This window comes from Apus apus, chromosome 1 (genome assembly GCF_020740795.1).
Source record: "Apus apus isolate bApuApu2 chromosome 1, bApuApu2.pri.cur, whole genome shotgun sequence".
Classification (NCBI taxonomy): Eukaryota; Metazoa; Chordata; class Aves; order Apodiformes; family Apodidae; genus Apus; species Apus apus.
Window position 1 is genome coordinate 132,805,341 of NC_067282.1, and position 144,179 is coordinate 132,949,519.

General features: G+C 39.9%; 1 protein-coding gene across 3 annotated transcripts; it reads left to right on the plus strand.

Moving 5' to 3' along the window:
- The first annotated feature begins 3,034 nt into the window (after positions 1-3,034).
- Positions 3,035-62,946, plus strand: MPPED1 (metallophosphoesterase domain containing 1). Of its 3 annotated transcripts, none has more exons than XM_051608161.1 (7): positions 3,035-3,110; positions 17,556-17,821; positions 22,941-23,122; positions 36,696-36,921; positions 54,702-54,817; positions 58,744-58,857; positions 61,955-62,946. In XM_051608161.1, the coding sequence occupies exons 2-7, from the start codon at positions 17,670-17,672 to the stop codon at positions 62,071-62,073; spliced, it is 909 nt and encodes a 302-aa protein (XP_051464121.1). In that variant the 5' UTR covers positions 3,035-3,110; positions 17,556-17,669; the 3' UTR covers positions 62,074-62,946. The 3 variants fall into 3 exon arrangements, with proteins under 3 accessions (XP_051464121.1, XP_051464120.1, XP_051464122.1); XM_051608160.1 differs by lacking the exon at positions 3,035-3,110 and adding an exon at positions 3,581-3,699; XM_051608162.1 differs by lacking the exon at positions 3,035-3,110 and adding an exon at positions 4,265-4,285.
- Positions 62,947-144,179: the final 81,233 nt, after the last annotated feature.

Here is a 144,179-nt window from a genome sequence, read left to right on the forward strand (position 1 = left end):
CCATTTCTGCCTTCCCCAGTGATCTGAACTTCATTTGCCCAACTACCTTTCACTTTAGATAAGGGGATCATTTCCTCCCCTATCAGTTGAAATTATTTTTGTCTGTTGCTATATAAGTGAAGCTTCACATAGAGCACTTTGTGTCATCAAAACTAGTAATTCAAAAAGAAGATACATAAGCTCTCCCACCTTAAAGTAACAATATCTTTGTACAACCAAGATTTGTAACTATTTAGGGGTTCTTTGCTTCATTATCCCATGATAATTTGATCAAAATCCCATGACAAGTACTGTCCCAAATGGACAATATTATTCTGTAATATTTTCACCCAAAAAGCATTATTAAAAAAAAAAACACAACAAAATAACCTTTTATCAATATTGTATCTGCATATTTTCAATTTATTGCAGCAATATTGCAGCTAACTTAGGTTTTACAGTCACTGAAAAAAAGGTGTTTGCTGGTGAAGTTTTGTAGGTGAAGCCACTGAGCTGATTGAAGCCACTAAGCAGATGGAACAGGATGCAACTGATGGAGGAAAGCAATTTTTGAGAGCTGCAGTTTCTTCTGCAGGCAGGGTGAATATCTTCTTTGTTTCAATCCATTCAAGGAGTTAAGAACAATTTAACTCAAAGCTGAAAAATCAACGTAAGAGCAGAAAAAGTTAGGCTGTCTATTATTCTCTGTCAATCTACAGCTAAACCTAAGTATGAAAGAATAAGATCTACTTTCCCTGAGATTACATAGGATGTGGCTACTAGAAGCTTCCAATTTAATTCCCATTCTACAGGTCATTATTTCAGTGGCTTCATAAAATATTTTAAAATGCAAACATGCTTTTGGAATGCATCAAGCATATTTAAGGCAGTCTTAATGAACAATTTAAAATGACCTCATGTAAACTTTAATGGAATGTCAATTTTCATACAATCAGAACTTGATGCAAGTCATAATAACAAAAAAAAGTAAAGTACGATTCACTATTTTGTTAAATAAAGGGTGAGAAATTAATATTCTGAATAAAAGATTTAAAGCTAAAACAGATTGATTCAATGTGCATAGATATAATGTCATATCTGAGCTGAAGAATCAAAATAGCCAGATTTTTTATACTGATCAGTTGCAAGCTTATGTTTACATGTTTGCCAAAAAAAGGAAAACCAAGAAAGACAACTGCAATTAAAGAAGTAAAAAGAAAACCTAGATTATCAAAATCTATTTTTTTTGCTTGTTCTTTTAAACAAGTTAAAATGAAGGATTTACATCCAGCCACCATTACCCTACCCGGAACGTTGAATCGACAACTTTTCATATTACAGTAAAAAATAAATAAGAACAAAGGCTTAGCCTATTTGCCTTTTTTTTTTTTTTTTTTTTTTTTTTAATTTATTACTCATATTTCCCATGGGGAAACCACACAGCTTCAAGATTTCCAAAAAAAGGTACCTGTAATTACTTTTCTAAGCTTGTACTCATGCATCTGAGTAAGTGAATTGGTTGTGAACACAGTCTGCAGCTTCTAATAAGTCCTAACCATTAGGCTGATCAAAATTTTTTCAAGCACATTTGTATTGTTGTAAAAAATGCTGACATGCCAAAATGCAAACTTTCAGGATAAATACGTTTTGCTAGTACCAGGAACCGTGCGGGAGGGTTCTCAGGTCCAATTTTCAGTTTCTGATGTGCAGCCTCATCTCAATCTGCCCACAGAAGAGATAATGGCTCAGTGGGTAGCTGGGGAATTCTCCCCTGTGTTCAGGTTTGCCCTCTGCTTTGGAAACACACTGGCTATGGGGCTAGGCTGAGATGCATTCCTTTATTTCCTCCAGAAAAATTCCTAATGCCATCTATTTCATTCCGACATACCACAAATGTCCAAATCGCAATTTTCTTTTGTAGGACACGTATTTTCCAGCTCAGGCTTTTTAAAGAGACTGTTTGATCAGTGATAAAGTCACCATGTGCACTCAAAGCAGATGTAACTCCGCTAATTGTTGCTCGATATTCAGCACACTGCCTTGCCTAGTAGGCGATATGGGAACAAGTGCACAGGAATTACATTTATTCTTAGATGGATTTTAAAATATTTCATTTTAGAATCGCTCGGCAATTGCACAGTAAAGCCCTTTATATGTAATTTGCCTCTCCTCGATGCATGCATTTAACTCTCCTGCTCTCCAACCATAATATCATAGGAGTGTAATATTATATATTTATGATTCTATCATGGCCTGATTTTGAAGCAAAGGGAAGCTGTGCATGCTCAGTGCCTCTGAGAGACAGACCAGCTGCTGGCAGGGAAGGGGCCTTCCCTCACGGCACCCCGAGTTGCCCCGCAGCCGTACCAGCCCCCCGCGCTGCGCTTCGGCAGCCCCCCAGCCCTTCTCGCCCACCACCACCACCTCCAGCGGTGCTGAAGCGGCGGGCAGCCGCTCCCCTGGCCCCAAAGAGCTGGCCGGAGCGGTGGAACATCCCGGGGACAGAGGCTGAGGGGTCTGCAGACAGCTGCCCCTGACCCCACGGCGCCGCCAGCCCAGCGGCCCCCAAGGCACCTCGGGCACGGCACGGCTGCCACCCTCCATCCTTCCCCCGACAAGCCCCCCGAGACGCCGGCGCGGAGTTCCCGCCTCCCGCCGCTGCCCACACACGCTCCCCAGGGGGGCTGCCTCACCCCAGCCCCGCGGCAGCCCCGCCGGAGCGCTCCGGCACCCACCCCCCTGCCCCGGGCGGGGGGCACCCCGCGCAGCCCCCCTCCCCGTCGGGGGCGGCCCCGCACCGCCCCCCGCTGACCCCCACCCCAGGCGGGAGGGCGCCAGCCCGCTGCTCCGCTGCTCCGGCAGCACGTCCCGGCCCCGGCCGGGGGCCATGGAGCACGGCGGACCCCGCAGCCGAGCGGAGCGCCCCGGCCGCGGGAGACGGGCGGCCGGCGGGGCTCCCCGGCCGGGCGGGGAGAAGGGGAGGGCCGGCAGTGGGGGATTCCTGGCCCCCCAAAGGAGGTGGGGGAGGAGGGGGAGGGGAGGCGGGGGGGGGAGGGGAGGCTGGGCTCCCGGAGAAGGAGACGATCGCTCGCACAAAATCCTGCGTCTTCAAAGCAGCCCCGGCGGGCAGGGTAAGTATTTTTGAGGGAGCACCCTTTCCCCGACCCCCCCTGCTCTGGCAGGGGGTGGGGAGCAGAGGAGGGATGCGTGAGGCCGCCCCGGGTGGGGTCTCCCCGCCAGCTCGGGGCGGGGGGGATTGTGCGCAGGGCCCGTTCCCTGGTGCGGGATCGGTTGAAGGCAGCGAGGTTCAAGCCTCCGCGCTTTCTTCTCCGGCTGGGGACTGAGGAGACAGGGGGGATGGGGCTGCCTGTGTTGCCGTGCGAGGGACTGAAACCCCCGCAGCACCCCCCCCGCCCCCCCCAACCTACCCACCCCCAAGCGCGTCAGGGCTTTGCTTCTCCCAACCAATCTTTCCTGTGGCTTCTCTTTGCTCCTTAAAATATATGTGTATATATATATGCCCCAAAGCTAGAGAGAGTGAGGCGGTCGGGGCCGGGGTGGGGGGGGGGGGGGGTGGGGGGGAGGAAGGGCTTCTCTGAGGAGCAGGAGAGAGGCGGAGGGAGAGCCGCCGAGATCCTGGCAGCTCCCTTCGCTCTGCCTCCGTGCTGCTCTGCCGGCGCTCGCCTGCCGCCGGGCGTGAGGAAGGGGTGTGTGAGGAAGGTAAGGGCTGTCACCGTGCTCTCGGGGAAGGGCTGCCCGCTGCCTTGCCCGCGCCTGCCTCTGCGGCCGTGCGAGTGCCTGCTGGCCAAGGGGGCGAGCAGCCCCCTGCCCCACGCGTGTCCGGCCACCTCCTGCCAGCCAGCCAGCCAGCCAGCCGGCAAGTTACTTTGTTCGCAGAGTTCCCGCGGAGGTTGTGCTGCCGCCGGCGGGCAGCGGCGACCCCCGGGGCGCCCCGACGTGCCCCTCTCATCCATCCCTCCGTGTTCAGGTGTCACCAGCCGCCAGCGGAGACTTCCTGGGAGGAAAGCCCCCCCCGAGGAGAATCCGTGTGCCCCTTCCCCGCGAGCTTCCCCCCGCGTCGCCGGGGAAAGGGGTGATAGAAGTGGAGGAACTTTCCTTTGTCGTAGGAGAGGATTTAGTGACCTCCAAAGTTTTGTTCCGGGAGGAAACCGATAAGTTTTTCAAGATTCATGGTGATTCTCGTGTAATTTATCGCGCTGTTATTTGGTATCCAGCACGCTCAAAGCAGTGGAGCTAAGAAAAAAGAAAAAAAAAAAAAAAAGAAGAAAATATTAGGGATGTTTAGGTAGGGATTTCATCGTTTTTAATGCATTGCTTTTTTTAATGCTTGCATTTTATATTTTGCACTTTCTGATGGGTAGTTTGGAGTATGTTTATAAATGCATACACTTGCCTGCAGATAACAGAGGATGAAGATAGGAAACGTGCAGAAACTAGAGAGATTTTAAGCATTCTGTTAATCTCTGGCGGACGATCAATAGTTGGAGATTTCTGCTTACACAGTCTATACCTTGGCAATATCATAATTAACAGATCTGCTGATAATGTGTGGTATTGATGGCCGCTTCAACTTCAGTTAAGGCTTAATACCTTTAACAGGTAGTTTATACTAATGTAAAGGATCTTTGGATATTCTGAACAAACTGATAACTAGTCAAGGTTATTAAACTTTGTGATTGGCTTCTGATAAAGTGAACTCTCTGTTTTCCACATATATCAGTAGATATTTAAAATACAAAACTACATATTAAAAGTGCATGTCTGAAATTTGACTACCAAAAAAAGTCTGTCTTTTGAGAATACCAGTTAAGGGAGGCATTATGTGATGGTAATCTGTGTGGCACCCATTCGTAATAAACAGTTTCATGATACCAGGCACTGTAAATTTTCTGGCAGTGTGCTATACAGGTAGGGGGGTTAATTTCTATTTTACATATGATTTAAAAAAAAACCAAAAAACTATAATGGTTATCCCATATATGATGGTTACGTGAATTGATTGATACGAATTAATACCCAAGAAATTTTAATGGTATTTTTAAACAGTCCAGCTTGTCTCTTCTGATTTATTTCATTGTCTCAAGCTATTTGAGACAGAAGAATCTTACAATTTCTTGCTTGTACATTATTCACTTTATCTCTTCTCTCGCTGCTCTGCTTCGTTCTAATTTAAATCAGAGTAACTGCTGAGAATACCTGTTCATGCTCACATGAAGAAAAATGCGTATTTTAAAGATACACAAATCATCTTGGTAGACAAGAGCAAACCCCTCATGCTCTGTACAGAAACATATTGAGTTGCTATTAATAAGATACTTGTTTGGTACTAGTTTGTGAGGCCAAACAACAAACATGAGAGAGTGCAAAGATAAAGCTGATGCTCTGATCTTTGTTCAAACAGGTCATGTTTTTTACTTAATGCTCTGTGCTCATCACAGGAACTGTCAGCAGGAATGGAAAGCGGACTGGAGTTCTGATTTGGCATACATAGCCAATTCTGATACTGATGTTTCTTCTTGGCTTAATGGTTCTTAGAATATAGTGTTGTTTGTGAGTGTATTTATTTAATTCAGTTTATTTTACAGAACTGAAAAAAGGGTCTGGATCATATCTTTCTGGGGACTCCTCACCTGAAGAGTTACACTGGGATAGGCTCTTCTATATAGTAGAATATACAGAGGTGTATAAAAAGGTTACTGTTTTTTAAGCCAGCTAGAGGAATTTTGAGGAAGGAGGCTCAAATTTCCTGAAACCAGGTAACTGCTTAGTCAGTTATCCAGGCAGTTTATTTTTTTCAGACATATGGAAACAATAACAAATAGTAAATTAAAAATGCTTTTATAATTGACAATTTTAATATTTTTGACTGTGAAAATAGTTTTCACTTCAAATTTTCAATAAACAGTAAAATAAATCAACACAGTTCATTTTATTATTGCTGAACCTTGTTTTGAAGAATTTAGAAGGGATGTGTAATGTAACCTGAGGGAAGAGCCTTTTCACATGTGCCTGTTACATTAAGATATATTAGAATATTACAATGTAGAGTTTGGACTTTCAGAATAAGACCAAGTGTAGTGCTGGAAACTTTGATTTGAATGTTCCAGGTCCATATCCAATCCGTTTGGATTCTGTGAACATTGTCCATAGGTAAATTGGGTCTGTGTGAGAGTATCTGAGAGCAAGGTGGTCTCCAATTGTTATTTCTAGTTTAAATACATGCTTCTGTTCTCAATTCTGGATATTTTAGGTTATGTTTCAAAATATAAGCAAGGTTAGTAATTTAAGAGGGTCCTTTAAGGTCACTGAAGTGTTATCCTTTGATTTCCTATTAGAAAGTCCTCTTTTCAGGCTGATGTTATTACAAATAAAATAGTGTGCGGATATAATGCTTAGGCAAGGTTGAGAATGACAGTTGAGTGTAAGTTCTATTGCAGAAAGTAACAGAGCTACTACGGTAATGGCTGTTCACCTTTGTAGTGGCCACCTCTGGAGGGTTAAGCAGTTCACTCTTTGTGACTGCTTGCTGCTTGACCTCACTGTTGAAACTGTCAACAAGTGTGACAGTTTTGCTGTGATTTGATATGACAGTGGGAATTGTATTAGAATTAACAAATGACCATCATGGCATACATGTAGTAACTTGCAGTCGTAACTGGTTTGAAATTTATTACACTAACCTAAATACAAAACGCTTAATGTTTCCATTCAGTTACTATTTAAAATGCCAGTATTTACCATTGGAAGTAAAAGGGGGTTCATAATGTCATTTAAATGTGCTGTATTGTATGTGACTATGGAGAGCCATATTAATATTAGTGTAATAAGGACTTGTCCTTTTTACACAGATTCAGAGGTGTAATACATATGTATAATGCATTTCAATTGCAAGTGTTTGCCCTTATTTGTTATATATTTTTTACTTTATACATTTCTGCTGAAACCAAGATTACATTATTCAGCATGTATCACTTTTTTTTAAAGCTATTTTTTATGCAGTATGCCCTCTTGACCTTTTTAATTCAGTTCCTCTGCCATATAGCCAGTCCAGCTTCCCTTACGGCACTTGAGGGTCTTGCCATTCAACCAAAGACTGAAGCCAGCAGAGCAGCTGTAGAAGCAGCATATGAAGGAGACCGATGGTTACTGATATTTTTGACTGTTTTTTCTCTGCCTTTTCCTAATTGGTTGTTTTGCTCAAGCTCCCTCTTTGCCAGCTCTCGCAGTCACATCACTTAGCATAACACAGTGCATAGCTCAAACATCCTGCATGCCACTTAATTTCTTACCACCTTTTTCCTCCTCTCACCAACTCTATCAGATCCCATCTTCTCTCTGCTTTTGTCTTTTGTGATGCTAATCCCACTTATTTTTTCCTTCTTGATGAAAGAAAACAGAAGGAACGTAATGCTCCGCCATTGCACTGATCATTTCTCTGCATTGCTGTATTATTTTTCTCCCATATCCTTTGTTGACCTTCTGGAGACTGTAAGCTGCTTGGGGCAGAGACTCTCAGTTATTGCATGGTCATATGGTGCCTAGCATAGTTTGCAGTTGTTTTTCTCTTGGTCTGTGGACAGTCATATAATAATAATAAATAGTAATACTAGGAGTATTTCACCTTTGTGAGACAGCCTTTGTTCTGGTTCTTTGATAGTAAAAAAAAAAATCTTACTCAGAACTTATCTTTGCTCTGTTCTGAGGTATATCTCAGTTTTGCCTTTCAACACTTTGTTCCTAGTATGAGTAGTTTTTGGTAAAGTTCAAGATACCTTGCCTATTGCGGCAGGGGTGGGATGGATTAAAACTCAGCTACTTCCAGTAGTTAGAAATCTAGTACCTTGAACAAGAACCAAACCAGAACAAAAAAAAGTCAACTTCAGCACAGTTCAATGGAAGCTTCAGATGAGGCAACACCAAAAAAGCATTCTGGTTTCACCTGGTTGATTAAGTAACAAGAGAAAAGAAAACCCCAAAAACATATAGTGGGTTCATTTCACTACTTTGACACTTTCCTTAGTATTTTTCATTTCGATTCCCCTTTACTTTTCACCCCTGAGCTGTTTGTATGTGTTTTAGCATCTTTTTGCATCACATGAAAATCTGTAGTTAGTCCAAATTAAATTTTCAGAGTTTTTCAAGCAGCCAGTGAAGCAGCTGATGTACATACAGTACATACAGCTCAGAGTCACAGTCCTGAGGTGGCCAGCCCAGCGACTGACCAACTATTCCTGTCCCATGGCACAGCCTGTGCTGTGTTTTGCAGTGTGATAGTTTCCACCTGAGCTACCCTAGCTGCCATAGTGTACCATGAGTGTGATCTCATTGTAGCACTTCTCCTGAATCTTGTTTCTTTTATGAGTAGCCTCTTCAGCTTCAGGGAGAGCAGTGGAAGCATCCCTGTGTGGGAAAGGCACTGTAAGACTGGATGTTTTGCAAATCAGTAGGATCCATTTTAGGATCCAGAGGTGTTTAATCTGAAACACCCCTCCTCACGACTCTGTGCCTAGGAATTCCCCCATGCTATCTTTTCTTTCTTTTTCTTTGAAGAAAAGGGTTTAGTTGCCTTTGTCTCAGTATCCTGTGGACCATGTAGGGGGGTTCTTTGTGGACATGAGTTTATGGATCGGAGGGGGGAGTGTCCCTAACAGCTGTTGAGTATTTTTCCCTTGTATCTATCCTGGGGAGAATACCTGGAAAAATAAACAGAACAAACCCCATGACTCCCTTTGTGAACATTAATCAGGTGACACGAAGCACTTCAATGCAATGAATACACCTAGATGAGTGGAAAGTGGAAACAACAAAATTAATCGGACAATATTTTTGTGTCTGAGACAAAAAAAGTAGCTGTTAAGAATTTACTTGTTTAATTTTATAATTTAACTCCTGGGCTGTTCTATGTTCCACCTTACATATATTTGTGCACTGGTACTTTGGAGTTTCATTGATCTTGAATTACAGAAATAGATTGGCTACTTCTATTTTATGTTTTTGTGTATTGACATAGAGATCAGCAGCCTTTCAAGAGCTGTTAGATTTCTTTCTGAAATTGGATGAGAATATATGCAATAGAAATTAATCTGCAGCTGAGGGATGCTGCTTTACAGAAAGGAAAGATGTTGTGAACTGTCTTACCAGTATTAACTTGCCTGTGTATGAAGCAGCAGCTCCCAGGTTCTGATAAACTTGGAGCAGGAGAAATGCGGCCTCTGCACTTGGCTGTTCCAGGGGTGCTGTGTGACATTCACCTCCACCCTGAGCCACCCCAGCATCTCTGCTGTACTTTGCTGACCCACACACTAGCACTGCTGGTGACCAGCAGGGATTGCGTGAAAATTTAAACTATCTGCAGAAATAATCCTCTGCTCAGCATTAGGCTTTGACATATTCTGGTGTGATTTTGGTATTGGAGCAAACATGCTAAATCACATGGGATGTATTCTGGCCTCTGAGATGTGTGAATGATCAGATGGGACAAATTCTGTGCATTTATACACAATTTGCATTGAAATTGGTTTGAATAACGTATGTGTCACAGGCAAGTGGGACTTGACCCAGCAGGACTTGTACAGATGAAGGCTAGGAAATTAGTATGAGGCCACTTGTCACAGAATGGTGAAGAAAAATAACATTATTCAGTTAAAAATGAAACCAAATTCTTAAAAATACATATTGTTTCAGTATTTACATAATCTTGTGAGTAAAAAATATTTTAAGAGATTCAAGAGCTTAATCAGATGACATGCCCAAATTGCAGACTGAAATGTAGAATTAAATCCCTGTAACCCTAATTTACTGTCATTGGAATGTCCATTTTTTATAATTTTCCCATGTAACCTTTATTTTTAGCTTTTCCCCCTTTGAATTAGTATTATTATTACTATTTTGGGACTTGTAATTTGTCTTCTATGAATGTAAACTCACGATTTTCAGTAATGCAGATTTTTAAATACTGCCAGAGATGAAGGCAATTTTTTTAGAGTGAGGGATCACTTCTGTGGTTTTTAGATACTTATTTAAAGTTTCCTTTCCTAGAGGTACTTACTTAAATTGATTAGTTACCTCTGCAGGTAACATTGAGCCAAACCGGTATATTTTTCAAGTAGAAGATTTGGTTTTACTTAACAAAAATGTATCAATTTAAATATTTAATCAAAATATGATAATGTTTTATACATTCGGGCAAGATCGTATGTAGGATTGCAATAATGCAGTTAGCCTTGACAAGTGTTCAGTCTATTTTTAAATCTTAGATTATTGCAGTGTTTAAATCTAAAATATATTTGATATATTGTAAAGTGGTAGTTTAAGGTGAAAACAAAGCGATATTATTAGATTGTGTTTATTTTTTAAATTGAATAAATGAACAGTTATTTGTATGGATGAGAATTTCATTCAGAAAATGATACTGCTGATGAGCCAAAATAAAATTAAATCTTCTTAAATCAAATAATCAGTTACTGTAATTTTGGGAATCTAGGTAGAGAAATGAGAAAAAGTAATTTAAAATCATACAATCATAATTCAAAATAAGACGAGCTTAGAAGGTTTCTAAGTGGTAACTGCTTTAAATAAATACAGAGTTAAATTTCATAGGCAATTTTAGTGTTTTCTGAACTTATTCATCTATCTCTTTTTCTGGATGCCAGGTCAGAACTTTGGCATATAGTAGGTACAGTATCTTTTTGGAGGGAACTCCACAGAAGTGGATGTTAGGGCGTAGTTCCAAAAACCAAATAATTTATCTCATTTCCTAGTTGCTGTGTCTATATAAGCTATTTCTGACAGTAAATCTAAAAAGTACATTAGTGATCCTTATAAATAAAGTAATGGAGAAACATATATTTGTGTGTGAGAGCAAAGTAAGAAAGCTAATTTGAAGAAAAAAAGAATTACAGTGAAGAATTTTGTCATTCTTTTTGACAGGTCATTATAATTAGTGAAAGAGACAATCGGGTGTTCTAGCATGGTGAGAAGTATCTTGGGGGATTTTGTTGTTTTTTTCTAATGCAGGTTAAGATAATTGCAATTACAGAGAAATAAGAGGTCTTACTTAAGTCACTGATTATTTTTTTCGTGTTACAAAATAGATTGCTCAGTGCCCTGTAGCTCTGCAATTAACAAAGATAGGTCAAATAGGAGATTCTAAAGAGAGGAGGATAGCTCTTGCATTTCTTCTCCTTGAAGTTGGTAGGATTTTGAGGCACACAAGTAACTCAAGTGTTAACATTTCCTGGTTTTGGTTATATGGGTGGGAATAGCTCTGACTTCCAGGGAAAAGGTATGGTCACAGAACTGAGTACTATTTGACTGATGACAGTTAGCAAATTTAGATTTGCTGGCACAGAAAACCATCTCAGACATGTTTTAAAAAGACCACCCAAAGAGTCCGCTTAATAAATCACGGGAATGTTTTAACTTCTTCCAGCAGAAGCCACTGAAGAGAGCAGAGATTGAAAAATGGGACGCTTAAGATCTCTTTCATTGAAAGGTGCAGCATAGGCAAAGGTTTTTGAAAATACCACAGCAGAGCGTATGTGCTGTAGTTACCAGATGAGAATTGTGAAATCCATGGTGGGAATCATGATAAAGAGGCATTTATAAAGCTTTTATTCCAACTTTTGACCTTAAGACAACTTTACATATTGCACAGCAATTTGCCTACATGTTATGCCCCGAGGAGCAGATGGAGCAGTACATGTTGCCATCTCATGTTGCTCACAGAATGGATCGGTGAGTGCATTCCATTTTTTTTTTCAGAGGAAAATCTGCATTACAAAACGCCCTCATTTGTACATGTATTTGCTGCTTAAAGCCAGGGATTTCTTACCCCACGTGGACACGAAGTTAGAGCTGCCCTTCAGGGGCCAGCTCTGCTGTAGGGCCAGGGAGCTGGGCCAGGCCCCTCTCCCTGCGGGGATGGAGGACTGCGGCCTCGGGGTCTGTCACAGTTCACCACTGCTAAACTGGCATTTAGGAAAACCAATGCTCTCAAATGCCGTACTGCTTCTGGAGCTGAATAGGGTTAGGTTTCCTGGTAGGTCACTCCATTCATCATGAAGAATTCTGGGAGGTTTGTATGGATGGTAAGCACCTTAAATGGCACCACAGGTTATGAGACTATAATTCACTTACCCTTGAGGAGTCTGTTGTTTTTTTTAACACTGGTTTTTAGTTCTCATTGACACAAATTGCAGGTACAGAAAGCATTTGCTTTGGGAAAGGGGGGCCTATAAGTGCGTATTTCACTCCAATACATTGCAGTTCTATATGTTTATTTTAAAAATTAAATGGGAAAGCTTTCTCTCTGCGACAAATTGTATGTGTTTAGGAAGCCTAATGATTCCATCAGTAGAAATGTGCATGATCGACCTTAAAATCTTCAAGTGTCTCAGTGACATTTGATTATGCTGCCTTCACTTTAAATTTCTCATTTGACAAGTTGAGTTCAAATGGGTCTACTAAGGGGACAGCTGGGGGTTTTGGTTTGCCAGGACTTGGGTGCTCTTTCAGAAAATGAAGGGGAGGAAAGGAGAGTGTATTCCTTTGGAAAAGCTTTCATGTGCAGAGTGACTTGCCTGGCTCATCCTTTCCCACAGAATAATGCCTTTTTAGGATTATTTCAGTATTCATTTCCTGATGGCTGAACTGAAGATAGCAGACTAATTTCATTGATTGACATCTATCCGGAGTATCTGAAATAGGTATTTTAGACAGCAAAAAACCTTTAGCATTTGCAGCCAATTTCTCATAGTAAGTGATTGCTTTACGGATTCCAGTATGTTCAACTACTGCTGGTCAGTCTATAACAAGTGTTTTTGAGGGGTTAAAACAAAAATAGTGATTCATGGTAATGAAGCCAATCACTACTGGTTATAGGAATGTTACTGTGACAATTGGGATCATTGCTGCCGAATACTCTGTAGCACTTTTTTGGGTTTAAATAAAGGGTCTGCTTCCTCATGTAAAGAATGACCTGACAGTTTATGAAGACTACTGTAGTGCAGTTTAGGGAAAGACCCAAACCCTTGACAAAACTCTTGTAGTTTTGGTTAACAGTATCCAAGATTTGCACAAGAAACAAGCTTGACACTATCTGGTCTATCACAAACTCCCGCACACGTCTTTAAAGTATTTTACTGCTCTTGTCTTACTAGCTTTCCCTGAAAATACATGGCTTTGATGTTTTATGACTGCATAAAATTGACTTTTTTTTTACTACATTTTGCTTTTTCATTGCCTCCCCAAATCCCAGTTTGTCAGACTCCCTGAACAAAACTAGCATGTTTTCTATAGCTACCTCTTTGCCACTGGTCTTGGTACGACTGAGAGTCCCAGAGTTCTTTTTGTTTTTATGTTATCTCACTGTTATTAATGTAAAATCTGGCAACTGCCTCTCTTCAGCTCTTGCTGAGGTGTGCTATAGCCATGTTGTGCTTCTTGACATCCAGATTTTTTTAACCTAGCAAAGTTCATTGCTCAACAGAAAACTCTCGGTTTTCTCTCTTTATTAATAACTTCTTTTTCATTATAGTAATCATAATAATCAGTATTTTATCTTGATTTATAATTATTATTTCAGTGACATCTGCTTGAGCCATGTTATTTTCAAGTCTAGATTCATATTTAGTGTTGTTGGAATAATTTTGGAGAAGTCTCAGTGCTTTTTAAGCTTGAGACATAGGGAAGATGATGTGGGGAACAGTGGGGATGATGGAATGAGATACAGTGAGAGACAGTAGACATGAAAGTGAACTGAGGAATGAACATAGTATAAAGCTGAATCTGTAAGTAAACCTGTAAGTAAACTAAAATGTTGGCTTGAAATAGAAAAAAAAACGATAAATGGAATGCATAAATAGGCTGGAAATTTCATAGAAAAGAGGAAAGTAATTATACCAGCTATTACAAGAAGGCTGTGAGATGAAAACACCAGAAATTTCAGTCTGAAAAAGTAAAAAAGTCTAAATGCAAAGATTGGTTTGAGGACCTCATCAAAGGATTTAAGATACATCTGGGTTCAAGCATTTGCCTCTTGCCGTAATTCCTCAGGAGAGATGTTGCAATCCACATAGTTTATGGCCTGGTGCAGAGCCTCCTGAAGACAGTGGACCAGTGTCCATTGTACACAGTGGGTTTTGGGTCAGAGCTCTGCGAACTTTTGAACACATGCTGGAGAAAGCAGCAGAAAAATAATGTATGGAGAACATTCCTGCCACCAGTAAGAAGACGGCTTAGCTGAATTTAATAGCTTTTTCTCAGTCTGTGATTCTAACAGCCAGGTTTGTGATATTTATTTTAGTATTCATGTTCTTGCAGTCCTTTTTACATTTCTCTGTTTTTCCCTGGCAGACATCCCGCAGCTCCAGAAGTCTGGGGGAAGAGGATGGTTAGCATGTTGTTGCTGTGGGGATTTGAGTCTTAATGCTCTGTGTAGTTAATGCTAGGCATGTAATTTTAAAACTTGCAAGCAATAGAAGCAGATTATTATTTCTTTGCTGTATTTCATACTCTGGTGTGGGAAAGGAAGAAATTTCAGAAGGAAGAAGTTATGATTTGGGGGACTACCGAGAATGGAAACAAAAAGAGGGGAGTAATGCATGTCAGTCTGGTTATCAGTCAAGCTGGAAAGAGACAGCTTGTTCTGTCGAACACCAAGAATGTTAGTAGTCAGCCAGCTACTTATGTAGGAAGAAAACCCTAGACTGAAAGGTAAGGTTCAAAGACATTTGTGTATGTTTCTGAAATGAGCTTGAGTTAAGCTTGCGACTGAATTATGCCTACCGATTACGTGTGCTACGTATCTGATTTTTGTTTAGCAGAGGCTAGTTATTTTATTTTACTTGCAGGATCAGGCTCGCTCTTTTCTTATCCAGTCTTGGATGCTGTTTGTGTGTCCAGCATTGATGTTGGGTGACTGTGATTTGTCAGAAGGCTTAGCAGTGCCGTGGCATCTCTTTTTTTTTTTTTCCTTTTTTCTTTTTTTTTTTTTTCTTTCTTCTTTTTCCCTTGCCTCCAGTGAAATACATTGGCTTGCTGTTTTCTACATGTTTATATGGTGAACTTCTTGCTGAGTGTCTGTGGCTAGCATCCTCTCAAGCTGACCTAATGGTGTGATACAAACACTCTACCGTGTACAAGGATTGACTCCCTGCTTAAAAGAGCTCTTCAGCACTAAAGGGTTTATCAGCCATGTACTGGTGATGGTTTGTTTCTGTTTGCAAACTGATCTGTTCTTTTGAGTTAGTTTGGGTTGGTAAGTGATATTTTCCATTCACCCAGAAAGAGGAAGCAGAGCTCAAGAGTGGACATTGGGGTACCTGCATGCATTTGCTGTTTCTGCAGCAGATTCGATGCATTACTTGAGAGAAGCCATAAGACAGGACCCAAAGAGAAGGCTGACAGAAGGCATTTTCTCAGCTGCTGTGAGCTCCTGAGAACTTGCTAAGGCCAAAGTGAGATTATAAATCCCTAAGGCAGTGCCTTATGTCATTTGTAACTGAAGTTTAGTTGTGTGTAAAGTGGGCATAATCCCTGAATTATAAAAAAAGGCTGTGTTTTTCAAGTTAGCTTGAAATCCTTATGTAAAGCTGTGGAATGCTAAATTATTAATCTGACTGGAGAATATTTCTAGAGGTCACCAGTACTAATAGTTTCTTTCAAAAAGAAGTAGGTGCACTTAGAACAGGTTGCCCCCTATGAAATCTCTGACCTTGCCTGTTCAAACTTCTTGGCAAATGCATCATTTAATACAGGAAGCTCCTCAGGGAGGGTTCTTCACATCTGCCATCATAATTTCTTATTTCCTAAATGCAGCAATTTGTACTTGATTATTCTTACAAGGATCATGCCTCCCTTCCCTCCCCCTGCTCTGGCACATTCCTTTGTGCTGCTGCTTGTTCTTGTAGCATAAGCACAGCATCTGAGAGTGTTCAATATCCAAAATTTTCATTGTTGTTATTCCACCAGTTCCTTACCACTCAGTTCTAGGGGAGGGCATGAAATAATCTGCTCTTTTATTTTCAGACTGTTTTCCTGCGGGTTGTAAGTGACAGCAAGTTGTCATCATTTTACAGCCATTCAGCAAGGAACAAAACTGAGCTGAATCTCTCATTTCAGTTTCCTAAGAACAAGATCTCACAAAACAAAATACGCTGCTACTTCTTGGAGTACTTAGTATCTGTAGGACTTAAGAAAAGGACTGAAGCCTGTTTTTTTAAAGATGCCTGGGTACTTGACTGCCTCTAGAACTGAATTGGACCAAAGTACCTGTAAAGAGCTTTAAAAATCTGAGTGACTATGAAGACCTCCTTCATCCGTCACTCTTGGCCATGGTCCCTTCACAATGAAAGAAAGGCACATCATCAAGGTCACATAAAATACTCTTAGCCCTGCATCTTAGAAACTGCACAAGTTAAGGGAATTGCTGCATCCTAGCATGGCTTTTCAGGAGATACATCTTCTGAAGCGGATTACTTATATTCCCTAGAAAAAAGGAACCCTTGCTTGCACAAAAGTAAATATTTAAGACAGACAGCTTTGAAGAAGGATGCAGAAATATACTGTGAAAAATGCCCACATTTGTAGCTTGTAATAAATTTTTTATTAAAACTGGTAAATAAAAGTAAAATTCAAATTTAAATTACTTTCTGCTGTTTCTAGGGGGTACTGTTTGCATTCCAGTTGGTTTTACATTGCTGTTCCTCTACCCTTTTGCAGTGCTGCTGTTCTACTGTTCCAATAACCTCCAGGGAAAAAAAAAATAAAAAAAATTCTAAATGTTAACCTGTATGAATTTTACTTTTTTTTTACTTTTTTTTTTTACTTCTAAAAAAATATTTAATAACATTTAGCTATGTTCCACCTTTGAATCACTTTCTTTCCCAGTGAATCCAGAATATTAGGCTACTGCTGACTGAGAAGAGAATGGGTTTGAAGGAGTGAGACCTTTATATCTGTGTCAGGAGTTCCTTTGGTGATGCTATAAAACAAGGAACGAGTGCACAGAATGCTGTTTGCTCTGTTTGTTAAAGTGTAAACAACAACCACTTGCAATGCCTCCCTGTAATAAGCAGCACAGACTTTCTGAAGAACTGGTTAAACTGATTATTTTTAAATTAACGTGCATTTTAGCTGTGCACAGCCACGTATTCAATTTCAGGTTTAGTGGGGTTTTCTTGAAGGAGTATGGGGAATAAACATTCAGCAGTGCAATAAAGGAAGAAAGCAAGTGGTTGTGTTGAAGAAACATTATTATTTGATAGGCCATTCTGAAGAATTACTGCCTTGTCTTAGATTTGTATTAAATGTCTGAAATACTTGAGCAAGTTGCCTCTGTGTTCTTTAGCAAGTTTACTTCCACTCCCTGCTTTCCACCCCCAACTAAAGTACATTCATCAAATTGCTGATTTGGAAAGGTTTGTGATGAGGTCTTTGAGCTGTGTCATCTTTGTCCCTCCATATCGCCTCGTCATCTTCTTCTCATATGAAATAAAATTCTGAACAAATTAACTGCCAAACAGTTATGCTCCATCTCTTTGATCTGCTTTTAGGTTTTTCCAAGAGGGCCGTGCTGATGAGGTAAGGAGATGTCATGGTCTTCTTCCGTCGATGTAGGAAGATAGCAGATATGATCGCCTGAGAAAGCCAGAGTGCAGAGCGCAAGGATGGCTTTCGCCCAGTCACACATCATGGCAGCGAGAAGACATCAGCACAGTAGACTCATAATTGAAGTGGATGAGTACAGCTCCAACCCCACACAGGCTTTCACGTTCTACAACATTAACCAGGGACGTTTTCAGCCCCCACATGTGCAAATGTAAGTATTATAGTTTTGTTATTGCTCTAGCACAGCCTTCTGAATTGTTATTGCCTTCTCGATGTGGTATTTGATGGACCAGTCAAAAAGAATTCAAGGAACACTCTCTTGCTGCCTTTCTAATAATAATTACTATGATGATACAAAATCAGTCCATTTGGAAAGTATAAGTACTTTGTTAAAGGATGGGAGAAAGACCACTCTACTAGCTTAACTCTAGTCTATAACACATATTAAAAAGAGAAATAAACAACAAGCAGTGGTAATAAATAAGAGGTGCCATAAAGATGATATTTTCTTCAATCTTAATAATGCTTGTTTGCATTGTGTTCTTGCTTATTGATGTAAATAGCTGTTGAAAATATCAAGCCCATATCTGTACAACACATACTGTTTGGTTAGCTATATTACAGCTACATACAGGGGGAAAATCACATCAATAAATAAAATAGTGTGATCACCCATCTGACAACCTGCTTTCATACCGATGTGCTGAAGATGCGAAGTGCTTAAGGAGTAATTAAAATAATGTGTTTGTTTCTGACTTCTTATATAATGACAAGATCAGTAAAATTAACTGCTCTAAATGATTTACTTTTAATGTAAAGTGGAGAATTATAATTACAAAATGAAAATTGCCATAAAGTTTAAAGCCAGAAGGAAGAGCAAAACAGTAAAGCTATTACAAATAAATTAAGTTTAAAATTCTACTGTAAAATATTTTTATAGGGAATAAAAATGCCTGTACCATTTTATTGTGTTTCTTAAAGAGAAAAGCAGCCTTATCTTCAGATCAGAGGGCTTATTTTAATTTTTTTAAGGAATTTTTTTTTTTTTCCCTTTAGGAAGACTGAATAAGCAGTCACCTCATTCACATTTTTGATATTTAATATGATTTGGTAATTCAACAAACATAGGCCATAATTTCTGCAGTTAAAAAAACTCTAGCCGTTATGACTGGTTTAATGCTATGTGCCAATTTAGTGAATGCTTATGTACATTGTTTGGCACAAAGTAGATATTAGGTTAAAAAATCTTAAGAGTAACAGGTATACCAGGGTGATGAGCAAACACCCAGTTTTGGGGGGCAGTGCATTGGCTTATGGTCTGTGTTTGGGGTTTTTAGGTGCTGTTGTACACAAACAGTAAAATGAGTTGAATGTTAGCACTGGGAAACATCTTTTGTTTATAGAGCTGGCAAATGGTAGCAAAGGTACAAAGAAACACGTGGGTTCAGAAATACTTTTACAAATGAAAATGCCAAATGCAGGTTGCTTTATTTGTTAAGGCTTGGCCATTCTTTGTGAATATTCAGACAGTTCCTGGGCACTCATGAGTTTGTTCACTGGTCTTAAAGCTGAATGTTTTTTAGTGAGCTGAAAATAAGTTATTTATTAGTATCATCTTAGTACTAAACAATGTGAAGTTTAAACTTCTAACCAACAACAAATAATGTTACTGGAGGGCTTAGACAGTCAACTGCATTATTAAAGTTCAGCATCTAAGCAAGTACTTAAAAATAAGCTATTCTTAGAAGACAGGTCCTCAGAAGAGTTTAGCAATCTCTCATGAATGATTAATACTATTGAAGAAGCTTGTGAAAATAGAAAACCAGGCCTAATCAATTGAAACATTTACCACAGACTGACCTACTCTTTCTCTTGGTACAGAAATTGTAAATAATGTTTCTGAATGCCAGCGGGATTGCTTTTGCCTCTTACCAATGAATAGAATAATAACAAAGAAGGCAAAAGTAGACATAAAAAGTGTAACAAAAGCACCTTTTATTCACATGATTGTTATGGGTGGAAGCGTAGTCCTGCTTTAGTCCATGCAAGTTTTGTCATTAACTTCAGGGAGGTGAGGGCTTTGCCTTGTCTTTGTGTGTAGTTCCAAATGCCTAGAGTAGTGATATTGCAGGCAATCATAAACAGATTTCACATAGACCTGTTAACATCTGAACTCCTAGTAAACTACTTTAACCACAGGGGGTTTTTTGTGCTCCTTTTCTTCTGAATTAAATTTTGCAGCTCTTCCTTGGTCCTCCGTGGAGTTTTATATTTCTTGTTTCACTTTTTAGCACCCGTAACATTGGGTTTTTAACAGTTTTTTCTAGCCCCATATTAGTCTAGGATTCCTGTGCTTGTGAGATGACTGGGTTGCCACTGACAAGAAGGGTGGTAAATTTTAATAGTGTTTTCAATTCCATCATTTGTTTCTAGGAAATTCCTTCTTTGCTCCTTTGTGTAACCACTGAAATTGAGTGTATAAATTAACCTCTGGCAGTGTTTTTGCTCTGAGTTTTTTAAACTTTGTTTTTCAGTTTCTCTGCAACTTTTCATACTGCTTTAAAGAAAAAGCAGATGCATTTGGAGATCAGTAGATCTTTATTCCTCTGCTCATGCTGCAAGCAGTGCAATGGGTGTTGGTGTGACAGCTGCTGTGGGAACACGTTACACTAGAATATGGGGATTGAGCCTCCAGAAATTATTTCCAGTAATACAACTTAGATGCGTTAGTGAAACTTGACATATGTTTTTACCTATATCCAGCCTCAGTGTGTGCATATCACTTCAAGGTGAAAATCTGCATCTCATTTATTTAGTTTTTTTCCACTGATGCTTTTCCCATGAAAATTCTCTGGCCCATTGCACAGGATTTGAAGGTTATACTTACCTTGGCAACCAGGAAAATACTGTCCACATCTTCCCCATCCAAACTAAAAGAAAAAACGTGCATTATGTGCTGCATGTGTTGCCATGGTAAGCCTGTTGTTTTTTCCATTCAGCTTCAGAGGAGCAACATGTGAATGCATGCTACTCCCCAACACCCAACTTGCTGCTGTGCTGAGCTTTAGAAGATTTCTAGAGGAGAAGCAGCACCAGCTTTAAAGGCTATCTTAGCATGAGAAATCAAAAAGTGGTATTTTAGACCAGTCTTTATGTTGTGCCAGGGTAGTATATATAATTTAAAGCTGGCTTACTAGTACGACCTGTAACTCTCTTTAGGAAGTGCTGGGCAAACAGAGCAGTAATCAAAATTTGTTTACTGAACTGATGATTAATCTTTTTAGCTTGAATGTCTGCAGCAATAGCCAGCGTCAGCTCCCCTTCATATTTTCCAGCCATTCCAGTTCATTTTGAGGAGGAACTCCATGAACTGAATGCATTGCCCTTCACACAGCTTGCACCTTATAACAAGCCTCATTCACTAGTCTAAAACCCACCATTCACCATCCATATTCCTTTGCACCCCTGTTACCTCCACTCACCACCCGTCGTGCTCACTCTATGGCAGCTCTCTTCTCTCCAAAACGGGCATTTTTGACAGTCCTGCAGCCCCACTGTTTGAGGTTGTGACCTCCTGTGTCTAACTCCCCCTGCATCTACCTATTTTTCTTTGTTTTCATTTGCTCTTCCACATGTGCCTCTGGTCCACAACAACTCCCTCAGCTCGATATACAGTGTTTGCAGCTTCTCTCTCTCAGGGTCCAAATTCCAGTATGTGCTTGCTTATATACACCCCACTAGCATCTCCCATCTCCATACTGCTGGGTATTCCTTAGGTATGGTTTGACAGCAGCTGATTTTACTCGTTACCTCATGTTTAGTTACTTCCTGCTCAAAAACTGGAACTTCAGAAAGACAGCTAGAAGGTACTTGCAATCAAAGGTTGTTTCTCCAGTATTGCTGTGAAAAACCCAACATTTCTTCTTTCTAAAAAGGCACACGAAAGACACAAACACAAGAATTTGTGTGTACTCTACTTTTGTAGTTACATTGTAGAAAATGCTAACAACTTTCCTTTCACGTAAGAACATTTGGATGCTTTAGATTTATTCCTCACTCTCTCACTAATCTTGTGAAATTGTCAAAAAACCCTCAGTTTACCTACCTATAAATTTCATGGATTTCTTCTTTGACTTAGAGAAAAGATTGTGTCATTAAAGATTATTATTGTATATCTTCCAAGCAATAAAATTCCTTCTGAAAATTTACCCAGTAAACAGAGGAAGTATTATTAGTAGCAAAGATCTATAACTTTTTTTATTAAGTTTATATATAGAGAAGTAATCTCCTGAATTGAAGCACAACCAGCAAAGGTTAGGAATATGTATTACATACTGAAAAAGTGAACAAAAATAATTTCAAAATTAATGTTTTAAAAATAAAATAATTTGTAATAATTCTGTGTATCTCTCTGGTTTCTAGTGACAGTAATAGAACTCTAGCATATGTGGCTTTTTGATTTTATTCTATTTATTTTATTTTATTCTGGAATAACAGATTTGGTATAGCTGCATATAAATACATTTGTTTCTATACATTCTAATAAAATAAGGATTAAAGGTAAAAAGATTGAGTTGAAAAGAAGTATTCCTCACGTAGCAGAGAGGTGTTCTCAGCTGTCCTCTTCTAAATCATAAGTAAGTCACATCAAACTGAGTCAGTTCTTTTGGTTTCCTCAGTTTTGAGGTTTTGAACAATGCAGACTCGCCCCTCGCAGTTTCTGATTTCATTTAATAGAATTAAGCCCAGAAAGTGTCCACATTTGTCCTGACAATAGCCAGGCTTAAATGTACATTTACAGCTGCTGTCAGGAGAGTTCTTATCTTGCTTTGCATTAACACACTGAAACATATCTCCAAAATGTGTTAATTAAATTTGCTGGAATTATATAACTTTCAGGAAAAAAAGTTATAATTAGAAAAAAACGCATTTAAATGTATTTATGTATCTAAAATAAATCTTTTCTCTGTGTACTGTGTAATCATATTTAAACAATGAAGCAGAATAGTACTGTTCCTTTGAAACTGGCAAAGCCTTTGATTTATGTCTAAGTATTTGTTTCGGAGTTACTGCCGTAGTTCAGTCTCTTTTCCTTAATCTCTTTAAATTAATCCGTCTACTCAACAAATACTGAAAATGTTGTGATGTGAACATCAAGAGTTTTTACACCTCCCATTACTGTTAGTTTTGTTTTATAAATCTCTTCCATCAGACAGATCTAGAAGTCTGTGTAATCTTTTGTAAAGGTAAAAAATAGTATTAGAATTGCAGAGTAGACACTATGAAGTACAGAAGTATTTTATCACCTTGTTATGATGCATTTCTTACAGGGTTGATCCGGTGCCCCATGATGCTCCCAAACCTCCAGGATATACACGATTTGTCTGTATTTCTGATACTCACTCAAGAACTGATCCCATCCAAATGCCATATGGAGATGTGTTAATACATGCTGGTGATTTTACTGAGCTGGGACTTCCTAGTGAAGTAAAAAAATTCAATGAGTGGCTAGGTAGGTATTGAATTATGTGTGGATTTGAAAGTAAATTTGTTTACTGATTGTATCTGCCCCTTCTGCCTCCCAGTAAAAACCATCATGCACTCGGAACTGATGAATATTAATTTGACATTGAAATTTCAATGGCAGTGAGCAGGAATCACATATTTTTCTCCTTTTTTTTTTTTTTAACAAATATTTTTGCATTTTTCCAACTGAGCAAATAAGATTTGTGAGACTATTCATCTGTTCTGCCTTCACACTCTCAAGTGTACATTAAGCAACTTCTTGGTGTTAGCAACAATGTAAGTCAGTAGGCCTTTAATGATTAACATAAAACCTCTTACATACATTGTTACGGCTTTGCTTCTGAAAAAAAAAAAAAAAAAAAGAAGTTGTGACTGAAAACATTTGTCTGTTTAACCCTGGAGGCTCATGGTTTTTTTATCTGAGGCTCAGCTGCACCACAGTGATGAATTCCAAACAAAGCAAAACGTGCCTGTGGTTGCTGTCTTGGATGTAGCAGACCAGATGTAGATGCCTTCTGTAGGCAACTGTTGGCATTGGTAACTGAAATTCTGTTTTGCTGGGCAAGACAGTGGTGATTTACATGTGCTTCTGCAATGTTTTGTAGATGCTAAAAAAAAAAATGTCAGTGAAAATCGGAAAGCGTACACGGTATCCAGACAAAAACCCTGGTCAGTTTTTGTTCCTGCAGCAGAACAGATACCTTAATTTAGAATAAAAATGGATTATGGATTTTGATATTCATTATCAAAAAATGGGTGAGAGGAAATGAAGGAGTTGGAGAGAGAAAGGACACAGTTTTTGGGTAATGGATTTCAGTGTTTAGGTGAATTTTCTTTCCCGTAGTTGGTATTTTTTGCATTTTTCCTGTCTTTTTTTGCGTTGTTTTACAGCATTCCACACTGGGAAAGCACAAAGCAGACAGATGCATGTAGGCTGAAGTGGAATATAAAAAACCATCAGATCTTGACAATTTAAACAAATATTTACTAGCAAATAATTATCAGCAAGGCCGATAAATATTTATTTGAGCTTGGGAACCCAGTAATATGCCCCACAAGGAGCAATTACATTGTTCTATGAGTACTATATATATACATGTCTTCTATGAGGGACAGCATGTGGAAGTGACATAGTCACTCTGTCTCTGTATTCAAATGAAACATTTGTTGTAAAAGAAACCAAATTTTAATCCTATTTTGTGGGTTTCTACAATTTATTCTAATAATGTACCGAAAATAGCATATAAAGATTATACAAACTGTATGGTTATCCCTTCTAAATAATAATTTTATTTATCTGCTAGTGTGGGAAGAAAAGTGTTTTGGGGTATTGCTAGTGAGCAAGCATGGGAGCTACACACATTACTTGCTGCACAGGTTTTATCTCCCCAGTTCTTCGTCTGCCTCCCTGCTGGTCACAGCTGTACAATGTTCTGAAGAAGTCCTTAAGCTGAAATCCTCTCAGTATGGTAGGGAGATTCCCCAAGGCGTTTCTGTGATGGTCTTCTCACCATTTTTATTCCAAAAGAATACTTAACTTTCTGACTTTTCAGGCATGCCTCCAATGTCATGGTAGTGTGCAGTGTGGGAAAAGGTGATCTTAGTGGTTTGAGTTACATTTTTTGCAAGAGCGTCTTTGAGGTTTGCAAATTTAGCAAGTTGAAGTTTTTTTTTAGTTTCTTGGCAATTTGAAAAAATGCAAAATTTAACTTAAGTTTTTAATTCATTCTAGAAAATCCAATAGAAAAAAAAATTGGGGTCACTACAGAGGTTTCATTCAGCTAGCATTTAAAGTTTTTTTCCACCTTGATATTGTTAACTTTTTTTTTTAATTCTAGCCAATGAGATTTCAAAATTGAAAGTCCAGCTTTAAATTTATTTTTTTTTTAAACAAACAATTTATCAACTTTGAATACCATAGTAAATGGTCCAATGGTTAAAAGTGTTCTCTTTGAGAAGAAGAAATTTCAAAAGTTTTTGCTGGTTGTCCATTTTGTTGTGAAAGGCACTAGTCTCCAACAGTGTTCATTCTTCTAGATAGCTGCTTCCTGTACATGCCATAATTTTGCAACTCCCACAGCCTACCCAACCTTCTCCTTCTTCCTTGACTTAACATTTTATTAGTCTCTTGAAGAAATAATTGACAGATTCTGACACAGACTTTTACTTCCAACGTCATTTTTACTTGCTGCCACCAAATTTCCTTGTCAGTTCCTTCATCCCACAGCACAAGCCTCACCTTCCCACCTAGTTATTCTGCTCTGTGTCAAATCTATGTCTTCTGTCATTTTTAGACTACATCTTTGTTTATTACTTGGAATAAACACTAGAATATTTGTTTGCTACACCTTCTCTTGATCTCAGCTTCCTCTTAGGCACCAGACATATCCTACTCTTGCTGTTTCCCCTGTAGCTTTATGCGTAGAATTGATTCCTACCTTCCAGCTTTCTGTTCCATCATACCCTCTTCAGTCTGTGCCACTCTGGTCTATCAGCCTATTTCATCTTTTCAGTTTACCCTTTAGCACATTCTGGTTTTATCTTTCTGCTCTACATAAAATTACTGGGCCTGTTTGATGGAAAGTGAATTTTACATTAACTTCCCTGGACCTTATGGTTCTATCAAGCACATGCTCAAGTGTTGTGCTAATAGAGGCATATTGGCTTGCTGAGTCATACCCTAAAATATGTTCTCTCTTTTTTAGGCTAACTGCATGTGGTTACACAGGAGGGCCTGTAGAAGCTCAGATCCTGGGTCTCAAGCCCAGTATCATTTTTTACTGCGGCCAGCAGCCAAGATGCTCTGCCTTGTCTGCTCCTTAAGTCACCTAGTTTTATACTTTATATCCTCTGACTCCTAAAGCCCTCCACCTCATTTCTTTTCACTTCATTCTTTTTCGTAATTAGTTGTTTCCTTTTCTTTTACTCAAAGCCCCCTGACCCCTTCCCAGGGAGGGATTTGAGGTTATACTAGGGCAAGGTTGATGCCTAACTGGATGGAGGAGATTAAACATTGGCAATAATGAGATGTGCGCGTTTCGCAGCTTTATCTGGAAGGTGGTCCAAGAACTTATTGAGCCACAGCATTAATTTTTATGTATTAAATGGATTTTTCTTCTCTTGAGTTTTTTACTTGCCTTTTGGATCTATGCAAATGTTGAGTGCTGATGCAGCCTTGCATCAGCGTTCCACAATACGATAATCAACTGTGTGAAGAATTTGGCTTATTTTGAACCTGTCATCTGCTAGTTTCATTTGGTATCTCCTAATACTGAAAGAGGCAACTGAACAATTTCAGTCTTCATTCTGCTTAAGAATTTATAAGGGCTCTTCCCATATCTGCCCTTAAGATATTTTTCAGGCTGAAGACTGTTTAGAAGTCCTTAAATGCTTTTGATCATCTATGTCAGTCTTTGTACCTCTTTGTTCTATATGATGTAAAAATGGTGAGACTGAACTGCACACGATCTGAGTGCACCACAGGTTTATCCCTTGGCATAATGAAATTTCCTAGTTTGTTCTCTTTTCTTTTCTAGTGTTGTGTATTATTCTGTTTTTATTTTTGACTGTGACTGAACAATGAAATAATATCTTCATAAAATTGCCTATTATAACTCTATGAACTCTTTCCTAAATGGTAATATCTAGTTCAGAACCCATCAGTGTGTATCTGTAGTTGGTATATTTTTTCCAGCACTGGAATTATTCTGCATAAATTTATATTCAGTTTCATCTGTCATCTTATTGCCCAGTCATGCCGTATCATGATGGACTTTTTCAAGTCAGTTTTCTATTTTGCTACCCTTATTCAGGGTAAAGAAAATGAAGGAAAAAAGGGAAGAATAGCTTGCCAATGGTGCCAATCTGGTCACACCCTTCCTTTCTTTTTTCTGAATTGACCTTCTCCTTGCTTTATATTTCATCTTTTTCTGGTTTTTTTACCTAGTTTCTTCTCTGGCTGTATTTTTTTCCCAATGTGAAAATCCAGTTCTGGGGAATTGGAAAAAGCGAAGTACAAAATATGTATCCCAGTATGGCCAAACAGAAGGCCATGAGGCCAGTGAAACTTCCTAAAGACATAAAAAAGATGCATGCTATGACAGCTTTGAACATATGCTAATTTTCCAGTGTATGTGCAGGAGATTTAAATGACATCACTTTAAACAGCCAAAAAGAATTTGGAAGGATTGTTTCTAAATACATGGACCTCCGGAGCAGGTCCAGAGGAGGGCCACAAAAACTGTCAGAGGGCTGGAGCATGTCTTCTGTGAAGGCAGGCTGAGAGAGCTGGGGTTCAGCCTGGAGAAGAGGAGGCTCCAGGGAGACCTTATTATGGCCTTTCAATACTTAAGGGGGGGCTTATAAGAAAGATGAAGAAAGACTTTTTACCAGGGGCTGTAGTGATAGGACAAGGGGCAGCAGTTTCAAACTGAAAGAGGGTAGATTTAGATTGGATGTAAGGAAGACATTTTTTACAATGAGGGTGGTGGGACACTGTAACAGGTTGCCCAGAGAGGTTGTGGATGTCCCATCATTGAAAAAGTTCAAAGTCAGGTTGGATGGGGCTTTGTGAAACCTGATTTAGTGAAAAATGTCCCTGCCCATAGCAGAGGGGATTGGACTAGATGATCTTTAACGGTCCCTTCCAGCCCCAAACATTCTCTCTAATCAAGGCTAGATAAGGTAGATTATATCATAAGACAGATGAAGCTCAGTCTGCACTGTAGCTATCCTTGTCCTCAGCTTTGTCATTATTTTTGTTTTTGTAATTTATTCCCTGCATGCATATAAATCAAATGTGATGTAGGACAAGGACGCATGTTCTGCTTTAGAGCACTCATCAAATAATTACTCCAAAATCATCTCTATTTTTCATCTCCCATATTGTTGGTACTGGAAATTGCTTGCTTGGCTCAGTTCCTCTTATAATTCCCTTTGCTCAAGTCTGCAATATCATTTCTAAACAGTGTAAGCTCCAGGATCCACTGTCACTTTGAGCTTGTGGGTTACTTTCCTGGAAATTTAAATAAATAGCTGATCTGTGGTAGAAGCTACAACACATGCATATTGTGTCTGAGAATTATCCTCTGTGCATAGATTGGGAAGATTACTTAAACTAACATGTTTTATAATATCCATTGCTTCAGTGTGATTGCTGGAGATTTTCCAGTGTCAAAACCAGTATTCCTATTTGAAATTCAGGTTCAAGCTGAAGTTGAAATAAACAGAAGGTGGCTTTGCATTGTAGTGGAAAACAATAATTAGCTCTTCAAAGCATTTTTCCTGAAAATGTTAACCTTACTTGCATATAATGCACACACCAAAAAAATTGATTGCATTATTTGATGTGCACTTCAGGAATTGACCTGGGCAGCTTCAGCTTGAAAGAACGTTTTTATTTCAGACTAAACATATTTTAGAGTAAAGGTGCCTTCCCATCTACAATGAGTAGCACTACTAGAATCACCTAGTTTGTAGTATTAGATTGTAGAACAAAATCAGCTAATTTTGGTCAATAAACATCACCCCTACTTTCAAATGAATGATAAAAACTCTTCAGAAATACCTGAAAAACTAGGCTTAGCTTTACTTTTGCTTTCCTTTCTTAACGGGTATTTTATGTATTTAGGTTCAATAATATTCACATTTAAACCAGATAAAAATTGTGTTGGATAAAAAAGAAAATCAGTTCCAGAGCAGCAAAAGAAATCAGATTTTATGAATTGTAGTCATGCCATTTTGACCACTGGTAATTACACTATTTTTATGTTAATGTAGAAACCCCTTGAAAGAAGTATTTAAGCACTAATTACTATTTACAAAAGAATGGCTTTGGAAATGCAGTGAAAAACATTGAACTGTGTAGGGATTTCGAACAGATGTAATTTTTAAAAGACCGGGCATACCAAAAAAAAAATGTTTTTTATTGCATTTCTTAAATGTGTGGTGGCTCAGATCAATTGGTACATCAAAGGCTCAGACAGGACAGCACAGAAAAGTGCACAGCAACACACTCTTCCAGTATTTCTCCAGTTCTGGGGAGTGAGTATGTCCTGAAGACTTCTGAACGTTAAACTGGCTGCTGGGAGTCTCAGGAGTATTTAAGCTACATTCCTCTGTTGGGAAAATGACCCAGAACAACTGTTTTCCAGGTATGCTAATGGTGAGAAGCTGTAGAAGTTATTGGAGTGGTAGGTGCTAAAGGATTTTTCCTTCATTCCCTCCTTCCAAACACATGTATGCTTTTGGGGGAATTTCTTGCACGCTGTACTAATACTGAAGTTGCTTCTTTCTACTGATGGAATGGAAAGTAGCCAAACTTTGAGATTCTGAGCCTCTGGGATGAGTCACCTAAAAATGTCTTGTGATTTTCTTAAATATTGAGATCCCTGACCCCCGAAATAAGGAAGTGAGTAAAAATACTCAGTCTCATTCCAGACTAGCAGGTAAGTGTAGCTTTAGGGAGGCAGCACGGCCCCGAAGCGCAGAGAACAACCAGTGAACTGAAAGATCTGGAATATGGTTTCTGTGCACTGTTATTGCCTCTGGCAGAAATACTTGACAGAGCCTGAGGAAGACAGGAAACCAAATTTTAGTTAGTCCTCTTCAGATTTGACAGCCTCTTTTATTGTTCCCCTTGTAAAACTGTGAAAACGATGCTCGATCCACATACCATGTGAATGTGTTTGAGGATTAATTATTCTCGGTACAGCACTTTGAACACCTATTGCATAGCACTGTACACAAACATTACACATGGTTATTGGTGCTGTGCACCTCGTACAGTGACAGCTCTTTGTAGTCTTCCTTTCCAGAAGATGGCAACTGGGAGGTACTGAAAGCACCTTTGTGAGATCTGAAGATCTGAATAGGAATCTGTCTCGATGTGCAGAGATCCACGTAGGAATTCTAAAGTATTTTTAATTGTTACTTTTTAACACAGTCCTCTATCTCCTTTTCTTTCATTGTCCCAATATATGTATTGTAAACCAAAACTGGAATATTCTAAAGGGCAAAAAAGCTGTTACAGAAATCTTTTTCCTCTGAAAGATGTATTATTTAAGACTACAACTGGAAGTAAAAAAGGAAAAATATGTATTAAAATCGACCCTGTGGCTCACATGGTTGAGAATCCTTAATCCATTCATTGCCATAATCCAAGGGAATTTTTCAAAGGAGGGTTCAATCTAGGCAAACCTTGCAGTCCTACTATTTTCTAGGCATCTGTTACTAACCACTAGTGGACAGCAGGTACAGGGCTACAGAGTCTTTTGGTTTGACTCACTACAGGTACTCTGATGGCCTGGTTTGCAGCATGCATTGGGTTGGTTTTCCATAATTACAAGGTAATTAAATAAAGCAGGGTAGAAGGAAACCACTTTTCCTTTTGAAGTAATTTTGGCCAATTATTATACACGTGTGGGTGCATGTAAAACAGTGTATCAAAGACTAAATTGTTATCAGATATTTTTTAGTTTAATTTGCCTTTATCTGTTTATTTTAAGAAATCCTGCTTTGCAAATGTGAGCAGCATTGTATGTGTTTGCTGTTTTATTGTTTGATACAATTACTGGCTTTTACAATGGAAGAATGTCTGGAGCTAGCAGGTTACAGATGACTTAGGAGGGAGTGTTCATTTACAATGTTATTCCAGATTACACACCATACAAAAAGTATGTTAATGTGAATTTCCCAGACATCAGCCCCAGTGTTTAAACACAGAACTGTCAAAGAGATGCTAAAAAAGCAATCTGAGACAGTTATGCAGTCTTTTGACTATATCACTCACTGCTGTATTCTAAAAGGTTGAAATGAGAGGGAAAAAGCATTAAGTGGGCACTTACATGATTGCCACTGCTTTTAATGAATACTAAAATTTCTGCTCAGTACAATACCAGGAGAGAAGCAAAGCACATCTGCTTGTTCAAGTTTGCATTTATCTTGGTGAAGTTGCAAGTTGATAACAATTGTAAACTGCAGAGGAGGTCGCTGGTTGATAAAGATGCCTGACCTCTTAGTACAAGAGGAATCTGGAGTATAAATATCATGCATTTTCTTCTGAATTATATGCAGCATCAATCTAATTTATGGAGAAGGGAACTTGCTGATAGAACAGGGTGAACCTTTTAGCACACAGAATTCTAGTTTGAACAAACTCAAACGCAGAAAAATAGCAAACAAAGGCACATTGTTTAGTGATTTGCATCATGCAGTTTGTAGTTCAAGTAATGGTTCCCCAGCATTTCAAGTTATTTTGTAAAAAATATGTTGATCATAAAAAGGACCCACTGTAGTTTAGAAGTTAAGAATTGCTGTAATAATTTTGTAATTGGTGCATAAACATGCAAAAAAATTAGATGTGCACTTGTTTTTTTCTTAATTAGTAACCTACAGTAAAAAAAAGGAACAAACATAGATGTTACTAGCTAAACAATATATACTCTTATACACGTTCTATTCCCAGAACTAATACCAAATTCTTACACTAAGCAGACAAAGGCTCAGAAACTTTCTGAACAGGTCTTGCCACTATTGACAAAACCTCTGTGTATCTAGTCAAGATGTTGGTAAGATGATAATACAGTCTGGCTATATACAAGCTAAATATGATATCCCAGGCTTTTTGATAGTAAAGTAATCTCAAAGAATAATAAATTACATTGATTTAGGTGATTTAGGGCAGAATTTTTTTGTGTGCTGAGTTGTCACTCATGCCAGCCACTGCTGCTTGACTTCTTGGATTTTGTCTCTTAGGCTGTATGTGGGTTCTTAGGTTTCTTATGCTGTGTCATTTCTCATTCCTTTGAAGCCTCTCCTTCGGACTGGGCATTAGTCTTTTTAGTCACTTTCAGGAAACTCAAGGGAATATAATTATCTTCGAGGCCTTTACTCCTCTGCTTAATATAGCAAATGACTTGAATCTGTTGAATGTTTTCAGAGGGATATTGAGAGATGGACGTACATAAGTGTAAAGCACTGTACTTCTACAAGTTTTTTTTCTGTGACAAGTTGTTACTCTTTGCTTAAACTCCTAAATTAAGTGCAAGATAATGCATCTCCAGTATTTTTTTGCATACAGGGGGAGATTACAAAATGGAAAGAAAAGGGAAAAAATAGGCAGGAAAGAAAAAGAACCATGTAGCAGAGAAGAAGAAAAAAAGACGGAAAAATCTTTCATCCCATGTTAAAAGTGAGGCTGAAAGAGTGGATGGTGCCTTGGAGCCCCATTCCAAACTGACAGAATTTTGATGTGTAAACATTTCTGTCAATTCCAAATCCAAACAGGATGAAGTGGCTAGAGATTGATTATGGGCAAAAAGAATTTTAATATCTTGCAAGTTAGACATTAGAGGAGGAAAAAATGTGAAATTTTGCTAAACAATGACATTTTATTCCCTCCAAAACATTTTAAACTGACATTTTGATTCATTTTGTTTCCTTGGTAATGTCAGAATCACGACATGAATTTCCAAATCTATCCCATTGTGGTATTAATTTTAATACAGAAAACTGTTTTGGTAAAATTTTTCCAACCAGTTCTAGTTGTAGTTTGTCTCCATGTTATAGCGATAATTTAGCAGAAGCTTCTTATGTGCCAAGAACAGAGGGATCCCCAGTCTTTGGGCAAAAACACTTGTCTTGTTCTGGCCAGTCAAAATAAGAGATCGAGGAGAAAAAAAAAAAAGTAGCTTTTCCCCCAAATTCATAATTTTTCCTCTCTTTTTTTGGTTTGAAAATACATCTTTGACTCCCATAGCATATGTTTTTGCATGTGTTTCTTGGCACTCCTGAAGGGCAGATCTATTTCTTACATGCTTGCTGCCTTAATTTTACTGGGGAATGAATTTTGTCGTGGATATGTGTGCAGAATTCCTGTGACAGCCATACATTTTCGGTAATATCTTTGTATACATAGTTTCTGTATTAAACTAAGTTCACTACCTGCCCATCAGCAAAGCCATATGCTAGCATCAAATGTTAATTGCCTATCAGTTGGGTCTTTAGTCCTACTCATCTGCTAAATGGATAGTAAGAGAAACTTATACCAAAGTTAATGGAACGTAGTTTCTAGTCCTGTTAAATTGCTTGTCTACCATAGATTTGTTCCATTAGAATCACAACACAACATGAGTTTTTAATTTCTTTCAGCATTGCAGTCTCCTTAAAATTCTTGTTTGTTTTCCAGTGTAGACTCACAGAAACCTAGAATCATACAGCATGGGGGATGAAGGGCGGACTCTACCTCAGAGCTCATTGAGTCCAACCTCGTCTTCAAAGCAGGTCTAGTTAGAGCAGGCTGCTCAGAACCTTGCCCAGTTGAACTTAGACTATCTCCAAGGATGGATGTTTCACAGCTGCTCTGGGCCCCCATTCCACTTTCTGATCATCCTCATGGTAAACTTCTTTCCTTGTGCCATGTTCCCACTTAAGTCTGTTGCCTCTTGTAGTACCTGAGTGCACCTGTGAAGAGAACCTACATCTGCCTCCTCTCTATCATGAGATCTGGTAGTTGCAGACATCAGTAAGGTCTTCCCTTTGTCTTTTCTAGTTTCAGATCTCAGCCTCTTCCTATATGCCACATTCCCCAACAATCTTGATGGCCCTCTGCTGGACTTGCTTGAGTTTGTCTGTACTTGTCTTTCACTGATGAACCCAGAACGGGACACCCCACTCCAGGTGTGGTCTCACAAGTGCTAGATAGAGGAGAAAGATCACTCCCTTTGTTCATCTGGTTTCATCATTGTGAATACAGACCAGGATGTGGCTGGCTGTCCTTGCCACAAAGACACACTGCTGAGTCTTGCTAAATGAAGTTCCTCCATCCTAGGTGCAGGAGTTTACATTTGCTTTTATGAAGTTTGTGAGCCCATTTTTCCAGCCTTTGGAGGTTCCCCCTAATAGCAGACATGCCCTCCAGAGGGGGTCAGCAGATCCCTACCCCTAATTTGGTGTTTGCAAACTTGCTGAAAGTGGGCCCCATGAGATCATTCAGGCTGTTAGTAAAGATGGGAAGCAGTGTCAGATATTGTGAATATTTGGTGGATCTTAAGTCTATAAAAGGCACTTGAAACATTCAGCATTTCTCAGGATTGTGCTGACACCCTGGATGTTGGACTGTGGTCCTGCTGCAGAAAGGTAGTGTTGGTCCCTCTGAGGTTAATGATAGGACCGAGTTTTAGTGCAGAGATATTTAGCATTCAGTGTTGACTTCTCCATGAGGACTAGACTGAGCATTGGTAAGTATGGATCATACTCAAAGCAAAGAAGATGGAAAATGTGTAATCAGTATTGTGGTCTGATAGCTGAGGGTCTTCATCTACATCCTCTTAACTGGCATCTTACATATATAGTTCATGACAGCTGTGCCCAGCCAAGAGCAAGGTTTCAAAGATTTCTACCTAAGGTTGACTTTGCACTTCAAAAGCAGTTGGAGGAGTAGTGAAGCATGTTCTAAAGTCATCTAAGGAACAAAGTTTAAACAAAATATTGTTAAATTCACATGCAAGGAGCAAAAAATACCCCTGTTAGACAGAAAAACCTAAGAGTTAAAGGGTAAAGAGGGCTTATGGAGACAAAGAAAAGGAAATAGGTTTAGTTGCTGCCTGGTGTGGAATGAAAGGAAAAAAACCCTGAGCTGCAAAGTCATCAAAAACACAGTTATTAATTGAAAAGCTGATGGACCTGTAACTACAGCAGTGCTTCTGGCCGCCACTATAAGAAATGTAACTGTACATTTAGAGTAATTTGTTAATTTGCCTAAGTAACACCCACAGACAGCAACATGACATAAATACATTAGTGAAAGCAACAACTGTAACCAGCTCATACAGGTTCTTGGCTGCTAGATGGATGGATCAGATGAGCTGGAAAAGATTTACAAAACAGAACAGAAATGGAATTGTTAACAATATTGCAGCATACAGGATTTCTTTGTTTTCCTGTTTCCCAAGAATGCTTTATGGCCTGTAGGTGCCCACACACAATATGGTATGTAAGTAACATTTTTGACTTGTGTGTCCAGGTGTGCACACACCCAGAAAGCTTGTAGGGATGGAGTACATGTCTGCAACTTGCTTAAGCATTGCAGAAGCAAAAAGGACAAAATTTACATATCAAGTAGTCTTTTAGGTAAATTATTGAATCTCCAACAGTCAACATGTAATCAGAAATATATTAAGAGAGTTTCTAAGTATTCTAAAGGCACACACATATTTGGTCCACAGAAAAGACTGGAACCTGTACAATGTTTTCCTACTACAGGTGTCATAAGTGTCTGAAACATATATTTTAGAGCTACCCAGATCTTCTTATTTAGCAAATAATGAGTTCAGCCATGTAGCATCTCCTCTGGGCTAGTGCTGTTCTGTGTTTTCCATTTCCATATGTTTTCTCTGTTTTTGAATCACACAGTTACATTTTATTCTTAAGTTCGACTCATGCCAAATTTTGCCACTGTTTATTGACTGGTGTTTTATATTCTCTAAGTAGCCTACCTCTAGCTTAGGCTTGGAGTCATCACTAAAGGTTTCTGGTTGCTGTTGTGCAAGATGGGTCTCTTTTTCAAGAAAATATTTCCTTCTGCTCCCAATCTCCTGTTCTGGCTGTCTTCATCCTGAAGCAAAGCTAATGAATGCAGCTTTACACAGTTTCTGTCTTTGTTTCCTCCCAGATATACTGAGGTTTCTGTTAAGCTTTTTGTGACAGGTGATGCCTGCTCTCAAGGGCAGAATCCAGCTGATAACCAAATGTGGAGTCAGGTGGAAAGTTTCCTTTGCAGTGCTGCTCTCAGGAATAGCCCACGTGTGTGGGCATACATATTCTTGCCTTCAGCAGGAGGTTGTTGTAAGGTTTTTCACTAAGTACTGGTTGCAAAATATTCTTGAACATGAGTCACTTTAAATTATAGTCCGTGGATCTAAGGAAGTCACTGAGAAAATGGAGCAGGAAAAAACACGGGATTGAGGCAAACTGCGAGACTTCTCTGTGGGATGTGGAGTTTTGACAGCTAAACCCAATCCCTGTCTGGCTTGAAGGCTTGAACTTAATGTCAGAGTAAAGAGGGCAGCACACCACTCTGGCTGACCCAAGATCTGACTCTGTAAGACCTCATCAGTACAAGCCAATAAAGACCACAGCTCTGGGAGAACAGAGCTGACATTATTATTTTACCAAGCGTTACGGCCAGTCTTTTTTTAACCCTAATTTCTGTCAAAGAGTTATTGTCACTGTCACAGTAAGTGATACTTGCAGCACAAATGGCAATTAACTAGAAGTAAATAGTAGAGCAGAAGTCTGCAGACGGGTTTTTAAGGTTGATGAGTTGATTGTAGTTTCAACACATTAATGCTAAGCATGCTAAATCATAGTGTGCCCTGAAAAAGACAGTAATGTCATTTACCTGAAGTCATGAGGAATTACTGTAACACGTGGTAAGGATACACTCAATTGTTTCACATGTGATCATATTATAGGAATTGATAATGCTTTGTGAGTCTGTCTCTTTGCTTTCATCAGGTTTTCCATAAAACAAGTAATTTCTTTCTTTTTCACTGTTTTAGGTAGCCTGCCCTATGAATACAAGATTGTGATAGCAGGAAATCATGAATTGACCTTTGATCAGGAATTCATGGCTGACTTAATCAAGCAGGACTTTTACTATTTCCCCTCTGTTTCTAAGCTGAAACCAGAGAGCTATGAAAATGTACAGTCTCTTCTAACAAACTGCATCTATCTTCAAGACTCTGAAGTGACGGTGAGGGGATTCAGAATATATGGCTCCCCTTGGTAAGCAGGTTTTTAAGCATATATAAAAAAATACTGTTGATTGCTACCACATCAGCCATTTTGTATGCATCAGCTATATTTGGATTGCTGTGTTAGGAAGAAAAGTAATACACATTTTGATAAAGTTTTTGTATTTTCTTGTAGTGGATCATTCCCGTGACAAAATAATATACTTGTGTTATGGGAATTGTTAACCAAATAATGATGGGAAAAAGATAGTGTGCTCTTTAAACTGTCAGCCAGAAGCAGTTTTCTAACATAGTCCGTGCAGGGTTTTTTGTGTCATAAAGTATTATTTCTGTACTTTGTGAGTTTATAAATTATAGGTTAATTTTATTGCATGAGTACATTCTTTTGACAATTTCCATCCTCCAGATAATATTTAAGGTTCATTAGTGTATACATGAGTCATTTAACGCAGCAAGCTTGTTTCATTATTTGCTTAGGCTATTTTTTTTTAATATCCCTCAGAATCTTAATTTTTTTAAATAGAGCAACCCTTTCCTCAATGTATAGTTGAGCTTCTAAACTAAAGGTAACAAATTAGTGAACATTCAGAACTCCTTGACAGTATAGGAGAAAAATGGGCTCTGGCTTCCTGACCTTCACCTTGGACCTTGTATGTGCTGCTATTGGGTCTCTTGCCTATGTTGCATTACTGCTAATTTATTTCTGCTAACAGGACTCTAAAGTACGAGTTTTGGTATCCATTTAAAATAAGGAAAAATATATTTTTAAAGGCAGGTTTCTAAGGGGATCTGTTATTTTTCCTTTTAAATTCATATCAGGCTGGAATGTAGCAAGCAAGTTGTCAAACCTGATGCATATACCCCAATGCAAATTTTCAGTGTGAATAAACTGTGAAATCTCTTAGATTCTTAAAAAAAAAAAAAAAACACCAAAAAAACCCCCAACAAAAATTGGCATTTTCCCATTTTGTTACTTGAGACGGATGTTTATTTTCTCGGAGCTTATTATTCTACATTTGTCTACATTAAATAGCTTCCCTCTTAAAGGCACTCTTCTCTCTCTTCCTCTTAGATCTCCAGATCTTCCTGGGTTTTTTCAGTGTACCCACCTGCTGTGTTGTAGTTCATCTTCCTCTTGTGTCTATTGTGCATTCAATCAATGTACAAAGTACTTCATTTTCCAAATTATTAGGGAAGATATTAGATGGTATCAGTCCCAATATTAACTTCTGAGAAATACCACTTGGCATCTCTTCCTGTTTTGATGTTCAACTGTAAATACTGTAATTATGCTCTGTTTACAATATGTCTGGCAACTTCATCTCTTCATTGCAATATCCTTAACCAGGAACCATATTTCCAGTGTCAGTAATAATTTTCCAGGCAGAAAAGTACCAAAAGTCTCATTAAAGTCTAGATAAATTAAATTAAAGCAAAACACTATCTATAAAGTAGCACTATGTAGAGACGAAAGGAAATTAGTTGAACTTTCTGTGTATGATAAGATCTGTAAAAATCTGTTGAGAAAACTTTTGTCCACCCACTAACCCATAAATAATGTTTCTGTAAAATCATCTGCCACATTGCCTTTGTGCACTAATCCTGTCATTTTGCACAAGTTGTCCGGCATGACCTATTCTTCATGAAAAAAGATCTTTACACATCTTCAGGTTATATCTAAACTTCCCCACTACGTTTCATAGTGTTGCTAACTCATCTCCCACCCCCTTATGGTCCTGGAAGAAGAGTATTGTAAGGTCCTTTGAAGATCTTTGCTAACTCAAGGTGGGAGCAAGTCTCAATGGAAGTCTTCCAGGCAAACTATTTTATTTGTTTGCTATTACGCAATGCTGAATGGAGTTTCCATGCTAATTGATGCCATGTCCAGTGGAAACAGCAGCAACAACAATAATAGCAATAATAAGTTGCTCTTCATTAATCCATCAGAACAGGAGATGCAGAAGTAACAAATTCACATCAGCCAGCCCACAAGCCAGAAAACTTAGGAAGAGAAACAGCTATTTTGTGTGGGCTAAACTAGCTTCCTGCTAGATTGAAGGCTGTAGTACAAGTCTGTGCCTACTGATTGCTACTGTTCTTTAGCATTTCTTTTTGATTCTATAATTCATTCACCCTGAAAAGAGGTTTGTCATAGCATCTCTGGGAAATCAATCTCATTTTCTATCTGTGTGATAGTAATGCAGTCTCTAAAAACCTACGGAACTTTCAACTTCCCATGCTGAATCTTTTTTTGCCCTTGCATCATGAAGCCAGTTCTTTAGAAAATGCTTATGAACTGGAAAATTGTAATTCCTTTAAGATCTCAGAACTCAATGAGAAAAAACTAAATTTCATGCATTTGCTTGTTTAGTATCCTAAAATAATTTTCTTTTCCAGCCTTGAAAATATGCACCTAGCTTTTTGAATGGATTTGTTGAATTGGAGAACTCCCAATTACAGTTTATGTTTGTTTTTCATACATGACTATTTAATGAGAAGGTGAGCTATCTGGAAATTAAGACTAGGGCCACAGATTCTGCCTTTCAAATTCTGGTTACAGTCCTCATCTTCTATCTTACTTCACCCTTTGTAAAAATAAGAACAAGCTAGAGGTATCCCTCAATAGTTTCAAAGTACTTTGAGAATGCTGGAGTAAGGTCTGAGTGAATGCCAACAAGCACTAGCTTAGTGTGTTTGCCTGTAGCCATCTGCATTTATGTATATGACCTGTACACAATTAGATTGTATTTCTGCTTAAGATGTTTTAGTTGCAAAGTAAACCATGAGAGCTTGATTGGCTTGCATAACATGCCAGTCCCTAAGGCATTTTACATATGTACCATTTGAGTGGGGTTAAATATGTTCAGTAGCATTTGAGTATTTTGACCTCTGTAATTATGTAAAACCAATTTGGTAAGAAACCAATGCTGTAACTCTTCTGGGCTCCAAGGACAAAATTTCAAGTGCCAGATTGAGCCTCTACTCACTAACGGAAATTTAACTGCCTTAAATGTTAATTAAGTTAGTGTTATCATCGAGCAGGGAGCAGCCATTTTGAAATGCAAGCTACAAAGCATAAAAGCTGCTATTTAGGAATTAGTAAATTGGACCATGGATTATCAGTAGAGATGATGAAGGAGAGGAGTATAAAAACATTAAATGCTTCATGAGAAGCTTGGGAACACCAAGATCTTTCATGTATCCAAACCAATCTTGAGTTTTATGGGTGGCTTTGTTTGGCACAGCAGGCTGGTGTCTTTGACAATGCACCATGCAGTGTTGGTGGTCAGATCTAGTTGAATAGGGAATCCATAAGAAGGCAACATGCTTGCTTCTAGTATAGCCCTGATGCTGGGAACCATTGGGTTTTTTTCCCATATGAAGTCTGGAGACTGTGAATTTTTTTCATAAAAAGCTAGGCACAGGAAGATGCACTCTGCTTTCATCCATGCAAATCCCAGCACATGGGCAGAACACATTCACAGACCTGGAAGCAATCTTTTGTAGTGAATAGCCATAGTTCCTATGAAATCAAAGACTTGGGCTCCTTAAGAGCATTTACTGGAAACTGGAAAGCTTCTGGTTGGAAAGTACTTTTAAACACCCATTTAAGCAGTACAGTCTGTACTGCTATGATGAGAACTCAAACTTTTTGTCAGATAGAGTAACTCAAATAATTCTATACAATAATTTTGTATAATGTGCTTTTGACTGCTAAGCATTGCTAAAGAGGAAGCCATTTTCCAGGGGTGTTTAATTTATTTTTCAGTAACATACAAAATAATAACATAGAAGTAAAAGCAGAGCAAGCAGGAACACCAGAGGGGGTGTAGAGAATCCATCCTTAGGTGTTTTCCATACTTGGCTAGACAGTTGTGGCTGACCAGATCTAATGGTGGTGAGTGGTAGGGAGTGGTAGCTTGGACTTAGAATCTCCAGAGGTCCCTTTTGAGCAATATTTCTGTGTTTCTGTCAATCTCATGATGGAGCAAGAGGTAGGTGTCAGCGTTTATACCTGAAATGAACAGGTACCAACAAGGCCTTGCAATAGGGAGCTTTGCTCTTGATATCAAATTCCCTACAAGCAGTAGATAGGTCCAACAGGAGGTTTGGAAGTCAAGCAGCTGAGGTAGTAGTGAAAATTTGAATTTGGATTTGAAGCAGCACGTCTTTCCTGTGTTTCAGACTGGTTATTATCTTTATGATTCTGTCATTCATGGAACCATATTCATAAATGATTAGTGAGTATTTAAGTTACAGATTTCCAACCTTCTGTTGTAGTTCATTACTCTCACAATGTGTTATTATTTTGCAGGTAAGAGGTTTAGTGTGGGCTACAGATGGAATGAAGATAGGCTATGCAATCCACTTGTGCTTCTGCACTGCTAAAGATTTTAATTGCACAATTACACACTGTGCACAAAAAAACCCTTATGTGCACTGCACAAGATCTGCCATGCTTGCTGAATGACTGACCTATGTATTTCTCCTTTTATGGTCATTATTCAGAATTGCCATGTAAAAATAAATGCCTATAAAGGTGCACATGCATTTTTATGTTAGTGTGAGCACACCTCTCTAAGGTGCATATGTGCAAATGTGACCCTGAGTGTTGCTATGTCTGCTTCTCTGCTTGCCCAAGTTTCCAGTAGTTGACTCTGCCCTGCTACATGTTTTTTCCAATTAGTTTTTTTACAAGTCAATGAGTAAGTAACTTAGCTCTCCATTCTCCTGTTTCATGCAATAACTGATGGTAAGACATTAAGTCTAACAAACTGACCCCTTATCAAGAATCAGGAGCTCTTTGTGTCTGGCAAAGGTTATACTGGCTGTTCCCCCAAATTCCAATATTGCACTCCTCCCTCAAGTATATAGAAGATACGTGCATATGCAGAAGAACAGGTACTGTGTATGTGTGCTCTGATCTCGTGGAAAGTGGCAGGAATTCCAGTGTCATGTTCTATTAAAAGGTGGATTACTGTGCATTAATGTAAGAGTACACATTTTACTTCATATAGCAAGAGAAATGAAAGTGGCAGAAGGAAAACATCTTCCTAGCCACTGAATTTCCATAATACTTATAAGCAGCTGTACACAGCTGCAGGAGAAACTTTGGTCCTCCTGCTTTCAAACAGGTATATAAGTTAGCAGGTGAGTACATTATTGCTTTTAGTGTTGTTTTTTTTTTCCCCACAATGTGGGAAAGGAAGGAACAATTGAAGCCCTCTTGCCAAACAAGACAATTTCACTATCCTAAATGACGTATCAGCCTGGATAGCTTAAAGAAGCCCTTTAGGATGAGATTGCCTCCAGACTCATTATCCAGAGAGTGGATTTTTGCTTGGCTTTGATTATCTGGGGGGATCTATTCCTGTGAAACAGAACCTCATTTTTCTTTTTGCAGAATTACAGTTTTTTCTACTGTCTGTGTATTCTCATTTCCTCCTTCATTCTATTCTTATAGGCCATCTGGAACTTCAGAAACTTTAATTTCCCAGTCAGGGAAAATGGGAGAGCAAAGATTAATATCAGCTTAGACAGGCATTTGTGACCATTTGTCCTGAAGTGACAGACACCTGGGCTAGACTCCTGGGTTTATGTAGCTTCTACCCAAATTAAACACTGATTAGATGTGGCCCCTGCATGTTTACAGAAGTGCCAACAGCTCTCATACAACATTGATGTTCAGGTAATGGGAACTGACTGAAGCAAGTTAGGAGTGTGTATGTGGGGAGTAGTTGTTTTTTTTTCTGTTCAAGTATTTTTTTAACTGAGCTTATTATTCTGGGGCAGAGCTCTGGCTATGTCAGAGAACATCTGAATTCCTTCCAGTGTGAAGGGCATCAACCTGTTGGTTGCTTTAGTATCAGCCACTAGCTCAGCCCCAAGCAGCCTTAACAGGAGGCTTATTCTCCAAATCACCATCCCACTTAGGTGTGAGGGCTGGAAGTTTGTTCCAGCCCTTTTCTTGGTGTACTGCAGCTATCTGTACTGTTCCAGTATGTAGCCAAGTCTCTTTACTCCAGCTTTATAGTCCAGTGTGATCAGCAGTGCTTACCTTTAGGTGTCTTTCATCTGATTTGTTATTTTCTTGTCTGATTCGTTTTTTCATCACAAAGGGGCTGACTTTGTAATACTCTTCAAATGTTCTCCCTCTGCTTTGTGCGTCTGTGTGTGTGCACACGCGTGCTTGTCTGCACTTTGGATAGAAAGACTGGTGACTGCATAGCAAAATGAGGCAGGTTTGGGTTTTTTCTGCACAGAGGCTACCCATGCCCTAGGTCTCCATTTCAGTGCTTTCCTCCTCTGTCTTTTCAAGAATAGCTGTAATAGTCTCTTTCATTCCTCACTGAACTCAGTTTCCATCAGTAAAATAATATAGCAAAGATTTATAGATTAATTTCATGAGAGGGACATGCTTTCATTTTGCCAGTGATGAATCATCTAATGTTTACTTACCCAGACCTTGTACAAATCTTTACAGTCATTGAGGTGAACATCAATTAAAATGAAACTGTATTAAAATAAAATATTGACTTAATTTAACGTAATATACCACCCAAGTTGGGAGTGTGGCTTCTAGATAGAGCAGCAGCAGCAGGAGTGCAAGATGTTACATTGCAGGTTTCATTCCCTGAAAAATTAACAGAAAATGATAACTTCTCTATGAAAGTGACCAGATTCTTTCAGATTCTTTGCCCCCTTTCAAAACTGAAAAAAAAACACCCCACTATTCAGTGCCTTGCTGGACAAATCCATACTAGTTTTTTCTAAGTAAAATATCTGATCCTCCTGTGTTCTCTTCTTTCTGGACCCTCACTTGGTCAAAATATACAAATACAAATAACTGAAGTGCAGTTGCTTTGTACTGTTTCCTAAAGGAATAAAAATTCTTTGAAACCACAGATTAAGTAGATTTTTGAGCAGGTGGCTTTTCATGTCTTGCTCAGTCAGTGCTATGGTTTTGTATGGGTGGATGTGGAAATGCTGGGTGTGGACATACTACAGAGCACTGGGTTTTGGTTGCTCAGAATTAACGTTTTAAACATGGTAGATATTCTCTGATTTTTAAAGTTGGGAACTATTTGGAGGTTTTTTAATTAGTGACTTTGAGGCAGGCAATATAAGTGAGTAATTTAGATAGACTGACATGATTCTTAAGGGGAATGAAAATCATGAGTAGGAATAATAGGCTCCACTCATTATTTAAAATTGAAGCATCTCATGTTTTAGAAATTTTGGGGACAAGGTTGGCATCTAAGCCTACCTGATGTGGCTGCATTACTATGGTTAGAACACTGATGATTTATTTCAGGCATTCATTAAAAGGCAGGTACGATGTGACAGATATGTAAGAAATAGCAAAGTGTTTAGAAGAGAGAAAGCAAAATTCATCATCCTGTTAAAATATATTAATTAACCATCAGAGGCACGTTGATACAGTTTTAATTGTATTTTAATAGAATGCTGGAGTGATATTTTCATTTCCTTTCCCATACTTAGCAGAAACCATTTTCCATTTTGGAAAGTGCTGCTTCTAAAAACACTTAAAACCACAATACACTGTGGTTTAGTTTGCACCATATGGAAGATCATAAGAATGCTTTTTCCTGCAAAACGATGTTGATCTATTAAATCCAGCTGTTCAGGGAAGGTGTTTGGGAGAAATGTAAGATACTGAACTCTTGAAGTGTGAAAGGTTTTCCAGTGGCAGAAAGTGAGACTTAAGAGTGCATTCTGGCTCTTTTGACATCAGAAATGGATCACAGGGTTGCTTTTCTCCTAATTATTATTTTTTTTTGCTGTACTAATGGCACTGTGCTAAAATTGTTGCATTTCATGTGATAAACTCATCTTAGAAAGTGTTTTCTTTACATGGTTTGGAAAGCCAGGAAATGTCTCATTCAGTAGACATGAGGTATAAAGGTGCTATTACTCATATAAGCAATCATACTGAATTCAGGAGAGGTCTTTTTAATGAACACTGCCATACAAATTAAGTGACTGAAATGAACTAGCAAGAATATTAACATTGCTGAAAAAAAAAAAAGCTGTATGGAGCAAAGCAAAATTTTCTCAGACTCAACTGTATTTTCTATAGCCTGTTTAAAGAACATAGTTGTTAACTAATTAAACTCTGCGATAGGTATATGAGTGAATGAAAATGTAAACTGCACTACACCTATTTTAGCCCATAAATATAATCAAAATCAGACCAATGTGATGTATTACATGCTCCTGAGAAATTTTATTTTTCCATTTACCACAAGATTTTTTTTAAAGTCACAGCAATCTAGAATATTCCTTTTTTTTTTTCCCTTGTTTAAGAAAAAAATAATAATAAAAAAAAATCCAGAAAATGTTTTCTCTGGAATAAAATTTCTTCCCAACATTGCCCAGGGCTGAGGGGTCTGTTCAGTTCAATCCTAGAATAGTCACAATAAAGGAAAACCAGGAAGTCAAACAGCTTTTCATGCTGCTTACTTGTATGTGTTTTCATATTAGGAGTAGGGATCAGTTCTCTAACACATTGCAGAGCGAGCTCTTGCAGAGTGAGCCTCATCAGTTGCTGAAGCCAAAGATGCTTTGCATCCACTTTGCGTTTGTGTTCCTCCACTGTGTCTGCACAAGTGTGCAGGGTGTTACACTGCTGGTGAGTGTGTGTGCTGAATATAGACCAGAAGTCAGGTTGATTTCACGTCATATTTTTGGGCGAGTCCTGTTTCTTGTAATGTCTGAACACATTGTGTGGCTTTCTATTTCATAGGTGAGTGGGGATTTGCGTTTGCTTGTTTTGTTGCAAATGTTTCTAGCTTTAGTTAAATTTGAGAGCAGTCGAAAAATATATTGCTTTAGTTTAATTAGCTTGGTAGAAAAAAAGTCCTTTCTTGGGCAGTAATTATTAGTTGTACACTATTAAAAGGAAGTAGTTCACATTCAGTTACTTAGCAGAAATAATTAAATCTTCTGATCAAGTAAACTAGCTCAGTTTGGATTCAGCTGGTTTTTAATTTAAGACCTACAGAAGAGGAGACCTGTAATCTCACTACGGGGAATTAGCTTCACTTTCTCGCAGTTCATAAACCACGAGAGTGAAATTGAAATACCCCACAGCAATTTTTTCTTTATTTTTCACATTTGCTTGAAAGTTTAATTTTATGAGAAAAAGCTGATTTTAAAGTTAAAGTGCTTTTTTGTTGTTGTTTTGGTGCTTCCCCCCCCTCCCGCCACCTTTTTTTTTTTTCCTTTAACAAAAGGACTAGCAGCTCTGTCTGTAGTCTGGGCTGTAGTCTCAGACAGCAGCAATTTCAGGATGCTCCAAAGATGTAAACACAGTTGGGTACTGCAATGAGCCCTTTGGCTATTTTCCAAGAGAAACACAAATAGCTAACTAGTTTGGAGCGGATCTACATGGAGCTGATTCTCAGCTGGAGTAAATTGGCAGAACTCCTCTGGCTTTTAAGCCATTTACACCTGGTGAGAATCAGCTTCCCTGCTACATGGTAGCTTATATGTATGCATTTTACCTAGGTTTTTACACAGTAGATGCATTATTACATCAAGAAGTAGATGGTGAGTTTACATTGTGCTCTTCCTGAAGAACTGTAGGTAGAGCCATCATCACAGGAACTAATTGTAACACAGTTCTCTGAGTTGCTTTTAAGGGGAAAAGTAATTTACCACTTGTTGTGAAGCTGTTTAACATCAGAACGCTTCCTTTGGATTTGTTGTTCATAAATTAACTTTATTTAATAAATTAGCATTGATTAATATGAATTAATATGAGGATTTTCTTCCCTGGTAAAAAATTAGAATAAATTGGAACCAGCATTAAAACAGAGGGCTGCAGCTGCTTGTGTCAAATTTGTCTGTCTATATCATTTAGACCATATAAGTATATGCTTTTTTTTTTAAGGTTCTCTCAGAATTCCTAGCAACCTGAACGAGCAGCCAGGTGTTAAAGCTGTACCTTTTTTTGGTATAGAAACTTACGTTGCAGCAGTTGGTTTCCACCACTGTACTGCAGTGTACTGCAGGAAAACAGGAATTTGGAATTTGGGATTGCTTGGATGTTGTTCATTTCAGGTAGAAACATGGCATATGAAGTATCAGTGTGTGCTTTTTAAAATGAGAAGTAAGTTCATCTGTTGCTAAATTGAAAACATTAAGAAGAATACACTTTATGCATATATGCACACATGCTATATTAATTTATTAGTTTTGGAAGCATTTTCATGCTTGTTTAACTCTAAATGGCTTTGAATTTACTAAGGAAAATAAGGTAAAAAAAAAACAAAAAGGAAGGAAAAAAAGAAAAGAACTGGCAGACAGTTGGTCCATATGGCCTAATTACTTCTGGTACTTTGAGAAAAGAATGTAAACCTGGTAAGTTACTAAACTGAGTAGCAGCTACTGTGAGGGGCCTTTTTTATTGATTCTCAGTGCACCTATTACACATTCTATGTATTTTAGTCATGTTTCATCTAGGAGAGTCCCTCCAGGACCTGCGTCGTAAAAGAACCCCATGTTTCCATTTAAAGGAATATTGCATCTCCTCTGTTAAAAAACTTCTGTAAAGTCTTAGAGGACTACAGTAAATACTAACTAGCTGAATATGTAGATTATTTTTCTTTAGCTATCTGGTCATTTGGTAGTGAAAAACTAAAAAGGTGCCATGCATAGATGGGCCTTAAATTGTTTTTCCTTACTGATTGGTCCATCCATACAAGTTTTAAATTTAAAATGAGATGGTGACTGTACTGCTGTTAACTCCTCCTCTCTCTTAACCCTTCTTCTTTCTACAACTATCAGCTATCAGTACCTGAAGTACAGTCTGGATAACCTGGCTGTACCTGTATTTTTACACATTGAGAATCCAGCCGAGGGAACAGACTCTGAGACAACAGGATCTCAAAGACCTCAGCTTTGCATTAAATCCATAGGACCATACTGAAAGTCTGTACAGTTTTACATCTGTGCCCTCAGCATTGAATCTCCTGGCTAATTATTCCAGAGTAGCTTTTACATTTGTTTTTTGGGTTTATTTTATTATTTTTTTAAAATATCAGATGGCACATTATCATTTGGCTCCCAGCAGAATGAAATAAACTATTTGCATTTGGTGTTGGCATGTTTTAAATTAGTTTTCTCCTTACCTGTTATCTTCTGGGGTTTTTTTCTTATGAAGATAAAGTAGATTTAATTTTATTTTTCATTGTTTTATAACAGATTAATGTTTAGAAATTATCAGTTCCTATTAGTCACAGCTCATTCTTTCTTCTTTCCAGTCAGAGATGTATGAAATCCTTTACTACACAAAAGATGAATGATTTCATTTGTAACTCAAGTTGCAAAAGAAATAATTACTGACAAGGGGCCATATTCTGGTTTTTTTACCCTCCTTTCCTTTTGTGAAAACAATAATTTAATTTGATTCAGAGTTTCAAGAATGACAACCTTGGATGCAAAGCAAGTAAAGCAAAAGACCAAGAACACAGCAAACTTCCTCATAGATGAGATGTTGTCTGTTGTGGCCAGCAGATGGATGTAGGATCTGAGTTCAATTTGCTGCTCACTGCAGCCTCCTCAGCTAACACTGTGCAAGTCATCTCGTGTCTTAGCACCTACGTTCCCCTCCCGTCTGCTTTCTCCTTTCCACCTGCTGAGATGTGCTTTGTGGCCTTGTGTTCCAGGGGATAATCTTATGTGAGATTAACCATCATTTGCATGTATTAATTTTAAGTATAAGGCCTTAGCTTTTATTAAAAAAGCTCTGGTTCCAGTGTTATGAATAAATCTGAGTTTTTCTTTTTTTTTTTTTTTTGCATAATTTAATTATTTTTGTACACTGCTTTTGTGTTACTTCTCAAGAGTTATACTACCCTTGTCTCTGTCACGCGGAAATTAGTAATAATATAAGTCTCCTCATACTGCTCAAAACTTCTGAAACCTTTGTCTTAAAATCTCAGTTATGCTGTTAAAATGCTCAAATGCCAAGATGCTGAGTGCTATTTCAAACCCTGTAAACAAGCCCTGCCAGTCCTTCTTAGCACTAATGGCCTATTAGCTAGTTTTCTGCCTGCTTGGGATGGTCCTCTTCACTGAGAGGAAGACAAGACAAGACAAAAAGATGAGTGTTACATCACAGCCACTTTAGATGTGGAAACAGGAAATACTTCACACACACACAAAAAAAGGTGAGCTTTTATGAATCCTTACTTGGAGAGAAAACTGAACAAAAAGCAGTAGAAATACTCAGTGAACTGGATAGTTACTTACTGAGGAAAGGCTAAAAAGGCAATTACAGAGACTGCATAAATTCAACTAATGCAGTGATGGGGAACATAAAAATCTGAGCATCTGAAGGATATAAGCACCAGGCAGACCAGGAAGGCATGCAGTATATACAGTGCTGTATACCCACGTTCACAGGTCTCTATCTAGTTATAATAGTGAGATTAAATCAAGACCAGGAAAACTGAGACTTGCATATCCAACAGCAACCTTGCATGATCTGGGAATCATGATATGTTGGAGTTTTGCCTGTGTTTGCCACTGCTGGATGTGACTGCTTTTTGGTGCTCCATGGCTCTTGACCGGTCACTTTTACCATTACGACTTCCAGCATTCATAGTCCAGTCTTCTAAATACTGAGTATGTGCAGCTCTGCAATTGTCAGGAAGGGGAGTAGAAATGAGAGGACTGGTTTGGTCCTTTCTTTTCCCACTGAGGTTCTCTACAGTCACCAGCCAATATCTGTTTATTTTCCAGTCAGAGAAAAATGACACCTGCTGTGGAGGAAAGACTGGAGCAAGTTAAATGTGTTTGTGAACCTTTGAAGTTGATTTAGTAAGCAAAGGAATTCTAGTGAGAGAACGTGCCTTTCAGCTGTAAAAAAAGATTGCTTTAGGATACTTGATAGAAATGAGGAGGTACAATGATCTGTGCATTATGTTTTAGTTTTCTGGTTTTTGCTGCTGAGGTGTTTGCAAGATGCTGCCCACCAATCCCTTTGATAGGCTAATGGCTATTCAGCCAGTAACCGTCCATAGCTCTCTGCAGGTATTAGACTAGGCAAGGGAGTTTTCCCTTGCAGTCAAAGAGAGTAATTGCCTGCCTACTGGTGGCAGGATTTGTCTTGCTCAACAGGACAACCTAGCTGCAGCTGAGGCAGTAAATCTTGTAGTCCTGAAGTCCTTGTGGTAGCTGACACCCTGCAAGCTCTGTGGGCAGTGCTGTGGTGGGATTATTTCTGTGGCTGCCTGCTGGCTGCCTGCCATGTTCCTTTGTAGCCAATGACCAAGTACAGTGGAGGGTCCCCTTGAGCTGGTACAGAGAGGAAAGAATCCCTCCTTCAAATGAAAATGTTTAAATGGAATCAAGGTAATGGAGAATGAGATTTCACTGTCGCATTGCTTGTCATAGAAAAATCCATGCACATTGGTAATTTTCCCCAGTCAAGTACCCCTTTTTGTGTCCCCTGTTTGTGCATCTGCAGAGTAGATTGCAATGGGTACCAGTGGTTTGAAAATTGAAAACCTTTAATTTTCACTTAAATTACAGGTCAAATCTGTGTCACGCATCACCGCCCTTTACAGTAAATCACATGTAAAACGAAGTTATTTCCCATTTAAATGACAAAAGAATTCTTGGACTACATGGTAGCTTTTTCCCATGGTAGCTGAAGAGAAGAAAAACTAATAAATAATTAAGGCTGTAATACATTTGACCACTTATTTTTTTTAGTATGACTTTTTTTCTGTTATTATTGTAATAGAAATGCTCCTTTCAAAGACAAGTAAAGCACTAATGATAACTAAGAAGGTCATTCTTAGGAGGTTAAACTGCTTTAATTAGAATTTATGAGAAGGTTACTGTAAGAGTGAAAAAAGATGTTAAGGGGTTAACCTATAAGAGATTACATTGTAGTCAGTGTTCTGTTAAAGTTTGAATTAATTTTTCCCATGGGTTTTTCACATTCTAATTTTCAACTAAATGAGACATCTGTTTCAGAAAAGGAAAATTTGCTATGGTTGTCATAGCAACTATCATTCTGTAAGAAAATTATTCCAATGGTTACTTTAGAACAGAAAGATAGAAAATCAGTACATAAAGCAACATCCGATTGCTAATACAAATTCTGATTTTCAGCTTTTTTTGTAGGGTAGATTATGTGACCTGCACAACTTATTCATATGTTTTTGACATAAGGTAAATTGGGCCGTAAACACATTCACTTCCAATATATTTTCCCCCTAGAGTATTATATGTAGACAGTCATTATTCTTACCATAATAATAATAATACCACTGAATTTCAGTAATACGTGGAGAGACTCAAACTGTTTGCTTTAAGAAGATAAGACCTAAATAAAAAGTATGTTTCTACACGAGTGCTTCGCTTCAGAGGTGAAATACATTCATGATGTATGTCTTTAATTGCCAAATACATGTTTCTTGGTATTTTTTGAAAACAGCAGATTTTTCACTAATAGAACATACTTGACAGTATTTTTTTTTTGTTAGATATTATTAAAAAGTGATTTAGAAAAATTTACAGTTCTCCTGAGTAAGCTGTAATGTGGGATCCGGAAATTCAGTGCTTGATATGAAGACTTGTAACTTTGCTTTCAGGTTCCATCCTAAATGGAAATCTTAGACAAAGTTGTCTTTGCACAATAATCAGGTCACAGACTTGTACTGGGTATTAGAGAAGATATTTTTTCCCTACTCAGAAACTTTGATGGCTGTTTTGCAATAAATTTTCAGGAGAAAGGTCTTTGGGATTTGTAAAATCCCCACGTGCATGTAAAGATGGTTTTGCAATGGCAGTGGGGGCACTGAAGTGTATGATTTGTCTTTCTTCTCTCAGATGTAAAGCACAACAACATCCTCTGCTGAATCCTTTCTTGGACTTCAGATTAATTTCTGTATTGGGTTTGTTGTGTTGTTTTTTTTTTGCCAGAAATATTCCAGACATTTCTTTCGATCTGGGGTTGTCACAAAAGACAGCATAATGGCAAATCACACAAGTTGTAACATCTCCCCTTCACAAAAGAACAGCTCCAGCATGAATAACTTACCAGCCCTGCGCTTGGGCGACGCGCTGCAGTCACCACAAAGGGAGGGAGAGAGGGAGGGATGGGGAAAGTGCTTCTTGTCTTAATAAGCAGATCATGCCTATTCATAAGGGGAAACAGGCTGTTTGAGAAGTGGCCGTGTACAAGCTAGCCCTAGTAGGGGCAGGCAGAGGCTCTCACAGCTGCAAAATCCATTTGTGGTCAGTTGGATTTCAGCAGGATTAAACTGACTTCTGGCGAGACCTGTGACAGTCCTGGTTATTTCATTTTATAAGTTCTTCATTGTATCCTTAAAGTAATTATTCCGTAGGGTTTTTTGACCTTTTCTTCTTGGGCAAATATTGATATTTCTCTGAGGATGGCACCTCACCTTGCTCCTCACGCAGGACCTGGGCATGATCCTGTCCTTGCGCAGCAGAACCTGGGTGAGTGACAGGTGGCAGCAGGAGCCTGTATTCGCTGAGTCTGTCAGTGGCTTGAAAAGCATTATTTACTATGCCTACAGTTTTTTGCCTCCTATTTGCCCTTGCAAGTATTTTCTATTGGTGAGGTTTTGCTCCTGGAAAACTTGCTCTGGGCCTAAGGATAATTTACCAAGTGATTGAGTATTTTCATCTGGGTGAAGAGAGATACTTGGTGTGTAATGTGTGGAACACAATCTCAGGGCAGGGGAGGGTGAGTAGCTTAGAAAAAGCCTAACCTCTGTATTTTTATAAAGCCTCCTACTTGTCTAGTAGCTGAGCACCTCACAGGCTTCAGCTTATTTTCAGGGCACTTCTGCAAGATTAAAAAAAACCTCCCATTGTGTCAATGGTGAGCTGAACATCAAGACAGGCTGGTCAGACTCCACAGACTGGTTTGGTTCTGTGTGACAGTGTTAATGCAGGCATATTGCTGGTAGGTAACTGCAAAATAAGGTGATCATGAATTCCCAACCCAGCAGTAGGAATGTTAGAAGTTGTGTACCTGTGAGCCAGATGCTGTTCTTTCTATGAGGAAAGGCTAACAGAAGAAGAACAGGTAAACAGAAAAGCATAATTTCATACTCCTGATACAGGGGTAGGTCATTTTCTCAGCCAGCCACCCTGGTCTGAGCAACCTGACTCAGAACAAAATTTCTGCTTCATTGCTGCTGCTATTAGCATCTCTTTTTCACACATCTTCACCTCCCTCATCACAGCTTCTGGAGGCTGGGGTGTATTTCTGGTCCCAGTGGCAGGTGTACAAAGTTTCAGCTTTCCCCGCTCCCTCCTTGACACCTGTTTATCCAGACCCTGATTATCCAGGGTGCTGTATGATGTAGAGCTAGGAGACGAGCTTTTAGCCCTGGACACAGAAAGTCCTTCAGTCATCTGTCTAGAAGAACAGAAGCTTTTTATACCTGTGGAAGAAAGGCAGGAAGCATTTTGCAAAGCCCCCTTCTTCCTTTCCTTGTAGCAGAATTTTCTTTTCTTGCCTTAGGTAAGCCACATCCCTTTATATTTTAGCAAGCTCTGTTTTTAATAGACATGTGCTTTACAGCATTCCAAAAAGAGAAGTGGGAAATATATCATCATGAAGATTGCAGACATGCTAATTTTTGAAATGTTAGTCAAGCATCAGTGATGGAAGAAGATGAATAATAGCTTTATGGATATTTTCTTTTGTTTTTGCCATACCTGATGTAAAGTGGAGTTCAGAGAATTTGCTTGAAAGAATTCTTTCTGCCTTTCTGATGCGATGAGGGAGTGTAAAGCTTTCCTCAACAAAGTAACATCTTAACAGGAACTCTGGGTGATGTGTATGTATTTAGAAACGCTAAGGCTGAGATTATCATAAACCTTTTTAAATCACAGCAGCCTATTTGTTGTTCCCCAAATATGGATATGGCCAGAACACGTCAGTTAAAAAATTATTAAAAATCCCAGCCTAAAACTAACCCCTCGATTTTGCGATGTAGAATTAGAGCGTAGTCAGCAAGACATAATTTACCACTGTGATATAATTGCTGTGAAATATGGCCTTTTAATTAATGGGATAGCAAGACAGGGATAAATTGTGTTCTGACTGGCAGTGTTACAGTCCCACTGCTGCATGATGAGCTGCTCTATAAATATATTTTTAAAAATGTAAATGCCCATCTGATAAGAAATCCTGAATATGGAAAGTCTTACTTAAAAGCAAATCAACACACGAGAGGACAGAAGAAAATTACATGTAAGAAAAGAAGCAGTGTTATTGCTCTGATGGGATGCTTTCAATTAGGGGGAAAAAAAACCAGCAGCATGGGTGATATCTCCAACTTTGGAGCAGGATCTGTCCCCATGCCAAGGTCTGTCCTTGCCCAGCTGGTCATAGGCTAAGGGCCAAATGTGATGGGAGCCAACATGAAACTTATGTCCACAGCTAGGTTCCTGAGACAGGTGTTCTCCTAGATGTTGTGGGAGTCCAGCAGGCTAATCCAGACATGGAGGTGTTGGTATCCAGGTTTTGTAAGAGTTACTTGTCACCTAGTTGGAAGAATGCTGTGAATATTTTACTCCATGCTGCCTACTGAAAGTGGCACTGGTTTGCTGCACATGTTAAATAACACTGTTTGTATGGAAGGAGGGTTTTACTGTGCACAGAAAGAAGAAAATGAATGTTATTTGTGTCTTCAAATTCCATGCTAGTAGGGAGTCAATCTTCGTATTTTAATTAGATAACCAGTACATGGAAGTAGCACTGAAGACATTCTCCTCCTCTCTTGGCAGGCAACCTTGGTTTTATGGCTGGGGCTTTAATCTTCCACGAGGCCAAGCACTATTAGAGAAATGGAACCTTATTCCAGATGGAATAGATATTCTTATAACACATGGACCACCTCTCGGTAAGAAAATACTAGTGCTCATAGCTGTGTGTTTCAGATGATTGTGCAGTAACTGAGGACTCTCCTTAGAGAGTGCAATCCTGACTTACAAAAGTAAAAAGTAACATCCATACTGATTTCAGCAGCACCTATGCTCCATAGCAGAGAAGTAAATAGTGGCTTAAAAAAATAAAGCCTTTATACATAAAGCCTTAATGAGCTTTATAAATGAGCAAGGTTGAGTTTTCCTATGTATCTGTCTACTCTGCCACTGGTGAAATTAGTAGATTTAAAGCATGGAGTCTGCTTGAGGAGAAATGCAGGATTTTCTCTTTTTTTAGCACTGTATTTCTGCCTCACTTGCAGTAACATTCCCCCTCTACAGATACCCAGAGTCTCTTTTGTTGCTCGTTATACTGACTTGGTGCGTCTTCTGCCTCATAAACCCAAAATGCTGCCATTGTTTGTATGTTCTTTGGACAGCGGTGGTTAAATTGCCAGTCTTTAATATAATCTGGCAACGCTAACAGGAAAACAAGAAACTGTTTTGCATTTCTGTTTTACAAATAATAATATAGGTGATTTAAAAGCCAGGAGAGATTTCTTCTGTTCCAAGATAATAGTGAAATTATCTGTGTTATGGAAATAATATAATCACAGAAAAGTGTCCAGATTCAATAAAAGCTTAAGGCTTTTTGACGTGTTTTTCAACATATTTAACACATAGGAAGATATATTGAATGCATCTATGTTTTTAACTCCTACTAATTTAATAAATGGACATGAAAGAGAAGCATGTACTTAAGTGTTCTGCGGAGGAGTGCTTTGTGTGAAATTAAGGCACTTGCTTTCTTCAAACCTTTAGATTCCCCAATTTCCTGAAGCTAAAACCCTCTTGTCTTCCACCCTTTCTTCTCTTTCAGAGCCTGGAGGAGAAAGTATCTAAAGAGTTTGTGTTTTGTTGTTTTCTTTAGAAAGATATGTTTGCATTCCACTGCTCACTAATCCTAGGGGAAAGGGCTTCTTTGTGAGCAGGGTTTCTCACAGTAAGGGCGTTTGTTTTGATTCTTCACCTAAGTGGAGTCTCATGCCATGCCACAGGCTGATTTTAAGAGGGTCTTGTATGGTAAAAGTGGGTGGCAGAAATTCATTGTTTAGACCTTGAGATATCAGCTTCAAATGGTTAGCACTGGGGATAATCACTGTTAGGATCCAGAGCATGATGCTGGGTCTTTGATATTGTTTTATTTATAAGTCATATATTTCAAACTCCTTCAGAAGCTTTTTCATCACTTGTAAAGCCAGTTTTTTTAACAAGTTGATCAGCTGTGAAGAAATCCAACCTTCACCTGATCCAACGATTATCCCTGTATCTAGCACTTGAAATCCAGAGTTGGAAGGTGGAGAGAGGGATTTGCACCACCCAGCTTCAGCCACCTTGCTAATTTAGCCAGCAGGCCTCTCCAGGCAGCCTCTGGGTTCAGCAGAGGGAGAACCTCTAGAGAGCACTACAGAGCTAGCATGCAGCAGACAGGCTTTAATAATAAATTCAGTAGTAAATTTAATGATTGAAAAGTAATTTAATAATTGTAGTAATTCTGAGGAAGAGCTGCCGATCTCCACTGACACTAATGGGGTAACATGTATTCCCCCTATCTCCATGATTCATTCGTTTATTTATTTATTTTTTAATTCTTATGTTTCTACTGTCCTCCAAGGGAGGACTTTTTACAAGTTCCCATTTCTTTGTCTCTTTTCCTGTTGATGCATTAATAGATGGCTCAGGCATGGAACTGTCTGCCTGAGGGCATCAGCTGTTGGTCTCCTTGTCATCCATGGCAACAAATACATGATGCTTCAAAAGAAGTGAGCTCTGCCTAACTTACAGAACTTACAGTTCACTGTTCTTTTCTTTGTCTGTTTTTAATTTAAATTCACCTGTAAGTCTTCATTTGTAGCTGTCTGTCTATGACAAAGATTTATACTTTCATGACAGCTGCAGAAACCTGTTTCAAGTAACCAAACATTAAAAAAACCCTAAGATGAACTCTAATTGTTAGCTAGGTGTAATCAATTATTCTTAGTTTGTGTAGTCAGGTGTACATAATAAGCTGCAAACATATGGGAAAGCTTCAGAAGGGTGATAATGCATGTAAACAAAAACATGTTCAACATAAATAATGCTTAATTTAATGGAGAAGTTAATTTTATGGATTTTTGTTTGTGAAGTTTTTGAAGTGGAAATACTTTTGGCTTTATGTTAACCACAGACATTTTGACAATTAACTGTTTCCAATCAGTGAAGTAACAAAACCTATTGTTATAACATTTGCTCGGAAAAAAGCCTGACAGGATTCCAGAGGCATTGCTGGCTGCACTGTGACATCTTCAGTACATATTGTTTCCTACAGTGAATTTTGACCTGTGTTGGAAACCACGAGTGACTGGTATAATCAGTTACCAGAACTGAGCATTGCTCTGCTGTGTCTGTAATTCAGCAGGGCTTGCTTGCTCTTTATACGTTCTCCTGACAGGAGCCAAGCAGCATCTTCAGAGGTGTCTGAATGAATTAGGAGCTTATGGCCATTGTCAGAGCTTCCTCTTTTTGACACCGAGGATGCTGCATTCCCAACTCATTACTAAAAATTACCATGTAGCCATGATACAGGGGAAATTTTTTACCATTTTCATAAAACCTCCCAGTGTACTGAGCCCAGTTTTCAAGCACTGGCATCTAAAGGGGTATTTCCCAGTGTGTGAACCTGCCCCTCTTGCAAATCTGAGAACATTTCCAAGAGCTTGAATACCCCGGTTCTGGTCTTTTAAGCCAGTTAGTTAGCTGCTATTTAACCATGCTTGAGCAGACCTCAAAAGTAAATGGATGAAAACTAGATCCAGACTCTGTACCTCTCTGGCTGACCACCTTTTTCTCAAAGGCACAATATATTCAAGCTGTTGCAGCAATCTAAGTCAGAGGTACAAAGCTATGACAGGCACACAGAGTACCAGAACAGATTTACTATACATTCTAGGTTTCCAGATTTGAGCCTGATGAAAGTGAAAGAACAGTAGAGGGAAGACAAGATTGGTTACTGCAAAGCCTGTAATACAACAGCATCCTTCTTACACTGTTTTCTTTTGAAGGAAGCATGAGACTTCAGCTGGCAGTGAAGCACCCCCTTGCAGTATGTTTTTAGACATACAAGCAAGTTGGTGTACATTTTTGTCTGTATTCATGAAAAATGCATTTTTATACAAATTTTGTGCAAGTAAATGTGGCACTTAAAAATGTCAATGGCAGAAGGGCTGAGATTCTCTTCCTATCTGAGGTCCATAGATTTAGGCTAGTGGGGCTTGCTGTGTCATGAAGCTCTTAAACCAGTTTTATGCGAGCTTGTATTTTAGGCATGCTGTGGGTTCCTCACCTGAATTCCACTACTGTGAGATTCAGTGTGATAATAATACAGGTTTATTATTACCAACACAGATTCCATTACCTCAGTTAAAGCGCTCAATTAAAAACTAGATCCCAGGGCTAGATTTACGTAGGTAAATGTTGATTTAGATTCTTTAGAGACCGACTTTGGACATATTGCTCTTTACACCTCACTCTCTTAAAGGAAGAAGAATTAATAAAGCCTTGAGTTGTCCTATTAACAGCAGTGCAAACATGCATTAATTACAGTGATTTTTTTTTTTCTTTGAAAGACAACTGGCAAGAATTATCATAGTTCTTTTTCTTCTGATGAGTGTTTATGGTCTTTCTCAAGTATTATTCTTTCCTTCCTCTTCTACTTACCAAGGCAAGCACTGCACTGCTTTTTTCATGTCAATTCTTCTTTGGCTGCTTATGAAGTCATGAGACATGAAATCTCAGAAATACTGTGTAGCAGTACAGCTTTGCAGATCGCCTGTCTTCTTTTAAAGCTGTGCTTTCTTTTCCCAAGGTTTTCTAGATTGGGTTCCTAAGAAAATGCAACGGGTGGGATGTGTTGAACTGCTGAACACAGTCCAGAGACGAATACAGCCAAGGCTTCATGTTTTTGGACATATCCATGAAGGTCAGAACACTTCTTTCTATGTATATATTTAAAAACCACAAAAACAGAAGTTGTCTGGTTTAACTTGAATGTCTGAAATGAAGCACTTCTAGAATTCTAGAATAGGTACTTATTTAGCTGCATATATAGAAAAGAAATTGGCTGATACCCGCATTTCAATGTTTGTACTTCAGCTTCTCTTTCAATTTCTATATCTATAAAACAGGGTGATGCCTCATTCACAGAGAGGATTTCTGTGAATTTTAAAATAAGAACACAAGTCCAGTAGCTACAGGAAGTAACTAAATATTAGGATTGAATAATTTTATTTTCTTCTGCAGAATCTCTGTGACTTAAAATAGTAATGTAAGCTGTCTGTCTCTCATTTTTCTGTGTTTGTAAAATGGGTAAGAGTGCTTTGGAGATTGCTTCTAAAGCTTAATCTTCAAGACTGTACAATAAAGGTTGTCTCTTCCTATCAGTGCGCATATGAAGTTAAAATCAAGAGGGATGTCATCACTGACTTGTGTAGAAGTTCACGATATTTACTCATGTATCTATTTGCTCTGGCAGGAGAAACACTTTGTACCCAGACAAAACAAAGCAGTTCTCTTGACTGTTTGGTTTTTAACTGGAAAAAAATAGTTCCCTAAAAATAGGTCAGTAAATGGTGATATACATGCTCCACTGAAGTCAGTGACAGTAGGAGTTCATCTCCCAGCAAAGGGAAAGGTAAGTGCTCTTTTCTATAAAGAAGTCTGCCCTGTCCACAGATCATGGCAGCAAGACTTCAAGTGGTGCCTCTACCAAAAGAAACCACTGGGCTGTGCAGAAGTGGCACCTCCACAGAATGGCATGTAAGCATGCTTTATCAGCTGCTTAGTCCTTGGCAATGTTAACTTATTGACAGGAAAAGGTGCTCAACAACTGCCAGTTTTCTGCTTCCGGGACTGCTCCAGCCTTCAAAAGATACCTGTGCGTCTCACCAGTGTAGAAACGAACAAACAGAAAAACTGGGGTAGCTGTCACTCATATATTTCTTTTTTTTATGAAGAACTGTTACCTTTCTAAATAAATTCCACTCTGACTTGCTGCTGGGCACTCTCATCATGCTTGGTTAGGAATGACATTGGTGAGAGGTGTGCTAGTGTAAAACTGATGGAGGAGACATTCAGATCATTATTCTACAGCTCAGGGATTAAGTCCATTCTCCTTGTGTGTCTCATTTTCATTGACCTAATAATACCTACTTAATGTCCAAGGTGCTATTACATCACAGAGTAAACAAACAACACATACATTTTTTCCTAACCTTTTGCTGTTGTAGCAGTCTTCAAGATTCCGTACAGGAGGGCTGGTGAATACAGTTCAAACTCATTGTCTTTTCAGAAAACATAAGCCAAGTGGGTTGCAGGGGTTATAAGCAAACACTTTTAGCAAGCCATGAAGCTTCAGGCAGGTAAACTAAATCACATCTGCTAAGACTAAGCCCAGCTTTGGCTCCCAAGGGAAAAGCATGGCACCTCCACAAAATGGTAAATCTTGTGAATTAATACAGTTGGCACAGCAGGTATCAGAACAGAGAAACAAGCTACTCTGTTTGTTAACTCTCATAATGGAGAGAAAACAAATGGGGAACTGCATAGTCTGTTTTGTGGTGGGATGCTAAATCTCTGCAGAGGAGAATTCCCATTGCAGACAGCCTGTGCAAACGAAGCTCTGCTTAGTAGAGAGAATATACGATTTGAACAGATGAGTTCCTCCCCTGACTGAGCAAAGCTACATCTGCAGCAGTCATTTACTGAACATCCAGGAGGAGATGCTTAGAAGATACGTTTCTTCCCTATCCCCTCTCTGCACTGCTTCTCTGCCAAAAAATACTTCTTTACGTGGGCTTGCTGCTGATCGACCCACAAAGTGACAAGCAGCATGGCAGGGACTTGGGCTAAAATCTTGGTTTGCCCATTACAGCCAGTACCTGGTGGAGGTCATGGGTGAGGAAACTGTTGGCAATGGGGTAGGAGTGAAAACTGTAACATTAGGAATATTCCAGCAAAAGGAATGGATTAGCAAGCTCATTCTGTTCTCTCCAGACGTGTAGCCGAGGAGACAGAAAGTCCCAGCAGCAATGCTGACTGTCCTCTGTGCAGTTTGTGTTTTACACAGAACAATTGTTCTGTGGCAAACAGCAAATGATTTAAAGAAATGTCTGTGACAGGAACCTGACAGACTTTTCTTCCCTCCCTAGTCCCTAATTACAGTGTGGTTTTTCCACGGGGAGTGCAGGAGGCCCTGCATTATTCAGTGTATTTTAAGGAACAAAAAAGCAAGAAATTTGGCTACTGTTTCTTTGTAAATTCTGCAACTAACAATGCTTCTATAAGACATGAAATTACACTCAGAAAAACTGTAGGATCTTAGGTACCTTGGATTTGAATAGCCAAAACTCAGTGTATTTAGCATTCACTATTCATTTCAGTAATGCTGAGACTGAATCATAGTACAAATGCTCTCTGCCAGGTGATTTTCCTCAAGTCATGTATTTATGATTGTGAATGCATTTCTTCATCATGATCTTAGTATTTCAATGCAAGTTTCCACCATTAAGCTTTTAGTGTAATCAAGCTTATGTTTTTTCCTAGAATTTTGACATTGGAGAGTGTCTACATTTCCATAACACCAGAGTGGTTAAAAGTTTTTCTCTTACTTATTCTTACTCTTAATATAAGTTCTGAAACAGCATTTCACTGTATTTCTACAGATGTTAGAGCTGGAAGTTTGATTTTCTGCAGATTTAGCTCTGGAATTGTTTGGTTTGGATGTGTAGTGAGATGAGATGTAGGTAAAGGTTTTTCACCACTGGTGAGACATACAGAAAGGTGTTTTCTGCTGTGGAAATGTTATGGTGTCTGAGGGTGTGAATGCACCTCGATGGCAAAAAGTTCTGCTGTAGGACAAAGATGTTATTAAGTCAGGGAGACCTTTATGTTTTGCATGAAGAGGATTTTAAAATTCCTCCTGAGCAATAAATGTGACACTTACTGTTGTGTGAAAAAGGTGAATAATAACAAGGTAATAATGAATAATGAGAGTAACCAGAGTTTTTCTTTCTTTGTAGGTTATGGTGTCATGGCTGATGGAACAACTACCTATGTGAATGCTTCTGTGTGCACTGTGAATTATCAGCCACTTAATCCACCTATAGTTATTGACTTACCCACTCCAAGGAACACATGATTATAATGAAGATTTAGAGTTGTGCCCAACACATTAGCAACTTTATATTGCTGGCTGAGAACCCCAAAAGGGAACCATTCAAGAAAAAAGCAAAAACCTTCTTTTTTTCCTGCTAGCTCTTCACAGATAAATTCTGAGTGACAAAAGTGGATGAGGAGCAAATAAATTTTGGTGCCAGAAACAAATTAAAGACTTTAACATTTCACCATTAAAATATCTGTGAACATGGAAAAGTGAATGCATTCCACATATATATATATATACATATACATATATATATATATATCTCAAGTAGGGACTTTTGTATATACCATACATTATATTGGACTTACTTATTAAAATAACAATGTCTTTCAAAGGAGTGTTTCTTTAAGAAAGTTTGCAGTTTAAACTTCGGTGTTTAGACTAGGATTTCCTAATTTCAGATGTTTCCCAGTGAGGTCTTAGTAGAAGAAAAATTATGGTAAAGATGTTTTCCCGTAATTAACATGGCAAATATAAAAGATGGTGCATGAATGACCAGTCACAGGAGGAAAGCTATTACTGCAAGTCCTTCAGGTCTAAGTCTTTGCATCTATTCAAAACCAATGCAATAGAGGCCCTAATTCACTGTACTGAAATGAAGTTTTACTACATCTGGCATTACAGATGGTAAGGGAAATGGTGCATATTGCTGGCATGCTGTAAACAGCTCAGCATTCAAGGAGGGAGACTGTGTTAAGTGCAGTATAAACTCAGGAATTTGTAACCTGGACTTGCCTGTGGAAAAAAAAAAAAAAAAGACATTTCCCTTAAAAAGAAAGAAAGAAAAAAAGAAGAAAAATAATTTTAACTATGTTTTCATATGTTAAGGCAATATGTGATAGTATGTAAAAAGAAAAAAAAAAAACACCTCAAAAAACCCACCCAATGTTTAATAGAGGCATTTTAAATAAAACCCGCTGGGACTTTTTGTTTAAAACCTGTTAATGGGACATGCAGCCAATGATGAGATTACTGATGTGAATTTGGCCCCTGTCAGAAGTGGTTAAATGTCATTGTGATCCTTCTGTCCTTGGGGAATTCTATGGATGTCAAGGGGAAGGAGTCACCTCAAGATGGGCTTTGGGCATTCACTTGTGGGTAGCTATGTAGTAGCGTAAGTGTGATGAGCGAGGAGTAGGTGCCCATGGGTACAGAGCAGGGTCACCTCATGAAACCTGTCATTGCCATTTGCCCACTTGTGGACACTGCTGAGAGAGGCCCAAGAGCAAATCGTCAGCCGAGTTGAAATCCATCTGTCTTGGTGCATGTGATGCCAAGCAAAGCAGGGAGCATGTCAGGAGCTGGTTGGGATGGCCAACCTTAGTACTGCCCATGCAGCTTTCCTGCAGGTTAACAGAGGTGTTGAAGCTGCTGGGGTTATAGTCCTGTCCTAGGCAGAAGCTCAATAATTGATTACAAACCCACCCCTGCCCCCCCCCAAAAAAAGAAAGTGCTTCAAATGTGCCCTACAGGAAATGGATTTCTGTCTTGAACTAACAAACTTCTCCATGCTCCATGATGAGCCTTTTTACCTTGATGGAAATAATTTAAGTACTGTATTGTGAACATGAGCATCCTGACTTTGGGGCTGATGGCACCTAGACATTAATCTTGTTCCCACACATTGGGCAGATCATTGCACTACCAAGACAGGGTTGTTTGCAGGTCTGTGCGTAGCTCACTTCTGCACGCACACAGTGGATAACTCTGTATGTTAATTTTTTGCCTGATGTATGGATGTAAATGTGAGCTTCATGTAGCAGCTGCATGTACCTTATATGCATAGACAATTTAGAATACCTGCATTGTAAAACCAGGCTATGTCAGCCTCAGCTCTAAGTGAGGTAGGCAGAAACATTGCATGTCGCCAGCTTCCCACGGGCAGCAGCTCTTCTAGCTGCTGCTGGGAGCAGTGGCATTTGAGCCCAGTAACTAACTCATATTATGGACCCACCAGAAACTGCCAAACCACCAGAAAACATGGAAAGTCACGGGTCTGTCCGTTCATGTAAGCTGTCGGGTGACTTGGAGTCTAAAGTAATTCGCAGCTTTTTCCTGAAATGAAACCCAAAACAGTTGGTGGCGCCTGCAACTGGTTTTTGGGTGAATAGTTCACGAGCGCGTGAGCAGTCTGCCATGAATTCAGATGGGGCCACTTTTGTCAAAACTGTTGGTGTAGAAATTGCAGGATCAGCTCCTAAATCAGCAGGGACTGAAATTCATGGTTGGATATGAACTCCCACCATCATCGGGAAGATGAGCAATAGCGTGTAGTTAGAATAAAAGTGTCTTAGCTAGTCACAATTCAAGCGGCTTGAAACAAATGTGGCAGGAAATTGGCTGTATGTTAAAGAAGTTTGAAATGTTTACATTCGCTCATGGCACTTAAGAGACTAAAGTGGGGGAAGAGGTCCTTTTATTAGCCTCAACAAAATTTCTATGTCGACCATAAACTATTCTCTTAATTTTTCCTAAGGTATCTTCAAAATACTGTGTATTTTTATGTGGAAAGGATATGAAAGCAGCTGTTACTTTGAAATATCATTTGAAGTACTTGAGGTATGAAAGCTTAAAGGTTATTTAATCATTTTTGGCACAATTTGATTGTTGTTGTAATTTTTGGTCAAGCATGTTGGACAAATAAAGTCTTAAAAACCAAACCAAAACCAAAACAAACCAAAACAAACAAAAAGAACAAACCACTACACAAAATAAGTCCTCTTTATATCCACCTCATGCATTCAGCTCCATGTGGGAAAGGCTGCCTGTCTTCTCCAGGTGCAGGAAGCAGCATGTGAGAAAATAAAGTTGTCATGACAGGCTGCAGATCAGCTCAGGAGGCAGCTGGCAGAGGGGCTGGGGGTGATGGGCAGAAGTTGCCCTGCTCCCTCCGCCAGCTTCAGGCCCCCACATCTGCAAGGCAGCAAGGCAGCAAGTTGGGGTTGAACAGGGGAAAACAGCAACTGCTTCCTCTAACTGATGTATTTTGGTGGGGGAGTATAGCTAAGGTGCCCATAAGGCAGGGAAAAGCCAATGTGAGGGAGTGCTGCAACGGAGCTGTGAAGCTGTTGGGAACTGGGAAGCTGTCCTTTGGGAAAGGGTGGCAGTCGGGGAGGATTGTTCACGGTCTGAGCAGAGTGTAAGGACATAAACCTCAAAGGGAGGGAGATTTAAGGCGAGGTGGCTTACTTTCATTTTAACTTCGTGGGCACTGTCAAGGCCTGGGCTTCTTGCCTCGAATCTGATCTACCTCAGGTTAGAGAGGCCATGAAAAGGAAGGTTTCCACAAATGCAGTTTTGCAATTTTCTATTTAAATTCAGGGACACACTCTCAAGTCATCTCCCACCCCACCTCCCCATTGCTGACCTTCACTGATATTTATCCAGGCAGCGTTGCCCCCAAAGGTGTGCTGGTGTGTATCACTAATACATTCATTCCCATCACCAGGCAGAATTGTTACTGAGATTAATTTCAGCTAATTTCAACGATGAATAGGGGAGACAGCACTGCATGTCAATGGAAAAAAAAAAAAAAAAGAAAAAAGAAAAAAGACAAGATTATTTTTACCTCCCTCCGTCACATATGGCTGAGGATGTGAAATGTTCCTTGACTACAAAGAATAAGCAAGCAAGGACTCAGCACTCGCTGGAGCAGCTGCCTTTTCCCAGCTGCATCCCAGCTTGCAGAACAGGGTTCAGGCTTTCAGATGATGCTATTTGGTAGCCCCTGAAGCCAGAGGCTCCAGAACTATGGCAGTCTTCAAGGAGGTCACTACAGGGAGCGGGGCTGGTGGCAGCAGCACCCCGGGCTGTCCCCTGCTGGGTGCTCCACCAGCAAGGTGGCTGCAGGGAGGGAGGGTGAAAACTCTCGTCTGTGGGCAGTGAATGGGGACAGATCTGGTGGGAAGGTGCTGTGGTCTTGCTGCAGGAGGGAGCCAGAGGGAATAAGAAGTAGTTTGCCTTCTGCAGTCGCTGCTGCCAAGAGCCAATGTAAATGTTTCAGAGGAGTGAAGAACAAGACATTCCTTAGAAGGTAATTTTTGGGATAATGCGCCCACAGGGATCTTTGCCCCCTTCCCATTTATTTGTGTTAGTATGAGAATTTCTCTCCTAAAAACCCATATTATTGCTCACTGCTAATGTAACTCATATAGCAAATATAAGTGCAAATGTTCTTTTTGTTCAGGTACATTCCTGTCCCTTTCTTGTGAGTCTCTCTGCATCTGTGATTTTAGTAATATTTTGGAAGAGTGGGCTCCCTGGGTGATGATGCACAGTGCATTAGAACAACAGTATTTTGCTTATTCTTGTACATGTGCTGCCATTTGGGTTTATTGACTGTCCCTTTGTTCTCTTTTTATGTGAAAAGTGTAAATAGGAGTACTTATGTGTACCTTCTTTGTGCCATTCATTATTTCGTATACTGCCATTATGTTGCTTTTTACTCACTTCATCTAGAAATTAAAATAATTTCCATTCTAGCTAGACTCTTTTTTCTAATCCTCTTACTTTTCCATCTCAGAAATGCTCCCCTCCACTCTTTTTAATTTATCCTTTGGGAGTTGGTGAGAGGCAGCAATGCCAGAAGAGAACTTCTTCTTTCTTCCTGTCTGAGCATTTGGACACAATTCCTTGCTACTTCCCCTGATCTTTGTCCAGTTCTGTTCTTCATTTGTTTAGGAATATTTTAGGGTAATAATATATATCTACACTCCCCAGTGGGACTGTGGTGAGCTCTCCATGGCCTTAACTGGGTTTTCTTGAGAAGTGACAGCTGATCTGGGCTTACCTGGTTTTCAGAACCATCACCCCCTTCCTCCTAGGGAGCCCTCCCCAGGCTGTGTTCATGGGGGAATCCTTTTCCCCCACTCTGGCTTTGGTGGTGCTCTTTGCAGTCCTCATCACCCCCAGTTGAGCTTTGTTGTTAGAGGCACCTCATCTGCTGTGTGCGATGAGCAGCCCTGGGGCTGGAGGTGTTTCTGCTGGGGAGGTGGGAAAGGAACCATGTGATGTTTGCCCAGTCCTCATCCTGCTTTTGAGGGTTTTGTTTCTTGGCTGATACCTAACCCATGACCCTTCCTTGCCTCTCACGAATAGCTCTTTCACAAACGTCTTTATCAAAACCTTTGCAAGTGTCCGCACCAATTATATATCAGAGAGATCTCTTCATGCCAGGTCTTTGATGTACCAAAAGCTTTCAAATAGATTAAAGGAACAGGCTTTTCTCTTCCACAAACTAGTTGGCTTTCCCTCCCACCCCCCACCCAGTGAAGTATATTGCTCCTCTAGAGCATGATGGGCTAAAACTGAGCAGAGTAATTAACCCCACTGCCTGCCACTGGGCCAGCACACAACATGCCCTTGCACTTGTGCCACTTGCTCTGATTCAGTGCAATCCAGGCCCAGTTAGTGGACAAATCCCTTCCTGCCACTGGAGAAGATGATGTTTGCTCACTCAGAGTGAACCCAGTAACATGGTTGCGTCTTCCCTGGTTTAGCCCAGGGAGCAGCACTGCCTGGTGAGATTGTGCAGCCAGCTCACAGCAAGCCTCAGGGAAAGGGAGTGAACAGCCATAGGAAACAATGGCTTAGAAAGGTTGGCCATTTCACTTACCCTCATTATGTGTTGATTATTTTTTTTTTAATTAGTTTTGCTTTCTGGATGGGCTGAGCAGCTTGGGGAGGGCCAGATGGGAAAATGCTGGATGCTATAAACGTTGCAATGGCTTATGGGAGCGTTAAACTGCAAAATCAGGGTAAGAAAAACGTTCTGCCCTACCAGCTGAGCTATCCAATACCCAGAAAAGGTGGGGAAGAGTCAAAAGTGACACTGAAACACCCTCCCACCAGTCCAGCCCCAACTTCCTCTTACCCAGCACAATTTGTGCCAGGCTGCACGCTCACTGCAGGTCTGGGCTGGATGCTGGGGCTGGCCCTGCTCCCTGATGAGTGCAAGTTGGGAATGTTAGAGGTTATTTGGGTTGGTGGTACAGACCTTTCCCCAGAAGCCTCCACAGTGGTGGGAAGGGGTGACAGAGAGTCTTGGGGTGTCTTCTCTTGTATGTGAGGGAATGCTACAGCATGTGCACCAGTGGGGACGGTGCATGGGGCTGAAGCTGATGGTGTGGGGCAGGTGACTCTATCTGCACCTCTGCACGCTGCTCAGTGCTGTGCATTTCAGAGAGGGGCTTGCCCCTGTCCTTTTTCAGACTGGTGGAACTGTTTCTCCATTGAGATACAAGGGATGTGAAGAAGCAATGGTTGGGTTCCCAGCCCTGCTACACAGCCCTGCGCCTCGCGTCACACGTGCTGACAGGAAGCTTTCTGCAGACAGAAATACTCTCATCTGAGCAGCATAATAACCCGCCCCGGCAGGCTGCTGCTGCTGCTGCTGTACTGGGAAATTTCACAGCCTCCTGCAAACTTTACCTCCCACTGTAATGGCCTGGCCCAAGTTTTCTAGAAAGAATGAAGTTACGCAGGATAAAGCAATTTAAGTGGAGTGGGCAATTAAATCCGTATTTATATTTCTTCTACTGTTTTATAAGGCTGTTCCATGGCACAGCCATTCCGACTGCATCTGTTACCTGGTATTTTCAGAAGAGCGGGAGCTGCTTCACACAGACGTGTGCTGGCTGCCGATTACCATTCCTTTGTCACCAGCTCCTCTGCTTCCCACAGTCAGTTCTGTTAGTCCCCGTCACTTCATGTCACTTCATGGTGGGGCTCCTTGGGCAGCTTCTCACCAAGGGCATCCCAACTCTGGATAGCTCTGTGGTCTCTCCAGGGACAATGTGTGAGTCCTAACCCATCTTGGTTGTGCTTTTGAGCCCACAGATAACCCCTACCACCTTCCTCAGAAGCACTAGCTCCAAGGACCTGCAACAAGCCAGAAGTGGTGTAGGAGAAGGGGACAGATCCTTCTTCTTGGGGTGAGCTGGGGGACATCTCCTGGCATCACTCCACGCAAATCTCTGGGTACCTGTATATGGTGTAGGTTCCCTCCATGGGGAGGGAAGAGCCCTTCTCCAGAGGAAACAATGCTAACATCAGCCAGAGCAGAAGCAGCTCTTCACCAGGGTGGCCAAGGCAAAACATGGCAGACTAGGGCAAACATCCAGAAACAAATGCCCAGCAGGGTCCCCCAACCTCCCAGCATTGAAGTTTGTCCCATCTATTTGTGAAATGGTGCAAAAGTTTAGCACCTCGATAACCTCATGGCCTGCCCGCAGCCCTCTGACCAGGATTTCCACCCCTCAGGTGATGCAGTCCTCTGTAGCCACATACACAGCAAGGAGTCAAGAGCAGCAACTGCTTCGAACCTGCTTCTTCATTATTTCAGCCAGTTCCCTCTGAGTACCCATCACTGGGGAGCAATGGTTGATCTGCACACCTTCAAAAGCACCTTCTTTCCCTGCCTGTTATGCTTGTAACATAGTGTGTACATAATTATGTTTATCGCTTGTTCAAAAAGAAATAACAGCTCTGAAGAGTTACCAACTGGTTTGTTTCTGTGGGTGCCCATAACGATAATTAATCATGCATATTAACACACGGTCAAGAGACTTGTCAAAACTGGAGCTCTCGAGCGGTAAACAGAGCTCACACAATTAGCAGCCCCTGCTCTGAAAATGCTTGGATTGATTCATTGTTCCTCCCAACATCTAAGAAAGTCAGGGAAGTAATAAATCATGAAAATATAGACAAGACACTCAACAAACTATGATAGAAACACTCCACCAACTGCCTTTTAGCACTGCGTCAGTGTGTGGCACTAGAGCCAGGACTGGCTGAGCTGGCCGCATGACAGCTGTAACCAGCAGGCACTAGTGCCACATGAGTGCTGTGGTAAACCTGGAGATACTGTGCTCTCTTCTGAGTTGAAAGTAGAGGATTTCTTACTAGCTTTTAACTCACCTGCTACCGAGCACCTGTTGTCCCTTAAAATACACATATAGGAACATTTCGTGCACAAACTGTAATCCAAAGTGTAGGACCTTCTCCGTCGAGCTCCCAGTGTTGGGTAAGCCAGAGGGGCAAAGGGTGCAGCTGCCTTTGCTGGTCAGAAAAGTGTCCTTCCATCCCTCCAGGAGCTCAGGACAGCACAGTATGAGACACCCAGCTCTCCTGGGTCTTGGGCATGCTTTGTTACAGCAGCCCCTTTTAACTTGCAAAAGCAAAAAAAAGGAAAATGAAAAAAAAAAAAACAACCAACATTTGCTAAAGGAGTAAAAGAAAAAAGGACAAAAGCAGCAGAAGAGGAATGGTTCCTCCAAACTTTGAAGCTGGTGTTATCTATTAGAAACAACAAAAGGAATTCAAAGCCAGGAGATGGAAAGCAACAAAATGTTTGAAAGCAAATTATTTGAATGGGGCTCTCAGAAGTGACAGTGATGTTTTGTGCTCTCTATTGGCTTAATTTCTATTTCTGAGTGAGAAAGGAGAGTGTCCTTTAAGGAACAGTATAGTCTTGTTAGTCTCTGCACTGGCATTATTAATAGCAGTTGTGTTCTGCAATTGTGGTGTTAGTCTAAAAATCATCAGGAAATCACAGCCCACATGGAGAGTTGAAATGGGAAGGTGGTATGTGGGTTTTTAGTAAAGAAAAAAAAAAAAAGATTGAATTTGTTCCTTAACAGTTCTTTATAAATGTAAGAGGCAGTTACTTGTCTTGACTCCTTGGTGGCTTCACAACAGCTTTCACTTTTTTCTGTATGTGGCTAGAGGACTGCAAAGCTGCTCCCACAAAACGAGAGTGCTGATAGACCAGAGGAAGTGCAAAGCTGAGCTGAATTCGTGCAAGACTCTGTCAAAAGCCCGAGGTCCAGTTAATCTGGAAACCAGCTAACTCTGTAAGAAGCAAAATGACCAGAGTTTGGTTTCTGAGTTGCTCAGACTGTAGCATTTCTGGAGGTACACAGAACAACCTCCTGCTTGAACCCCACCAGGTGGGTGGGCTGCTCAGGGCTCCTCCAGACAAGTTTAGAGTATCTCTGGAGACGCCAGCTGCTCCAAAACTTAATGGAAGCCACAGCAAAACCCTGGAGCATGTTGTTTTCGTTTCTTCTCTGATGCTTTCAGTGCAACAGCCTAATTTGCTTTGGTTGTTTGGGGAGAGCAGGAAGAAAACCAGATGTGTGCTGGGAAAAAGTCTTCGTATTACTGAAGCCAGTGGAAGTATGAGCATGGACTTTAGCAAAATGAGCATCTAAATCAGTAAGTTTGGGCCAAGAGCATCCTAAAATGACTGTAACCTAAGGCTTATGCAATTTTTTGCTTATCTCTGCATTGTGGCCTTTTGTAGTTGAACTGGAGTCATCAAGAGAGACCCCCTCTGTGCTGGACCTTCACTTCACCTGGCCACATGAGAGGAGCCTCCTATCCAGGGGATACACTCTGATCATGTTGTAATGAAAGACTGTGCTCATTATGCCTGTATTTACAACCCACATGCCCTGTATTTTTGTGACTGTTTTCCAAAGGACGTTTCAGCTTTGCAAGGGAATACATCTTCAAAGCAGAACAACTCATCAGGGGGGCACAGGTACATGCCCCTGCATCACTGCAGTTTTTCTCCCTGTAAGAGTCAGATGCTTGGCATGCTGGATGATGTAGTTATTTGCAAAATGTGGTGGCTTGATTCAGATTTAGCTGGGATGCAAGACTTCAAATGTGGGTATTTGACCTATAGCAAGCAAAAATAATAAATACAAGGAACAGAAATTGCTTGTTTAGAAACATGCATTTGAACCAGCTGACATTAATGAACCCTAATAGGATGACACATGACAGGAAATGTTGGTTAAGTTGTTTATAATATCTTTAGAAAATATAAACTCTGTAAAAGGGAAATAAAACTGGCTCAGAATATAAAATGGTGATGCTAGCAACTATGGAATATTTATTAATCCATTGGACCTAAGAAGTACAGCTTGTGGTGTCTCTCCAGGTGAGAATCTCTTGACAGTATTAAATTCAATTTAGTTTTTTGAGTCATCCCCACAGAGGATGACTCAAACATAAGAGGATGACTTAAACATTTATCAATAATGTTTGCAACATACCCCATGCTCATTGTCATGAGGCAGTTCATTCTGGATGGTATAAATTGGAGATTTCAGTCTTCCAGAATTTGTGAAGTCTCTAGTTGACAATTTTCTGACAAAAAGGCTACATCCAGCAGGAGCAACATCTACATCATATCTCATCTTGATACATGAGGAGAACTGGTTCATGGGATGAGGATACTTAAGTAGCCTGAGGTATCAGAAGCCTTGACTTCGATCACATCCACTGTGTGAGTGTAAAATTAGATAGAACAAGTCAGATGAACTCTATGTCTTCAAAAAGGGGAATTCCGCCAAGCCGAAAAGTGACAAATCAGTTGGGAGAAAAGCCATTTGAAGAGGAAAATGTAGATGGTATTTGCAAATTGTTTAAGTAAGTTTGGCAAAGAACAGTCCCAGAACCCAGGAAGACCCAGACTGGTTTAAAATAGAAAACCCAAGCATCCTGTTTTTCAAGGTAAATAAAAGCAGGTGGGGAAAAAAAAAAAAAAAAAAAGATATATACCAAACTGATGAAGGAAGAAACTTGTGTTAACAAGTGAGTCAACAGCAAATGTGCACAGGGAGAATCAATGGCTTGAACCAGTACTGGTAAGAATACAAAAGCAAATGGGAATGGGAGATTCATCAACCATGTCATGTAAAAGCTGGGATTTTTAAATAAATGTCTTAGCTGTGTGCAGACAAAAAGGCCAGGTGGTAGCAGAACATTACACAGTGCTGGTGACCAAGTACTTTTCAGCCCAGCAGTCCTTATAGAACATCTTAAACAGTAATTACTAAATGTTTTAAATTGAGAAATTTGTATCTGAGAAACTGGCTGAGGAGCTTTTTAAACTGCTAATAATGAATTTTCAGACACGTTAGGACATGAGAGAAGTCTCAGCAGTCCAGAGAAAGCTGAAATTGTGCCAATATTTTTAAAAGAGAAAGAGGATAGCCAACGAGAGAGAGTGTTAGCTTGACTTTGATCCTCCAAAAAAAAGTAGTGATGGGATTTATTGTGCAAGGCTTGAGTAATAAAGAATTAAAAGGGGCTAATAAAATAAAATGTTAATCAAGGTAGGTTTAAATAAAATGGATCTTCTCAAACTAATTTGATATCTTTTTATGAGATTACATGTTTGGATGACAAATGAAATAGCGTTAAGGTAATAGACTTCTGTAAGGCACGTGACTTGGCACCATTGCTAGTATTTTGAGGAGGAAATGGGAATGATATAATTTCAACATGGCGCACGTTAAATGAGTTAAAAACCACACAACTGATGTAATTAAATGAAGAATCATCTTTAATAGGCTATATCTTTTGTAGGGTTCTCTAGATAGTGGTTCCTGTCCTGACATGATTTAGTGGCAAGATCTTGACCAGGAAACTTGCCTATTCCCCAAAAAAATGATGTTACTGAAACTTGTTATAGATGAACCAAGTGTTGGACTTGGAAATACTGAATAGGATGGCTCACAGGTACACTCTGATCTAGATTTTTATAAGAAAATGAGTTGCAGCATAGTGGTCAACATTTCAGTACGACCCCGTGTGAAGTTGTATCCCTAAGCACAAGGATGTGGACCAGAGCGACTTTGCCTTGGGGAGAAGAGCTCTAAAAAGAAGGCCTTGGATACGGGCCTGGCTGGCAGAAAGCTCCTGGTGTGCCACCTGTGGTGGCAATGCTGCTGCCAGAAGAGCAAATGCAGCAGAGGAGTAGGCAAAGCCGGCAGAAGGAGGTTACATACCCTATGCATTTCACATCCCTTTGGCTGAGATTTGAAAACATCCCAGTTTGGACACCTCTGACTCTAGCACGAGGAGTTGGAATCAACATCAGGAGGGCCCTTGGAAACGGGAAAAGGACTGGAAAATTAGCCTTAACAGGTGAAAATCTGGGGAGCTCACTCTGTCTTGCTGATAAAAAATAAAAAGAGTTTCAGGATAATTTCACCATGACCTTTATATAACTGCAGGGTGCAGAAACTGGAGGCTGCACAGAGGCAAATTCATATCTGAAATAATATCTTAAAAATACATATGTATGTATTCATATGTATGTATATGATGTTTCCTTTACAAAGAGAGTAATTAGCCACTAAAATAACCTTTGAATGATTGTGCTGATTCTTTGAAACTGGCAATTTAAAATCAAGATCTGATGTGTATCTTCAGACAAAAATTAATTATGAGAGTCCAATTCATTAAAAACAAACTAACTAAGAAACAAACACCCATGTGACCCCTGTCAGCTTAACTTATTGGGCTTCGGATCAGGCCCTGCCTTTATTACAGGGAATGCTGCAAAACGACCAGTGGCCAGGGTGCTTCTGCCCCATTGCCTTGCTGGGACTGTGCAAACCAGTGGAACTAAGAAAAACACTCCTTTACGCAGATATGTCATTTTACACCCTGGCAGGCAATTAAAATGCAAATTAAAAATGTTAATTAGAACTGTTTCAACATCTATTCTAATGCACAAGATGGGAATTCTGTACAGTGTATGGAGAAAGATGCATTGTTCCTCAGGCAAAACCCTCCTGCCACTCCTGCTCGGAGTGAGCAGAAATAGCTGCTACTTTTTTGAAAACCTGATTGCAGCAAAAAGAAAAGAAAACAAGGTGCCAAGGTCTGATCCTCATCTCAAATGCTGCAAGAAATCCACTGAAGCTGGGGGAGTCGTGGTATGTTGTTGATTTAATGAGATGAGAATCAAGCCCTATAAAAGTTCTTACACTGAAAGAAGGTGCCAAAGGGTACCTACCCCGCAATGAAGCTTCTGTCCGATACTATTTTTACTGTTGTTCCCCCCCACACACCGCTCCCCCCCTTATTTTTTTTTTAATCACAGCCAATCTATGTGCAGTGATAAAGACAGAGACTAGCTAAAGTAAGGTTCAAATGCACTGGATGGCAGCCTGGGGATAATGCTGCCTCAATGGGGATTTGGGAGGGAAGGAGGAGGCTGTGCTGGGGCATTCAGCCCCCATGTCTGAGCCCACACAGTACCAGAACTGGGTTCTTATACCAACAATGGCTCAGTAAAATGTGCACTGGCAGGTCTCCTCTCCATGTTAAATATGCAGTTGCTCCACTAAGGCTCATCCCAATACACCCTGATGTTTCAGTCAGTTTTCTTCCCTTTCCTATTAAATCTACCTACATCAAAGATGAAACCTGGATGCTCCCAGAGCTGTGATGAGGTTGTTTTTGCAGCTATTTGAGCAGCATGTTATACCTGCTTATTTGAAGATGATGATATTTGTATTGTTGCTGAGAATTCATGCCAAGCATAATTTCAGGGCGTTGTGAAGATATCATATTTGCATATTTTAAGTATTGATAGAATACAAAATTCTTTTTATGACTCTTTTCACAGCATAATAATGCTCTTTCCATTGCACGACAGCCTTTAAGCTTAGAAAAATTCAAAACCAGAAGAAAATTTTTTAGAAAATGGATTTTTTTTTCAATCTGATTTTCATTTTCCCATGTTTGGAGCATCCCTTACTGCTCATGACCTGCTGCATATCATCCAGATAAAAACAGTAATTGCACAGAGATATAGGCACTTCATACAGTTATGCCTTAATCAAACAAATGAAATTACTACATTCTGAAGAAGTTTGATTTTTTCTTTCTGAAGTGAACTGTATTTCTAGCCTTACAGGCTTTACACCAGTTGCCAATGTAGAAGATGGGCCATATGACTGTCTTCCTTCTTTCCCTTCTCTTCTGTCCTTTTGCCTAGCCTCAGCTCTCTCCCTGCCCTTCCCTACTGCTTCATCCTTTGAGCACAGAGAGGCTCTATTTCTGCTCTTGCAGGCTCCATGCCAAGCCCTAAGATAGAAATAGCTGGTACAGAGTCTACAAACCTCTTCTTCCTTCTCTTTTCTGACCGATTCCCATCTTTCATCTCCTTTGTCCTGCTTCCTCCTGCTTCTAGCAAACAGCTTTTGTGCCTTAGCCTTTCTGCCCTGCTCCAAAGGGGTTCTCCTGGAGCTGCCCCCTCCCCCAGAGCAGCCCCTGTGTTTTGGTAACAGCAGCAAGCTGGCCTTAGGGCAGGGGATTTGGAGGGGCCAAGTAGCCCAGGTGGGCTTGAGGAAGTGCTAATGAGCAGCACATGTTACTGGTGAGCATCCATATTTTACAGGGGCTTCAAAGTGAGAAAAACTTGAGAGGAAAGATTGGGTGGAACAAAATCTAGTGAAAGACACCATCTCCTCTTCTATTAAACACAAAATTAATTTTTTGTGTGGTAAGTGATGTTTATATTGTATTTTAATTCCCTGGAAGCCCTGTGGTCCTTGGCTGGTGTGAGTTTTTTTGCTGTGCAGGCTTGTGCTGGTGGTGACCTGATCTCTACAGGCACACTGCTGCTCTGGGCAGCTTCTCCTTTTGCTGGTGACCAGTATTTCTTTGTGGTGTTTTAATTCTCTAAGTGACTTTCTGAACAGTTAAGGTATGTAATTTGGCAGTGGGGAGTTGGAGGTGCCTGCTCCCCAGCTCTCCGTTAGAGAAGCTGTGTGTGAGCAGCTGTTCTACTGAGGGACGTAGCCATGAGTGAAACTTGGACTTGCAGGTGGGGAAAGAATGAGGGGTCTGGTGGATGGGTGGGTGAGCTGGCACAGTGGCCTGAGGCTCCTGTGCAGCAGCAGATTTGTTAGTGACTTCAGCCTCCTTCAATTTGCTTCAGTTCTGCTGTGGAGTGAAGGAAACAAGATTTACAATGATGTTAAAACGCTGCTGAAGGATCTATTTTCCTTTAACTTTAGTAAACCTTTTGTGCCCAGCTCAGAAGAGGCACGTTAGCGGTCACAGGGGCTGCTGGTTTTTGGGACAGAGCAGCAGAGAAATGCTGAGGTTGGGTGTGGGGACCTGGGGCTGCCCTGGTGAGGAGCAGGTTGCTGCCCACAGCTGATCTAACCCCTGGGGATCCTTGTCTGTTGTTCTCGAGGCTTTGCTGGAGACGCTGCTGAAGGCGGATGTCTTCCCTGATTATGGGGTGTGCTTGGCCTCCCTTCAGGCCCCGCGGGATGCCTGACAGTGCTAATTGTGATTAGCCCAGGCAGATGCTTGATGGCAGCCTGCCACAAAGCCAAGTGCCAGGGCTGAGCTGCAGCCAGGAGGCCATGCCCCAGCTCCTGCACATGAGGGCAAACACCTCCCTTCCCAACACCCACGGCAGGACCCTCAGGAAGGGATGAGAGAGACCTTGCTTAGGGGCTTTTCCTCACTGAGCTCACAAGAGGCACGTCTGGAGGGAACAGCCAGCAATGGCTCCCTGTGGCTTGATGGCCTGGCAGGGACAGGCAGAAGGCTGTCACCTGCTGCTGCATTTTGGTGGCAGCAGATGCTGCCTCACAGGGAGCCCTGGCAGGGACCTGTGCTGCCAAAGTCCCTTTGAGCATTGTGCTCCTTGCCACCTGCCCAAAGCATTGGTTGGCCCTGTGGGTGGAAGGCAGCAAGGTGGTGGCAGCCAGGCTGGCCGGCATCCCTGCTGCTGCTTCAGGGGCCATAGTGTGAACTGTGATCCTGCTGGAGCAGAGGCAGGATTGCTGTTCCTCCCCTTGGAAATTAAATTTCTGAGCTTTGCATTAATGTTTTTATTTTCATAACAGTCTCAGCTTTGTTGCAGTGTTTGCACATAGCAGCAGGAGGCAATTACCCTGGGATAATGCTCAATCCCACTGACATAAAATGCCTTTCAGTAGAGATGTGGGGGATCTCTGCCAACCCCTCCTGGATGGGTGGCTGACCCTTGGTTTACAGGGAATGGCTGCAAAAATATAGAGCCCTTTTCTATTACAAATATCCATCCAGCAATTTACAATTTTAATATGAAAAATTACCTCAGTTGTTTTGAAATGCTGGTAGTTGAAATTCAGCTTGGTGGTTTGTTTTTTTTTCAGGTTGGATAAACAGTTGATAAGTGCCATCTCTGCCTTTAAGAACTCACTAAAAAAACCAGCATGATTTGATTTGTTTGTACAGCAAAAAGATTGTTCTTTAATCCCTTTGGAGTTGTTGGATTTGATACTCCTGCCAGTCGAACTTAATGAAAAATCCTCTGGCAGGATGTGTCAGCAAAGCCAGAAACATCCATCCCCTTGTTGCATTGCCTCTCCTGAAGGTGGTGGGTATCTTGAAAGTGACAGAACAAGGCACACAACTCCTGCATCCTTTTCTGAAGCATGGTGGCCATGCTCCATGCCAGAAAGCAACACAAGGACTGAAGTTTTATTATATTTGATATAAAATTGGAGATTCTGAAAGAAAAAAAACACATCAAACAAGCTAAACACCACCACCCAATAATCACTCAAGTAGTTTATTTTCTTCTTGGTTAGATCAGTACAGTGAAGCCCAGTATTAAAAAAAATAATTAATGTAATATTTGTGTTATTATCTGAGGTATTCCAAATAGCAATTAATTCTTTAATGAATATAAATGATTCATTCAGTGCATAAACTGTATGACATAATAACAAAAATCAGGCATGTTACACCTGACTGGGAAGAAGGAAGTAAGTTGCCATTAAAGAAGCGAGCAGTTAGAATCTTCACACCAGTTACAAGGATAAAATTAAGCAAAAATAGGCTAATTGGATCTTAAGTGGGGCTTCAGGCAAATCAACCAGGACCAGCCCTTTTGAGTCACTTGCTGACATAAGTATGTGTATTCTTAAAACTCACTGTTTTCTATTAATGAAACTAGAAATTTTAAAATGGATTTAGTATGGGAGAACATCCTTAAATAATGATAGTTTCAGTTTCCTCTGTTAATCAAATATCCAAGCAGCAATTTCAGGGACTTACAGATACTCAGAACTTGCTCTCTTTTTTTTTACTTTATTAATTTTTGTTGACTTATCTTTATGCATTAAGAGAAAGGTACCAAATCAGTTCAGGTGATGAGAACAGGGCTTTTTGGAGTTCCTCAAAACTAATTGAGGAACCAGACAGTGAAATATTTATCTAACAATTCTTCAGAGCAGGTAAGTATCTAATTGTTAATATAATCTGAGGAAGCATGATCTGACTATTTTAGTATCCTTTAATTATCACGAGTTCAACAATCAAATAATTATTTTTTTAATTTCCTCACCATGATATAAGTGCCTCACAAGATGTTCAAACAGAATTTTTCTAGAACTGAGAAATCTAACCAGAGGTTTTACTGGCAATTCACTGTTTATTGTATAAATATATAGATATATATAATATCCTTAGAAGATAAAGCCTTATGCCTAACACTGGGAACATTTCCCTGCAGTTAAGAAGCCAGTGCTTATGGTAAAGTAGTTTCTTTTCTGAACTGTGCTGAAGGATGTAGAAGAACAGTTGTAGCAGAGGAAGGTGTGGTGTCCACACACAGTGGCTCAGACTTTGATGGCCAGTCCATATTAACCTGTCTTTGGCCATACTCGGAGGGTACTGTAAGCACAGGAAAAAGATGCACTGTGAAATGGGATGATTTGTTCAAATAATAAAGACTACTGTATTAAAAGTCAAACACTTGGAAAACTACAATTGAGGAAATGCAACACTATGTCTTGTAAACCCTTTTACTGAAGAGTATGTCATTAATAAATGCATAACATTTTAAAAAGAATTTCCTTACATGAATTGCTTTTGAAGACATCTTAGGAAGCATTATTTTGACAATGTTAATGGTTGTCTCTTTCTTTTTTGATAAATGGATTATGCAAAATTAATTCCCTCACTATGTAGATTTAATCCACAACAGAGGACCACTGTCAGAATTTTAAAGTATTTTGAGTTTTCTAATGAATAGATACCAAAAAAGCCATGCTCAATTAATTTATTAGTTTGAAATTCGGAATTATAAATCAGTTACTGTCTTTATCTAGTTTCCTTCATTTGACCAAATCCTACTGTATGAGTCCCTGAAGAAAATCATTATAGGATAATTTTGAAGATAAATATTTATCATAATATTCCAAAATGTTGAATAACTCCTTTTCAGTTAGGTCAATGCTATACTCATGAAGAACCTACAAAAGACAGATGCAACTTTAAAATTTATTCCAATGCGTTGGGTGAGCAAGAAATAAAGGCTTTATCTTGCTAAAATTTATTTATGAAGTAACTTGGTGACTCAGCTCCTCTCTGTTTTAGATTTCTCAGAATATTTAAAAACCAAAACTTCCTTTTTTATCTCTTATTCTTCCCGTGCCAATACTGGCTTCCTGGGATGCACATCTGAAAACCAGCCTATGCGGGGGTTTTGTCCACTAGCCCGACTAGCACTTGCCTGAGGGATCACTGGGAAATGGATAGACTCATGTGCCTAGAAACTAATTTGCAAAAAGTATATGTTTAAAAGGCTTTCACTACTATCTGGAGATGAGATTAAGAGGTGGAATATCTTCCTTTCTATCCTCCTTGGATGATCTGCAGCCTTTGCAACCAGAGAAACAGAAGGACTAATCCAGCCACCTAAACTGTGTGTACCTGTATGTATGTAATAAAGCCCACGATACACACTCAGTGCTTTTAGTTTCCGTGGGACAAATGCTCAGCCTGTAAACATGCCTTCCTAACACTTAGTAAGAACTCAGGATGCATCTGAACTGAACAGGATGCATCTTGTTCACCTGATGCTAAAAGCCAGCTTAGCTACTTGTGTCTTTCAAATACTTCACTTCTCAGCACTTCAACAGGTTTAAATGTTCTCAGTGCCCTAACCCGAAAGAAAATAATACATTAATTTCTGAGGATTACTTCTCATTATAGACACACTTGGTAGTTTAGACCTTGAAAGTGACCACCAACACAGTGTGTCCTTGTGTGCTGTGTCAGTTGTCATTAGTTTTCTGGGAAACTCAGATTAGTCTGCCCCTTTCCCTCTTAACAGCTCAGCATCAGAAATTGCTAATGACCCCTTGCAGATAGTACAGCCATAAATAGCAGCCATACTGAAGTTAGTAGAGAGCTAATTTCCCCATCTCAGTAAATTAAGTTACCTAGGAGATAAAGGGATCTGTACCTCCACAAATCACATGATATCTTGTCAAACAGCAGATTAACATCTTTGTAGTAGGATTTTGGAATCGGCGATTGCTTCTTGATCTAGATCCATGAGGGGATGTTTTTTTGTTTGTGGGTTTGTTGGGGTGTTGTTTTGTGGTTGTTTTTTTTTTGGTGTATGTTTAGCTTATATCATGTTAGGAAGCTTGATTTGAAAGTTGTTGACATGGCTTTAACTATAAATGGTAATCATCACATGTCCTAGAGGAACATGACAAATTAAAATCAAATGCAAAGGAGCCTGATCTTCACTCCTTCTCCCCTGAGCCTGGTCTGCTGAGGCAGTGCCCAAGCACTTGGAAAGCTTAAGTGATAGACAGGGAGCCTCAGGCATGAAGTTGATACAGATGCATTGATACATCTTGCTCCCCAGCTGCTATAGAAGAGCAGGCAGGGACTTAGGTTTCAGCTTTGTGGCAGTGCCAGAACGTATCACGTTCCCACCAGTCCAAAATAAGTAAAGATTTAAAAGAACACTTCTGTGACTGTTATAATCGACCAGGTTTATTGTTGACTAGGTTTATTGTCTACCAGGCAACAAGCTGGCTTCCTGCAGCTCCAGGAGAAGGGAAGAAGAACACCTTACTGTTGGTTGTTGCAGCCAAGCATTTGCTTATTGTGACTGATCATCCTGCCCACTAGTCAATCAGTTCTTTGAAGCTGCAGCGATAGTCAGGGGTGTCCTAAGGAACACAGCACTACATGGGTTTAGGGTCCCATGCTACTATTTTCTTATTGCAGTTGCATAGCAGATATTCAGAATTACTCCAGAACAGATTGTGATTATTATTCCTCCTTAACAACACTAAAGGTTTGGAAGCCAGTGCAGCTAAGCAAAAATCAAACTCCCCATGGATCTAGATGAAGAACTGCTGATATCCAGAGTACACAGGTGTGTATTTGAGAAGATACAAGGTACTAAAATATTTGCAGAGGATACAGATCCCTTGCCTAATACAAAACTGTGCTGCACAGAGAAGAGCAGAGAGAAACCAGAAGCAGAGACTTTCAAGTAAGGATTGCTTGAGTCCATTCCATGCCTAGAAGGGGTTACACTAGTTGGAGGGTCGCAGGATCCTGCAGCTGCAGCAGTGCCTGAAAGGTGACCTACCAGAAGGTTCGCTTCTATTCCTTTCCCACACGTTTGCAAAAGATACACATTTAAACATCGTGTAGAGGCTAAAGTTTTTATCTGCTTTATCTATTCAGGACTCCATTAAGACCTCAGATATCAAGAAATTGTAATCACATGTGGAGAAAGACTACCTTGATTAATGGTCAAAACTAAAGTCACAAAGAGAAGGCAGGATGTGTTTATGCTTTCTGGTGCGCTACGATTTTCAGAAGATTTTTTCAGTCAGGGATCTCATATTAGACTACTGTAGTTTTCTTGCTGGTAATTGACAAATGCAATTTACCAGTCTGAAATCTGCAATATCTGCATTCCAGTATGATTTTCATCATAGGATTTAAAATTTTGCTTCATCGCTTTCCAGCAGTGCAAGATATGGGGCTGAATTCTTAGTGCTGCACTGAAGAACGATGTGGTCCAGGACTCATCTAAAAAATTTGAATGAGAAAGACTCACATTTTCCAGCATCATTATGAACATGACTGTGCACAACTGTAAGGCAGATTGAAAAGGTGTTGGACTGTAATGCTGCTTTAATCCACGACTGGCTGCTACTTGTTTGCAAATTATTGCAAAATACTGTTTACAGAAGATTATTTTAACCTCTAACATTTTGATAGTCTTGGGAAGTGTAGGTGGTATATTTACTTAGTCACTGTCAAAGCCCTAACTTTTTATTATTTGCAGTTGATTCTGAAGTCAGGGTTACTTCTGCTCAGATCTCAGAGTTTTCATATGTATTATGCTGGTCCTTGTTTCAACTCCCTCTTTCAGTAATTTTTAATTCTCTGCAGTGCTCATTTTCCAGAGTGAATTTTTTGCTTAAAAGTGACTGAATGCATAAGACAACTGTGGGACCAATAGGGTATTTGAGGAAAAAAAACCAAAACACTCCTGTACACTTTTGCCAGTACTCAAAATATCTTGTAACTGGCTTTTTGAACCTTCCTGCAGTTCCACAGCTGGACCATAGGGTTAATTTTTCTCTGGATGTTTTGTGACCTGTTGTGTTAGCCTGGCTGAACTTGTTACATTGGTGTACCCTGAACACTTGTGAACTACAGAGCTATTCATTAAGGTAAAACTAATTCCCCTTGTACAAAGCTTTAACACTGGACTAATGAGTAAGGGACTTTGGGAAAAGTCAGCAAGCCCCAGTCCACCTGCAGGGACTGAATCTGCTTTATTATTTTCTTAGAATACAGTTTCATCTTTGCTTCCTCCTGAACTCTCCTGGTGTTTATTATTGTCATGGGGTAAGTTGATAGTGCCTTGTTTGTGCCAGTTGCACATGTCACTGATGTCTCTCCAAGCATCTCCCCATGAAGGAAGTGCACGGTTGGCTTTGTATGTCTACAAGGACACTGGGTACCTACACTAGGTTATAGGAGGCCTGGGGCAGCTTCTTTCTGTGCTCTTGGGGTGTTCCTCCTTCAGACTATGTAGCTGAGGAATGAGTGGGTATATGGATAGTGCAGTTTCTAACCCAAGGTACTGAGTATCTCTGTGGGCTGAAGAGAAGTAAAGGACATAGCTCAGAGCCTGGATGCTTCCACGAAGCCCTAGGCCATTGGTTCTCTCAGGCTTTTGAGAAAGAGAAGGAATTGTGCTGAGCATAAAAAAAAAAAAAGGTTTGATTTGGCTTTTTTAAAACTCCCTTTTGATGAGTATCTTTCTATTTACTATGTGGAATGGGCTGAGCAATCTATGAGGAAATTTCACTTTGAATATTACACTATATAAAGATGCTCAGAACATGGAGACCTTTATTTTTCTAGATAAAATAAATAAAAGTTATTTGAGACAGTTGCATAGGCACTTAAAATTTACTGCTTTCTGCACTCCAGGATATTGGGATGGAATTTTATAACATCAAATGCATGTATAAAATAAACCTTATGTAAGATAATGAAGTTCTTTGATGCAAAACTTAATAGTTTTACCTTACTTTCCCTACTGATAGTGAATACTTGGTAATTCCCAATGATACTCTCTTCATACCTTGGTAGCAATCTGTTCGTTCCACATCTGAAAAGAGTTCGGTAATGTAATTTCTCTATAAAATGCTGCTACTAACCATATCTAAACTAATTAGGCACAGTCAGAAACAGCCTAAAAATGTAGCAGGCTCACTGAATGAGCAGATTTGGATTTTGGCACTGTTCCTACTACATAACTTGATTGGGATGCTATTACTGATGCCTTCCTTTCTGGGCCACCAGAGCCGGATTTCTGTGTCTCTCTGATTTTTCCTGCCCTTGAGCGGTGCTGTGGGCAGAGGGGAACAGCCTTTGTGTCCATGGCTTGCTGGAAGTTCTGCCACGTTGGTGCAGCTTGGGGAGCAGGTACGTGTGGCGGGGAGAGCTGCAAGGATGCAAGGTGAGCTGACCAGTCCTGGCTACTTGATGTTTTTGATGACCAGCAGTTCAACTGAAGAGCTTCCTCTGGGCTTTTCCTGCAGTGCTGGGTAGGGAGCAGAGATACAGCTGGCTGAAAAGATCTCTAGTTGGGGCCACCCTAAGACACATTCCATGTGCTTTTTATTCCTAGCTTCATTTTTTAATTTTTTTTTTTTTAAGTTCAACCAAAGCTCCTAAACTGTCAGCTCCTGTGTTTTCAATTTGGAATTATTATCCAAATTAGAGCAAATTTATCCTGTTTACCATAGAACCTGGGTACACAGAACTTGATCCCAAGGAGTTAAATCCTCCAACTGAAGGAGAAAGCAAATAAGCACTAGACAATTAATATAGTGGGACTAAATAAGAGAATGCTCAAAAGTCCCTGCATATTCAGGCTAGCTAAGGTCTTCCCAGCATCCACAAGGTTGGGAAGATTTCAGTTCCCTTCCTGTTGTCTTATATGGGTCAATCTAGCATTCACGGACAGTAACAAGGAATTTTCTGTTGCTTTCACTGGGAACTGAATCAAAGTCCAAAGGATGCATGTAGCTAATTGTCAGGGATTTTCAAGAAGAAACCTATAGGTAATGCAGTAATTGAGCTAGCAATGGGCCAATGTTTAGATTTACCATGCCTGACAAGCTGTATGCATCTTTAATTTGCTCAATCTGTTATTTCTTTTTCAGTAGAGAAACATTTCCATGTAGATGTACTTGGAAAAACCTAGTATGTTCCAGGCACTGAATAATTCTAAATATTTTATTTTTGTGTTGTAGATTTAGTTGTAGCCAAAGAATGCAGAATAGGTAGGTGCAGCTCCATAAAGGTGGTATTTAATTTTTCTGCCTTTGGTGATTTTCCCACTTTTCTGTGAGTTCTAGCACCAGGTTAAGAGGCCAACATGGCAATGGAGATGACCAAAGTGCATTATTGACATGAAGTATTGGTGTGGATGCAAAAAAATGAAGCAAAATTACTGCATTCCTAAATCACTTCTCTTACTTCTCTCCAATCCCTAGCCTTTGTGACAAGTGTATCAGTCAGACTATCAAGTATTAAGAGGTGAAGTTTGGCAACCACCAGCATGTTTTTGGAGAGGCCAGCAAACACCTATTAAAAAACTGAAACTGCCAATCCTGCCTGACTTTGTGAGAAGACCACAGACAAGCTATTTTTTTTCATTCTGCTTTTGCAGCTATTAGGCCTTTGTAATTTGGGCTGGTTAGCTTGTTCTCAGAAATCTGATTGTGCTTAAACACGGAAGGTAGCAGCAGGGAATGCTATTGGTATAAATCTACACTTACCCTTTGACTTTAGTGGAGTTACTACCTGGGCCGAGTTTCACAGGTATTATTTTCAGCCTGTGCACAGAAATGAACATCCAGGAAATTAATACAACAACCACACTTATGCTCTTTTTGCACTGCTAGAGAAGATGATGTGTTGGGATGTTCAGGCCGAGAAGACACGCGCGGATCCTGCACGGCACGGATGGAAGTTGCAGAACTAGTTTCACTGGGAGTGCTTAATGAGATCGTTACACGTTCTGAGCTGAACATCTTCGAAAAGTTTGGATGCTCCAACTGTCCAGCAGCACTAACATTCACTGCGTTCCAAAGATTTTCAAACCAATGAAGAAGCAAAAGCTGAGTTTTGTGTACACGGGTTTTACAACAGAATCCCCTGATGTACTAAGGATATGACAAAGTGTATCAGAAAGGGAGAGGATGTCTTGGAGTAGAAGGAATCCTAGGGCCCAGCTTATTAAAAAAAATACCAGAGCTTCTCTACAGAAGTCTGCACAAGGCTGGAAAAACAATGAAAAAAGGATTTCTGCAGGACATTTTTTAATTGAATTGGGTCCTTAGTGTGCTGTTTAAACTACTAAACCCTGTGATTAGACACAGTGATTGAGCTGCAGTATAGGAGAATAACGCTGTAACATGAGATGTAAATCAAATACATGGTGCACCTGCATCCTGGCTAAGTACCATTGAGGCAAATTTCTCATGCTATCAGGTGTACCCAAGTTATATCACCATCTCAGGAGGCCATTAAGGTTCCTCAGTTATTGTTTTTGCATCAACAAATTATTTCACCCCAAGGGCAAAAATGAATCAGCATGAAAGAACATAGCAGAAAATCTGTACAGCCCTTAGAATCACATACAGTTACAATGTATGGCCAGGAACCTTCTCAGTGCAGCTGGCCTACAGAAGATGAGGGTGCTGCTGCTGATACCCTTGCTTCTGCTGTCCATGGAGGTCCATGTTGGCTTCTTGGCCAAACACAGGGCAGGTAGCCCACCCTTATGTACGGAATGGTAAGGATGAGGCTGGGCTGATTTCCCACTGAACCGCACTTTATTCAGGAAGTAGCTGCACTGAATTAAATGGGACTACTCATGATATAAGCTACTAATCAAAGCAAGGATTATCACAGCCTGCCCTTAAATGAGCTACACTCCTTTTGCAAGTGTTTCAAGAGTCATCAGTATGCCCTTTCAGGGTCTTCATTATTGATTTTTAATACAAATCTAATTGGAAACCTCAGATTGCTTTTGATTTTATCCTTTTTTTTTTCAGCAGAGACTTAAACCCTAAAGGAAACTAGTCACCTCTTTGATGCATGTGCCAAGATGCAGTCAAACTTCAAAGGGCAAAGGATACATTTTGAATTTCCTTTCAGCTTTCCCCCACTGGCCTGGCTGCTACCACATTATGAATTATAAACCATTCTATTTTGTGCTTGTGATTGTACTTCACACTTCATAGGAGGATCTCAAAGTTACAACAATTTACAACAAGTTACAATTACAAACTTCAATTAAATAGAACAATACCCTGATGAGCTGGGTTGACTATAGTTTGAAACCATTTCAACACCCAATAAAGTTTAGCCATTCGGGGAACTGCAGATAGTTCAAGCAAGTCAAGGGAATTCAAGCAGAGAGGAGAAAAGTGTCTGTGACATAAAGGGGGATGTCAGTTGGCAAGATATTAATCAACACCTTGCTTGCAGTGTGTTTATCATCCTTAGTCTTTTATGAAAAGGTCACAGAATCAGGAATTCAGAAGACCCAGAAGCCAGACTTCAGGAAGAAATTCTTCATCCACTACTCAATACAGATTCCAGCTGAGCTTTGCTAATAGCAAACAGTAAGTGGCCATCATCCAGAAAAGAATAAAAGAAGACATTTTCTGTGAAGTCATCCAGACTATGACTATTAGTAACACTTCTGTAACAACTCTGAGCAGTGACAACAGCCTGAACAGGAAGGGTTTGGATTAGCAGTGGCAAACCCCATACCCAGATTGGAAGGCTCTCCTGGGGCATCTTCATATAGATATACATAGGCACAGCTTTGAGAGGCCTGTCAAAATCAAAATATCTCTGGAGATACAGGGCCTGAATCTCGCTCTCACAGAGGCTGCCACTTCTTATATAAATGAGGGTCCTCAGGCCTGCTTCTCATTTCTGTTATGGATGACAGTTTCTATCAAGATTTTTTTTTTTCTTTTTTTTTTTCCCACTTGTTGATGTTCTTTTAAGTATCAAACTAGCTCCTGTATCTCTTCGCTTCTTTGTGAGTGTAAAGTAGACAGGGTCTAGTCTGGAGAACTCTTCATCTGGAGATGCTTGTCATACTGCTTCCAAAAAAATAAAAAGAAAAGAAAACCAAAACCCAAACCCAAGAGATTTTTCACATCTCAGGAGGGTGTGTGTGTTCTCCTGCCTCAGCCAGGGCTCAGCTGTGAGCTCACCCTGATGCTTCTGCTCAGCGGCTCAGAGAGATGAGGAAAGTATTACCACGTTTTCACCTTTGCTTTCTACTGATGTTGCTGGCACTTGCACTTGGTACCTCACCAGAATTTTTGCACTAGGAGCACACAGGCCATTTTTCCCCCCCTGATATTTTCAAGGGAAAAAGTGGAACGTATTTTGATTTATTTTTATTTTGTGCTTTCATCTGGAACTTTATACATGAATAGCAGCACCTGATAACATGGCAGACTGTGCAGTATCTTTGCTATAATTACAAGCAGGCCCCACTCCTGTCTGCAATTTCTAGTAAAAAATGTTGGTGGGAAGTACAGGGCAAAGGAATCAGGGGATCTGCCTGAATGACTAATGTACCAAAATGATTTTCCTTAGTGCAAACATGCATCCAAATTAGGAGGCTCCATGTCTTTCAGCTTGCTGCCAAATGGCATTGATGCAACCATGAGCATCAAGGTTAAAGTGTGTTAAGGAAGATCTGGAGTCATTTTAGTCAAAGTTCCCCCTGTTTTATTATTCACCTATTATTTGGACTAGGAGAAATCACATTGAACTAGCATTAGCCAATATTAAAAAATGCCTCTTTTTATTTTGAGTTCAGCAGAAGCAGAAACTTATGAAAGCCTGGACTCGTGGGTTCCCCTGAGATTAGCACTGGGTTAATCAAATGGTTCGTACTGCCAGATTCATGCCATGACTTCAGTCCCTCAAGCTAAATTCAAGGTTACGCAAACTCTGGTGTTGTTAATCTGGGGCAATCTTTAACACATAAAAGTAGGTGAGCTGTGGCCAGCAAGTGTCAAAGAGTTGCCCCTTTCTTTGTCCAAGGAGGGCAGGACAAAATAACTGCTGAGAAAAAGAAATTTGCATTAGCTCCCCATGGAAATACTTTTTATTCCATGCTGAGAAGGTTCTTTTTTTCCCCATCAACTGGAAGTGGTTTAACTTAAAACTGAAAAAAGGAAAGTTAAAAATAGCAAATATACAGACAAAGAGCTAGTGAAAGAGAACTACTGTGCTTTAAATTCACACCTTTGCTATTAGCAATAGCATCTCCATGACTTTGCTCTAGATAGCCTGCGATTATTATAGTTCATCACCATACCCAGAGATAAGGAAAAAAAATAACCTTCCAGCAATGTAGCAATAAATGTTCATGGAATTAATGTCTTAAAACATTTTCATTTCATACATATTTTTCAACTGCTTGCCTATACACAGCTATATGCAAACACATCTCTAGCCAAAGCCAATTTACCCAGTTGTGCACTTAAATTAACAAGACAAAATAATATGGTTTTCTCACTTACTCTTTAGTCAGATGCTCAAAATATCAGTTACATATATCTCAGATCTCCTCTTATGATACTGTATTATCTCTTGAAGAATAAAAATCTGTAAGCTCTTGTACAACTGTGTTAAAGCCAGCACTTCTTGTATTAGTGAGAGGATTCCTCTGAGAGCTCCCAAGAAGACTTAGGCAGAATGACTTCTTGCCCCTCCATAGCCTAGACAAAGAAAACATACACAGAGAATCAGTAATGGATCCACTGTATAAATTATAAATTGCAGGGTGGCATTCAGCCAGTCAAAGAGAAATGTCCGTGGAAAAGGTGGTCTTCAAGATCCCAGAGGCACTAAAACCTGCTTCCAGGAATTCTGGCTTGCACCACAAAAGACAAAAGGAGCTATGCAAGTAGTTAAGGGAAAAAAATAGACTCTCTATAAATGTGATCCAGCTGATGACAGGCCAACAAAAGCACAGGATTCCAAGACTGACCTAAACTTTTACAAAGGTCTAAAAAACATTGGTGATCTTACAAAGAGGGCTATTTTGTTAATACAGAAAAAAAAAGGAAGTGAGCACTAACTAGCCCAAATATCCTAAATGTATTCTTCTCATCTGAATAGTCTTTAGCAAGCAGTGGAAATCTCTTTGATTGAAAAGGCACTTCAGTCCTGAGATGAAAGAGAGGGCAATTATTTCCCTTTCCTTTCTAAGTTCCAGGTATGTTTACAGAGGTACTTTTAATCTGGTCATCCACAGACAGGATACTGCAGCTAAATGATGCAGCTGAAGGCTGCAAAGGTACAGAATGTGTGAGGGGGAAGCAGAGAAAGGCTTTGGTACGAGTGTGTCAATGCTAGTACAAGATATGAACAGCCTCTTTTTCCCTCTGTGTTGCTTTCAAGTCTAACACCGGTGCAGGACTTAAAATCTTCCACTTAGTGCTGACAAAAGCCCCACTATGCATTCTGCAGGGTGGAAACCCACACTGTGGGTAAATACAGTAGAAGATCACATGGCAAGCAGAAATCAAAAGGGCAACAAACAGTTGGTTGGAATATACTGCAGAGTAAAGCACTTCTAGGCTTTGGCATGGGCATAACTGAGAATACAAAAAGTCTAACTGTGCATACAAAAGGCTACATTTCATAAAGTTACTTATCTAGGAAATTTAGTCAACATTTACATCCTACCTTCAGAATTAGCAGTAAACTTCAGTTTTTTAAATTAAAAGTTTTACTTAGTCTCGTGAATGGCACAATGATTATAATGTAATGATAATAATAATAATAATAGAAGTATCAGAATTTTGAAGAAGAAATGACTAATTTTCATGAATGGAAGCTAACTTTCCACCCACTCTATTGTCTAAACTGAATATGTAAAGTACCTTGAAAGCAAAGTTTTCACAAACACAACTGGCAGCCAGTTTCATTATAGTTGTAGTAAAGAGATCCTAGTTTAAAAAAAAGAAAAGAAAAGAAAAGAAAAGAAAAGAAAAGAAAAGAAAAGAAAAGAAAAGAAAAGAAAAGAAAAGAAAAGAAAAGAAAAGAGAAGAAAAGAGAAAAGAAAAAAAATCTGGTTTTGGTTCAAAGGCATTTATTTGCAGGATGTTAAATGTTACTATCATATTTTATACCCCCATGTTTAAGCATATAAGCTTTGCCACCTTCTTGCTCTATGCAATAGGAAATACCAAAGAAGAAACAGATGGCTTTTGGTCCTGCTCTCCTCTTTCCTTGTCACGACTCACATGATCATTATAACCGGATGGAAAAGAAAACATGTTTCTTACAGAACTGCAAGAAACCTGCCTCTTCATCAGAAAAGACTCCACTATCTCCAGATGCAAATAACACTTTTCAATATTAACCATGCCTTACGTAAAACATACATGTGGGACAGACATTACGGCTGCCTTGTTATTAAAAGAAGAAATACAAGAAGTGGAACCATGCATGCAGACGTGGAAGCCAGTTCGTGCCCTAGTCAGGAAATGAAGATTTCTGGGCATGGTCCAGCACAGGCCACACCTTCTGCCTGCCTGACATTACTGCAACTAAAAAAAACACTGCCCTGCTGTTTTTCATTATTCTAATGAATCCAGAGTCTTGGGGAAGTATTACTGCCCTGCAGCCTTTTAAAGAAATGTATTATGTAAGTGTAAGTTGTCCCAATATACTTAATTTCAAGAGCTTTTTGTTTGTTTCAGAAGATGTAATTCACTTTGATCTTAACATGGTTAGAGAGCCAATTAAAAATAAAAATAATAAAAAAAAGAAATCACTTGCTCTTCTTGCAAACTACAGATTGAAAACTAGGAAAGCTTTTTATTCAGTTACTGCATTGCATTTGTCTGCCATATGCAGTTAGTACATTCTGTGTGTAGCTATTACTCTGTCATTCCCTGCTAAAATAATCTTCAGCTGAAATAATGGAGCTGGAGTCTAAAATCTCAGAATCTGGCCTGGGCATCTGAACATTCAAGTGCTATTCCTCCATTTTGAACTAAACTCATAGACACTGTGGGTACACTTCCTAGCTTTGCTGTATCTCACCTTAAGCTTCAAAAGGGGCAACAGGAGTGAACCTCTCCCAAAGCTGTGCAGTCTGTGTCCTAGCAGTGCTAACAGATTGCTTACAGTAAGTTTTTGTTGGATCAAAAAGAGTTTACTTATCTTTCAGTGATTTCCTGAGATTTGCTGCCATGTGCTCCACTCATCCCATCAAGCTCTGTACACATATCACTTAGGAATTCAGGGGCCAGGACTCTGCAGCCTGCTCTGCATCTTCTCAGACTCCTGCGTGGTCTCTGAGCAGCTCCTGCCCCATACCCTGGGCAAACACCAGCTGCTGCTGTAGGCTGTGAAGTCCAGATTACATGACTGTCCTGCTCAGCTCTTCACAGGCTTTCTTACCCTTCCCAAAAGAATTTGAAAGCTCCTTGGGAGGACCACGAAAATCCACTTTCACCTCCTGCTTTCAACAAGAGAAGAGGGGCATTATTAGGAGCTGTCTCTTATGGACTACCCTATGCAGCTTGCTTGCTGTTCAAAGCAGGGCTGTATTTTTCTTCTTTAGAGAGCTCCCTGCACAGCCTCATGTCCTTTTCTATAAATGGCATAACTCTGCTGATTAGTAATAAAAGAAGGCTCTGCCACCCACACCTGCTCAGTGAAGCTCCGTTCTTGCAGCTTCTTCGTGTTTCTGGAAGATTTTTCTATTAAGAGGAATTATTAATTAGAAAGTAAATCAGTAAACCAATATAAATGACAGTTTCTCTGGTCCTGTTCCCTGCACTGTCACAAGTCTGATCTCTCTCCCTTTCTGAGAAGGCTCAGAAAGCAAAGGTCTTGCAAAACTGCTTACACAAGAAGGCTTTTCTATCTCCCCTCTGAAAAAGGATGCTTTTTCCTCTTTGTACATGAGAATGACCTTTGCCAGAAGTAACCACCCTTTTGACACTATACACAGTTTGAGAGGCTTCTGTGCTTAGCCCATGGGCCCTCCTTTACCCTAACAACACGTATCTTCAAGTTGTTTTCCTTAAATGCTCTTCCCTAAAGATGTGTGGAAGCAGCAGAGTTGGTTGCCTGAGCATGGAAAAGCATTTTATTCTCACGTTCAGATAACCAGGAATTCACCAGCCAGCCAGTTCAAGCTCTCAGCACTATAGAGAAGCTTGCATTTTATCCCTGGGTTACAAGCAGAGCTGCATCCTCATCTGGCAGTGATCAGTCTAGCTCCATTAACCTGAGTGCTGATTTACTCCCGCTGAGGATTTGATAGCTGGTGTGCAACAGGAGTTTGCAATAATAAACCTGATTATAAATAAAAGATAAAAACTCCATTGAGGGTCATTCTGCAATGCACCATTTTCCTTTTGACCAACTCTTTGCAACAGACAGATTCAAGTTTTGAGGTTGCATTTGCAGGATAAAAGACTCTTGGTAGTGTTTGGAATATGTAATGGCATACAATTGTTTGACAAAATGATTTGACACAATGAGTCAAAGATGGCCTACAAGCCAATCTCTGCCTCACCTAGAAAAAAAAAAGCCATGGTCCTTTAAATGTAGTTTAAAATAACTATTGTGTTAAATAAGTATGAAATATTGAGCCTAGGTATAAATGGGTAGAGAGGCAGAAAGCCACAGAGAGGTTTCCCTGCTTCTGTCACCCCATCAGCAGTGCATCTAATGGCCTACTACTAGGTTCCCTACTTTCCATAATCCCTACTTTCTCCTGTTTCTCCTCTCAGTAAATATACAGCAAAAGAAAGGCTTCTTTCCCTAGGAACGTTTTGCCATTTAAAAATTCCATTAGATCCTTTTCTTCCTTGCTCTGAAAAGAGAAGGAAAGAGAGGCACAGTTTTGACTAGGCATTGTCTATAGGGAAAGACTCCAAAACAGACAATGAGGGATGGCACATTGTAGTCATGGGGAGGACACTGCATAGGACAGCAAGAGCAAGACAAGGGAATTTTCAAGTCAGTTTTAACATGGATAAAGAGAAACATGGAGTTGGATGATGGCATAAGGAAAGCTTTAACATTCCTCAGCCTGAAGCAGATGTAATACTGGAAAACAGTCACAAACATGCAGGTATTCCAGAAGGGGTATTTCCCTGGAGCACAGCTGTCCTACATGAGGACAGATAAAATTTGTAGTGCTGCTGGCTCAGGATAGGGACATGATCAGCAGGTCTGCTAATCTCTGCTGCTGGCTGCAGTGGGTCGCGACTGATGACAGTTGTCTGATCAAATCAGAGGCCCAGAACAGGAGGGCTCAGAGGTTCAACAGAGGAGAATGGTGAGTAATGGACAAACATGTAAAACTCCTGCCTCCAAGTACTGGGAAAAGCACTGCTTCTGTAGAGCAGGTCCTTACATACTCCTGGTGCAATTTCACGGGTACTCTTGGTAGCAAAATGAACTTCAGCTCCCCACATCTGAAAGAAGTGTCTGAAGTAAGTGAAGTCCTGGAAGTCAATCTGATTTCCAAATTTCATCATTTTAGATCAAATTTTTTTTTTTTTTAATATATTCTGTTCTATGATTCTGTGAATATATTTCTACTTATTCCAGTAATTCCTTTTGTCAGCTGAGGGACATATGTCAGCAAACCCTTAGTTAGCTCAGTCCCTGCCCTTGAGTGGGCACAAACGGTCATCTGTCCCTTCTCTCTGTCATCTCCTCAACCTGGCCTGCTCTCCTTCACCTTACTGCTGGACTTGACAGCTGAAGGTTTACTAAGCTGGCAGCAAATCACTCAGCAGTCTCAGCTGGGAAGGCTGAACAACAAAATGTCTGGCCCTGAGCATTATCCTTCCGTTCCTCATGTATCTCCCCCTAAAGGCAACTGTGCAGATCCTGTGTGAACACCTTGCTGTTCTAGACACGAGTAGCATGCCCTGAACTATTGCTTTTAACAGTCTTTCTTTTTTCACCTTTTTCACATCTGAAATAGCTCACAGTGGGGAAGGACATTTGAGTACATTAGCTTTTGGGGGACTCTGATTCCCAAGTGCAGCTTTCATTAGGCTAGACTGCATTAGCCATTTACTTCAATGCAGAAGAGCTCCAGTAACAGTTTGTGATGCATATTCCCAGCTCCAGGTCTTGACTTCTACAGACTGTCCACCAGGTGTTTAATAGCATCCCACCTAAGACAATGTCCCTTCTGTCTCCTTTCTCAGCTCTTCTGCTGTTGGTTAGCAACATCCAAGCTCAGTGCTTTCTTATCTGAATATTAAGCTGCAATCATATTGCTTAAAATGCTTTACATGTCTTTATTTCTATTTTTGTACAGTACAGCCCTACAGAGCTGTATTTCTGTGGGCATCTCGCTCATGCACAGGTGCTGTGATGTGTATTCTAGAGAGCTCCTCAGAATGTAAAGCTCATCAACATATGTCAAAGCCATCAAAAGATCCAAGTGATGCATAAAAGGTCTAGAAATAATTTCCAAAAGAATTTTTTTTTCATCTCGCCTTATTCAGCTGTTTTCTAGGAAAAAAATAAAATTGAAAACCTGTATGGCTTTTGGGTTTGTGAATGTTTGCCTTTGTGCTTGTGGGTTTTATTTATGAGGTGCCATTTGAGACAAAAGTCATCCCAGGCTCATACTTTACTAGGTTCAGTAAATTTTCCATACTTTAATGATCAAGCTGCATACTTTACTTGTTACTTTTTAATATACTTCAGTGATCAAATTGTATAGCGTAATGATCAGTTTTCCTAACGTGCCTGAATGAGTTGCATACCTCATTAATTTGGATATGTACTTTACAGGCCAAAATCGTGGCATGTTTGGATGAAGTGAGTAATTTAACAACCAGCTTTCTCTCAGAACCTGCACAGGAGCCCAGGAATAGATGTTAGCCCAGGGTAGGATGAAATTGTAAAGGTGTGGGAAATGTTGGGTTGAACCCAAAATGAAAACATGAGATTTGAGAGCATCTGGAAGCTGAACCAGCACTGTGAACCTGGTTCATATTTGTTTTGTCTTTTCAAAAATGTTCCCTTGGGGATTAATTTGGGATTTTAATGATGGATTTATCCCTTGTACCCCTAACACAGCACAGAAAACTGTTCAAGGTGAACGTTCAATATTGAAAAAAGCACTGCAGGCTCCAGTCCTGTCACAGACTGAGTGCCTCCTGAAAGATGTGGTGGTAGCTTACTATTTTGGTAAGCTGAGGTGGAAAGTATTTGGGGTCTTGAAGGACTAACTGCTAAAGAATTCATGTTAAAACCTACACTCTTGCAGAGTTTGATCCCAGGAATTGTGCAGCTTGTCAAGTTGTTAAGGAGGCTTAGCATCTGCTTTGAGGATGAGAAGACATTACAGCAAAAAACTTTCCAAAGAAAAGCAGCTACTTATTCAAAAGTTAACAAGAAGCTTGCTGGTGGGTCAATATTACTCTACGCAAATGCACTCTTAAAATAATTATCCAGATATATTTCATACAGTTGGTCTTTGTGCTGGGATGACTCAGTTGAAACTGGATTTATAGCATAAAAGCAGGAAAGGAGGAAATGCAGCATTTTCTAAACTATACAAAGTATTCCACTGTGTTACACTTGAGAACTACGTGTTCTATTATATCTGTTAAGATTGCATTTTAATTTTAATAAGCTGCAAATATAAATATTTTTAAATCCCCAATTATTTTTAAATAACTATAATTAAATGTAGTCCTGCCACAAAGGACAAAGTAACAGTTCTGCTGCTATAAATATTAATGTTAAATTTACAGAGAATAAAATACATTTAAACAACCCTATACAATTTTGAATAAAGCAGCACTTATAATAAGCACTTTGGCAAAGCTCTGCCTCTTGGTAACTGACACACACAGATAAAATCTCTAACCTGCTACAAAAGCCTCTAACACATTACAAGCAGTTGGAGTTGTTGATGGGTTCCCCTTCATTCAAAACCTGTGGTTCCTCCTTTTCCTCCTCTCACAAATTACTCAAGCCTTGCAATTATTTGTAGCCTGACTGACTTTGACTCGGGACATGAAGAGGCTGAGAGAGATCTCACAGTTTTTCTAGTTGCTGCTTTATGACAAAGATTTAATCACCATATAGCTCTGTGCGGATTTGTTTAGCACAACATTCTATTATAGCCATGGCAATAAAGTGGTAGGCTTTTTATATGGTTTTCCATTGGGTGATGATTATTATTTTTCTCATTTTATTTGTGCTTTGAGCATATACTTTTGAAAATGAAACATAGTTACTTCTTAGAACATAAGATGCAAGTTAATGCTTACTTTTTTAATTTTATTTTTTTTCTTTTTTCTTGAAGAACTGCTTTTATCCAGCTAGTAACCAGCTTTCATATCCTTAGCCAAGTTAAGAAATAAGCTATAAGGTAATGTCATTTAGACTCCTGCACGCTCAGATCTACTTATTCCTGTTCCCAGTAGGTAAAGCAGAATAACAAGGGAGAAGCCAAAGGAAAGGGAAGCACTGTCAAATTAAAATAGGACATAGACTTATTTTACTTACACCTTTTGATAATATTCCTGTTATTTATAGACACAATAAGGATTGCTGCATTGAGAAAAGAATGTGATTATGAACTGAAGGATCTATTCCAGAAGTTTGCACCAAGTGAACAACTCCAAGTGAGGCTCTGTGGACACAAACCTCTACCACAGAGGAACAGCATTTCCATTTTTATTTGACTTGTTGCAACACAATATTCAGAGCATCAGAAGACTCTGTCCATCACTATAATCAGGATTTTCTCTGTTCTTGACTAATTTCTGTGTTTGACCTTCCTGCTACCTCTACACTGCTATTACCATTTGGCAGCAAGAACCTGGTGGGCTTCCCACTTCACTCTCTTTTATGTCCAGCCCCTGCCAGTCCATCTGCACAGATCAGGGATCACTGGACATATTAAGATATCCCACATCCTACGTCACCCCACCGGGGAAATCAGGGTGTATGGTCGTGCTTTCAGCTTGCTACATGTTGATACCTACATTTACATGAATGCAAGACTTAACTTATGAGAGTGGTTTGGAAGGAAACAAGGGCTTCACAGTATTACAGAATCATAGAATTGTTTGGGTTAGAAGGCACCTTAAAGATTATCTAGTTCCAGCCCTGCTGCCATAGGCAGGGACACCTTCCACGAGACCAGGTTGCTCCAAGCCTCACCCAACCTGGCCTTGAACACTTTCATGGAGGGGGCAACTGGAGTTCACTGAAGTTCAACTGAGAGCAACAAAAAGATATTTGAATTGTGCATGCTTATTTAGTTAGTCAGTAAATCACTTCTTACACATCAGATCCTATATTTTAAAGAAGCGTATTACAGCTTGGTAACTCTTCTGACCTCAGTGAGGTGGTTTATGTTTTTCAGGAACGTTTTCCAGTCTACCATGAAGCCCTCACAAAGATTAAGGTTCTTGAGAAGGTGCCTGAACTGATTGTCTGATAATGTAAAGCAGGAATTGTCAACTACTTGCCAAAATTCCAATGCTTTAATGAGTCTGGTGTCTTCTTTATCAAACAGAGAAAATTCCTGAGAAGCAAGGATTCCAATTATTTAAGCAAACCTAAACATTCCAAAAGAGAAGTCTTTTTTAGCAACCATTTGGCTGTTCATGTGGAAATACCTGAAACTGGTATGACTTTTACTTGCAGGTATTTTATCCATGAAGAAACAAAACACATTTGTCAGAACCTTTTTTAGTTTGAAGCTTTCCTTTCTTTTAAAAATGAGATACAATTGTTGCAATAAGAAAAAAACCAAACATTCCAAAAAAGATAGTTGTTGAGACAGAAAACAAACAAAAATATTTAAGGGCTGCTCTAAATAATATTAACTAACATATTTTAAATTAAACTCACCTGAGCATATCTCATTTGCCTTTTATTCCCCTCTCCTGCCCCTTTCATTTATTTTCCATGGCAAGGCAAGTTTGTTTTCTGTTTCCTAAAGGACTCAATAGTCCTTCATCCTCATTAACTTCAGCTCATCCTGAAGGCTTGCTTGCTTGCTTGCTCTCTTCTTGTCCTCCTTTGCACAAAATGGCCAGCCTGTACTTTGTGGTAGTTTTCCAAAGGTTTCCCAAGGTAAACAGATTAGGTTTAGCATAGTTGCAACAGAAGGCATGCAAGACAGTAGTCCAAAGGAGTGTCAGAAATACCCAGGTCTAGAGAAGTCATATCTACTCTCTTTCTGCCTCGCTGATACTAATTTATCATGCCCCCTGGTTTAATTCTGCTCCTTATTTATGATGCTGCACATATCAATCTTAGAATCATAGGATGGTTTGAGTTGGAAGGGACCTTAAATATCATCTATTTCCAACACAAAGCCACATCCAACCTGGCCTTGAACGCTTCCAGGAATGGGGCATCCACAGCTTCTCCGGGCAACCTGTTCCAGTGTCTCACCACCTTCACAGCAAAGAATTTCTTCCTAACGTTTAACCTAAATCTACCTCCTTCCACTTTAAACCATTACTCATTATCACATTGTTAAATCACTGGTTCTATATATGTAGATGAATATTATACTTTTCAAAACTTCGAGTTAAAGTCCTATTAGTCTGCTAACACTCTAGCATATTGGTGCAACACAGCATTTTTAATGTTTTAGCATTAGAACTGTTCTAAATAATGGGTTTTTAAATGTATATTTTAATCTACATGAACCATGTCTATTGGGAAACAAATGTTACTATATTCAAAGGACATTGGAAAGGAAACCTTTGATCATTGAAGAAGATTATTTAACTTCTTAATATGAAAGTTTCATCTTTGCTTAAATACTGAAAGTCTTCTGGGAAAAACCAAGCACTGAGCATTTAATATGCACTGTAACACATATGGTGAAAATGGATGGGCAATGGTTATACTGACCCAGAGGACCTGCCTGAACTCTTAATCTATTTGTTATAAAACCTCAAAGGTCTGTGGTCAGTTGTAGAAATATTGTGGATAGGATGTGATAAGGTTGGTTGTTTTTTAAAAACTAGCTGGACTCTAGGAACTGTGCACTCAGATCTGCCTCTTTCTAAAAAGAATAGTTTTTTATAAGCTTATGTCATTAGAGTCCACCATCACAGAGGTGGCAGCAACTATTACTCAAAAAATGTTTCAGAAGAAAATAGAGAAGTAAGGGAAATGAGAAGTTCTGCTTTTCTATAGCAGGATGGACAAAGTCTGGCTTTCCACAGAGAAAATCCCTTGGTCCCTGAAGTTATATTAACCACCAAATGGTATCCTAAAAGATGAAATGGACAATTTGTTCATGCCAAAAGTAATTTTTCAAATCATACCCTCAGCAGACAAAAGTATGACCTTCTCCATTCCCAAGTCACGCAGGGATGAGTGGACAGATACTGTCTTCTATTAAAATTTAACAAACACTAACCTGTGCTATTGAATTTATCTATATCTTATTTAAATAATGCAGAGCACAGGAAGGATTTTTTTTTCCCCCTTACTATGAAAAATGTAAAGTGATTTTATAAATATTTCAGTATCCTATTCAATAGTTAGTCTATCTGGCCAAAAATGGCAATGCGGCCTCAATAAGTTTTCAAATACCACAGGAGTCTCCAAAGAGTTTGAAAAGAGATTTTTGGGCACTTGCACCAACAACATCACTAGTGAGGTCTTTGTTGGAAGCCTGTGTCATTTTTAACTGCAAGATTGGGATTTGATATGTGCAGCCATCGATGATAGGAAATTTCTACACACATCGTCTGCCCAGCCACTGTTCCCTTTCCCTCCCTTGTGCAGGCAGCAGCTCTCCCATGGCCATGCTGAACTAATCAGGCTTTGGTCAGACTGAAGTTTCCTGACCCACATAATAAGGCAGAAAGACAAGCACTGGTTTTGACACAAGGCAGGTGGGAGGAGCACGTTGCAGGGGATATGGGGGTAGCAAGACCATTTTTGCAGGCAAAGCCTGGTTTTAAAGCCAGAAGCTTAAACTAGACCTGAAACTGCAGGTGCAGATGAGGTGGCTCTACAGTTCTCTGTGATCTTTCCTTCAAGATCTTTTTGACCATTTTTGCCCATGCTTGAAAACAATCTTATTGTGGCATCAAGAACTATTCACTCTAGAGGATGTTGCGTTTCAGTAGGTTCTGACACAACAGTCTAAGACTACTTAACATACAGCATATTTTTTCCACCCAGGGCTTTCAAAATTCTATAGAGATGTAGTTATTTTTATTGTTCTCATCTTACAGGTGAGAAAACCAGGAAACTTGCTGCTCGACAGCTAATACACCTTATCTGTCTGTGTCAGGATCAGAAGTGGCCAAGGGCATAAAGGCAAATAGTTGCAAAACCCCAGCTGACAGGTGCTAACTTCTGCAGCCACTATAATGTGCTCACATCTGATCATAGGTCTCAATCCCCAGTTGCTACGTGACCCTTTCATCTCACCTTGATAAAACCATAATGCCTGTCTGCAGTAGCATATTGTATCTCTGTATAGCAAGTCTCAGCTTAGAAAACTTGACAGAGCGATTTGAAAGATGTGGTATTTACATACATGGGATATGATTTGCAGACAACAAGAGCAGGAAAAAGGGTTTGGAGAAAGAGGAAGGTCCTGATAATTTGCTATTCACTTTTCCCTTTGTAAGCCTTATTTTCACAAAACTTCTATGCTTGATTTGATATGTTTGTTTTGTGGAGTTTCTGAAATACAAACCATTAAAGTCTGCAGTTGCCAGAAGATGCTATTTCTATATATGCCAACGTTGTTGGTAGCACTCAATTAATAGCAGAAAAGTTTTGAAGCCTTTGTGTTGGTTCCCAACCAGGCAGCAAAAGGAACAGAGATTAAATAAAATACAGTGACCACATTAAATTAACTTGTACAACAAATTATAAGATGATGCAACTATTTCTTTTATCTTAATTAGGGTCTATTCAAAGCTGAGCACTGCAAAGCTTGCAGGTGGTGCCCCCTGCTTTTGTCTCTGGTGGCTTTTAGATGCTCTGCCATCGTCAACTGCTCTCAGGAAATAAAAATGCGAGCACTTGCTGTCATGAATGCTGATTCCTAAGCTAAGAGAAAACAACAGAATGAGTTATCAGTTATTTTAGTTATCTCACTGTTGTCTGTACTGATTAATTATTATGATGTATTATTTTTAACGCAGCAGCACTTCAGGATGTGCTTGCACTGTCAGTGTACAAAACTTGTTAATTCCAACCCAATCTCCTTCTCAGGTCTAAGCCACCATTCTGATCAACTAGACACAACCACGCTCTCAGAAGCAGATCCAGGCCAACCTCGAGGTGATATAGAGTCTCAAGACCTGCATTAACCTGGGCCAAAGAACACAACCTTCTAGTCCATCAGCATTAACTTTGTGCTGTTTAATCACAGCACAGTATTTTGACCACAACCTATTGCTGAGTTCATCATCCCCAACATGCTCAGAGGATGTGTAGGCTCCCAGCCTCGCCCTTGAACCTCCTTTTCATGTCACAGTGTAAACACAGAGTAACAGACTCTTAGAGAAGTAGATGTTTCTTGTGCTAAGTGCTGGTACTTTGCCTTGACTTTCTGCTTTACCAAAATACCTCTGACTCGTAGGTGCTGAAGTGCTGCTAAAGCCTCCCAATACATCGTGGTTATTACAATTTTGAGAGAAAGAAGAACCACCACACAGTAAACTGCCTGCTAAGTTGTGGCCAGACACAAGCTAAGGACATCTAGTACCACTCTGTGATGCACTTCATGGTTGTACTGGCCCAGGTCTACACTCACTCACTATTTCTCTACCACATGGGAGGAAACCCAACCAGGTTCCCTTCACCTCTTCTCCTTATGCTTGAGGTAAAAGGGCTTGCTTTCCCCTCTCAAGCTGTACTTCACTCTGCAAGGTTTGATAGGCCAGCAAATAATTATTTTACAGGTTCTTGGCAGGACTCAGCCTCACTGTATCTCAGGCACTGGCCCTCCCTCCTTTTGTGTGGCCACTGAGCTTCACAGAGGGCTGGAACACGTGGCCCAGCAGCTGCTGCCATCGACTCATGGCATGCCCTGTCCAGCGAGGGCTTCTCTCCTGATCACCTGTGGCCAGGCTGTACCTGGGAGCTCAGCCCACGGGCTCTGAGGACTGCACTCACAACTTGCCTAATTTCTATCTGTCAGCTGAAACATCTGCTGGATCACAGACACTGGGGAATTTTGTGTTCTGTCACGTCAGAAATTCAGTGGGTTACAGAGCTGACTACAGATCGCTCCAGGTAACAACAGTGAATATATTTCTGCATCAGATATCAGGATGAGGAAAAATAAGCTCTTGCATATGACTTGGGGAATTTTTTTTTTTTTCCAGAGGACTTCGTTACCAAACTAAATTAATTTTTATTCAAAGATGTTTTACCACTAAAAGACTGGAACATGGAATGAAGGGAAGCTTCACATATGCAGAATATACTTGAAAATTATTTAGCGTGAAAGACTGAAATGAGATTAATGACACCAACCACTACATGAAAAGCTACTTTCCTCCTATGCCCTGTGACTTGTGACCACTTAATGAAAAGACACCTGGTACATTTTAAACAAAGATGTCAAACCTGTCTAATGAGCCTGTAGGGTTCATCACCACAAGGGATACAACAGCAGGGGCTTCTCTGCTCTCTCTTACTCTATATTGAGTATCCAGTGGAGTCAGTTTATGGAATTTCCTACCTTTGAAAAGCAGAGTCTCCAGACAATAGTATTTGTGGGGTGTTTTTGATACAGAACCATTGACTCCCATGGAATTTTTGCAGATTAAGTTTACAGTTACCATTTATGAAAATGTTTGTAAGATTTAATAATTGTATAGCCAGTTATCAGAACTATAGATTCTATATACACAGGTATTAGGTATACAGTTCCTATGCTGCAGGGGAAAGGCTGGACTTCTTTTAGTCTTACATTCAGCATTTTTCTTAGAATTATGGCCAAGGCAAGTCCTAGAGAACCAAGACATGACAGAGAGGATAGCTACGCTACACAACCCTGATTTTCTTGTTTAAAACTGAATTACTGTAACATGCTTTTATCATCTGCTTCCACTGTAAGTCACTTGGGACCAATGCCTCAGCTACCAATCACCAGAATATCCAGTTACAAGAATGCCTAATTAATGGGGAGAGCCAGCGAAACAAAGAGGAAGCTTTATAAAACAGGCTGGAAAAGAACTTAACTATAGACCCCATATCTGCTAGTAAGAAAAAAAATATTCAAGAGCCCTGATTTTGCATCTTGCAGCTGCACAGCACTCCCACATACTACCCGTGTCAAGCTGGCTCCAATATTGGAGGCAATGTGTGGAAAAGGAAATAATCAACACCATTTCAGCGGAGAAATAAATTGCCAAGTGGGCACTAAAATTTTAGTAATAAAACTAAATGCATATGCTAATCTAGTCTGTATTATTTAGAAAAGACTCTTTTGGATCAAGAAAGGAATAATCTGCACAAAATTACAATGAATGGAGGTGTTTATCATCAAGAGGTCTTTGAGAAAGAAACAAGCAGCAGATTCCTATTAAGGTTCCAATTCATAAAAAGTTGATCACCCAATTAAAGGTGAACTGTGAAAAGACTTTGTTAATTTTATTTCAAAAAAGGAGTCTGGTCTGGCAGGCTCTGGAGAACAAAAAGCAGTGCTGCAAGGCATATGACCTCTGGGGGTCTGTTTGGTACAGGGAACCCCAGCTACCTAATGCTGGAGCAGGTCCTTTGTGTTCTTTAGCATCTACAAAAGAGATTTTTTTTTTTACTCATATTAACACAGAGAATTGAAAGTTTTGCATGGCAGCAGCATTGGATCATTTGAAAATTATTGCTATTTTATAACCTGATTTCATTCTTCTATTTTGAACAGATTCTGTTTCACACACTTGCTCTATTCAATGGAAATTTCAATAAATAAAACAAATTAACAAACAAATATACCTACTCAAAGCACACATTTTAGTGTAAGAGTCTATTTCACTCTCATTACCAGCAGAATCAATACATTACCTAAAATACTTTTCACTTCCATGCAGTTTTCAGTGCGTGTCCCTTCATTTCAACAGAGCTGCTTACCTGCTTAAAGCCAAGTAAAAGCTTAAAAGCTTTGCTGGATGTGACCGAAACGGCACTTAGGAGATAATCATACAAACCTGTTTAGAAAACTGCTGAACTGGTCATCATCAAGGTGGTAGTTGCATTCTTGTAGTATCTCGTGCAGGTCACATACTGTTGTTACACAGCCATCTCTATTTTTATCCACTTTATGAAAGGCTGTACTGAAATCTTGGAAGTAATCCCTAAATTTATCCCTGATGAGAGCAGATGTTTATTTTAGCTCCTTTGTGAGATCAGATGAAAAAGGATACAACAAACAAATAGACAAAATAGGGGTGGAGGGGCAGAGAAAGATTTTGTGCTTATTTCTGTGTGGTAAGTTCATATAAATTATTCAAAGACTGCCAAATTGTTCACAAATAAATCTCAAACCCAACAATCCCAGTCCCATTTCATTTGCACGTGGAATTGCATGGCTCAAGCTTCTCATTGTAAACACATGCTCCTTGGGTGATTAACTGGTTACTCTCCAGGTTCAGAAATGCAGCTACAAAACATTGTGCTCTCTTTTAAAGCCCCTACAGATCAGAGTTACAATATATTTAGTGCAGCTGTTAAAATGCCGAGAGTGTGGCCGCAGACTTCCTGCAATTCAAGGCTCCTGAAACTTTGATGTAGTAAGAACTATCTCAACAAAAACACCTGAGCAAAATCTGGAGTAGCACAGGGCCTGGGCCATGCCCAGGGAATGAAGTGCAGAACTTCTGCTGATTCACGTGGACTTTGGATCAGCACATTAAAACCTCTCTGAAATATTTATCATTTCTTAAACATGATCAAAATCAGGCCTCAAAATCTTGGCCCTTCCTCTCACTTTATTTTGTCACTTATAATTTCCTGACATTAGGGACCTTTTAATCAAATTTTGAGGAATTTTCCCACAGCCCTCAGAGTCCAGGAAACATCACTGTGTATGCAAACAGCATCATCTATCTTAAGAAATCTGAATTATGATATGACTTAGGTGGGTCGTTAGCAACTTATTATATGCATCAGACCCATTGTACCTTCCACCGTTGTATGGACTAAATCTGGATTACCAAGACTCTGTGTTTAACTAAGTTTCAGCTGGCAAGACACCATTTTCAATGATCATAGAAATAGTAGAAATCATAGAAAGGTTAGGGTTGGAAAGGACCTTGAAGACCATCTAGATCCAAATCCTCTGCATGGGCAGGGACACCTCCCACTAGATCAGGTTGCTTAGAGCTCCATCCAGCCTGGCCTCAAACACTTCCAGGGACGGAGCTTCAACCTCCTTGGGCAACCTGTTCCAGTGCCTTACCACCCTCATAGTAAAGAATTTCCTCCTAATATCTAGTCTAAATCTCCCTCCTTCGAGTTTTAAACCATTACCCCTTGTACTCTTGCTACATGCCTGTGCAAAAAGTCCTGCCCCAGCTTTCTTGTAGGCTCCCTTCGGGTATTGGAAAGCTGCTATAAGGTCACTTCAGAGCCTCCTCTTCTCCAGGTTGAACAACCCCAGCTTCCTCAGCCTATCATCATAGGGGAGGTGCTCCAATCCCCAGTGATATTCCTTTCAAGTTCAGTGAAAGTATGGATAAATTCACAGCCTGCTTGAACGATTTTTAACAGTTTTAACTCAGCTCCCCATTCTATTCTGGATATCCGGATATCCTTCATTCCTTACAAATCATTTCAGGTCTGAGCTGCTGAACAGGGCACCATTGCTAGCAAAATTTTTGGGACTCCATGCCTGAACAAATAGAGCATCAGTGTATGCCATGACATGTTCTGATGTTAAATTAAATCCAAACACATTTTCAGGTTAATGCCCACGTAAGGTACTTACAACAGGTTCAGTTGAAGCAACATATGGTCTTCCCTTTCATGTTTTTCAACAGACTTGTGAGTGTCCTGTACTCTGTGAGGCACATCATATCATAACACATTGACATCACTGTGCTGCTGTGCTGTTGCCTCTGAAGCATATGCTGGTAAACAGAGAAAACTGATCTGAGTTGGCCATATGGGCTTGGTATGCAATGTCCTCACTACCAAACAGGTGGTAACCATCATGACTTTCTGCATTGTGTCGTCTTCTGTACAGGCTCACCAAAGCTAGCTCACTTTCTTCTGAAATAGAATACTTTCTTTTTTTAAAAAAATGTATTTCCAGGTGTTATGTGATTCTCTGTGTTGTTTTTAAGAGCAGACTCATTGCATGCTCTAGAAAGTGTGTCGACCTTTACTGTAAATCTGAATGCTTTTACGTAAAACAAAACACACCACAGAAACAAACAAACAAAATCTCCCAAAAACCAAAACAGAAAACCATATTCCAGAACTTGGTCTTTCTTTTGCTTACAAAGTGGTTTGTCTCAGCTCTGACCTTAACAGATCCATAAACAAATACGCAACATTCCTCACAATCCCAGAGCAGAGCAGAGAGCTCTGGCTCTGCTCTCTCTGACTGTGCCTCAAATCGTGGTGTTGACAAGTGCCCTAGAAACACAGGTCACACATTTCCATTGATTATTCTTTCAATAATAGTTCCTGTAAGCCAGCTTTTGAAGACTTTGTCTCTCCTCTAGTGCCCATAGGAGTTGACTTTATTAGTGCCTTTAATTTGGGAATTCCTTTTCTGAATTTACAGCCCAGTATGTCCATTTTGTGTAGTAACACAAAAGCTACTTGCACTGATTGCTCCTGTGATGTGAAGTCTCATGTAACATTCACATGCTAACAGGCCTCTGGACACCCTTGTTATCTTTGTGGATGGCATATTTGTAATGACTCTTTTTTACCTTGCTGACAGTTAATATTTTATGTTATTTCTCTGCCCTGACATTTGCATTTCTGTCTAATCCTACAACTCAGGTCCTCTTGAACGTGTTTTTTTCAGATTCCCCAATGGTTTTCTCTCTACTTGACATCTTCAGTACCTATTTATGCAGCCACACTTGCTTTAAGTAATGGCTTTTCCTACACTCTCCTGTGAAAACTCCAAGAATGGACTTTCACCCTAAAGAGGGTCTTTGAAAACAGAATCTCCTGTCCAGTGGTCAAAAAAATGCATACTGTTAAACTCCTGTCATGCAAGGAATTTTGCTTGGAGCAAGCAGAAGAATAAAAATTTGTAATTTTTGTAAAAATGGATTGATGTTTGTAAAAACATAGTCCTTATGCCTGAAAATGTCTGTCCTGAAACATGTATGTAGTCCCATTGGATGTAAGGACAGTCTCAGTAACTTGTCTTTTTATCTTCCTGTTGCTAATTGGATCTTCCATTCTTCCCATCATTACTCCTACATAATCTAGCTTCTTTACAAGCTTCTCTCTCTCACAACCAGAGTAATGTTCCTAGAAGTACACACTGCTGTGAAAATACTGCTCTATAGTCAGTATGCACTTTATCTCTGACACTAAAGATCTCTGGGTAGTGATCTCCTGTGTTTATGGTTCCTTCACTAGGCTCACTGCTTTAACTGAGCCCAAGACTAGGCATATTTTAGACCAAATATTAGCTCTTTCTGCCTATAAACTTAAACTGCTGTGTTTATCTTCACTTTTCAATTTAAGTTCATACAGTCCTTCAGTAGGAATTAGATTCTCAGTATTCACTCTCAGTTTCAATAGTCTTTCTTTATATGTAGAGATTCCTGAGCCAGATTTTTTACAGTGTGTTTGGAGGTAACATTGACTGAACATCAGTTTTGAATGCAAAGGTGTTTATTCTCAGTTTGCAGCCCCCCTGTGCAGCTTGTGCATAGAACTTCAATCGTCGTATTGTTGGTTTGTGCACCTTCTCATAGATCTGGGGGTATGGAGGGTATTCACTTTGCTGTGCTTTCCCAGTTGCAAGGTCTTGCAAAATAACTGTATCTCTTAGAAAATATATGCAGAATTTCTAAACTCCTGGGCATAATGTGAATCTATGAATTCTCATATATTTAACTTTGGCTACTTCTTGGAGATAGCTCCATATTCCTCAAAACTCTCCTGGGTTTTCTTTCATTACAGACAGCATGTCCTGCTCCCCCTCTGTTTTTTCTGTACTGTCCTAGCTCGACAGAACAGATTTTTCTTCCTTTTCTTACCTTTTTTTAAATTATTATTTATTTTCTTGCCTTCCTGGTATCTTTTCAGGATCTTTGGAACTTTGATGCCTGATCACTTAAAATGGAATCTTGGAAAACGTCATAGCTATGTGACTGATCCATTATTTTAAGATCAGCTAAAAATTCTTCAGAGTTCCTCCTTCTGCCTTGTCATATGAAAGTTATGTCTTTCAAAAGTTCAAGTTTCCTTGGAATTGTGTTATTCCTTCAACTTACTTTCTATAGCTGCATAGATTGTCCTCTCACCCTGGCTTGGTTTCATGCCATTAAAAGCTTTGGTAGCTCCTGCTCCTGTAATATTCCAGAAACTACTTGTGAGCTTCCTTATGATTAATCTAACCACTGTACATAGGCTTCAAAGCATGATGTGAATCTCTTCAAGGAAACTGCAGTATTGCCAGCATGCTTTAGAGTCTCTAAAAGCCCCAAAAGAGCTATCACCTTTTCTCTCACTTTCAAATATCTTTTTTCCAGTTAATTCCTTCCTCTGTTTCACATTCTGCTCCTGTTACCATGTGGTACTTGGTTTACACTCAAAGCAAGGCTTGTACTGGAGAGAGCACAGAAGTGTGCTGCAGAGGGTGCACATCAGTCAGGGAGCACTTGCACTGCACTCAAGCTGGCTTTACTGTCTTGAGTCCCCGTGTATCTAATTACTGACTAACCAGCTCAGACTCCTTCAACCTGCTCTTAGATATGAGACCCCAGAGATCCAACATCTAATAATTACATCTCTGTTTTTTATTTTCTGTTATGTTCAGAAACCTACAGACTTTGCAGACTTTTTGTCCTGACAGAGGGTTTGCTTTTATTGTTGGGTTTTTTTTTGAGTTACTGTAACGCACCACAGCTTAAAAAACCACAGCTTTACAGCAAAGGTACCATGGTGGAGGGGGAAGGGTGCTGAGGCCCAGCAAGAAAGCAAGAGAGTCACACCTAGGAAGTTGGATACAGCAGCCTAGAAACTGAAAAGAGCTGACCACATTAAGGACAGTTTGTGCTTTTGACGAGAGACTGATCTCCAGCCTCGGAAGACTATGAACCAGTGCTCTCTCCATCTTGCAAGGGTGTGTTTTGAAGGTGTGATATGGTCCATCTTGTACCCTCATCGCAGAAAATTTCTGGGACACTTTGGAACTGTATGTTATTTTCAGTGCCACTCATCATCACCACTATCATCTTCCACTTAAGTTTTCCCAATAAAAGTAAAGGCTGAGGTAAAATCAAAACAGTTTTGGAGATTCATATTTTTGGAAAATAGAGGCATTCAAAATTTTTGGCCTGATAAAAGATTTCCAAGGAGTAATTATACCACTCAGAGCAGCAAATATGTGAGTGGAGAAAAATGAGGATTAAAACCATAGATCAAGCTACATTGCCAATAAATAATATTTTCTTGCAAATATTTTGAATTTTTCTTGGAGAGCTGGAAAGCCACTGTTCAATGTCTGTTTCTAATTTGGGCAATTTGTTCCTGTGAGTTACAACAAAAGCAAAAGCAAAATAAAGATATTGCACAGCAGTATGTTTTGAATTGTAAGATGTCCAGAGCTTCTGTCTGCCTCACAGTGTGTAATCACAGGGCACCAAAACTGCTCCAAAGCTGTTAGGATGAGGTTCACAGCCCTCACAGCACGCCAGAAGAAAGGGCACAGACTAGATGCAGCCACGTGCAAATAGAAACAGGAGAGTTTGAGCAAGATCACAGAAGGGGGAGTGAGTGCTTCTCCCAGTGCTGCTGAAGTGGATCCTGTAACCAGCAAATTCACGTCAAATACGTCCTCCCAGTCTGAATTTGAATGGAATCAGTTTTCCAACTCAATGAGAATTAAGTACAGGCTGAGACCCGCTTGAATCACCAGGTTTTGCAGCCACCGCATCCATTTTCCTGACCAAAAGCATGTCTCCTTAACCTGACCTTTACAGCAGAAAGGCATAGTGCTCACTTGTGTTTCCTCTATCTCAGCTGTCTTAGGTAGTCCTGGAGAAAAGGCTGACACTTGGCTGGCTCTCTGCCTTCACAGACATCACATGGGTGGATTTAATCCATCAGACAATGACTCTGAGGCGTTCAGAGGCCTGGATTCAACTCCTCTTGCACTTCCAGCTTTCTGAGAGAGAAAACCAGACAGGAGCTGCTACCACAGGACTGCTCTCACTGGCCAGGAGGTGGCTGAGGAAATGTGGGAGATGAGAACATTCAGAGGAACAGGGAGCTGACAATATTTGATAACAAGACATACTTTTGCAGACCATGTGCAATTATGCTGTGAACTCATTCCCAAAGGAAGATGCAGATGCCAGAAGTTTCAAAAGATTAAGAACAAAACTGGATTTCTTTCATATATAAAGAAAGAAAAGCCAGAATCTAACAAACAACTAGAACATAATTTTTTAAAGGGAAATTAAAGCCCCATCTGCAGACTTAAACCAAACTGTAATTGCCCAGGATGAGGCAGCCCCAGTGAAGGGAATGGAAAATACCATGTCCATTGATTAGATGGCCACTCCACCTCAACCAGAAACATCTGGCTCTGGTCACTAGCAGATAACTAAACGCAGTTATACTTGACCCAGTTTGCCAATTTCTGTTTTCCGCCAAAGTAGGGTTAAGCAATTGCTATGCAATGGTATGTGTGCTTTTGAGTGTCTAGTTGCCATATACACAGTTCTATACATAGCTGTTGTTATGGTAGGCTCTCAAAAGTAAATAATTCTAAATGATGTGGACCTGCCAGCATATCACATCATGACTGTTTTATTTTTACCCAGCATGTCTTTCCCATTGATTTAATTACTCTCCAGCTGCTTCAGTATGAGGATTTGCATCTTTGAGCCACCCTGCATAATTTCTGCTTGCAGCACAGCATCTTCCCTGCTTGCAGAGCTGCTTCTTATTTATAGCATTGAAGGCAGGGCTGCCTTGCACTCAGCATTGCACTAACAGGAAGGAAACACAGGGCTCCTGACCAGAAGAGCTCTTCATCCAAGTGCAAGACAAGAGACGATGGGCTGGCACAACAAATGGAGAGGAAGAGTCCTGCATGAGACAGTTAGGCCCTAAGTTTCACATCAGATAGCTACAAATAGAGTAATAAGCAATGACTGCAACACAGCAGCTGCCCAACCATCTCTGTTTTATGTTATGCATTTTTTTACACGGGGAGCATCATCGATACCTTTGGGTGTCATAAGTGCAGTTTTTGCCAGAGAAGTGCAATGCAGGTGGGAGAGCTGTGATGCTGAAGAGAGAGTTTTGCCCTGGATTCCTTCAGCCTATTTGGGATACTGAAAAACAGAATTTAAAGAAGCAGGGTAAAAAGGCAAAAGCCTTAGCTTACAGGCTACTCTGTTTTGTGGTGGGTTTTTTTTGGTCTAATTATTTCCCAAGCTGACGCTTTATCTGCAAGATAAGGCTGCTCTTCTTTGTTTATGAGTGTATCACCTTATCCAACAATGTCATGGGGAATCATCATTCTTATAAATAATAATTTATCAGTTCCTACGACTTCCTGAGCACAAAAGGAAGCAAATCCCTGCTCTTGGGGGCATATTTATACATGTTATTTGCTCCTGAGAGTTTACATTCCTAAATAAAAAATGAAACGAAACAAAAACAAATGAAGAGAACAGTTCAGGAGAAGACTGAAAGCACAAGCAGAAAACATGATTAGCGTCCAGGTGGTGTCTATCCACAGCCTGGAAATATAAAGTTTTAATAGCACTGTACTGGGGCTTAGGATTCTCCTGCTGCCTCAATCTGCTGGCAGGTGCAGGAATCCTATAGCACCAGCAGGCTAATCACTGTTGACTCACTAGGGCAAGCATGGATCATTAGACTCTAGTCTGAGCAGGATATAATTTTGTCATTTGTTTGTCAAATGCTCTTCTCAGGAGCAACGACCTATTAACTCTGTGAGTGTTGATTTTGTTTGAGGCAGAGACTTCTCTTGCTTGGAGACAAGATGCTCATTTCTGTCATGTGGAGGCAGGGTCCTTCCTTGTCAAGGTTTTTTACAAGAGCCATTTACTAACAATTTAACTAGTTGCTAGGGGGATATGACGTCAACTGTGATTGCTACTTGGCCCTCATCCAAGGGACAGGGTCAGCTATGGGACCACAGTGTCCCTATGTGCCCAGACATTCCATCTGCCAGAAAAGCCCCTGTTGAGTGTAATCAGGTAGGTCTAAGCCTACATTGCCTAAAGCTCAGCCTGAGAAGCAGAGACTTGCAAGGTGAATAAACCCGCATTTGCTCCTCTCCCTCAATCTGAGCTGACAGTAGCATTAGAACTGTAACCACAAGCAGAGATGATACCAATAAACAGGCCAGGGAGGGCTCCAGGCACAAGGGCCAGCTGGCACATCTCTGCTAGTGAACCTTCTTAGCCACCGAAAGGGAGAAGCTGCCTGCAAACTGCCTGTTAGGAATGGTCCTTGAAGCATTCTTGCTCCCAAACGGTGCTGGGAGTGAGCAGGGAAACATCAGCTGACACAGGTCAACGCAAGGCGAGGACTATTTTGGCAGTCTAGCAGCACAGATGACTGAGTCTGGGAATGTCTCTGGACATTCTGGTTTGTCAGTATAGATGTGGCCTTAAAGTCAGTAAAATAAGTAATATAGGCCTTGGAAAATACCTATTAAAAATTCTCACAGTGCACACTGAGCTAGCCTTAGAATCATAGAATATGCTGAGTTGGAAGGGACCCATCAGGATCACCAAGTCCAACTCCTGTCCCTGTGTAGGGCACCCCAAGAATCACACCACAGGCCTGAGAGCATCATTCAAACACTTGAACTCAGGCAGGCTTCGTGCTGTGACCACTGGCCTGGGGAGCTTGTTCCAGTGCTCAACCACCCTCTGGGCGAAAAATCTTTTCCTGATATCCAACCTAAACCTCCCCTGATTCAGCTTCCTGCCTTTTCCCTGAGTCCTGTCATTGGTCACAGGATTGAAGAGATTAGGACCCACTCCATCTCTTCCCCTTCTGAGGAAGCCAAGGACTGCAGTGAGGTCACCCTTCAGCCTCCTCTTCTCCTAGCTGAATAATCCAAGTGACCTCAGCTGCTCCTCATAAATCATCCCTTCCAGTCCCTTCACCATCCTTGTGGCTCTCCTTTGGATGCTTTCCAAGAGCTTGGTGTCTTTTTTATATCGTGGTGCCCAAAACTGCAGGCAGTGCTCAAGGTGGGGCTGCACCAGTGCAGAGTAGAGCGGGACAATCACCTCCCTTGACCAGCTGGCAACACTCTGCCAGGACATGGTTGGCCCTCCTGGCTGCCAGGGCACACTGCTGGCTCATATTCAGATCTGCTTATCTCCAGTAAATTCAGGGAATAACACAATGAATATGCAGGTCCCAGATTCCTTTTCAGAGAGTTGAGGGTTTTTTGTGAAATTACATTTGCATTGTACACAGTGACAGCTTAACAAACTAAACACGAGAATAGAAAGTTATATGCTAAGCTCATAAATAACTTACTCTATCTGATTTCTCTTACATGCAGAACTTTATTTTGCTGTTTCTGCTGCTCTTCCAGCATCAAATGTTCTTTTGTTGCTTATTATAATGTGGTTGCAAATGCGCATGTAAAAGCTGTCTTCAATGATGTATCTGCTAGGTGCTGTGTCAATGGATACAAACTCTATCCCCAGCTTCTCTAAAAACTCTTGGTGAGTAAGATATCCTTTTGGATCTGTATCATACCTTGAAAAAGAAATTTTCTTGTTAAATATTCATGTGTTCTTCACAGAAAGGCATTACAGATGTCCTTAAGTGACTTGACAGCTTAAATCTCACTGACTCCCCTCCCTTACAGAGGTGCCATAAGCACACAAAGAGCAAGTGACTTTATATGAGACTTGAAATAAAGGACTTAGGCATTGTAATCACAGAGTTGAGGACCAAACTGTCAGGAGTATTCTCCAGCTTTCAGTACTTCTGCCTTTCAGTGTCTCACTTGAGATGCAGAGAAATGGGTTTCTAAAAAGTCAGTCTCAAGTGTTTCAAACTGGTTACACAAGTCTGAGATGCTAGGAATTGTAATATCCTTCAGAAAAATAGGTTTAGCTTCATAAACAGTTTTTATACTTTCTTAGGTATAAACCACCCCATAGGCTTTTTGCCCTGCAGTTTCTCCCCCTGCTAGTGCTCTGATGCGTGGCAATGCTTCATTTAGGCTCAGCTTTACTCTGTTTCCTTTATTCAAGTTACAGGTGTATCAGGCATGTAAGAGATTGTAGCTGTTCTATAACAGGAGTGAAGGTGCACAGCAGATAACTGCATGAAAAGGATGATCTTCAATGTGCCATGGCATCCATGAGGATGGAAAGTAAAATCTAATGGAGTAGAAAATAATGCAGAGATGAATCAGTGTTAAGAAAAAACTATAGTTAATGCAGTTTGAAGCCAAAATGCAATACACTCAGGTTCTATATGTTAGAGGGTGTGATTATTTTTTTTAAATAGACCTGTAATGAAGGTAGCTTTTTATATAATGTCACATACAGCTGGCATCTATGCCATTTCAAACACAGTTTATAGCACAGCTCCTCTTTGTTGAAGCCAGACAAGTGTTTTCCCTCACTTCACAACAAATTACTTCTCTATAAAAACATTTCATGATATTACTTGCCATCTTTACACAGCATGAAATTACCTTACTTTCTTTTGTTATGTATTCGATATGTAGCATTTTTCTTTTGACTGAATCTCTTTTATTTAGATAGAAAATATTGTAAATAAATGCAGTGCTCTGGAAAGGAGAGGCTGGTAGCACTGCCTTCAGACAGGTATGCAATGCAGACCCTCTGTGGAAGCTTTGTCTGCAGTTCCCTGCTGACCCAAGACACTTCGAACTGACTTTCACTCATCGCAAACAGAGGGAGGCATTTTGTGTATAAACACAACTGATGAAAAACAAGTTAATTTAACCAGTGAGCTAAGATGCCATCCAAAAAAATATTACCTGTTAAAGGGATCAGTAATACTGAAGCCAAGGGAAAGACCTACGGGAAAGTGATGGATCTAATTGTATTCTTGAGCTTAGTATGATAGTGTCATGTTCTGAGGTCACAACCATAACGAAATAAAAGATTTCCTTTGCACTGTAATCTATTGTCATTCACTGCACTAGCAAAGGCTCTGTTAATCCTATAAAAGATGCATTATTGCAAGAGCTAATCATCTGGAGTTGTCATACCTTGCCCAAAGCTGCTTAAATTCTTCCAGGGTGATTGGAATGCCAAATCGAACCAGGCTTTCTTCAATTCCCTTGGCTGTATAATGTCATTTCCTTCACTGTCAAATTCCTGAAAATTCTGGAACGTGAAAGAAATCATCACTAACAAGAACCAACAAGTTTGACAAAATGTTTGATTTCTCTACAAGCTTAATGAAAATGAGAAATCACACATGCCTGAATTTAATCTTTTAATGTTTTTTAATTTGATTTTTACAGTTTCTTACTTTCTGCTATGGATGTGCAACTCTAAAAGCTTGAACAGGGATTCACATCACAGGTGTTCAGGTGATGTACTCCGTGTGGAAATTTTCTTACTGAGAGAAAACACAGGTGATATGAGCATGAGAAGCATACACAGAGCTCTGGGTTTGGCTACTGCTGAAGAAATGCCAGGGCTGGGAAATGGCAGACCTGCAGATTGTGTCTCTAACCTGTTCTAATCCTAACATACTTAGATTTTTGGGGGTCATCTTGCAAACTGGGACTGCCAGTACCATTATCTGAGTTACACAAACATGTACAAAAAAGTTATATTTTTCCTTGTGCCACTCTGTTGTCCTAAAAATTGAAAATATTTGTCCAAATATTGAAAATATTCAACAAGTTAAAACAGATAAAATATTGGAAATAATTTTTATAGGACAGTTTAGCGAAACGGTCTTTGTATGGTGTAAACATTGCAGCCAATGCTTCCCTGTGCTGGGCTAGGCTGGGTGTCAGCACAGGAGGTGGTGTGTGTTTGTGTGTAGCATGTAGTCAAAGAGGCCTCAGATGAAGCCTGTTACTACTGTTACAACAAAAATGTTCAATAAAACCAACAATAGTAAAATATGATATTTTTTTAGAAATAAATAATAGCTCATACTACATAATCAACGTTATGAAAATGTAATATTATTCCAATTGTTGATTATTTTTTTAATCACATAGTAAGTTTTTATCATTAATGAGCTATTTTTCAAGGTTCTTTTTGAATATTTATAGAATCTGAAGATCAGCATTGCATAATGTTCTGAAATTTATTAGTGCTGCTTATTTATTTAAAGAAAACATTCTTCTTACCCTTGCTGGGTCATGCCATCTGGTTCTTGCTTTGATAACAAGGTAGTAATGAGTGTGATCACAAGCTAGCTCTGCATCCTTTATCATCTGTTTTGTTTTGGTTTTTTCTCAGAAAATAAAGAAAATAAAAACTAACTACGTGTTACGTTAGTTGGATCTTTAATCTCCACAAGTTTCTTTCCCTTTTGTTGTTCTTCACAGTAGTGGTGGTTTTGTTTCCTAGTTTCTATGATACCCATTAAAGACTGTTACTTCACATCTGTGTAAACTTAATTCTTTAAATACTGCCTTATTTCCCTAGCTGCAGGTTAGAGAAGATGTTTTAAATTTTGTAATTCCCTATTTATTTTCAAATCAGTGTTGTTCAACTCTCCTTCAGACTCAAGAGCCAGAATGGATCATTTATACGCAGAGAAGGAAATGTTAATTATCTCAGAAACAATTATATTCTGGAGTGACTCCAGGAAGATTATCCTTGATTTACATCAGTAACATAGATCAAAATCGTCTTTGTAAGTCACCAACGCATGGCTAGTAAGTGTGAGGAATAAGACCTGCATTTCCAACTTCAGCCATCATTACAAGTGCCTACATTTTGGGGATCTGGTGCTTCTGGTTGAATCCAACCATTGAGAGGAGTGTGGATGCCTCAGACGAGGACCCAGCACAGCTGTCACACTACAAAGAAAATGAAGGAAATCTAAATATAGGTGTGCACACCTAAATATAGGTGTGCTAGGCAAGGACACACCTATATGAGAACTGAGGGGATCTGAAGTCTCACTGCTCTCTGAAATAGTGCACCTTCCTTCACCTGAGAAGAGCAGCCCTTCTTTTGGTGCCCAGTTCTCTTTAGCCTTTCTGAGATGTTCCAGGTAGCAAGCTGAGGGAAGGCTGGTCTTTTCTCTTAACACACGGCTGCCCACCTCATGCTGTGTCCTAGCACCTGTTTCTCCTCCAGCTATTGCTTTGGAAGGAAATGCTGCTGACACATGGCTTCAGAGCCTGGTTCAGTCACGCTCTGGGAAGACAATTCCTGGAGCCAGATTCTCAAATGAGAGGCAGAGGAATATTGGGTCTGCAGACCAGGCAAGATGTGGTAACTACTTCTGACCTACCCGCTGAGTTCTGTACTACCCATGGCATATGCAGACCAGAGCTGGAGAACTGTAACACTGCAAACTCAACCACCTCTGAGATCCTGGGTCTCTGGGCCTTGACAGCTTTTGCTGAAGGCTCCATTTGGATTTAGAAACACAAATGCCACATTAATCAATTTTAGGTGCCTGAGAGCCTTCTGAGTTTTACCCCACTCCCACTGCTTGAGAGAAGCCTCTGTAAGTCTAAACAATAGACCAACAAAAAGGCTCTGAAAACTTATCTGGGAAAATGCCAGCGCTCTTAAGGTTTTCAGTCTCTGTATTTTCTTTTCTGCACTTCTGAAACAGTAATAGGATTTGAAACAAGGAAATTCTGGAGCTAAATTCGAAATGTTTCAATTTCCAGCTAAGCCCAAATTGACACAGAAATGAGAGCACGACAGTAATTGGACTCAGACTCCAACTGTTAGCAAGACTCAATCATCACCAGTTTCCTCTCTTGTTTTAGACTGATGTCCTTGATTCACTCAGTGGTCCAATTCAAGGAAAAAGAAAAGCAAACCAAGCAAATAAATATTACTAACATCAGAGCCAACAGTAATGCTGTAAAAGACAAATAAAAACTGGGAAACAAGCCTATGTGTATATATCACATCTTCACTGCCACAGTGGAGAGGAGTTGCTGATCAGGAGCTTTTTCAGTCCTACTGTATCTTGTCATTATTTTTATGAATTTATCTCTATTTGCATAGTTAAACAGAGTTTCACACAGGGTTTTTAGAATTAATTTTTTAGCACCTAGATGCTATTTATCGTTAAAGTTAAGCTCAAACTTTAAAATAACAGACGTTTTAAGCAGCATCACTTCTTGTAGGGAGGCTGCAGCACTGTTCTCCCTATCTTCCAGCCACTCCACAGTGCTTCTGTGCACCTCACCTAATCTTTTCTACTCTTGTTGTCCTGGTGACATAAAAGTCTGGAGCATGGGACCTTGACAGGCTGGAGAGGTGGGCCAATGTCAACCTCATTAAGTTCAATAAAGCCAAGTGCAAGGTCCTGCACCTGGATCGGGTGAATCCCAAATACAAATACGGGCTGGGCAGAGAAGGGATTGAGAACAGCCCTGAAGAAAAGGACTTGGGGGCTGGTTTATGAGAAGCTCAGCATGATCCAGCAATGTGCATTTGTAGCCCAGAAAGCCAACTGTATACTGAGCTGCATCAAAAGAACCATGGCCAGTAGGTCAAGGGAGGTGATTCTTCCCCTCTACTCTGCCCTGATATGACCCCACCTGGAATGCTGTGTCCAGTTCTGGAGCCCCCAGCATGAGAAGGATATGGACTTCCTGGAGAAAGTCCAGAGGAGGGCCATGAAGATGATCTGAGGGCTGGAGCAGCACTGATCTGAAGACAGGCTGGGGGAGTTGGGGGTGTTCAGCCTGGAGAAGAGAAGGCTCCAGGGAGACCTCATAGCAGCCTTCCGGTACCTAAAGGGGGCCTACAGGAAAGCTGAGGGGGACTTTTTACAAGGCGTGTAACAATAGGAAAAGGGATAATGGATCAAAAACTGGAAGAGGGTAGATTTAGGTTAGACATTAGGAAGAAATTCTTTAATGTGAAGGGGGTGAGACACTGGAACATGTTGCCAAGGGAAGTTGTGGAAGCCACATTCGTGGAAGTACTCAAGGCCAGGTTGGATGGGGCTTTGAGTAACCTGGCCTAGCGAGAGGTGTTGCTGCCCATGCCGGGGGGTTGGAACTAGATGGTCTTCAATGTCCCTTCCAACCAAAACCATTCTATGATTCTATGATTTTAACCTAGCGGTGGATTCAATATCTGATTTAATGGAGTAATAAATCACTGAGAACTTGGTAAAGCTACCCAACTTCAGCTTGATAAACATGTATTTTAATACTCTTTTTTTTTTCAGTTATACCCAATACAAATTTTCACACAGCATGTTCCTTTCTGTAAACATATCAGATTACTGTAGGTACTACACAACTTTTTCTTTCTTACTTGTGAGATGGCACAAGCCAAGAAGGTACCTCCTTAGTTTCTTGGATGTGGAACAGTTGATAGAATTCTTGGAAATTTAGCATAGAGGTCAGGTTCCTTCCCAGCAAACCAAGAGGGAGTAAGAATTCCTCATTTCTAAGATAAAGCAGAAAGCTGTCAAAAGAATTGCCAAAATCAAGCATGTTGATGATACCATCATGATTAGTGTCTGTTTCATGGGAGGCAGAACAGGTGTCCCAACAAGGAATATTTCAATATATTTAACACCTCAACTACATAGTTTTAAACATAAATAACAAATATTTGCTCTAGACTTGTTTTGACAACAGACAAAGTTTTAACACAGTTTGAGAATACAAAGCATTTATAGTACTGCCTTAGTAAACACTTGGGATAGTCTGCAGTAAACTGCAGCCTTATTGCTTTCATCTCAAGCATGTACAGAACTGAGCACCAAAAAGTCACCCCCATACAAGCTGACAAATGAACCTCCACTTTCCACCAGTACCATACTGAGAGGTACCTCATTTCTACCCTAGCACATAATTAGAAAACCTGTAATGAAGAGAGACTTTACAGCAATTGATCTGCCCGCTGAACAGCTTCTCCCATTAAAACAGGTGCAAAGTGTTCAAACACCTTTAAAATGGTGCAGTTCTTCAGAAATCTGAAGTAATGCTTATCAATATGATCAGCTTTGCTGGGGGTGTTTAAGCTGGTTTGAACAGAGGATCCCTTTTGTGAATGCTGACCTTTCCACTTCTCCCAGGGAGCAGGGATAGGATGGGATGAGAGGGACTGAGCAAAAGGCTAACAACTGCAGCTTCTCTCTCTGTAAAATGTGATCTCTCTTACTCTGTGCATATCCATGGTCGGAATTCAAAGAGTACATTCTAATGGTAATTACTGAAAATAACAAGCAAATGTAGAGAAGCTGGAAAACACTTCCTGGTTACAATTGCATGCTGAAAACTTTAGGGACTAAGAATTTCTCCTTGAAAGATCATTCTTATTAATAGATAGGCTGTTCCATGAATAGTACAGAGTTATTAATTTCTAATTGCAAAACGTTTAATAGCTTTGCTCACAAAAGGATGGGAAAAAATAACTCAGATTTTATTTTTCAGGCAGAGGCTACATAGGAGACAATTAGGAAAAAAAAAAGTTTTTGCCTTGAAAATGGAATGTATTTAAACTGGAAATTTCTGAGAAGACAAAGACATGGAATCCAACGTAAATTTTACAGTCACTTTCTGGACAGCTTCTCCAAACCAACTTTTAGAACAAATGTTATTATCAAAATAACAACCAGCTGGCTATCAAATCAGTTCTACTGGTTCAGAACTACCCTTGACCTTGGTCACTGTAGAAGCCTGCATACCAGAGCTGGGTATCAGTGAAAACAACACCTCTCCTCTCCTCTCCTCTCTTTTCTCTCAGAACTGGACTCTGCAGCCTCCGGAAACTACAGTTTCTCTAAAATGAAAAATTATTTTTGAACTCTGTCCCAGAAAAACCAGGACACACAGTAATGGAACACAAACAAAACAAGAAACCCTCCGATAGTATTCTTTACAACGCAAATGTGACAAAGTCCAATAGCTGTATGCAGTGTTAGTTGTGTACACCCAATTTACAGTAATGGCCTCAGCTTCTATAGTTTTTCCAGCACAACGTGAAGAAGAAGATCTCAACTGAAGAGAGCACAGCTGAGACATGGTCTTTTTCTTTTGTTTTAGCCTTCTCTGGTACCTGGTTGCTTTGAGGAAAGGAGGTATCAGACTGGAGGAGGAGAAAAGGAGTACCATGAAAGCTGTGACTTACTGTCATACATCCCATCTGTCTCAGTGAGGGAACACAGAAGCTGCAGAAAGTGTCAGAGAAAGCAATTTTTTATGGTTTTGACTGTGTAGCACAGCTGCTGCACACTAGACCATCTTCCTTGGAGCAATTTTATCCTGGCTAAGACCTCCTCCAGTTTGAACCCATATGAGCTATTTCAGGAGATCTGCCATCAAAACACTCCTGACTTAACAGAGCATCTCCCCTGAAACTATTTTGCCTGATGGTCTGTTCTGAAACAACTCAGCCCTGCACAACCAACAGTTTCATATTGTCACAAGTTTATTATCCTGCAGCTCAGCAGGTTTGGGAAGGGGCGACATCCTGGTACTTCCTGGACATCCCAGCAGGACATCCTGGTGCTTCCAGTCCTGAAGGACTAAGGTAGTTTTAGGCCACAGAAAAGCTGCTTTGGTCATTGTTCCAGATCTGATTCCTTCTGCTCGTTGTGCCGTGATACTCTAGGAACCTATTTTGTTCACTTCTGGGAGAAATGAGACTAAGTATCTTTTGTAGCCTCTTGAGCATTTTAGAATTTTTCTGCAACATATGAGCCATGTAGAGGAGTAAAGTAATTCATGTCAAATTTTAAACTGGAAAAAACTTGGAAAGAAAAATCTGCACACTGACATTTCATTACAGCCTACTCCAGATTGATAAGAAAAATGCTGTTAATGGTCTGTTCTAAAGGAACATGTCTCTTCTTTTTAAAATATTTACATACACTGACACACAAGAGCTGGTACAACTACTCCAAAGAATCACCACATTGTATTCACCACATTATTTTAAATTCTCCTAATTTTACCCTTTAAATCCTGCTTCCCCCTACAGACAAGCACTATCCTTCCCTTTTCTTTTTTTTCAATTTCAGTTTCTACTGTAGTCTAGTAAAAAAAAATTGTGCTCATGTTATCTTCCCATTAAAGCCTATAAGAAATTCAGGTGTTGGTTTTTTTCTGTAACTACAGACCACCTGCCATCCCAGTGAATCACAAATCATTGAAAAATAAAAGTTAGCTGAGTTTTTTCTCTGCCTTCTGGTTCCTGAGACTTACTTTATGTTAAACGTAGGTCACACTTCCTTTTACAACTATGAGATACAGTAACGTATGGAAAGAAAAGCTCTGACTCTCATGATTGGCAAAACTAAAACCCTTAAATACAGACAAAACACTCTTGATTCTTGGTTTAAACTGAAGACCTGGCACACTCATTTCCCCTGAGGTTAACCTGTTTCAAACATCTTTTATTGGGCTGCTGGATGAAGGTGCATGGATTTTGGTGAACAGACGATTAACTGGCTAAGTTCAAAAATTTCTAAACTTCAAGGCCTGAATGAAGACAAGCCTGAATATTGTGTCAGCGAGCCACAAGTCAGGTCTCCCTCTTGTCTTAGTTCTATGAGAGAACTGATGACAGCAGAAAACAACATTAACAGTCTGAACAAAGTAAATGTGCAGCTCTGACAACAAAAATAATAGGCATAATATAGAAGTAAAAACAGGCCTTGAAGCTAATGGGAAAGCCACCATTGACTTCAGTGGCATCATCAGCATTTTACCCACAAAAATCTAGACTTAAAGCATAAGCATAAGATAAATGAGAAATGAATAATTACTTACTAGCTTTAGTTCACACTCAGGTTCCACCCTAAGAAACCCCTTTGGATTCCATGAGCTTCATTTTTAGGAGCTGAAAATCAAAAGTCTTACTTACAGTGCCTTGAAAGCAGTGAAATGACTGATGGGGTAAGGCAAGTAGCTGAGGTGAAAAAATGTGCTCTCAAATGATTAATATATTCCTTTGATATTCATTCCTCAGCAACAGTGAATCAGTGAAGACCACATCCTCATTATATATGGGAGGACAAGACAACTATATCTGCACAAAACAGTAAACTTTGCTTTCTCACTGGGATTCTTAATAAAACCATCCATTATGTTATAGTTAACCACATTTCAGTATTCTCTAGTAGCCACATCTCTTAACAGCCTCGACATTCAAAAGCAGTACTTTAAATTAAGACCACAAACCAATAAGTAACCAGATCACACCACAGAAATCCAGTTGTCTATACCTCCACAGAAACTCATCACTACTGACTTACTAACAAATCCTTCTTTCCTGAATGATCTAGTTACTGTCTTCTGGTTTTTTACACAGAACAGAAAAAGTTGCCAGACAAGACTGTTATAAAATCTTCTACTGTAATACAGGGTACAAAATAATTTCGAGACTGTGAATAAGAATTAGAAATGTGGATGACAAGGATCTACTCAACACAGAGCAGTCAGTTACATTTTGCAGTCTATTAGTGATGACTCCATGGACCTGTCTATGGACCTTTAGTTAGTTTACATCCCACACGTTCCAGTTTCCCTCTTATTCTGAGTCAGACAGCAGCCTAGCTGGATCAGGAGCCAAAGAACTATAGACAGGAAGGTCATCCTTGTACTAAAAAAACATACCACTGATCTCTTCCTAATTTCACCAATAACCTTTCTTAGAAAGAGAAAACCTCTTGATCTCCCAGTAACAGTTTGTTCTGTGCTTTATTGCTGTTAAAATTCCTTTACCTTTCAGTATTGCTACAAAATTCAGATAACTCAGCCCTCCATCTGGTAGCCTTATCTTTTCTGTTAGTAGATTAAATTGACTGTCATCCATTGGCATGCCATGATCTTCCAACACCTGTTAGAAAAGAAATATCTTATATAATGGCTTATTTTCTTGCTTAATATGCCATTTTGAATACTAAATATCTAGGCGTTTTATCCCATAGCTCAACTTGAAATTTCTCTGAAAAGGGATCACTCTTCCTTACAATTTCAGTAAGCCACTTAAATATAGATCAATTCTGTACAACCTCAGTTCTACAGAGAAAGAGAGAGAGAGTAAAATTCTACTATTCTACTCGTTCTACTACTGCTGTCTGAGTGGCAGCAGTCTCCCATTACAGCCCTCTTAATGTTACCTGGCAGTGGTAACTGTGGAGGTGTCCCTGCTCTTCTTTCTACTTTTCCACCCTCGTTTCCCTGAAAATTTGTAGTTTCAGCCCCTGCTGCAGCTAAGAGCTTTCTCCGAAATCTTTCATTTCCTTCAGCTGCTTTGTAACTCCTGATTTGGGTGTGTTTCTTTATCCTGCACAGCTCTGTCCTGAATTCCTAAGTGTTCCTACAGTGATTACGCTTGCCTTTATATTTTAGTTAATTGTACAGATGAAGCAAAAAAATACAATAAATCATTAAATTGCTGAACAGCATAAGGAGTGTTAAAAAAGTGAGAATAATTAGCAAATTATCATTCCTTTCTATGAATGTAAAGCTTCTGGATAAGGAAGCACATTTTATGTTCAATTGAACAAGTATTTACCATCAGATCAAATGCTTAATAGTAGCAATAAGGAAATCTGGCCACACAAATCCAATCAAAGCTGGAGAGCATCAGTCACAAAAGCGATGTTGGTGACTAGTTTCAACTATTAGCACTTTCATGAAGAGAAAACAAAGCGATAAAACTCTGCCAAAACTCCATACAAGATTAAGTCGTATTAAATTGTACAAATACGTAGTTGTCCTGTGCTGACTGGCTCACAAAATGCATGGTCTCTAAGTCTTATTTAAATGAAGAGGATTGCTGCCAATGTTACAGGGAGGAGATCTTGTAATCCTTCACACCAGTGAAGGCACACTTGAAAATTCTGAATGTTACCCCAGGACCCCTGGCAGAGCTTCAGTGACCATCTTCCTGCTTTTGAACTACATTAAAAATCAGACAAGTCCAAAGGTTCAAAGGCAGGGTCTGGGCCTACTTGCCCAGTTTCTAGGAAAGCCAGGGCAGTGAAGCCATAGGCACTATGTTACTCTTCGGTAAAGGAGGTGGAGTTAGTCATTCCATGTCACTAATGTGCCTCACACATTTGGTACTCCATAGGCAAGCAGCTAAAGGTGTCTTGATGCTGTAGGTTGTAAAGAAAAACACAGAGAACTGGCAGTGCTGGTATAACTGTGAAAAGTTTAACTGGTGTTTTTTTGTCTGCATTTTTAGGTTATTCAGGCATACCAAGATCAATCACCCATCAGAGGAACATAAGGGTGCATTCTGCCCACTCCTTTAATGTTGCCATCACATAGCGTTACACAAATAAACAGACCTTATCCACTTCCAAGACGGGCAGACAGCTTTTGCCCATGTCTGTGGCTTGGTCTGAAATAACAGAAAAGAAGTATGTTTTTTTTTTTACCACTACCACACTATGCTGTTACATTTCGAGTAACCCATTCCACCTCTGAGGACAAGCCACCCTGCCCAGCTGCACACTGGCTGCCTGGCTGCTCTAAATAAAGCTGTAGATCAGAGCAGCAGTTTCAGATGTGCCAACAAGGTGGGCAATGGCACCTGCCCAGCTACAGAGTCAGGATTGAGTCAAAGAACAGCATACCACTCTAGATCACTTTAACTTCAGTGGTACCCCAAAACGTCTCACAACCTACCCACCTAAAGGCACTTGGGGCATGACATAATGTCTACACCTTTTGTGATAGCCTAATGTATCCTAAACATCTCCATGCAGCTGGCAGATGTGATACAGAGCTCTACATCCTTCTGAAGCAGCAGCCGGAGGCCAGGGGAAATTTCTAACAGTGCCTACAATAGTGCTAAACACCAGTGTCTAGATGTTCTTTATCTACCACTGAAACTCCAGGAGCTCTGTGATGAAAAGCAGCTGCTCTCCCAGGGCAGGGATTGATGAACATCTTGGTAAACGTGTCAGGGAAATTAAAGCAGCAAGTATGTGAAAACTCCCAGTTGGAATTCTACCTAGACAATACAAAGGAAAAGCCCTTTCATTTGCAAAAGTTTCAGAAACTGTTCAAGACTACAAGCGATGAAGAATCAGTTTCAGTCATTTCAGTCTGCATTTCACCTGAAAACACCCATGCCCAGGCAGTTCCCAGTGACACAAGGTAGTTTGTCACGGCAGTTCTGATGAGGAATCCCTTCTAATTACCCTGCTTACACAGAGCTCTCATCCTCATTCACTCCAGGGTAGACTTATTTCATCCAGCACAAGGCAGGGCAGAACAGGACTGTTAGAGGGAAGCATGTCCCTTCTGAATGATCATAGCTGCAGCAGGGCACAGTTGCCAGGCAGCATTCCATCCAGCTGGGATCTGCTGAGCCTGCAAGGTCCAAGAACACCACAGTGCAGTGATACGTAATACAAGACTCCATACCTAACACTTGAGAAATGCATCATCCATAGTGTAATAAAAGAACAATGAAATCACAAAGACTAACTGTTTAATAGCTTCTGGTGCTATACAAATATCTCAAATGTGAGTTGCAGACAGACAGCGCAGAAGAAAAAGCAGCAGGTAGAATGAGTTTGTTCTGCCCAACAGTGACAAAACGCATCATCAGTTACTGCATCAGCTGCAGGCAACACATAGGCCTCTTAGGTATCACACTGTGGTGGAAATCACAGCAAACAAAGCCCATGTCCTGAAGGTATGTGCCACAGATGTCAGATCTGTATGGCAGGAAGGGCTGCAGCTTAACACAATCTTAATCAGTGTATTACTAACCAGAAAATATTAAGAAAAACAGAAAATATTTTATGTGATTTGAAATCCCTCTTTCCCTTCCCTTCATTTCAGAGCAATTTCACTTCCTGCACACACTTGCAGAAAGAGATCCATCCTGGGGGTAAGACGATGTGCAGCTGAACACAGCTGCAGTGTTCATGGGGAAAAGCTCTACAGTAAGAGACTCCATCGTGTCGTGTGATGTGCACCACGTAGTTCATGGATCTATGTTGAGAAGGTGAGAAAGGAAGGCAACAGCTTTTCATCCCCTTGCAGTCAGAACATTTGGCCCTGCAAGAGTCACTGGTGAAAACATGTGCAGTCCATTGTAGACAGATGGGAAAAGGATGGTTATTAATGAACCACAGTGAAAACAGATTGGGACAAACTTTCTCAAGGGACTCTGCAGACCGTTTAGCAAATGTACAGTTCTGATTTAACCCTTGCTGACTCTTACCTTACTTCATGGATATAGGGCAGAGCATGCATTTCTGTCATAACACTACTCAGCAGCAGCTGTTGCTTAAACCTAGGTAGACTAGGAAAATGTTACTGCTATCATGTCTCTTTTCCTGCCCAGTCTCAACTTTCAGCAAAGCATTTTGCTTTAAAATTGGAAAAGAAAGAAATGTACAGCTGGGTGCCATCAGCATCACAGCTATAATCCCAAGCCCACAAACTCACAAATCTGCCCAAAGCACAACATGCAGTCAGATAAGCCATCAAGGCTGCAACGGGCCTTGGGAACACCACAGAAAACAGTACCTCAGAAAAGACACCTAGAATATTCAATTGGAAATCTTGGCAAGTAAGAACCATTCAATTGTAATACATTTGTATTATTGTGGATCCTTTCAGAACTGAGATACTGCAGTCAAATCAGATAATCCAGTATCAAAAGCCACCCAACGCAAAACAATTACATTGGAAATTTACAACATGATCAAATCCACTGAACTCAACTAAGAGCTACAGAAAGGTTCACCTCTCCCATTGGGGACCAGTCTATGCCCTGAAATGCAACTAGATCTGTGGAAGAGATTTCCCTGACGCAATCACTGCAGGCTCCTTTGAAAGTAGAGCAAGAGTGAGCAAGGAAGAGAGCCAGGGACCCCAGTGGGTGCCCCCCACTCCCAGCCTGATTACAAGCCACAACTGCAGTCCAAGAGTTGTTCAAGGGAAGGTGAGGCTGAGAAATCTGAAAGATGGTAAAAAATTAGCTTAGATAATTTCTCCCTGAAGTGCATGCTGTGTCTGTAAGGAACCTTACTCCTCACCTACCTATATCCAGTTCCTACCAGCTGCCACTGTGCAGTTGCAAAGAGGGCTTAAGGACTCTGAGTTAAAGCTTTTTAAGATATGCCTACCCACTTCACCTACAAGGTGTGTTCTTGGTTGACATTAGACCTCTGAGCCCCAAATCTGTCTTGCCACTAGTTCCAATACATTCATGTTCTTTTTGACAACTGTGAGCAGTTGAAATTTTCAAGGTGTAGTGCTGCTACAGGATGACAATTTTATACCTTTAAAGACAAGTTGAGACTCCTTCTCATACAATAACCTTCATTAAACCTGTTTAGTTCATTGGTAACTCAAGCATTTCTGGAGGATTTAGCTCTAGCTGGGTAAGCAGGCACATTACTGAGACAGTAAGTATCTTTCTAGGAAAAGTACAGGAGAGGGAAAATTAGCTAACATTTTTCCTACCTTCCACAAGCCAGCCTTATTAATTTTCCCATGTGGTTGCTTGTCGCAGGCAAAAAAGCTATCTTTAATAGTTGCTGCCTGTTCTATCACTCTGTCCTTCAGCCTTTTAATTACTTCACCAACAGTTCTATTCTGGGCGTATTTGTTAGCTTGGCCTTCAATCTGCTTGATTCTAAAATTGAAAGATTATGCATAAAGACAAGTTGCTCTTTTTTTTTTTTTTTTTTTTTTTGTAGTTTTAAACATTTGATTCAGCAATAATGAACAAGACTGCTTTAATGACAAACAAGACATAGACACAGAAAAAGCTTCTTTGATGCAAAACCAAGCAACAGGTTGATTAAGTTCGAGCACACACTGATTTCAAGGTTTATATTGTGCAAAATGTCTTACGTATAGCTTGAAAGAAAAAGCAAGCAAACAAACGAAAATTGACTGATGCAGCTCTGAAGCATTTCATTTTGCAAATGGAGATCCTAGGCTTAGTTTCTAATGAGCTCAAGCTTCTATATCAGCTAAAGAGCTGCCTTTATCCTTTAATACCTCCTCAGTTAACATGAGATGGCTAAGCTAACACGAAAGAAGCTAATGAAAGTCTTTCCCTTGATTTTAAAAGTAAAAAAATATCTCTTATGATGTTTTCTCTCTTCCTGGATCCGACGTAAATAACTTCCTGCTTTTTCCCTTTGAAGGAATGGCCAGAATACCTTTCTTTCTCAGGCCCTATAAGAAAGTCCATGGATACGGGTTATTTATTCTTCCTGCTGAAATACCACACAACCTTCATCAGTAAGCCATTAAAATAAATAACAATTAAATATTTTATAACTTTAAAGACATAAATGAAATTAAATGGTATGCAATGAGTCCCATTTGTACCTATTTTACATTTGTTATGGATTTACTACAACCCAGGAAAAAGAAAGTTAGAACAATTTTTTTTCTTAAATTTTAGGGTGTGTATTTCCATATAAGCAAAATGCAGAAATATTCAGCAGTTTCATTTTATAGATTTATTAAGTGTGTTTTATGGTATTCCCTAAACTTGAAGATAATATTAATATTTTAACTCTTAATCTAAAAATATTCTAACGTAGAGAGTTCTACTTTGATCTGAGCAGCACACAGAAGATTAACTCTAAGCCTCCCAAAAAGGATCAAAAAATGACAGTGACTAGTGACTCTCAGCTAAGGACCTCAAATGGACTCATCTGCTGAAGGCACCTGGTCTTCTGAGATATCTGCTACCTTGCCTGAATGCAAGATGTTGCCAAAAAACACGGCCAACCTTACCTGCCCCATCCCACTGATCATTATATTCCCCTGCCTATCTCCAGCTTTGCTATGACAAACTCTGAAAAAATGAAAAAGTAATTCCAGAAGGTAAACTCAAATGTTTTTTCAAGACTGAGGCAAAATCTAGATGCGTCCTGGAAATAAATGAATGATTAGTTGTAGGATATAATCTAAAAGACCATCTTCCCTGTCAGGGACTTATTCACAAAAATATCTCTTTATCTACTAGCTTTATAACCTAGTAGGAAAGCCTAAGACTAGACTGAAGTAGGGAGCCAACATAAAAGCTCACAGGAAGATATTAACCACAGCCACTTAGCTGAGGACCTAAAACTACTTGGAATAGGATTATACATCAGAGGGTTGTGGAAGACAGAAAATCAGACAGAATGGATCAACCATGCTGGTTGTCAGTACATGAATATAAGAAATGTGGTATAAAGAAGGAGACCTGCCCATCCTTACAGCTCTTGGAAAGATCCTGGAATCTTACAACTCAGTAGATTAAATTTATTTATAATTCTACTGATAAAAAACAATGAGAATACAAATGCTGCAGTGGTAGGATGCTTACTATACATCACCAGCAAGGGAAATGGGATTTGGATCTGAAGTTCTGAAGTTATGAGGAAAAAAAAAAAAGGAGATATAAAGAAAAAAAAAAGGAGGGGGAGGGAGGAAAGGTTGGTTGGGTAATAATTACAGCAGAACACAGGTTGTCCAGCACATTACCAGAATATATCAGTGACATCCTGTTGATGATGAAAAATACAGTGAAGGGCAAGTATTTCTAAATTTTACCCTAATTAACACAGAGAAACTGCTTGAGAAGGTGAAATACAGCTTAGGCAGGAATGATGAGGGAATGACAGAGTTTATGACATTTGTAAAAGGAAGGCAGAAGAGTAAAAAAAAAAAAAGGTAGATTTCTACCTTCTTAAGGAACTAAAGTCTCATGGGAAATGGGTCTAAAGGGAAAATAAGGACTGCTGGCAGAGCATCAGTGAAACATTCCATGACAGGATAAGAGAGAAGCGTAAGTGTATACAAACAAAATCTGAAAGGCCACAATGCAATGTGAGATTCAACATCAAAAATATCAAGAGTAATGAGAACTCACTCTATAAATCCTTCAGTAACACAAGAGGGATCAAGAAAAAATTTGGCTTTCTATTCAACAACAAAAACTATCAACAGATTGCATTAAGGGGACAAAGCATTAAAGCCTCTTTTTGTATTGGTCTTTGAAAGAGGGTCAAATACAAGCAGGCTGCTTGAACAATGAATACTAATAACAAAAAAGGAAAGAACAAATGATGGAATATTATTGTGTATCTACACTGGTTCTGAAAGTACTGGATAAAATTGTGTCCCAAATTCATGCAGAAAAGCAAACACACTATCTCATTTTAAAAAGAGGGAAGGAGAAGAACTGGAGAGTTACTGACATATTTCTGAGAAATCTATTCCTGCTTTCAGGCAGTAATTACAGAGTCACAAAGAGTTCAAAGCCTGTTAAGAGACACAAGAGCCACTAGGGATCCTTGAGATCTACCCTGATTTCAGGGAAGCTTGTATTTTAAATTATACTCCCCTCCAACCAGCACCACTTTTACCTTGGTTTCCTAGGGAAATAATAATGCAATCAGTCTTTTCATCCACATCTGTCAGCTTTTCCCCTAAATTTGGGGTCCATCTACTAGTATCAGTCAAACTTGAGAGGGGTAGGCGTCTTCAGATACAGTGGTGACAGGTTTTGTGAAACTGTCACTCAGGAAAAGGAGAGACACTTTTCATTCTCTTCGTGGGGAAGGCAGGGACATTAACTTTTCCATTTGTTAGCAGCTAGCCAAGCAATCGGCATATGTGCCTCTCTGCACTAGCCACATATTTTCTCTTGCCCAGCTGCCAGCTTAAAGTACTCACTGAGAAGTATGTTCTTTTGGTACCTTCACATAATAAGCCCTAAGTGCATTTACCAACTGTGTGAGGCTCCAGACCTTAACCCCTGCACATTCACGTCTCACTGGGGCTGGGTCTCAAAGTTCTTCATTCAGGCCTGACAAACCCAACCTAACCATCTACTCTAACACATCAGTTCAGGGTGCTAGAATGCTTGCTGAAGGTATGGATAAAGCTCTAGATGGTGCCTCAGCAGAAGTTAGGGGCAGAGGTAGTTATTAGTGAGGCCACTGATTTACCTTGAGTTTAGGATACTGTCTCGTGTTGACAGAGCTGTATTCTGTATTAGTGAGTTGTCTGCATTTTTTTTTGCCTTGCCAGCTCTCTGCTTTGACAGTCTTTCAGTAGAAATGGCATTGGACCTCAGTAAAAAACAACTCTGGGGAATTTCTGAAAGACAAACTCAGCTTGCAAAAAAAAAAAAAAAAAAAAAAAGGTTGATTTCTTGTTTGAAGTACAGCTCATAATGTGCTTTGGGGACAATCTTGGAATGCATCTGCAAGAACACTCTGTTCCCAAAAAAATATTACATAGAAGGAGCCAACCATAAGGTCTTAGATATTTCTCACAGAACAATTTGGGTAAGAACTACAGAAACAGAGGCAATCTGCGAAAAAGTCCTGAGGACTGAAGATGAAGGCCATGGTGGAGCAGGATCTTTCACAGGTAGAGACACCTGAACCACCCCTACCTCTTATAGAACTTACAGGTGGAAAGATGTGGAAATATCAAGATTCCACCCAGTGCAGACTGTTGTTCCAAAATCACTGCCTTAGCAAGGAGGAGGCCAGGCTTGCTTTCCTAGAGACTTCATGAAATATTTCTTTTCCATTTCTGATCGCAAATTCTCACTAGAGAGAACAGCAGACGTAATTTGGCTAATGAGAGCCACACAACACCCATTGTACAACAAAGAAGGAGGTAACATTGTGATTCATAAGGATGATGCAGAAGTCTTGTTTTAGTGGTGTCAGGAGAAGGCCCAGAAGCCTTGAATTCCAGGCTAGGAGGCTTAAAATGGTTGGTACCAGAAGCGACTTGGCCACCACAGAACATCACTGGGACAAGAGAAACAGAAGGGAAGATGTAAACTTATAGAATTATACTTATAGAATGCCCAACCCGTCTGACATAGCTCCAAGAGACTGACCAGCTCAGGACCTGAACATCCGAAGGTTCTGTTTTAAACACGTCACAGTGCCTAAACCAACAATTCTTGTCGGCGTCATAAATAAAAGGTCAGGCCTGGTATGTTTGCAGCACGGTCCCAGCTTCCTGCACAAGGGATTGTCTCGTTCCTGCGCGGGCCTGACATAGGGTGATAACTCCAGCCACGTGCCTGAGAACTTGCACCGCACCAGCTGCTGGCAGGCAACCAGGGAACGCTTGCGCACCGGTGACCCCCTCCCGATAGGCAGCGACTGGCTGCGCTGCATAAAGCAGTTCCGAGGCCTCAAAGCCAACAGGCACCTCGGCACGAGGATAAAGGACATTGTGGCCTTTTTTAAGAATAACCCAGAAGGCTTGTGTCATCCCAGGGCCTCACTAGAAGGGACAGAAGGGTGTGCCTGTGCCTGAAAGGCCTTCAGAAGATGGACAGCATGCTCCTCCTCTGCCTTTCTAAGACACAGCCTGGTGAAGAATGGAAAGCCAGATCTGGTGAGTGCAAGCTGCCCTGCAACAGGCATTTGAATCCTCATATTCCAATGGCAAATATCCACTCTTGATTTCTCTGTGTTCGTGACAGAAGCACAAAGGTCCTGCTAGGCCTACAAACCATTTTGTGGGAGCACTGCTGAAGGTTGCCTTAAGACTGACACTGACGTTAGCGATCAGGATGAGAGCTTCCAGGGCATTTAGAGTCAAAGCCATTGTTTATACCTACGCTTGGTGTCCCTGCAACATTTGGCCTCCTTTGAAAAGAGTGTGCTGATTCTGCCACAAGGCTCTGAGACAACAGAGCCAAGAAATGGGCTTTCTGAACCACAGGAGTAAGCTACCAGTTCTGATGTGTGAATGCACAGACAAGGCAACCCCTAGAGCTACTCTGAAGGGGATTCAATGGTGTGGGAAACTGGGGACTTAAGAAACACATAAAGGTCAGATAGTTGAAGAGGAAACCAAGAAGTCTGAGGAGAATGTGGGGCAAGACAGGGCATACTAATGTTTGAGAGCTGTTGACAGTATGGCGAGCTTTGCATAGGGCATTCTGTTCTATGAAATACCAATCTAAAAATGAGGACAGACAGACAGTGAGCCTGTCCACAGACATGTTAGAGTAAAGCATTATCTGGGTTTAAGTGAAAGGAAATATATGTTTCCAAGTCTGACTGTATATGTAGATTATCATGCAAATGTAATTCAAATAAAACAAAAAAAAGGAAGCTCATCCCATTACAAGGGAAAGTTTGTTGTTTCCTTCTCCATATTCTGCAGGCATTTACATATATTCAAAAAGTAAAAAAGTGAGGAGAATCAATAGGTCATAAATCTTTGTAGCCTGAATGCCAATATCAATGATGCTGGTTCAGCTGAGTCTGTAGCCTCCAGTAGCCATAGCCATCACACCTGTCAAGATTTCTGATCCTCTGAGAAAGTTCAAATCCAGTTCCTGAATAATGAGCCACACTGATTCTACAGAGGATCACAAGCTTACTCTTCAGACTTTATCTAGAGGGCAAAACCCGAATTTTTGAATGATGCAGTGAGATATAATCCTTGCAGACCCTGTAAAGTGAGCTCAACCATTTTTACCTGAAACCTAGATTCTTCGATGAAGATCTATGTGTGTTTGCTCTCCTGATGCAATGCTTTGAGTGCTCTATAATTTTGAATATATTTCAGCAAAATGAGAGATCAGCCCAGGACAGTACTTACCATTAGAAAACCAGCATGTATTCTCAGTCTATCTGAAAGTCTCCTTTCTATACATAATTTTTCTTTACATTAAATAGAAAACTGTCTGTAATGACAGTACCTTCTTGAAAGCTCTGTTTGCCTTTTTTCTTCTCTTTGTTGCTTTCCCTTTGATATATGTGAGCTGATATCATTTAAGTCACCAGAAGGAACAGCAACTTTAAAGTTACCCAAAAGCATCTTGTAAAAGATTCTATCAGAAGAGTTATCCTTGTATTTATAGCTCAACCTGGATAAAATAAGAATTTAAAGTAATTTGGGAGGTTGAGAACAGTGCATAATACAAATGTCTTAAGGCAAAGATGATCAAAGTAACACATTTCCTTTCCATATGCAGTTAAGGTCATCATTCAGCAGGCTATCCTTAGGAACTGAAAACTAGCCTTCCCAGGTTCCTTCTGTGGCCTGCAGATAAAGTAGGAGCCCAGCTTAAACACTGTATCATTACCTGGAAGAGCTCCATTGACTCTAGAACAAGTCTAAGGAGACAAACTCTCCCCTTTCCACAGTTACCCTTTGTAAATACCCTTCATAATTAACACTTGAATTACATCGTGGACACGAGGAAGAAATTTCATTCACCTGACACTGACCTGGAAAATTCATTGGTGGAAAAGATCACAGTCACTGCACATCTGAGTCTGTCAGAAATCTTGAATGAAAGCCTGTATTTACCTTAACTTTGCTGCTTGGCATATGAATATAAAATGAAATCTCTAGCAGTATAAGTTAATACTCCTGGATGTGAACCTTAGCAGCCCAGAAGCAGATACACTGTTTGTTCTGCTCCTTCTGTTATTCTGAGGGTAACTTCTAGTGAGGAGGTCGAGTTGGTAGTTCCCTGGACCTGTTCAATTACCCTTATAAATCACTGCCATATAAATTAGCAGACCTCATGAATCAGAGCCCTTGCCACCACTGTGTCACTGCTTCACTGAGCTGTTCAACCTTCCAGGATTTCATCCATGTTCATGAAGTTACAGAGCATTCCTGGAGGAAAGCAGAAGGCTCCTGTCCTTGTGCTGGGGATGCATGCCATTCTCAGCACTCCACTTACACCCATTCTATTTAGAAAGACACTAGAAAAATACCTGTGGTAAAAAACACTTGTAACAAAACATATCAAGTGCCTCAACACCTCCTTTCTGGAAAAACAAACTGACACTATACACACTTCAGGAAAGAAAGTACCGGTGGGGGTGAAAGGGAGTGGAAAGTCTTCATTTTCTAGTATTTGTGAAGCCCTGCTCAGCTGTAACAACTGTAGCCTTCACACAGAAAAAGGCTGTGAACACTACAGAGCAACATCTGCTTTGTGAGTGTAATCCATAAAATGCTTCCAAATGCCCTTAAAAATTGTTCCCTCTTTTCCCCAGTCTGAATGTCATCTCACAGGAAGCCATCTGGGACAGGCATGCCAACTATTCTGCTGCAGCGATAGCAGTATTGTCCTCAAGTGCCTCAGGATGACTCACATGAATGGAAAAGTCCAATTATGGTAGAAGCCCCTCAAAGCAGAAGTATCATTTCAAATAAATAAGACTGATGTAGCTGAACCACTGGAATTCAGAATGTAATTCAGTCACTTCATCACCTTTTACTCAAAAACTCTGCATCCCTTAAAGCACCCATGCTAAATCCCCAATCTGGTTATGACATTCCCAGCACAGATGTGATAGTCTTAAGCCCAGTGTTTGCATGCATTTAGAAGAGTAAATTACTTTCTCTTTTTTTTTTCTTATTATTTTAAAATACAGCCTTTTAAAACCTGGCATTTCTTACCACTTTAGAGCAGCGAATGAACAGTGCCATCCACTGCTTCTCTGTATAACCCACAACATTTTCCTAGGATAGTCTTAAATAAGATATAAAATAAAAATTAATGCCACATTTGAAACAAAGAAATATGGAGCAGTAAAAAGATGTGAGTCAAAACATATTATTAAGAAGTCAGGCTAAATGACAGAATGACAACTCTAAAAATAGATTACAACAAAGGTGGTTTTTGAAAGTATCTTCTCAACTGTGGATGAGCCATTTTGGCTTAAATAGTTATGTTGTTATTGGTTTATCCTGCAACCAAATTGCATTGTTGAGTACAAATTCTCTCTTCAGCTTATAATAAGCATTACATTTCTTCTCCAGCGTCAGGTCTCTAGAACAGGACCCAGGGGTATGACACTGCTAAGAACAGGTGCCTTTAGGAATGTTTGCTACAGAAGAATCAATAATATGGCCTGAACGAGACCCTGTTTTCATGGACTGAACATGGCCAATGCAATACTCTATGTTCCTGAATGTCTTTGATAATGGAATCCAAACCAAATCTTTAGATCTATATGTTATATGCCATTATATATGAAAAGATTCCAAACTCACCCCACCTATGGTATTGCATGCCTTGCTGTACTCAACACAGATACCTGCACTTCTCAACCCTGCCACAGTTCAATGATGCAAGTACACAGATGAGCTCAATGTTCACTGTATCAGAAATCCTCAAAGATTCTTGTGCTTTGCTAAAACACACCTTCAGTGTTCAGCATTTCTCTAGACTGATCTCACAAGGTTTATCTTGCATCCTTTTAAAGCAAAAGCAAAGCAGCCATTGACCACAACAATGAACGAATTAAACCTTAACAGTTTGCCTCTCACTGCTTTTACTCTACATTATTTTCTTAAAGGGAGTGTTTAGAAATTCAAGTAAAGATCACTTTCCAATTCAAAGTGGCTGTAATTCCTGACTTCTCTTACAGTCCAGATCTCCCACTGACACAAATAATAGTATATACATTATTTAGAAAATTGTATAACCGCTGAGTCCCAGGTAATTCAAAGGATAATTACCTGTTCATGATCAATGACCACTGATTATACACTACAAAACACAGAGCTATAAAACTGACAGATTATGAAAGCAGCTAGTTATAACACACTGTGCTGGGAACATGACTTTTATTAACCCAATGCATAGCACCCGAAGTTTTCTCTAAGACATTTATAGAAAAGAAAATGCATAGAGTAGAACTGGTTTTACTAATCACGCTCATGCTCATTCATATTTCAGGACCAAAGATTATTTTTCAAAAGACTTTTCCTATTGATGCTATTGTGTTTGCCCCTCACACACAATGATCAGGAGGACACTGGGTTGTAAAGGTCAGAGGCGAACTGATTTCTTTGCTTTTCCTATTATGTTTTCAATGGTAGGAAAGAATTCCACATCTTTTTGAAAGTCATTGGCTGTAAGCAGAGAAAACTAGAGCTCATGAGAGAGTAGATTAGACCTGATTATATCCTGACTGAAATGTTATTGCAATAAAATGCCTAACACAATTCCTCTTCTTTGGACACAGATATTTTGACCCCATGCACCCCATGCCTGTAGCTCTTTTGACTCCCCACTTGGGGGACCTTGCTTATATTGAAAATCAAATTTCATGTTGACAATATTAAATTTCAATTCCTTGCTCTTAACTACAATAGTCTACTGAGGAAATAAATAAGATTAATTTAATCAATTTTGCATTATATTGTCTATGGAAATACTAAATAATGTTTGGTAACATGTTGGATCTCCAGCATCTTGGTAGTTCCTTTGCAGAAATGGCTTGTCTCACCTTTGAAATGCTGGAATAATGTCAAACTCACAGGAGTTTCTAACATGGAATTGTTATGAAAATAAGTTATTTACAAACTGATCACATGAGGAATGGGCATCTCTTCCAGTGACCTTTTCTATATGTTTAAGACTAACCAAAACACTTACTGCCTCCAGCTATAGTTGTCATATTAAAAGATGGGAAGAAAGATATGGTAAGAAAAAAATTTACATTTAACGTGTTACAACTGACACATCATCAATTTAATAAATCTTTGATCTGACAAGGATGGACAGCACAGATGTATCACTTTGCTTAGATGACTTCTGTTAGTAGTGCCAGTACTCTTAGGACGATTGAACTGCAAAGCCTTATGAGAATCTTTCCAGTTTTTTGTGATTTTCTCTGAAAGGATCTTCTCCACCTAACAATGAAATGAACTAGCAATGCTGGAAAGACAAAGAAAAAAAAAAAAACAACAAAAAAACATTCCCTGAGGTTAAACTCTGGTAGTGTTACCCCATGAAAAAATGTACTAATATGACAAATCTGATGTTGGAAAACCGACACTTACTGAAAATGAACCATGTTCTCACATTATTATAAACTAGAACAAGAGAAGCAGGCTTCTCTATTTGGTTTGTTCCATTAAGCTATTTGTGAACCATCTATTTTAAGACAAAGTTATCATCACCTAAAATAATTTTAGTGTACTAATTTCAAAGCATGTGGCAACATCAGGCCCAAAATTCACCTTGGAAAGTGTTTATTCTGAAAACTGACTGAAAAGAGACTGCAAGGAAGCATAAACCTCACTTTATAGATCTGTTTCTGTAAGGTACTGAAGAGGCATGTCTACTGACTGATAACAATGCAGAGCTTTTACTGTTGTTTCTCCCCTCCATCCTGTAAAGCTAAATCCACTAGGACTGAATGAATTGCAAGTGGAACTCATCTTACTCAGGGCATAATTTGAAGACAATGGGCTTGCACAGGGGAAAATAATGACAAAATCTGGTTTACTGAACATGCTTTAAGATCTGTTTATAGCACTAGCAATTAGTATATTAGTGTTTTTCACTAGTAAAATGAGTACATTAAAACCAGAAGCCTCTGAGAAGAAGCAGAGGATGACATTTTGACAGAAAACCTCAGCATAATTGCAGATCTAACTAAGCATCATACTATGCAAAATTTCAGGTGAAAGGAAGGAGATGGAGATGACCCTTGGGTTATCTTAACTGGCTGGGAGCCTAGATTGGTTCCAGGTCCCATTTCTTCCAATCATTGCTTTTAAGATTTCTCTGACCAAATCACTTTTGAGAAATGATAAAAATCAAAAGATTTCTTGACTTTGTCCTTGAATTTGTCTTCAAGTTTTCCTCTTTTCGTTTATACAACCTGTAATCTGCCTTTTTCACAGGGTAAGCCACATTGATGGAGCCGGGGTCACCGCTAAGGACACAAAACGAAAGAATTCCTAGACACTCAGGCTTACTTGCAGCTGCTTTTCATTTAGATCTGGGTACAAACCCAGTCACAGAGTCCAGAACAAACCTACTCCTCAAGGCAGAATCACTCTCTAAGTGTGAAACCACAGCTGCCAGGGTCATGTGCGGCTACTGTGTCATACCTGGTGATATTTCATTCCAAGGTGACAATGTTCTATGACGTTTAACATTTCCTTTACCTGTCTTCCCTCAAACCAGCATTTACTTAATTGAGATGCTTATTTTAAGTGACAAAATGGGCAGTTATCTGTGTATATCTGTAAGATGAGCCTAAATTTGTAAATACAACTTAATGTGCACATCATTTGGGCATGTAGGCACTGTCAGCATTTGCATTTTCCCCAGCATGCTATTTTTACAACTATTAAAATTTGCACCAGAATTTCAGCCAGATCATTATTCTACTCAAAACCAGCTGGAAAGGACTTGAGCTGCTGCATCAAATGTTGCTATTGTTGGAGCCATCAGAGTGGAAAGCAGCCTGTCTCAGCTCCTAACATCAAAGCCTTTCAAAGCAATGCACACCATTCAGGGCTGTTCAATGGGACCTTCTTTTTGTGTGTCTGATATCTCTCTTGACACTGCCCCTCTCCTTTGATAGCTCTCAAAAACATTATCCAAACTACCTAAAACAAAGCTAAAAAGTTGAGTTAGTCAGTTGGCATACTCATGCAAACATAAGAGATTCGATATTGAAAACTATGATAAATTATTAACAGCTTCTTAATATTAGGAAGTAGACTTGAAAACTGCAGCTTAGGTTATTTTGTAGAATAATTCAGTAAGCAGGAAAGTATTGACTTGTTTCTGTCTAAGGAAATGCACATTCTGCACAGAAATATTGACTGTGGGTTTCAGGATGTAACTTCTCTGTACTGTCAGTGGATGCTCCTAAAGGAAAACATTGCAAGATGGCTGCAAATTCAGAAGGTGTCAAAGCTGTACCCAAGAAAATATGCAATGTCTGTATAGTATCTAGTATGTATTTTGAACCAATGAATATTATAAAGAATAATAGATGAAACAAGAAACAGCAGAATGTCAGCAAAACAGATCTGACAGCTGAAAGCTAAGAAATACTACTGCCATTCCTCCTCTGCTGTGCACGCATGCGTGAGCTAGTGATTCTGCTGGAGTTTTCAAAACCCTCCAGTAACCATGAGATTGCTTTCAAATTGATGCTTTAGAAAGAAGAGTCTAGAAGTGGTGATGCTTATTATTTCATTCCTGGAAAGAATGTAAGCATAATAACAGATAAAAACTCTATGCAGAGCATAACATTTTACCAAAATGCAATCCAGCGTTTTGCCACAGCCATTATAGACAAGATTATGATTAAAGAATTGAGAGTAAACACTTCCAACTGATCTTTTTTCTTCAAACAAGTCTAAAAATTCATGGTAGTCAAGGTATCCAGTCTGTTCTGGATCAATTATCTCAATTACCTCCTGGAAGTCTTTCTCTTTCACTTGAAATACCAAGTTATGTAAAACATGATGAAGGTCATTGCTTGTGATCTTTCAATCTCTTTTCTGAGACAAGAAAAGAAAGCATGCATTTTACTGCAGCTCCCAGTGAAGGTACAGCTGCAGTATTTACTGGATGGAAGACTAAAACTACAGGAATGAAGCTAAAATGACCTTTCCATTACCCTGGGAGAGAGAATTTAGTTTGTTGGTAAGCTATGCCACAAGCAAATGCATATGGAAACTTGACTTGCACAGACCAGCTCACATTCAGGTCATTTTATCAGCTGCATTTTGTTCCTTCCCTGTTCTGGAATCAATGTTCACACAAAGTTATGTCTGACTGAACAGTTGCTGAGTTTGAATGAACTTGGTTGAGTCAAGTTAAATCTAAATTGTTGTTATCATCTACCCCAACAACTGCCTTAACTCCATGTGGAAGTCCATCAAGCAGTCTCTTAATAGATCCTAATATCTCTCAGCATTCAAAGACACCATATGAACCTACATTTATCAGTGATGGCTCATTTGCATTTTTTTGAGATGTGATCCATGGCCATCACAGTAATTCATCACTACAATTCTAAATTTCTAGCTGTTCAGGAGATGCAACAATACAACTCTGATAGAACTACGAAGTCACATCTTCAAATGACATGAATGACAGCGCTTTAGGTGACTGGGACATGATACATAAACAAGAACTATCAAACAATGAACTCTACAAAATGGAATGTATAAAAATAAGAATGCATCGCTTGCATGTTAGAAAGCACTGCTACTAGGTTGGGATTCTTTTTTCAGAATATAGGTTAACAGGTAGGGATGGGTAACATTTTAGACTCCAAGACACTAAGAACAATTCAGAACAAGTAAGTTGGAAGAAAAAGGGAGCAGGCAATTGCTTGTGTGCTGGGCAATGATGTGATGAAGAATCAGAAGCATGCTGCTTGAACCTATTAAAAACTTTTAGATAAGAACATGAATGTATGTAAGTAAGTCCCTAAGGCTGGAGTAATTGCAAACACTTGGGTCATTCGAGAGATTTCAGTTAAAGATGCGATTACAAATACATGATGAACCTTGAGAAATTTTGGTTAAACTGGTCTGTTAATCTAAAACATTTGAGACTTACTCTACTTGGCCTTCTCCTTTCCTTTGTATCTTAGTATGCATCCTTTAAATAAGCTGTACTGCTAGGCTGGGTCTACTGGCACTCTTGACCTGGCTATAGAGAATGAATTATCTCTCAGGGAGACTCTTTATCCATGGCTTGATGTCCAGTCACATTATCATGCCAATGGCTGCTCATTTGGACTGCAACGTCGTA

Coding starts and splice junctions, on each gene's coding strand:
- MPPED1 (XM_051608161.1), top strand. CDS start 17,670: ATGGCTTTCGCCCAGTCACACATCATGGCAGCGAGAAGACATCAGCAC. Junction 17,822..22,940: donor CAGCCCCCACATGTGCAAAT/GTAAGTATTATA, acceptor CATTTCTTACAG/GGTTGATCCGGTGCCCCATG. Junction 54,818..58,743: donor AACACATGGACCACCTCTCG/GTAAGAAAATAC, acceptor TCTTTTCCCAAG/GTTTTCTAGATTGGGTTCCT.